The sequence below is a fragment of the Brachycentrus maculatus genome, unplaced genomic scaffold, assembly GCF_059751285.1.
Source record: "Brachycentrus maculatus isolate JH-2025_06_01 unplaced genomic scaffold, ASM5975128v1 h1tg000056l, whole genome shotgun sequence".
In the NCBI taxonomy this organism is placed as follows: domain Eukaryota; kingdom Metazoa; phylum Arthropoda; class Insecta; order Trichoptera; family Brachycentridae; genus Brachycentrus; species Brachycentrus maculatus.
Window position 1 is genome coordinate 1 of NW_028280810.1, and position 144,179 is coordinate 144,179.

At 32.1% G+C, this 144,179-nt stretch overlaps 2 protein-coding genes across 4 annotated transcripts in view; one reads left to right on the forward strand and one right to left on the reverse strand.

The window, feature by feature from the left end:
- Positions 1 to 2,423: 2,423 nt before the first annotated feature.
- cert (ceramide transfer protein) lies at positions 2,424 to 66,312 on the forward strand (the record flags this gene model as incomplete). Its single annotated transcript, XM_088278319.1, has 8 exons — positions 2,424 to 2,658; positions 3,582 to 3,759; positions 4,594 to 4,654; positions 57,339 to 57,530; positions 60,752 to 60,864; positions 62,025 to 62,146; positions 62,952 to 63,287; positions 66,103 to 66,312. Coding segments are annotated over 8 exons (1,365 nt in total), but the record flags the coding sequence as incomplete, so codon positions are not given.
- A 12,845-nt stretch (positions 66,313 to 79,157) lies between these two features.
- The window catches only part of Pde8 (phosphodiesterase 8), a 374,779-nt gene continuing 309,757 nt past the window's right edge, over positions 79,158 to 144,179 (reverse strand). For 2 of the 3 annotated variants that reach the window (XM_088278317.1, XM_088278316.1), the window contains exons 8-18: positions 137,606 to 137,663; positions 124,309 to 124,476; positions 116,266 to 116,444; positions 93,908 to 94,109; positions 92,570 to 92,749; positions 87,253 to 87,345; positions 85,610 to 85,858; positions 84,770 to 84,986; positions 83,270 to 83,666; positions 82,196 to 82,350; positions 79,158 to 80,633 (exon numbers count right to left, since the gene is read on the reverse strand). In XM_088278317.1, coding sequence (XP_088134443.1) covers positions 80,509 to 80,633; positions 82,196 to 82,350; positions 83,270 to 83,666; positions 84,770 to 84,986; positions 85,610 to 85,858; positions 87,253 to 87,345; positions 92,570 to 92,749; positions 93,908 to 94,109; positions 116,266 to 116,444; positions 124,309 to 124,476; positions 137,606 to 137,663 — 2,023 coding nt within the window. In that variant the 3' untranslated portion in view covers positions 79,158 to 80,508. Of the gene's footprint in view, positions 80,634 to 82,195; positions 82,351 to 83,269; positions 83,667 to 84,769; positions 84,987 to 85,609; positions 85,859 to 87,252; positions 87,346 to 88,835; positions 88,860 to 92,569; positions 92,750 to 93,907; positions 94,110 to 116,265; positions 116,445 to 124,308; positions 124,477 to 137,605; positions 137,664 to 144,179 lie in introns of all 3 variants that reach the window. The other variant, XM_088278318.1, reaches the window with a different exon arrangement.

Here is a 144,179-nt window from a genome sequence, read left to right on the forward strand (position 1 = left end):
TAAACAGGATCAAGCCCGTGCGCGTGTATGCAACATTTGTGTGTTGGTGATTTTACCCCTGATTTCTTCACAAATGATTTATTTCCGTCGTTTCAAATTAATAATTTTATATTATAATACTTTTATGTGATACGTAATTGTATTACGGAGGAATGAAAAAATTCTGAGCCCGTGTGTATTATATTTTATATCAATATTCTCATTATTAGAGTCGAAATGTAGTAAATGCATATCACCGGGAAGGAACGATTAAGCTCACTCAGCTGTATCGCCAGATTGGTGTAACAGTAAGGTAAGGTTTGAGAGCAGTATAGATTCAGCCCTAGATTGATGTAATCATGCATTTGCCTCATTGAACAAATCATTGTGAAAAAGGTTATGTCAATCGCTGCATAGGATTCCCATCTCTTTGCTAATACACATATAAGAAATGCAATTAAAAACTAATCTGTGAGATTTTGTATACACACATGTAATTTTCGATGCATGAACAAAGTGATTAATTTTGGTTATGGGATAATTCTATAAAATGTTGACTGTAGATCATTTGAAACTGTTATTGTAATTTGGTGTTTCTGGTTTATTAATATGTTTTCAAGAACAAAACAGATTCATTGAATATAATTATAAATATTTTAATGTATGATGAAAGTTGTATAATGAAATATGAGAGTACTTTTTATTTGTATAATATGCAAGTATCACACAATGAGTCTTGTATAAATTTAAAAAAATAACAATCTTTTTGTTATGACTACATAAATGTGTGGAGTAGTGAGTGTGCCTTTTTACAATATTATTGTTAAAATTCTATAAATATAGAGTTTAATATTGTAAAATTGTTTTACATATTTTTTGTTGTTGTTTTTGTGCTAGGTTCTAAGTGAATAAGAAATGATTTTTTCTAATGTTTCATTTTATAACGACTATCTTAAAAAATATTAGAATTTAAAAATTATCTTTTATCATTTTATAAAATAATGTCATCATTATTTACATTTTATTTATTGAATCATTAATTATTATAATACATATATATGAACATGTGATACGTGGTATTAATAATATTAATATGATTAATCATTGATGACTACGTAGTCATCTGATTGTAAAATGATAAAAAGTAATAATTTATGACAACATGTAGTCTAAAAACAATTATTCAACTGTGCAGAATATCAATTTCCACAAATAACTTAAAATAGGATTATCAAAACCAATATTGTAAATGGAGTTAAGTATTGTAGAATACTTTTATCTTTCTTTTTACTTTCAAATCAAACATGACATGCAATTTTGCACCAACCATTTACTCACAGGTACATTTTAGTCGAAACATCGCTGATAATGAAATACCTTCATGTTGATAGCGAGATAAAGGGTACAATAATAATTTGCAATATTTTTTATGTCATCCCATATGAAACTAATATTATCTCTTTCATTCATTTATGCACATTTCATGATGCAAAGGGCACTGCATCGCATAGATGCAGCATTATTTAATCAATGGAGATATTTAGTGAACAATATTAGGCATTATGTGCCAGTTCAAGATGATATATGTGCATCCCAGATGCATTCAAATGCAAATCCAAGCTCATCAAAAATTTGTTAATGGTACAACGTTACAGTTAATAACCGTGTTTATTAATAGTTATGATATGCAGTTCTTGCACTAAACAGAAAGAAAATTTAATATGTATCTTCATCTTTAAACCTTCATCAGCACCCGATGGTGCATAGGGTACTGCATCATATAAACACAGATCATTAACACACGAAGGAAAGGTGATCAGCCTTCCATTTCAGGTGCCAGTCCAGGGTAATATTGAATAAATATTGTGAATGAAAAAATAACTTATTTATTTGACCCCCCAGCCCTGGGAAACGAACCCGGGATCTTCAGTACGGTAGCCGAGCGTTCTGACCATTATTGACATATTATTATCTTCTGACATATTATATCTATATATCTGACATATTATTACCTTCTGTGCCGGTCTCATTTGAAAGGAAATGCATATTATATACAAATCTCTTTGTTAAGGTCTTACTATATGTACATAATTATCAAATCCTATCACCAGCGGTCCGCAGGCGTAAAAAATACCCGTCTGAAATATGTTAATATCGACACTGTCGAAAAAATCCACAAAAGTGTGTGAATAAAAACAAGAGTAAACATGGTTAGTGTCACTGACTCTTGAGTCAGAGTTTGTCGGTTGAACCCACTCTACCACAATTTTATACCTATTTCTAATAATGAGCCGCTTAGGCTCATAGATTTAGTATAAAATTGAAGTATTTTTGTAAATAATAAAAACAAAAATATTTATCTTTTAAAAAAATAATAAAAATTGACATTAGATGTGTTAACTGCATGCATTGAGAATCTGACAGTTTGTTTTTGTTTTTTGCAGGTAGAATCTGGCTATGGCACCGGTTCGGAAAACAGTCTCCGCCGCCATGGGTCTGCATTGTCCTTGCAGTCGGGCGGCGCCAGTACTGCGTCGGGGGGGCGAGGAGTGCGGCAACTGCTGGAGAAGCTGGCCGAGCTCGGCACCTTCCGGGAGATACTGTGCCGGCAGACAGACAACCTCCAGAGGTACTTTGATGCCCTGGCTGAGGATGCGGATGGCGCGACGCCCGTACTGCGTAAGTGGAAATAGAAAATATTCCTTCAATTTTTACTCTCTCTTTCTCTTTATTCTCACCTATTGCTATAAACGTATCAAAACTCATCAGCTAACTATTTTCATAAGTGAGCTTCTTAGGAGTTTTACCTGGTTTCCTCTCAGCAATGAGGAAATGCAGATGTGTTCCTGATTGGCCCACACTAGATTATCTCTCCTGTTCCCTTTCATCTTTTTTTTTAGTTAGAAGAAACATAAATCCACTCAATGATCTATAAATAAAAAATGCAACTTCCACCTAAAAAAATCTACTCTTATCTCCAAGGCTTTTTTATTTTAAACATTAAAGGTCCCGGAACTCACTTCCTGTCAAGCTTTTTACTACATAAATATATGTTCAAATATCATTTAAATATTCATTTGAATACCGTATTTCATCATTTTGACGAATGATATAAATATAGATTTTGTCTTATTGATTTTTGAAAATTAAAAAAAAAATCCATTTTGAAAGGAGCCAGAATGCTGTTCTACCGCATTACAAGGAAAAAAAAGCCCTGCTTATCACTCTTTAATGGACTTCATGACTCCCCAGTATGCAGAATATGACTACATTACCCCAGCATGCAGATTTTGTATGGAGGATAACGAAACGCCAATCCACATTCTCTATAATTATGACACACTCGCTCGCAAACGAAGTCACACCCTTGGAGGACCAAGACTGATTTACATGACACATGTAGGTCTTGAGAGTGAGCTGTGATACAGAGGGAGGTCGCAATAGACCTAATATGGTCGTAGTGACATAAAAAAAATCGCTCTCTAATTAACTTTGCACAACTACCAAACTTCCAAGATTGAATCATGGTTATCTAGTGAAGACTGACTATACTGTAGATTGGCCAAATACAGTTATAAGTATGTTTTTCCTTTATTTTGTAGCGCCAGAGTTGTCACCTGTCGATTTCCGCGGGGAGGCCATCACATTCAGAGCCACGGCAACCGGAGTACTGGCCACTCTGCAGCACTGCGTGGAGCTTCTGCAGCAGCGGGAGGACCACTGGAAGGGGAGGCTGGAGCACGAGGCTGCCAAGAGGAAGAAAATCGAAGACCTTTATAGGTTGGTGAAACATGAATTTCTCTACTTTGAAAAAAAGCCAATTTCACATCAGAATTTATAAAAAGTTTACAATTTTTTTCCCTGCACTCTTTCATTAAACAAAGTTAATTAACGACCATCCGACTTATTAATTTACACTTTTGTTTTGAAAATATGTTTTAAAGTTTCGACCTCGCTAATATATGTACTGTTTTATGTTTTGATTGAATTTGAAAAAAAAAAACATAGAAAAAAATAGCTTTATACATATATATTTGAACCTTTTGTTTCGTTTACAAAAAACAGGACATTGGATAATTTTCTCGTAACATATTGGCAAAGTTATCATAACACCTCAATATATAAATTAGTTCCCGAATTTCTTACAAGATGGCAGTCACTGTTCTAAATATGTATACTATTTTTTCGTTTTTATTTTTTCATATATTTTTCTCCCACTGAATACAACAATTAGTACATTTGGGCTATCCAGCATAAGACCCTAGAATAGACTTCTGGGTGTGTCATCATTAAAAATGCAGATTTTGAGTAATTTTAAAAATATTTTTGAGCAAAGTCAATGTTGAAATGTATGATTTTTGGGTAATAAAAATAATTATACATATTGTGTATTTACCTAATAAGTATGACTTGGGTAAATTCATACGGTGATGATATACTACATGTTTTTGTTGCTATTTTAGAAATAGCACTTTGTCTTCCTAACATCCTGAATGAATGGCTGATGTCAGCCTAACATCCGAAGTGCAATTTCTTCTGGAAAAAAATGAACATAAGCATTAGTTTTTTAAATATTTATTGTTGAATTTTAATTATTATTATTTTTGTTAATAGAGACGCTTGTGACCATCTCCAACAAGCGAGAATCGCATCCCTACCTGGTCCAGACCTTGAGGTAAGAGAATCAAACAAATTTTTATTAGTTAGTGATCGCCAATAAAAAAAAATGGTTGAATTAAATAAATGTAGATAAATAAAAATATATATGTTTTTTTTTATTTTAAATCTTAAATCTTCTAAAATTATTCTCCGATAGCTTTGAATTTTTGACATTTTTCACTACGTATTAAAATATACGCATGTTATATACACTTGTGACAGGTAATAACTTTTTTAAACCTTTTTTCTTTACCGCAACGGTAGCACCATCTGTTGAACGTAATAGCAACACACGCAATACTAAACATTACTCATGGCAGACAGCGTCTTAAATTTTATACCCAGTCTTAAAATTGAAATTATAAATGAACACAGTCTTAAATTTTATTTGTAACCTGAAATTTTGTATGGAAGACAAATTTTCATCAGGATTTCTATCAGTAACCCAGTTAGTTGTTAATAATTTAAGGTTCCTATGTATTATACTGCAGTCCCTCAAGATTTGCAGTAGCGAACATCTATAAATTTACTGGAAAAATATATTAAAATTTATGAAAGTTTTTTGAAAAGCTGTTTTTAATATTTTATAACTTTTCCATAATTACGCTTCTTAACTCGAATGCCATATATTTATCGAATTACTTACATATTTAGATTATTTGTAGAGTACCAATTATCATCATTTATTTAAAAGCCAACAATTGTAACTAACTAACTAACTAACCATCACGCCGCTTCTCCGCAGGGGTAGGCAGAGAGAATAGAGCGCCACACCACTCTGTCCTTGCAAACATTCTTCATGCACGTTCATGCATCTCCTCATACATACCCGCCGATTGTTACCACTCCTAACCTGACCGCTTTCAAGTATTTGGTATACCTGATCGTGCCATGTTTTTCTCGGTCTTCCTCTGCTTCTTCTCCCACTAACATTCGCCTCATAAATTTGTTTTACCGTTCTTTCCTCACTCATTCGTTCTACATGTCCAAACCATCTCGACACACCTTTCTTAATTTTATCGATAATGCTTATCTCAGCTTTGCATTCCTTCCTTATTTCACTATTCGCACATCTATCACACATTGTTTTGTTGCACATTCTTCTGAGAGATCGCATTTCGACTGCATTCAGTCTATTTTCATCCTTCTTTTGCCAACTCCATGTTTCACTTCCATACATTAGAGTTGGAACCAGGACTTTAAAAAGAAAATCAATTTTTAATCCGTGTGTAAAAATATAACGGCTCTTTTATTGTGTCATATCGCTCACTCCTTTCAAGAACGTCATAAATCAAAAAACTTGATTTTTCAGGAGAACGTTTTTAAAGTTTTAAAATATAATACAATGTATCAAAAATAAATATAAAGCCACTTATTGAACTTTTTACTGAGCAACAGATCTTTTTAGGTAAAACCTGAAGGTTTTTTCTCCATTTGAAAAATATTAAGTATATTTAAAAAAATAATTAAACAATACCTTTTCTTCAAAATGCATAAACAACACTTCCTGCCCTGTAGCTGGTAAATATTAAGTTAATAAATATGCCACTTTTGCTGAGATATAGTATATTTTCTGAGCATTCCGAAAACATGGACAACTGAAAATTGTCGATTTTTGATTTATGACGTTCTTGAAAGGAGTGAGCGATATATGAAAGTAAGATAAATGGTTGAGCATGCTAGAAAGCAATACAATAAAAAAAATACATTCGTATATCTCAGGTACAAATTTTATGATGAATTTTGCTGATAGTAGGCACTTTATTTTATAGACATAAGTATTTTATAAACACTTTTTTATTATTTCTTATCACTATCTTTGTTGGTTATATTCAGATGGTATTGTTTGAGTGAATAGTTAGTGTGTGTGCAATGTTTGCTTAGGTTTTGAATTTTTTTAAACATTAGTTGTTTATAAGTGAAAACAATAAGCAAGTTTTATTGATAACAGTCATTGTTTATTTTTAAATCCAGAGATAAAATTGTTTTGTTTGTAATTGACAGTTTTTTATCCTGATTATTGTTGGTCCATCACTTTGAAGAAAACGGGGAATTGTTTTTAATATTATTGTTATTTATTTTACAACAGACTATCAAACATTTTTTTTAAACCCTTATCCGCACCCCAATGGTGCATAGGGCACTGCATCATATAAACGCAGTGTTATCTTGATCGTAAACACATGAAGGAAAGGTGATCAGCCCTCGCCTTCAGGTACCAGTCCAGGGTAATATTGAATAAATATTAGAGTGAAAAAAATTCACTTATATTTATTTGACCCCCCTGGGAATCGAACCCGGGACCTACAGAATGGTAGCAGTGCGTGCTGACCATTACACTACGGAGGCGGACATAGCAATAAATAATTTTTTTTTTCATTTATTGATTTGGCAGTAACTTTGTGGTAAAATCTATCCATTTTTAATATAAGTTTTACTTAAATTGAAAAACTTCAACAACAACAAAAAATAACTAGGAATCGCGATAATATTGATTATATTTTTTAATATTTGGAATGAAAAAGGAAGTAAAGCTTTAAGAAGTCTACATATGTCATATGATTATGTAAAATATGTAGTTTCAATTACATACTTTAACAAATGGGTATGTTGCTTTTCTTTTGTATGTTGTTTACATACATTATATATGAGCTACGTTATATGAACAGTTTCTTTTGTCGGTAGACATATCTGTGCAGTGCAAGTGTATTGCAAATGAGATGATGTTTATAGTCAGTAATAATTTATACATTTTTTTCACACGCATAAAATAAATCATAAAATATAAATTTTTAAATAAAATTTAAAGAAAGCACTGAACTTCCAATGCGTTTAGTCGGACAATGAAGCTGGTCAGAAATAATATTCATAGTTTTCATACATTTATGAATGTATAAAGGCTAATTTTTAAATGTGATCTTGGATAAAATTATGATATTTCGCATAGATTATCCTCTGAAATCATTGTTTAAAATCCTTTGGTTTGATCCTAAAACACAGTGTATGTAAATTATTGTTTGTAATAATTTAAATACTGTATTTTTCCAGTAAGTTGGTACAACTGCATACAAACTAATGCATAAATGTCAAAATTTGCCGATATTCCTTTGAAAAAAATATACTAAAAAGTGGTTATTTAAAAAAATATATACATAGAAGGTTTGGCGAGATACATAAGACTTTTTTTCTTTTATAAGTTTTATTAATATAACAAAAGTTGTTTTAGATTAATTACAACAAAAATATAAGAAATATTAAATTTCCCAGAATTTAAGAAGACTTAAAAATAATATTTGTAGCTTTGCGAAGAAATCGATTCGGATGAGAAAGGGTTAACATTGGAAGAATGTGTAGGTAGATAATGAATTCAATTGAATTTGATTCCCAGATCTCATATTTTACCTTATGAGTTTATTTATAGACTGTGTATCAAGTGTTGAATTGGATTCAATTGAATTTTAATAACAATTTATTATTCAATCTCAATAAATAATGTGTGATGCAATACAGGGTGTCATTTTTATGTGTATTCTTTATCTAAGTCTCCTCACTTATGAAATATAAATGCTTACACTATTACAATTTGAGACATATCATTTCCAAAGTTCTTAACGACTTACCATATATGGTATCTATAATTATGGTGGAATGTAAAAATTAAAATGAATGTCCACTGGCATACACAGAAAATTAATTTGGGTAAGCAGTACAGGTAGGTAGTAAGGTAAGCTAGGTACTACTTATTAGGGTTGGCAGTAGATGTAGGTAGTAAAGTAAGCTGGTACCACTTAGTAAGGTAGGGAAGGTACTGGTTGCGTTTTTATGTCACGTGGGTAAGTTAGGATAGGTACTGCTTTTCTGCCTATATAGAAGGCACGCTCCTGTAAATGTCAATATCATCCCTTTAAAGTAGTTAGTAGATATTGTGGCATTTCCTTCCAAAAACTTGCTTCAATCCCGGTTTAGTCTTGGGAGTATAGTTATTAGAAAATTTTGAATGTTTTTTTTTCAAACAAAATGATCTGTTGGAATATTGTCACAGGTGTCTACCGTTTAATATGAATTACAGTGAAATTTCATTAATTCGAAATTGATGGGACCAAAATCAAAGAAAGTTTTGTATTTCACTTTTTTTCCCAATGTATTGTATAATCTGATAGAATTTAAGAAATTCGCATTTCTTGTTTACAAAATAACAACAGTTTGTTATATCAGCAATAAAAAATTAAAATCCTCAAATTTTGAACATTAACAAAAAAAATCTCCTTCCGGTGTCATATTCTTTCGGATGATCAAAAGTTGTATATGAACATACTACAAAAACCGGAATTTCGATTTATTTTTCAGGAATGGTGAATTTCGAATGATCATTGTTCGAATTAAAGAGTCTTCGAAAAAAGCCTTCAACCAATTTATAAATTTAGTTCTTTTCTTCTCTAGAAATTGTTTAAAACATGTTATTTAAAAAAATATTCGCGTTAGAATGATAAATTGATTGAAAATATTGTGATATTGAATGTATAATAAAATTTTACTGTGCATTTAATTTAGGGACCTTAGTTGTTTTCTTAGGTAAGCATATATATTTTTTATTATTTTTTATTTGTTCAGGAATTGTACAGCTTTATATTTAAAAAAAGTATGTTATAAAAATAGTTACATTAATAAAAATAAGCCAATTAAACTATTCCACATTTATGATATAATAAATATTAAAAAAAAAAAGAGATAAAAAATTTATTAAAAAAAAGAGTGGGAGTGCGTGTGTGTGAGGAAGGGAGTAAAAAGGGTAAGGGTATGGTATAAAAAATAGATTTTGCAGAAAGGAGAAGGAAAGGAGAGGAATAAATGAGAGTGGTTAAAGGATTTTTTTTTCTACGTAAGAAGAAAAAGATTAAAAATATATTACGGCGGTACAATAAAATTATAACTATTTGATAAGGTTCGATTAGGGTTTCGTTTGTACTTGTAATGTGCTAGGGGTCAAAAGGTGGTAGGGGTGCCGCACCCTCGATTTGCACGACTACCGCACCCAGAGACATTTTATTAGGCGAAAACATTAATGGATACCTTTTTTCGAAAGTAGTTTTAAATCGAATGTCGATTGCGGCTCGCCAATCAAATTTGGGTAGAGATTATTATTTGACCATTCCAATAAATTTCACTCCAACAATATTAAAATAAAAAGTTAATATTTGCGTAGCATAAAAAACCTCCACTATTTAAAAGGCATTACTACGTTTTTATTTTTGTTTATTTATTTATTAAATATTTAGCTGTACCCAGCCACGCGTCACTGAGGCTCAGTCTGGTTACACGGAAAATAAATAAATTACAAACCACACGATTCTAATATGTATAATTTCACGATGCTCGTGAAGCAATGAAAATATTAAAAAAAAAACAGCTATGGAATCGAAAACATTTAAAATGCTTAATGACAGAAGTGTCAAGAAGCACGCATTCCGCCTTGAGCAATGTTTAGTATTGCGCGTGTTGCTGTTATGTTCAACAGATGGCGCTGCCATCGGGGTAGCAAAACTGTCAATTGTTGCTTTTTTATTTATATATGTAATAAAATACCTAGGTACCTACCTATACATTTTATTAAGTACTTACAAATAGTACCTACATAAAACAGTTCTACCACCAGATGTCGCATGCGTCGCACAGAATAAAACAAAAGACATCCGTTATAAAAAAAAATATAATATTCTGAACTGTCAGAATCAGATAGATAGATAGATAGAAAAATATTATAAAGATAAATTAAGAATAAACTTTAATTATAAACTTTAATTACAAAGCAACACATTGTTTATTTTATTATTATACACCCACTTTACATATTATTTACACCCAATTTACGAAGGAAAATATTACCACGTTATATATATATATATATATATATATATATATATATATATATATATATATATATATATATATATATATATATATATATATATATATATATATATATATATATATATATATATATATATATATATATATATATATATATATATATATATATATATATATATGTATATAAATAAAAATACGCGCGTTTTCGAATGCAACATTGTGTCAAAAATTCAAAGCAATCACTGGATATCATGTGAATATTTGAGATTTTGGACCCACCAACATTTATATTTTTATTTATAAACACTGTTTTTAACCACATTTTTTATTTTGAGAAAACGTGAATGATTTTGTTCATATTTGTTATTTATAAAATAATTTGATACATAATAATAAAACAAGATTTTTTTGTTTTATTTCGATTCTATATGAAACCGGTACGTGTACAAATTTTAGGTATATTTATTGACGTCATTATCCGCCCTTACGAATGATTACGTCATGATGCGAGTACATTAGTTGGTAGTAATCCTATGACCTTTACGTATTCACATTCGCTAATCACTTTTTGTGACAGGCTTGCGACATCGCTATTGTAACATCGTATTGAATTATTTTGTGTCATTTGCCGGCAGAAAATAAATATACTGTACTATAATGTTTCACGTGTATATTTTATCATTTGTTTTAAAAAAAATAACAATTTTGTAAACCAACTTTAACCATGGTCCAATGAATAAATTTCACGATGTGTGATTATTGGCTAATAAATTAATATGAAAAATCACAAGTTTATCGGTAACATTCTTATTGAAATCTGTAGAGAAAATTGGGAGATATTAAGGTTTAAATTTGAGATATTTGAATAAAACGAAAAACGTGCGTCCGCATATGCCATCAACATGACATCAACATGACGTCATCCAATTATGACGTCATATGGTTTATTTTCTATGGTTTATGAAGCTGTTATAGTAGTAGTGTGGATTGTTTGTTTACCACTACACTACCATTTGTGTTATACAAATATGAGGGGAGGGTGGACTATAGACATCGCCAATAATTTAGCAATATTACCAATATTAAAATAAGTCTATCGTTTCTGTGACGTCATTCATTACCAACTTACGAAAACAACTTATTTACAAAGGCGAATTTTCCAAAAAAAAAATTATGAATGAAAATTATTATATCGGCTATATAGACACAAAACGAGTCCAATACAATCCTTTATAGGTTGAGTATGTTAAATTAGATATTCCTCCCGTCTGAAAATGATCCATTCTTTTACCACTCAGTGTTTGAAATAAGTGTAGTAAAACCTCGATATAACTGACCTTTATTGAACGAACTATGGATATAATGGACAAAAAATCAGGCCAGTAAATATTATACGCATTTTCGAAATTTTAGAGAAATCTTAATTTTATATCTACAAAATAACTCAATTCATTCAATTCACTTGTCTTTTTTTTATCGATATTTGATTTACCGTTTTGCATTGTTTTTGTACTTGCGAATTGAAATATCGTTTTTGCTCCACTTTTAGTTTCATGGCTCACGCAGCATAGCTTCTATTTTCATGATGTAACCACTAAAAGTTCTAATAGTTGCGAATATTTTTTTTTTTTTTCACTTTAATTTTCTCTTCAGACATTCGCCGAATTACATCCGAACAGTAAAAAATCGTATCGTAAAAGTTATTTCGAATTTTAATTTAAAATACGTAATACATGTTTGCCCCCCGAACTTAGGGTCAAATTTTATCAAAGTTATTTATATCACAGACATAATAAATATTATTATCAAATAAATGATGACTTTATAAACGTTATTCAGTTGGTCGTTACCCATTGTGCGTTAAAATACATTTTAGAAACGCCAATTTTTTGTGTTTTTGGATTTCGATTATTATTCTTTTAAACGGTGAATTTTAAAGTGCACAAGTAAAATTGAAGTGTGTCTAATTAAAAAAATTAACAAATCGCTATCTATTATATGCCCGTACCTCGCGTACGAAATACGGGTTAGTGGTATTCTTCAGGTACTCTGCGCGCGTATTACGTACGTTCGTGGATGTAGGGTGGTTATTTTTTTAATCGGTTTGTGCCTCAGTAGCGTGACTGATTTCGAGTACCCATTTTCTTATGATTTATGATTTTAAAAAATTATGATAAAATTTGTACAATATTGTTGATTGAAGTTATTATTTTTACGAATTAATATCTTCCTGCTGACCAAAGACAGACATGTGATAGAATTCGATATTTGTAACGATTTACATGATCTTATAAGTTAAAAGCGTTTTGAAATAGTGTGCAGAATATGTTGTTATAAATGAGAAAAAAACATTAGAAAAAAATAAATATTAAATATCCCTAAACTCCCTTTTTCCTTTGCCCTCTTTATTATCATCTTTTGTAATTTGTGTTTTTTTTTAAATGTTCAAGTACACTCTGATTGCAAACAGTTATATATGGTATAGTCTGTTTTGGTTGGTTGGAATATATTGCTTTTTAGCAATAAGCGCACCAATGTACTTATCTATTTTCTGCACATGGAAGTTTAAATAAATAAATATTTAGTAATTACGATACTGTACATTGATGACTCACAAAGGCAGTGATCGTGTTTCTATATAGAACGGGAGTAATTCAGGGTATGCACTGCTTTTTTGCCTATATAAAAAAAAAAACAAAATATCCAATATACATTCTTTAAAAAAATCGGGCGTGGAAAGACGTGTTACCTCTTCGACGGTCGGCCGGTGATTAAATTCTGCGTTGCGTTGTATCCCCTTAATAAATATTTACAATAGGAATATGAATACAATTGTTCACATTTCTATTGTAATTATAAACATATGACAATAAAATATTATAATAAATATTAGTTATTATCAGCATTATAATATTTGTATAAGCAAAATGATAACTATCATAACATGTAAGGACACACGAACCTTGCCCGTTTTGATAAATACAGGAACAGCAAATTACCGATTATTTTATGTATATTACACAATTTTTTTTTAAATATTTAAAAGCGCCTTGTTTACACCTTTTTATATTAATATTTAAAATAGTTAAATGTTCTCAGATTTCGCTATAAATGCAAATATTATCGCAGTATTACATTAATGGTCAGGCTTCTAAGATCATTCTTTTGCGATAAAAATACGTAAATAAAAAAGCAGTTTTTCATGTTTTAAGCCTGACGATGGTTTAATTTTTAATCGTTTGCTAGAACAACGTATATTTTAGTGTCTAATATCGATCAATATTTTTTGATGTTTTAGTTCGTTTGTGATTTCTATTAAATATTTATATTGCTCGTATTTTCATATTCATTTTATTTTATTTTTTTTATGCTGATTTGTATATGAAATAATATAATTAGTTTCCATACATTCATAAATGTAAAATTTATGTGTGATAAAAGATTTTTTTAAATGTGTCCCTGGATAATATTAGAATAATTTTTGTCATGGTTTATACGGCTGTCCAAATTTAAAACACAGTAAGGGACATTTTTTTTGAAGTACGTTTTTTTTGCATTTTTGGACTAAGTAGAGTCTACTTAATCCATAAATGCAAAAAAACGTACTACAAAAAAATGTCCCTTACTGTGTTTTAAATTTGGACAGCCGTATACTCCGAAATGGTTCATTAAAATTATTCGGTATAAACCTGAAATACGATGGATATGTTATAGATATCTAACTAACTAATCATCACGCTGCTTCACCGCAGAGGTAGGCAGAGAGAATAGAACCCGACACCACTCTGCCTTTGCAAACATTCTTCGCCTCTTCCACGTTCATGCATACCCGCTGATTATTTCGACTCCTAACCTGACCGCTTTAAAGTATTTGATATACCTGATAGTTCCAAGTTTTTCTCGGTATATATATCTTTATGTAATAATTTGGGTACTATGCTTTAAGTTAGCTTTAGATCGCTTCTGATTTCTATTAAATATTTATACCACTCGTATTTTGAAATTAATTATAATTTATTTTACAGATTAAAAAAAACTTATTTATGGGGATGAGTTAAGTTTTTAAACAATTTTATAGAACACTTTTTATTTATTATATATTTTATTTTATTTTTCTTTATTATGTTTTATTTCTCCATTTTTTGAATTCGGCAGACACCTAGTGAGAGGATGTTTATGCTAGGTCAAGTCTTATTTTTAATTACAAACTAAACATAAAAAATATATAATCAATAATGATAAAATAACTTTTCATAGTTTATTTCTAGTTGTTTATGTATTTTTCAGTACTCTTTACGAATTCAAAACATTTAATGATAAATTAAACTTTTACACATTAAAGTAAAATAAATATATAATCATAAAAATGTTATGATTCCGCTTAGCTTCGTTTGAAAATTAGAAATATGAATGTAGAATCTTTTTATAACCTGAATATAAAATTTATATATTAATTTTAATATACAAGTGTGTTCTCCGTGTGAAGCATCCCGTATCACATATGTAGTTATTAAATATTTCCATTTTTATGTCAGAATAAAGGCTACATGTGTTCTAGATGAATGTTGACAATCCGGATACACGGCAAATGGCAATGCTAATCATATGTTAATTTAAAAAAATATTATTATTTATATGGATTTCGATATACCGGTCGGATTGACTGCGTATCTTTGTTGTATTTTATTAATTAATATTGCTGTTTATTACCTTTTTATTTCTATGAATCTGCATGCTTCTTTATCAATACACCGGTTTAGTCACGTATTCCGCGTGTTTCGAGTGCATTGACGTCACAATCGTAAAATATCTCGAAAAAAACGTAAATATTTTTCTTAAATATTTGGAACATTAATATCGATGCGAAGCCTTCAAATATGATAATACTTTATCATTCAAAGAGGATATCAGCTTTCTATACTTAGAAAATAACCATATTTCATTTCTTTCTCAAAATGAGGATTTTATTATTGGTGCAAAAACGGCATATTTAATTTTATTATGTTCTCATTTTCGTGTAAAAAATTAATAGAACGTATAGGTTTTGGAAGATGGTAGTACAAGTCATTGATTGTTTTGAAAATTCGTTTTTTATAAGAGGCTATCTCTTCTTGATTAAGGTAGCATAAAGCAAAGCTACTGTTACAATAGTGAAGCCTCTTTTGTAATCACATTTTAGCACTATTTTGATCACATTTAAGCACCATTAAATTTTTTTTTATGTAGCATCATGTTTTTATTTTATTTAAAATAATAAATTATTTCCCCGAAAAATATACAAAATGCAGTCGTGCACTACATTAAAAAAAAAACTTTTTTTTCATGTTGTTTTGGTTTATTTTCTTGCAAATAACTGAAAATAAATATCTTATATACTTGCTGTACTCGGCCACGCGCTGCTGTGGCTCTATCTGTTTAAATGGAAAAGAAAGAAAATAGAAAGCATGCGTTTTTAATATGTATAATTTCACAATGCTTGGAAAGCAATAAAACATTAAAGAAAACATTAAAAATCTAAAACAAAAAGAACAATGCAATGGAAAACACTAAAAATGCTAAGTGAGAGCGTAAGATAATTTCGTATTGCATGTGTTTTAATGTTATGTTTAACAGATGGCGCTGCCATAACGTTTAAAATCTTTTAAAAACTCAAAAAAAAACTTTTTTTTACTATCGACATCTGTTACATTTTTATTCCTTTGGAACACGCGCGTATTCTAATACAACATTCTGTCATAATTTCAAAGCAATCGGTGTATAACTTGGGAGTTGTAGGTTTTAACGAACGAACATTTGTAATTTTATTTTTTTTACATCTCAACATAGATGAAGAAGAATATGGAAGTATGGGCATTCACGGGGCTTACGACCGTCATAGGCTAGTTTACAATTTTATTTATATAGATTATGATTTTGAGTCATGTGATGTAAAACGGATAAGGAAGGTAGGACCTCTGACGAAGTCCACGACAATTATTATGAGGCATCTGTCTAATTTCACCATACATATGATTTTTGAAAATTTTTATTATTGAATTTTTTTCGACGGTACCCTTTATGTAACCACATTTCAAAACACGTGACCTAAACTAGATTTCGTGACTATTCTATGATTGAAACAATAAAATAGGAAGTTCATTGTTTAAATTGTTCATTTGCGCAAAGGTAAAACACATTATTTATGTATTTAAATCGCATAAATTAGATGATAAGTAACATTATCATCCATATTGCCATTGCAGCTACACTGCTGCTTGCTCGTACAGTCAGCCGCAAAAATGTGCCGACTAAATTTTCTTTGAACAACTCCCGAATATAGAGGTAAAATCAATTTTCACTCTTCCTGAGCACCATATTAATGTTTTTTTTTTCTTTATTAACGACCGTAGCCAATGTGTAACATAACAAAATATATTACATGTTGTATACTTTATGATAAAATAGTAAAAAAATAAAGAATTTTAAATTTAATACCCTAGCGCCAAATTTCAACAAATTTCATGTATTGAAGACGATTTTTTTCGCAAATTCCCTAGTTCGACTCCTGGGTGAATCACCGTGAATATGTTATCGAACTTTTGTCCGCTTCCGTAGTGTAGTATAGCGCATGTGGATACAATGTTTGAGATCTCGAGTTCATTTCCCAGGGGAGTCAAAATAAATTATTTATTCTCTTTTATATTTAAATAATACAACCCTGGACTGTAACGCAGGTCTGATCACCTTAATGAGATTTATAATCAAGTCAACACTGAATTTGCAGTGTCAGTGTTTTTTCAGAACTTTTAAATTTATGTAACTTTACTATGTAACCATCAGGCCACTTTTCCGCGGGGGTAGGTAGAGAGAATATAACGCCACACCACTCTGTCTTTGCAAACGTTGAGTTATAATATTGTTCTTGCAATGGTGTGCGGCAGGGGTTAGTCAGTTTTTGAAGAACATTTTTTTTTGCATTTGAATTTTTTCTGCTGACTGTACCTTTGATGTCTACATAATTAGTATTTTTTTACTATCCTTATTCTGTAACGAGTTTCAGTGTCATTAGATTTTATCCAAGTGCATTGTTACATCATCTGTGTTTTCATTGGTATATTACCATTGTTTAAATACTGTGTACTAAAAAGTGTTCAAAAGAAAAACGTTCGTTTATTAAGATTTTTGTGTAAAAATGATCGGGAATTTGGTGGTGTTGAGGTCTGGTACCAAGGCCCGAAGAAAATCTAAAAACCTCAAAAAGGTATGTAAATGCATTTTTGATAATTGTGATTTTCGATTATAAGGACATTCTACAGGATTTTCTAATAGTTTGTGTATTTTTTAAAATTCATTGGCATCAAGTGGTTAATTGTATGTCCCGGCACTATCAATAAATATTTTCAATATGTTTTCGTGATTGACAGTTTTTATTCAAGGCATTTTATTCGATAAGTCGCAACTTAATTTTCTCTAAGTCCAGGTAACATTTTACGTAATCGATTTTCTTCTTCTTCTTAAAACACCATTTTTGTAAAGAAAAAATAAGTTTTCCTTCGATATAATTATATTATTCTGAAAAGAAAAGAGTTATTTAAAGGTAAATTTAAAAAAAAAGTGAAAATATTTTTTCTTTATAAGTACACTTTAAAAAACAAACAAAAATACTCAAAATATATTCTTTAAAAAATCGGTCGTGAAAAGACGTGTAACCTCTCCGGCGTTCGGCCGCTGATTGAATACTGTGTTTGCGAGTAGGGCCTTAAGCTTGATCGCGGAACGTCGAATTGACGCGTCAACATCGAGAAGTGTTAATAATTGGTATGATTTTATTTTCCATATGCATGAGAGAATTGCTATTTACTTCGATTCGAATTGGAAAAAATCCGTCATAAAGGCAATCTTTCACAAAAAAAAAAGTAACAAAAGTGTTTTGTATTTCTTTAATATTTTATATTTTTCGTCAATTGCATGTAACAAAACATTGAAATGCACTTTCGTAACGATGCGTTTTGAATTTCAGCCAAGGTCGTCAATTACTTCCCACCGATTACAGTAGCAGTCCATAATAATTTGTGTACGGGGTCAGTGGAATGTTTAGCGGCAAGCTTGACAAGTGACCGATGCAAAGATGATTTTTTTCAATATATCGTAGTCGTACAGGAGAAAGTGACCAACTAACAAAACGTAAAATGTTCAAGAGGGCCATTTAAGTCATTTTTGCTTGGCAAGAAAATAAACATCAATGAAGTCAGTCATTTTTAACAAGTCAATATATTATACTCCCAAGTTTAAAATCCCTTTGGGATTTTTTCAGGGCAATATTAAGTTAGTAAGATACCAAATAGTCAATGATCACGTTTTTGTAAAAAATGCATTTGGTCACTTTCTCTTGTATGACTACGATATTAATATTATTTAGTTATATCAGACTATTCACCCTACGGATGATATGTCAATATTATAGGTGTATGAAACATCTATAGTTTTTTTTAATATGACAGAAGATGAAAATCTGAGCATCCCACTGGTAGAGGTGTGCGTTCTATATAGGCAGAAAAGCAGTGCCTACCCTGGATTACTCGCGTTCAATATAGATTTACGATCAGTGTTTTATCCATACCCAACTCTACTGCCTACCCTTATTAAAAACTCTGTTCACGTTACTGCCCACTGGCATTGAGCTGGCTTAAGTGATCACTTTATACAATTGTGTAACGTTCACTATGGGCAGAATGGTGAACGTTGCACAAGTGTATTAAGTGATCTCTTAAGCCAGCCAATCGCCAGTGGGATGCTCAAACTACTATCTTCTTTCATATAAAAAGAAGGATAGATTTTTCATATCAAGTTGAGACACCTATGAAGATTTTTTCAGTTAGCGGTTCTTATATTTTCCTGTCATCATAACATTTTGATTCATCGCTCGTCGCGGTAATGAGCTACGAAATGTTTGTATTGATATAATTCGTCAAAATTATAAAATATGGTATTGTAATGAATATATAAATGATATTTTAATATTTATATTTTTTTAGTAAAAAGCTTGACATGAAGTGAGTTACGGAACATTAAAAAAATCCATGGCTATAAGTGTGTCAATAGTGCTATGGTAGTGACGTGTAGTATTGTTTGCATGCTGTTGTAGTGATTGTCCTGACGAAGAGACAGATACATCTGGTGATTGGTTTTAAACATAGCTATCATTTTTGTTAAAATCACTGTATGACAGAATTGAAAACGAAGATATAAAAAATAATCTAAGGCTGTACAAGGAATAATTGAAAAGATTGAGAAGAGTTTTTAAAGGTGGTACGGGCATGTGAAGCGAATGGATAACGAGAGAATTACTAATTAAATATATATGGCGAATGTGAGCAGGAAAACAGAACGAGGACGGCCGAAAAAGACTTGGCACGATCAGATCAAACGTCTGCGTAATCGGAGGGCAAATATGACTAGATGTATGGATGTGAAGGAAGCGAGGAGTGTATGCCTACCCCTGTGGGGAAACGGCGTGATGGTAGTAGCAGTAGTAGTATAAAAGTTACGTATTTTGTTCATACATTCGGTCAAGATTTATCTATTCGCCGATCGTTACTTGTGCATTCAGCGCATGGAGTCTGGAGGGAATTGACATGTCGTAGTAGATTTCGTCATTATGTTCTTGACACGTTTCCGACATATTTCTACACGGCGCACTGGCTACTTGGCCAAGAAGCGGGCATCCTTGCGCTGTCGGCTGGCCGAACTTAGGCGCGACCTAGGAATGGACTGCGCCGCCTAATAAGGACACCGCGCATGACCCGAATGCGAACTGTGATCCTTGTGAAATTTACGTACACGCCCGGAATAGTAATGCAGTAGGTAGATCCTTGGAAAAATAACTATTCATATTACATACATATATGGTGGAATTCTTGAATTTTGTTTGAGGCCCAGCATACGATAAATCGCGACTTGTTTTTTTTAACCCCAGGTAACATTTGACGTAATTGAGTTTTTTCTTCTTAAAACACCGCTTTGGTATTGAAAAAATATGTTTATGTATTAATTTTAAAATCAAACACAGATTTTTCGAGTCTACTAAATTGTATTTTATTAACAAAAACACATAAAACATTTTTATTGTGACAATTGTTTCGCGTTGTTAGGGCATTATCAAACGAATGAATACATAATAGGTGTCGGACATGATCCGATGATAATGCCCCAACAAGGCGAAACAATTGTCACAATATAATTTTTTTATGTGTTTTTGTTAATAAAATACAATTTATAGACAGAAAAACTGTGTTTGATTTAAAATTAATACATTAATTAAAGTGGAGTTCTAGAAATTAAACGCCAAATCAATAAAAAAAATTATAAAAAAATAAATAAATAAAAAAAAGTTTTTCTTCGAAATAATTAAATGGCTTTGAAAAAAGAAGAGTTATTGTACGGTTAGGGGTTAGAAAAATTGTGAAAATATTTTTTTTAGTATATATTCTAAAAATAAAAATAAATATCCGATATATACCCTAAAAAATCAGGCGTGAAATGACGTCCGGCTCTCAGCGCTGCCAGCCGCTCAATGAATTATATTATTGGCATTAACGATTAATTTTAACCTTAGGAAAATAGGCGACTGTCAATCGCAACACCGAATTAAAAAAAAAAAGAATAATATATTTTAGTAATGTATGGTAAATTTATTTATTTATTGAACGGCTGAAGCCTTTAAAGTAATACATATAATACATATATACAATATCTAATACAAAAACAAAAAATACACTAATGAATACACTAATAGAGAAACAAAAAGTCTTGTAACAAATAGACATAAAATCATAATTAAAAAAAATAAAATAACAAGTACTAAGCACTAGTAAATACACGTCTCCTTCAAACAGTATCGGTGAGTATATAATTATATAACCCCCTGCTGAGATTTTTGTCTACCGGTTTCGAGACGTAACTGTCTCTTCGTCAGGACAATCACTACACAATCGATGCCCAGGGGGGTCAAAATAAATAAAACAAAAGTATTTTTTCACTCGTAACATTTATTTAATATTAACATGTATTGGTATTTGAAACGCAAGCCTAATCTCTTTGCTTTTTCTAATAATAAACGATCCAACATCGCAACAATTTAATTCAGTGCCCTATGCACCACTGGGTGTGGGTAAAGGTCAGTAGTAGTAATATGGCATTCAAAAGCAGGTACATTTATCAATGGAAAAAATATGTCGGATTGAAATATTTTTTGCTTTATGGTCTTCAGCCTCTGGTATCTATACACCAATACAGAATTATAGATTTTTTTCGTAAATCTAGGATATTTTGTGATTCTGACGAACTCCGGGATCATGTCCGACACCTATTATGTATTCGTTGACCGTGAAGAAATATATGGAAATAATGCAAAACAACTTGCTCGTATATGATTATAGTGCTCTTAAGGACGCGTATGTATCAAAGATGCCTATCATATGGGTTTTTTACGTGCCAAAAATTACCCGAATTGAGTGAATGTATGTAGGTCCGCTATAAACTTTTGATTTACAGTGTACGTTATTTTTCACGGTCTTTTTGAGGTGAAGGTTAACAAACACCTTTGTTTCCGTCACACTTTGAGTAAATCAACGGTTTTTACTTTGCACATGTGAGTGAAGTCGAATGTAACACGTTATATTTTCTGTAATATCTGAACCCTTTGCCCGCACCACATTTCGGATTTGCTCGTATCTGGTACGGGCACAAAAATGGGCCTTTCGAATATGCCGTACCTATTACGGGCAAAAAATGGGCCTTTCGGTAATGCTGTACCTAGTATGGGCAACAAAAATGGGCCATTCGGATTTGCCCGTATCTAGTACGGGCAAAAAATGGGCCTTTCGGATTTGCCCTGATACGGGCACAAAAATGAGCCTTTCGGATTTGCCCGTATCTGATAGCGGCACAAAAATGGGCCTTTCGAATCGTGTTTATTTGAATAGCTTCCTCGTAATTTGGCAGTCAGTTGGTTCTGGGGTGTTTAGTCTTCGATTGGTTTGGTGTTCGATTCTCGTATTGAAATGTATATTATATTTATTCATTAGTATAGTAAAAAAAACTGTAAATAAGTATTTTAGCGCTTTTTATTGGAGTCTAGATTTCCTTTTTTCTATGTTTTCGAATTAAGTTTTTTTTTAAGAACAATAAGTGGAAAATAGCACGGAAATGAAAATACTTGGACATAGCATCTATGTGCGTAGGGGGAAATAGAATGAATCACGAATATCTATTTTTGATGTGTGTATTTATGGTTGCTCCCGAAATACATTTCTTCTATGTAAAAATGAAGCGAGTCGATCAGAAGTAGATATAATATAATATATATGAGAGATGCTTCTGAACGATTCGCCTCGACTATCTTACTTTGTAACCCCATTTTTTCTTGTAGTAACAATATTATTGAATAAAATATAAATGCCACGATTATCCAAACTATATTATATATTTATTAGTTGCCTAAGATAATTCTCCTTGCCTATTTGTGTTCAAGGATTTATAGGATATTCAGTTTATATATATCTGAAAATTGAATGTGTATCTCCTTTTTCTTACCCTTATCTGCACCCAATGGTCCATAAGGCACTGCATCATATTGACGCAGTATTATCTTAATCGTTACTTACATGAAGGCAAGGTGATCACTCCTGCGCTCCAGGGACCAGTCCAGGATAATATTGAATAAATATTAGAATGAAAAAATCACTTATATTAATTTGGGGAGGGGTCCCCTGGTCATCGAACCCGGGACTTCCAGAACGGTATCCGAGTGTGCTGACCATTATACTATGCAGGCGGATAAATGAATGTTTATAGAAAATAATAAAAGAATAAGGTTGATCCCTAAAAACAACACAATAGAAACAATGGAGTCAATATGTTAAATCAACTAAGATTTGTTACATAGTTCATTCATTTGTCTTATTCGTCTAGTCTTATTATATAAATCGGTAGTGTAAAGGCAAAGGGGTATATCTGTCTCAGACCAAATTTTACAGGAGAGCAAAAATAAACTTGTGAAATTAAATATTTTTTTTCGGATGGCATATGTACCCTAATAAAACTATATAAGTATTGCAACTACAGCTATATCCTTTTGCTAGATCGTGGAATACACTATTTTAGACATTTTGTGGAACAAAATTAGAAAATGAAAAATTTGACAAATATACCCCTTTGCCATTACACTGCCGAAATAAGACACCACTAAATCTGATCTAAAGATCTTTTATAAGCCCTATTGCCTCTTGAATTTTTGTCAACTGCATACCTTGTTTCGCACATTTTGTCTTAATTCTTTATTATCCAAATTATATTACGTATCGGTAATAGGTCACGTTGTCTTCGGTTTAATGACATGTCTCGATTTAACGCCGTTTCCATTGTCCATTTCCAGCGCCCATCGGCCGGCCTTGTTGTGTTTCGGATTCATTATAGGGTACAAATGGGTCATTCCGACGGTTTTAGGTCAAGCCGCTTTTCATCAAATCTGATTGATGGATTCGTGTCACCGGAGAGGCAATATCTCTTGGAATATACGTTGGATAACAAATTATGTCATAATTTTTTTGTATGATACCACTTTATGAGTTTTATTTCATGGCTAGTTTCGAATGCTACAGTTGCTTTCATCGATAGGTGAATATTAAAACTAGTCATTAAATAAAACTCATTAAGTGGTATTATACAAGTGCTTATTTAAAAAAAAATCAATATATCATTCCACAAAGTTAATGCCGAATCAATAAATAAAAAAATTATGTCATATTTACATTATCAAATAATTGTCTTATTGTCAATGTAATCTATCCGTGGAATCTTTCATAAAATTCGTCATTCTATCACAATTTTTTTTAGATATAGTCAATTGATTCGACTTTTTGGTAAGAAATCTATCAATTTTTAATTTAAATTTCACTTAGAAAATTCCACTTTTAATGGTGGTATTTACTAAGTGATACTTGAATACTACAAAAAAAATTACACTCCCTGTCCGCTTCCATAGGTAGTGGTATATCGTGAGTATTCTACGATAGTGTCCGCCTCCGTGGTGTAATAGTATGCGTGTTTAGCTACCGTGCTTGAGGCCCCGGGATCGATTCCCAGGGGGGTGAAAATAAATATTGATGATTTTACACTAATATTTATTTAATATTATCCTGGATTGGTCCCTGAAGCGTTGGAGCGATCACCTTGCCTTCATCTGTTAACAATCAAGATAACACTGCATCAATACGATGTAGTTAACTATGCACCATTGGGTGCGAATAAGGGTTAGACGTAGAAGATTATACGATAACTGACCGAGTCAAAAAAATTAACGAACTGACAAGACGGAATTTCATAAATTTCGAACCCTGAAATAATGAAAAAAAAATGTTTCAACCTCAAATTTGAATGTCAGAACTGTTTTACAATTAAATTTGAAAACGAGTTTACAAATCCTGTAGAGTTGACAGACATTCAAATGAACCTATCCTAAGATCGCGCCGATCGACTTCGATGCTTTTCATGTGTGTTCATAGTATGTAACCCAGTGGAGCTTCCGTCTTTGATTCTTAGTTCTATAACGACTGCTTCACTTCATACAGCTTTTATAACTCTTTCGTATCGTAAACTTTAATAATGTAATAAAAATCAATAGTAGAATCATAACGTCTTGTTCTAATTTTCCGTAATAATTATAGGTACGCTGTGGAAAATTCTACAAGGTGAATTCCACTTTAAATGTTAACGAAAGTAATAGATAAGCCATCTGAAAAATAATCCCTACTATCCGAATCGGGTATTTGATTTTACCATGTATGCTCAGATTAGTTTTACGTTGTACGATTGGAATAATGAGGTTAATGTATAGTTTGCCTTCATTTACGTTTGTTACGTTTCTAACTGCCTGGTGAAATGAGGGATTTTAGTTATTTGAATATTATACCGTATTTATCACTATAAGCATTAAAAAATGTTTTTGTATTAATATTGAGTATTCTTTTTTTTGATCGAAATTACACCGTACAGTTCGCAGAATCATAAGGAGTTCACTGAATAATGGGTAATTTTAACTCCAAACCCATTTATCTCGAAATGCTGTTTTTGTTTCATTGTAAAATAGTAGTATCATCTAAAAATATCAGCGTTTGCAGATTATAAAGAAAGATTGTTAGATTTTCAGTCCTTAAGATTTAAAAAAGATAAATATTTCGCTCACTCCTTTCAAGAACGTCATAAATCAAAAAACTTGATTTCTCAGGAGAACGTTTTTAAAGTTTAAAAATATAATACAATGTATTAAAAATGAATATCAAGACACTTATTGAACTTTTTACTATGTAACAGATCTTTTTAGGTGAAACCTGAAGGTTTTTTCTCCATTTGAAAAATATTTAGTTTTTTTTTTTCTTTTTTTAGTTTTTCAGTTCTTCAAAATGAAAAAACAACACTTTCTGCCCTGTAGTGATTAAGTATTAAGTTAAAAATATACCGCTTTTGCTGGGATATAGTACATTTTCTGGGCATTCCGAAAACATGCACAACTGAAAATTGTCGATTTTTGATTTATGACGTTCTTGAAAGGAGTGAGCGATTTGTGTTTTTATTATTTACAAAAATACTTCAATTTCATAGTATTTCTGTGATCCTGAGCAGTTCATTATTGAAAATAGGTATCTAATTGTGGTAGAGTGGGTTCGAACCCAAAAACTCTGTCTCAAGAGTCTGCGACACGTTTACGGGATCACAACCCGACACAAGAGGCTTACGCGTTTTCCTGTGTCATACTGTGGTGTGGTGAAAATCCTGCTGGCTGACCTTTCAGTCACCGTCAGAGGAGCCGTTATAGGGCTTTTGATAACGGCCCCTGCTATGGTGGCTGAAACGTTAGGAAGCAAGACTTTCGACAACTGAGGCATAATAGCACAGAAAAACGTAATCAGCGCACAGAAATATCATGTGGTTTATAAATAAGAGTAAATGCATTCATCCTATGATCAAAGTAATAAGAAATATTTTTGACTAAAATGAAGACAACGTTTTATAACAATATGTATTGATTTCAAGTCGCGTTAAGTATAAATATTTTTCAATATTAATATTAAATCATCGATTTTTCTTAGTACACTCGCTCACTAGCAATTATCAAGCAACTTCTAACCGACTTTTATTGACAAAAATATAATGACAAATTTTTATGGTAAATTGCACATTTGTAATTTTTAGTTTAATATTTTTTCCAGTTTTTTTTGTTACTAAGAATTAGTTGCTAGTTGGCGATCGCTCTCTTACTCCAAATGTACTTCAAGTAGTTCGTAATATAAATTTTATCCTATGTGAAATACGATAATTCTTCATTGCAGTTCATTCTCCGTTACTATAAGACTCGCTATAGTCTGAATCTATGGGTGCGATATGTTCGTTTTAGTTGAAACATTTTTACCAGTTTTTTGTCACAAAGAATTAGTTGCTAGTTGGTGATCGCTCTCTAACGCCAAATGTATTTCAAATAGTAATATAAACTTTATCCTATGTGAAATACGATAATTCTTCATCACTATAAGGGTCGCCATGGTCTGGTATATGGGTGCGATATGTTTATTTTAGTTGAAACATTTCTTCGACAGTATTTTGTTACTAAGAACTAGTTGCTAGTTGGCGAGCGTTTTCTAACGCCAAATGTATTTAAAATAGTAATGTAAACGTTGTCCTATGTGAAATACGATGATTCTTTATTACGATAATTCTTCATTACTATAAGACTCACCATGGTCTGAATCTAGGGGTGCGATATGTTCATTTAAATTGTAACCATTTTTCATACGTTGTATCTCTGCAACTTTTCGTGCACGTAACCGTTATTTTTGCTACACACGTACATATGGCTCACTTCTTTCAACAACGTCATATATAAAAAAAAACTTGATTTTTCAGGAGATCGTTTTTAATGTTTAAAAACATAATAAAATGTATTAAAAATAAATATCAATCCACTTATTGAACTTTTTACTGTACAACAGATCTTTTTAGGTAAAACCTGAATGTTTTTCCTCCATTTGAAAAACATTTTGTGTATTTAAAAAAAAAATTAAACAATACCTTTTCTTAAAAATGCAAAAACAACACTTTCTGCCCTGTAGCGAGTAAATATTAACCCCTTACCGCATACTGGCTCATATATGATCCAAAATAATCTTTCGCTATAAAAAACAACAAAATAATAAAATATTTCTTGTTTCCGGCAATAATACTTAAGTTTTATCTATGATCCGCATTACTAGTTGTCAAACTTCTTGCTAGATATATCTGATTGTACTAGATGTGCGTTTGACTGTTTCCAACTGTCGGTTTATGATTTTCTGCACAAACGTGATATTTAAAAGTGTTTTTTTTTAAAGTTTTTTGTTTGTAAAGCGCTATAAAAATTATATTACACTGGTGTAATATTATTTTCATCGGCTAAGTAATAAAATGATCACTTTTATATAAAATTATGGATAATATTGTGTAAAATGTTTTTGGTCCAAATATGGTCCATCATGCAGCTAGTAAAAAAAAATTGCACATACGGTCAAATAAGTTATATAATGCCAATAACCAAGTTAAGTGTATTTTTATCGATTTTAATTATTTTTTAAATATGGACGCTCGTAATTTCTACAACACTACAAAATATGAAAGATAAATACCAAAGAACGGTTTTGACAGCGAGGATGATGTGTCAGATAATGAGGATTACCCCCAAATGAGTACTCCCAAAAATGTAATTATTCTAGAAAGCGATGAGAGCAGTTCTGATGAAGAAAACGAAGTCCAAGAAGCTCCTTCAACTTCTGCTACCAAGAAGTTTGTGTGGGGAAGTCGAAATATGTGTAAATCACCAGATGATATTGCATTTTTTGAAGATCTAGAGTTTCCAAATGACTGACGATATAGATTCTCCTTTTCAATTTTTTAAATATTTTTTTGAAGACGACATCTTGGAATGATAGTTTTGGAATCACGGTTGTACTCGACAAACCAATGACCAGACATTTCAATCTTATTGTCGAAAAATGATATAGAACAATTCATTGGAATATGATGATGTCTATAGTACAGTTACCCTCTATACGTCATTATTAGAATCCTGATCTAGGTAACCCATTAATTTCCGAAACCATGACGTGCAATAGGTGGGAGGAAATCAAAAAATGTCTGCATTTTGCCGACAACTCTGTAATGGCAACTCCAGATTCTCCAGATTTTGACCCTCTTACTTTCGTAAAGAGGGTCAAAATCTCCTAATCGGCCAAATTTTTTAGGCTGATTCTTTCTTTGTCATCTGCAAAAAATGCAAAACAAACTTATGTCTGAATAAAGACAGGAATTGCTATACAAATTTCCATGAAGAATAGTGGTTTTCGATTCCAAGCCATGTCATGTACTCCAATATTTTTTTTCTACAACTGCATGGCGTGCCAGATTTGGACCAAAATAATTTTTTGTATTTATATAGGTAAAAATAATTTTTTTGAAAAATAAAAAAAATACGTGTCTTTTTTTTTCGTAATTTACACATCATATATATTTTTTAAAAGTTTTAAAAAAATCATGCAGTAAGGGGTTAAGTTCAAAAAAATATGCCGCTTTTGCTGGGATATAGTACATTTTCTGGGCATTCCGAAAACATGCACAACTGAAAATTTACGATTTTCGATATATGACGTTGTTGAAAGGAGTGAGCGATATATGACGTAATTTACATTTGAAAAAAACTATCTGCAGAATATGTTATTAAAAATATACCTAAATTACTTGGCCGTTCCCAGAAGTCTTTCGTCTTTTTAATGTGTATCGCGTGTCCGCTGGTTTGGTGATGCTCGGACCACGCCTAGAAAAGGCGAAACAATATCATTTACGAAATGGCCCGACGCTGTTTCGGGTCCTAAAATAGAAAGGACACACCCCTAGTGTCGGACTTGACAAGCAAGCTGTGCATTGACTCGACACGGCGGTGCTTCCGAATTGATAAACGCTAAGGGTTGGTGATAATCAAAATCACTCTAACCCGTGTTATCTCGGAGTAGGTGCCAGTTTAGGGTGCTAATAGATGTATAGTAAATATCTTAAAAATTATATCACTACTTATGCTTTTTTAAAATCAAGCGCAAGTTTAACAATTATTGTTTATTGAATATTTTTTAGTAATTTTTTCATTCAAACCCTTATCCACACCCCAATGGTGCATAGGGCACTGCATCATATAAAGGCAGTGTTATCTTGATCGTTAACACATGAAGGAAAGGCGATCAGCCCTCCGCTTCCGGTACCAGTTCAAGGTAATATTGAATAAATATAAGAGTGAAAAAATCACTTGTATTTATTTGACCCCCCCTGGGAATCGAACCCGGGACCTCCAGTACGGCAGCCGAGGGTGCTGACCATTACACTACGGAGGTGGACAAATGTTAGTTATTAGTTCGTTATAATTCATGGATGCTGCAAAGAGAAAATATGGTTCGAAGACATGCCTTAGTGACGTTGTCCAAAACAGAAGACCTACAACCAGAGGACGAGGAGAGCTGACCCCAGCAATATACAAAGACGATAAGTTGAGATATAGCCAGGAAGAAGAAGAAGATTAGTTTATTATACATCGGCAGTCATAGATGCTGTGGCCGAATGATATGATCCATTTCGTATCTTTCCATCACTACTATCTTATTATTAGAACCTCATTTATAAAAAAAGTTCCGTTTATTTAATGATTTTATAAGTAATGGGAGTAGGTAGAGCAAACATGGTAAATGGTATGTTAAATTTTCTTTTGTTTGGTGATTCTATGAGTTTTATAGATTTCAATTTTTTTTATATAAAATTAAAATTTACTTAACATCATTTTCTGCAAGTGACTTCTTCACTGTATTTCATTTTGTATTACTCATGTTGAATCCCTTTGAAATTGCACCCAGTATCTTATGCAATATGTATTACTATACAAAATCTTAAAAAGCCGTAGTGCGTTTTAAAATTAGTAGAATGACATTCAATGTCGGTAGGAAAGCTTGTGCCCGCATACTAAAATCCGAATTCCGACGAAGTGGAAATTTGTATTCATTTGTCACTAGCTAAGGTCGTCATTACATACGTAACTCGTTTGCCTATATTATAAGTCGTATTATAATTATATCGAATGCTGCACTCGATGTTTTATGTTGCAAAATAAAGGCCTGGTAATCATTCCTCTGATAATGATGTATCACATTTCGCGTACGTACATTTCGTCTCTAGTACGTGATGTCCAAACGCCAAAAATATATTTAAAAATTATTATTATTTTAAACTGTAAGGTCTGCATAGTGCAGTGACTAGCCCATGATTTGATGTAATAAGATTCGAGATTAATAACCGATACTCTGGATTGGCATCAGATGCATAAGGCTCCACTCACTTTTTTTTTCTCATCTACCTTACCTTTACGTAGGTTATGATAATGTGTTCGTATGCACTTCTTGCATAATTACCAGAATAAGTGTCATTAATTTTATTAATTGATTCGGCAGTCACTTTGTGGTAATAACTATCAATTTTTAATTGAAGTTCTACTGGGTAAATTCCACTATTTCTTTATATCTATTGTGATACGTGTTTTGATGCATTCCGAATTACCAGAATAAGTGTCATTTATTTCAGTAATTGATTCGGCAGTCACTTTGTGGTAATATATATCCATTTTTAATTTAAGTTTTACTTGGCAAATTCCAATATTTCTTTCAATCTATTGTGACATCGCTCACTCCTTTCAAGAACGTCATAAATCAAAAAACTTGATTTTTCAGGAAAACGTTTTTAAAGTTTAAAAATATAATACAATGTATCAAAAATACATATCAAGCCACTTATTGAACTTTTTACTGTGCAACAAATCTTTTTAGGTAAAACCTGAAGGTTTTTTCTCCATTTGAAAAATATTTAGTAAATTTAAAAAAATAATTAAACAACACCTTTTCTTCAAAATGCAAAAACAACAGTTTCTGCCCTGTAGCTGGTAAATATTAAGTTAAAAATATGCCTCTTTTGCTGGGATATAGTACATTTTCTGGGCATTCTGAAAACATGCACAACAGAAAATTGTCGAATTTTGATTTATGACGTTCTTGAAAGGAGTGAGCGACATGTGTTTCTATGCATTCAGCACCATTTTCAAACACCGTATTTGAATATTGTGTCATTACTTTACTTCAGTAAGAGTGATTGACTGTCAAATTGTTAGGAGTTATTTATTACTCGTCATAAAATCACAGTTAATTAATCTTACAAGGGCGCCCATATATGAGAACCCGCATAAATTACATTAGCACTATCTGTGATGGTTGAATTGTTCGAATCAAACTTACCAAATTATTCGATTTTTTTTACCAACATCACTACAAATGTTAAGAGCATAATTCCAATTATAGTAGAAAATTTAAACAGCTCCTACAAATTCAATGGAAAAAACCTATCGAGATCAATATTTCGGTTAAAATTTCCTGAATCGCTTGACAATCGATTGAGACTCTACGTGCCTTTTCTTGGACGCATATTCGCGTCGACGATTCTTAACGTAAAAAGACTCGTAATATGCGTCAACGGTTATTTCTCAACGACAATTGAACTAAATATCATACAAAACTCTACTTATCATTCATCGTTCACTTTGTGTAATACCACTTAAAAAATGATAAGGAGAATGAAAAAAAATGAAAAAATAGAATCGTAATAAAAGTATTTTATTACCATTCCACAAAGTTAACAATGTTTTTAATATATAAAATATTATTATCATACGTATATTTATGTATGTAGCATGTTATATTTTTTACTTCTATAATTTCCTCCAAAATAATTTATTGAGTTTTTTCTCTTCGAAAATTGAGTATTATGTTGATTTGTATGGTGATTGATAGTTTTATTCACACGATGTCAGTGCGTTAATAAGACCCCGGTATTGCAGTAATAAAAGCCAGTTTCTTGGTACACGTGCAATTGTACTCGCGAATATTGTTCTTGATTTTTTTACACGAAATGTGAAACCTCCCGACTGCATACAACCTGTCCTTACGCGATTGCAACGGGCACACCTAGCCCGACTTATCAACTTTCAAAACCACAATGAGTACCGACCAAATGAAAATAATTGCGGCTGCAGACGATGTGCTCTTGCGAAAGATGAACTATCCGAGGGATAATGCCTCGTATTTTTATATTTAATTGGCTTGCGTTGGTATTATGTAAGATGACTCAAGAGATGCTTACAATTTATGTAGGTTATTTTTTGTTACGGTGAATATGCAGTTTTTACTGTGGGATGTATGGAATGGTTATTACACATCAATTCTTTTTTCTAATACTGTACGTATGTTCATAATAGCTAAATAGCTGAATTGTAACATATTTTAAAGTCTGTGCGGAAAACACAACGGAGTCCTGGTTCCAACTCTAATGTATGGAAGTGAAACATGGAGTTGGCAAAAGAAGGATGGAAGTAGACTGAATGCGATCTCTCAGAAGAATGTGCGACAAAACGATGTATGATAGATCTTTGAATATTGAAATAATGAAGGAATGCAAAGCTGAGATAACCACTATCGATAAAATTAAGAAAGATGTGTTGAGATGGTTTGGACATGTAGAACGAATGAGTGAGGAAAGAACGGTAAAACAAATTTATGAGGCGAATGTAATTGGAAAAAGGAGCAGAGGAATACCGAGAAAAACATGGCACGATCAGATATGCCAAATACTTGAAAGTGGTCAGGTTAGGAGTCGTAATAATCGTCTGGTATGATGAGGAGATGCGCGAACGTGGAAGAGGCGAAGAATGTTTGCAAAGACAGTGTGGTGTGGCGTTCTATTTTCTTTGCTTAAGCGGTGTGATAGTTAGTGAGTTCGTTCGTTCAAATTAACCAAACCACAAATGAAATTAAGATTCGATGGAGTCGAATAAGGAAGGTATAATTGAAGTCACCTAAATAATTTTAATTGCCTACTTATTTTTTAAATAATGATAATAAAATGCACCGCCGTATAACTGTTAATTCATCTGCACAGGTAAGTGTTACGCCCCCTTTATTATTCAAGTGTATAAGATTAACGAGCGTTAAAAATGTGAATATTAGTTTTATAACCGAGATTAACTTTTATTAAGCGATCACTTTACGCACGTGTAACATTCACCAATTTTACCCACCATTGACAACCACACTACTCAAATTCTTGGAAGCTCTATATGTATGAACCAATTTTGAATCATTATTCTTGAATCACTAGAACTTCACTAGAGACATATTGGTAATATGAAAAGAAGCCCTTTATTGAGCAGAAACTCTTTTATTAGTATCCTTTTTCCTCTCATCATCCTTTGTATAATCCAGCACCATCAAATAACTATTTAAAAATTCCTTTATTTATCGAAGTTGTGGGAAATTCAATGAATGTTGTACCCACCTTGATATGTTTTACTCCAATCTTTTAAACTTTAAAGCTAAATTGTTTTTAAATCTTATAAACCTAAAAGGGTAATTCTATTCCCTGTCCTTTCCTTTTCTTCTTTTCCTATCACTGTCATCTCCTTTTCTCTTTATCCCATCCTTGTCTCATGTATCTTCTTATATATAGACTTTTCTTAGGCATAGGTGTGAGGAACTGTATTGGATTTTTTTTTGTATTCTGATTTATCATATATTGTAACTGTTGTTTTTCCTTCCAATAAAAAAAAATAGTATATGAGGTCCGAATCCTGGATTATACATACAAACTATTTTCAGTGCTTCCATCAAAACGCATGGCTTTCATTGTTTCATCTGTTCCATTTTCCAGATTCGTCGGATATTTTATTTATTTTTGTAACTTATGTACATAGTAAAATTCTCATCAAATTCGTAATCTCTGGCACGGAAAATATAAACATAGTAATCTAAACATTTTCCGTTCGGTATACATAGTAGCAGACAGTCACCACCCAAAATATTAACATGTTAATAGAATTCGGTCTCAAATATATTTCCTTTACATACAACATTTTGAGTGTGCCCAAATACTTTATACAGTATATCACAAATCTGGTTTATTAAATTACGATTTATTTTTTATATTATCGAGATAATTCAGATTTTTTAACACGTATTTGGACACAGGACACAGAACACAAAACGAAATGAGATCTCTCAGAAGAATGTGCGACAAAACGATGTATGATAGATGTTCGAATAGTGAAATAAGGAAGGAATGCAAAGCTGAGACAAGCACTATCGATAAAATTAAGAAAGGTGTGTTGAGATGGTTTAGACATGTAGAACGAATGAGTGAGGAAAGAACGGTAAAACAAATTTATGAGGCGAATGTAATTGGAAAAATGAGCAGTGGAAGACCGAGAAAAACTTGGCACGATCAGGTATGCCAAATACTTGTAAGTTAGTTGTATTTGGACACACTCATAATGTTGTAAATAAATTAACTGGTCATATCATAAGCTAAAATAAATTGAAAATCATGTTTTCAATCGTTTCTCATATATGAGAATGTAATCCAGGATTCGGACCTCACATACAAACGAAGAGAGTCTGCTTGATTAAAGCTTTCCTCATCCCACCATAGATGGCTATTGTGAACTCGCGCATACTGTGTTACGAGTTTGATCAATATATCTAGAAGTTTCCAGAATTTGAGTAGTGTGGTTGTCAATCATGGGTAGAATTGGTCAATGTTACACGTGTGTAAAGTGATAATATAACCTAACCAAGCCTTTGACGGTCGTAAGCCATGTAAATGCCTTGACTTGCTTGTTCTTCTTCATCTATGTTGAGATGGCAAAATAAATCGTATTGAAAATCATTTTACACTTTTTTATCTTATGTATTTGGGAAAGCTGGGAGCGGTTTGTTGGGTGATTTTTTTCTCAAAATATCTAGTCCAATTTCCTGTATGTCTACCATTTCATGGCTTCTTCTTAAATTCCTTTTGGTTTTTTTTTTTACTATCGACAAATAGAAGTTTCCACTACGTTCTCATTTGTTAAATTATTTTTTTACCATCTAAATAAATACTCGTTAATAATATTTAAGTAATTAACATTACAATAAATCAATTAATTTGAACTTTCATCTCGATTACATATTATGAAATGACCAGACCTTGTATTTTTTGTAATACTCAGATATAGATATGATTTGAAAAAAGTATTTAGGGCTTCTCTTTTTTATGTTTCATGGTGAATAGTATTAATTTATTTTTATTATTATTATAGGTTATTAAGTATGTAGTAAATCATTATCATACATGATGTGCAGTGGCGTGCACAGAGAATTAATTAGGGTAAGCAGTAGAGGTAGGTAGTAAGGTAAGCTAGGTATTACTTACTAAGGTATGCACTAAAGATAGGTATGAAAGTAAGCTAGGTACTATTTAATAAGGTAGGGTAGGTACTGGTTGCGTTTTTATATGACACGCGGGTAAGTTAGGATAGGCACTGCTTTTCTGCCTATATGGAAAGCACTCACCTGATTTGTATTTTTTATTATAGGTATGATAAAAAAATATATATATATATATTTCTAAATATATGCTTATGTAGGTTCTAAATTTAATTACAACCCACAAAAATGAGGTAAATTGCATTTTTTGGTCTCCTTAATATGTCTTTAAGTACCGTAGAACGGGGCTACTTGAACTTTGATGTGTTACTTGAGCCCAGTACAAAAAAATATTTAGATCTGTATTTGGTCTACAATAATGAACGTATCGACATGATTCATTGTTTCCCTGACAGGTGACACTCATTGTCACGATACGTTCATTATTGTAGACCAAATACAGATTTAAATCTCTTTTTTGTACTGGGCTCAAGTAACACATCAAAGTTCAAGTAGCCCCGTTCTACGGTATTTTTTCATTATGGACAAATTTAATGTTTTAAATAAAATGCATTAGAAAGTAATAAATCCATGCGATTGCGTTATCATTTACGGCTGACTTTGATGGTTATAATTACGAGTTTCTTTAGCATGTTAAATGGCCAAATAATTGTGTTTCTCAACGATTACAAGCAGTCTTGGATTCGAGCGCTCATTCAGGCCAGATGCCCCATTCTCGATACACTCGTAGATCAAAAAAAATCTCGACATCGCGCAAGACGCCAGCCAAAAGTTTGTAAATATTCGCAATCGGCAGGTACTGTGTTGAATTTTGTATGGTTATATAAGAGTTTGTTGTTTATTGGTGTCAGTATCTAGGACTTGCACAATTGTGTGGCAGTTGCGTTATCGCAGGTCGGTGAAAGTGTGCCTCCCTGCGTACGAAATGCGCGATAACACTTTTTGGGCCATTCGCCGCCGCGGGGCTAGGAGTCGATTTATTTCTGAGACGTGTGCCTCTCCGAAATGACGTTTACAAATTTTCGTTTTTTTTTTTAATCCGTTTTTTTTTCTTGTTGCAAATTTTCACCATATCGACATGGGATGGCGAAAAAGTTTCATACTATACGTAGTATCAAATTGAGTTTTTTAATAACTTTAAATCATATTAATTATTATTTGGCATTTACTTTGTGGAATAACATGATGATTTAAATACCAAATAAATTAAAAATTAAAAATGGATAAATTTGTCCACTGAATGACTGCCGAATCAATTAATGAAAATAAAAATAAAACCATTGAACTTACATTTCGTTACTTTTTTGATTTTATTAATGTTAACATGACTATTTTCGAGGACTACAGATCTTCTCGAAAGTACTCATTTTGAGTTAATCAATGTTAATTTGGTTATTTTTGAGAACTACAAATGTTCTCGAAACTAGTCGTATTTTCCTAAATAAACTCAAAAATTAAGCTAAATTATGAAGTAATTAAGTAAGCTAAATTATGAAGTATGGAGTAAGCTGATTGTAGAGCTATCACGTCACCAAATAGTGGAGCTAAAATCAGTCATACTTCCAAATGTATCGAATATCGTACCCACGGTTCTGAGACCATTGCATATATACAGGTTTCAATAATTAATGCAATTTGGGTGTTCGATAACGAGCAGAATGGTGAACGTTACACAAGCTAGCCAAATACCAGGTCGTAAGCCCTGGGATGCTCAGACTTCCATCTTCTTTCATATAAAGAGGAACGATAGATGTTTCATATCACGTTGAGACATCCATAAATCAAAAAAGTTATACAGTGAAAGTGTTTTTTTTTTTAATTGATCTTTTTAAAATCAGATTACCTGTTTCATATTTTGACTGCGGCTACGATAATGTTAAGGCCCCACATACGTTAAATATCAAATTAATTTTCTTGAATGGTTTTGGTTTTGAAAAGAAAAGAGTTATTGAAAGGTAACGAGTTGATTTTTTTCAATATATCGTAGTCGTACAGGAGAAAGTGACCAACTAACAAAACGTAAAATGTTCAGGAGGGCCATTTAAGTCACCTTTGCTTAGCAAGAAAATAAATATCAATGCTGTAAGTCATTTTTAACAAGTCAATATATTATACATCTAAGTTTAAAATCCTTTGGGATTTTTTTCAGAGCATTATTAAGCTAGTAAGATGTCAAATAGTCAATGATCAGGTTTTTGTAAAAAATGCACCTGGTCACTTTCTCCTGTATGACTACGATATGTTCTAAAGAATAAACAAAAAATCATATATATATTCTTTAAAAAAATCAGGCGTGAAATGACGTCGGCAGCTTAATGAATTTTATTATTGCGAGTAAAGCCTTAACTTAACATGATTACGATATTAAATGTATAAAAAAGTGAAGAATCCTATGAATTTATTGCTGTTTCTGTGACGTCATTTGTAATGTTGTCAGCCAATTGTTTTTGTTTATCATAATATGTGTGTGACGTAAGATGGTCAACGTTTGATATTTCGGCACCTCTTGTGGAAGGAAGGTCGGCACCCATAAACTAACGACTACTGGTATATCCAAAAATATGCGTACTGAAATTTATAAGGCAGTCTCGAGCCTTGCTTTGTAAAAATCTCTAATAGACATTGGCACGAATCGCATTCCATCTAATAGGTAATTTTAGTCAAATAAAAGGATTATAAAAGGAAAAACATTTTCGATATATTTATATATCAATACGAGTATGCATATTCGATAGGTATTAAATATTCATGAAATTACAAATTAAACAAAAAATATAAATTAAACGGGATGGTTTACACATAAGCTTTACTTAAATCTAGCTGTACCCGGCCACACGTTGCTGTGGCTCAGTCTGGTTAAATGGAAAAGAAAGAATATAGCGTATGAAAACGTGCACGTATTCGATTGCAACGTCAGGTCGAAATTTCAAAGCAATCGGTGAATTACTTAAGGAGATTTAAGTTTTTGAACCAACGAACGTTTAGACCTCCAAAAAGGTGGAAAGACAGCTGGGACTCAACATCTCAAGAGCTACAAGCGGAGGCACAAACAGATCATTATGATCTAGAAAAAGAAGAAGAAGAAGAACGTTTATATTTTAACATTATTTTTATCATTCATCGTTCACTTTGTGTAATACCACTCAAAAACTCTACTTTACGGTTACCGGTTTCGGAATAACCATTCCCTCATCAGGACAACTGGTGATATATTACTAAACCACAATTTACTTTTAGAGGCTTGTCTGCATGTAGGATAGTAAGCATAGGGAAGGTTAATGTGAAAAATGCACCACAAACACCCAGACCAATTTAAAATAAATCTTTCTTTAATTTATTTAGTAAATTTGATAATGCTTTTAAAATGCAACAAAAATACAACAAACGTGTTACTACAGATGTGAATAATTATTGAATATCGCGTATTTTAAGGAAATTGGTTATGTTTTCTCTGGGTCTTTCGACACATGCGTCAAGGATATAATTTTATAGAGAATGTGATGGTTTTAACTGCTGAATACAGGGAGTTGGAAATAGATTGATTTTTTTGTATGACTGTTGGTTACGATGTCAATTTACAACACCATTTAATCAGTTTTGCGTTTTATTTTTTGACATCTCAACAAAGATGAAGAAGAATATTTTACTACCGTCATAGGCTGTCATTAATTGATTCGTCAGTTTGTGGTAAAATCTATCCATTTTTAATTTAAGTTTTAAAAAATCTGTTTAATTATACTCTATGTAGATCTCCTGCCAGCCTTTTCCGCCAATATAAATCGATTATTAGTTTCCGTGTCAAAACAATCACCGATCCATTGTCTGTTTGGTGACGCACCGACTCTCGGCACGCCTGCGATTTCACCATTTCGCCGCCTACAGTAACGAGCGCTTTCAGGCTGTCATTTCCTCTCGGCCGCGTCGCGACGCTCTCGAGCCGCGGGCGTCGCGGTGCCGTGGTCATCGGCCATGTGGCTGCCGCGGCCGAATCAGAATCACTTACATCAAAACTCGAATTGTGTTCGCAATCAGTATCCATCGGGTGGCGACCGGCATCGCACGTCGCTCCGGTACGTGTGCTTTACTTGGATCCGATTCCGTTTTCGTGAAAGATAACGTTTCCCAGCTGGAATAACTGTGTTCTGTTATCGGTGCAATTATTAGTGACGTTTGTAGGTAAATGTCGCGTTTTGTCACTGTTAAATATGTTGAAGTTGAAAACTTGCTATTTTTAAATATTTTGTTATGGTTTGTGATTGTCGAAAAACTATGCTTTGCATATAAAAAAAATCAGTAAAATAATTTAATCAAATGAAAAGTATATAGTTTTTTTGACATTTATTTTGAACATATTTAAGGTTGAATATGAAAACCTTCGATTGTTGAATATTTTGTTATTGTTTGTGATTGTCGGAAATTTATGCTTTCCATATAAAAAAATCGGCACAATTAATATAGTAAAATTACAACATCATATATATAGTTTTTTCCACATTTATTTCATTTAACCAGTGACCGGGTCTCGTTGTTACGGGCATCGTCAGTGGAGTGGTGATGTCGCGTTTTGTTATGATCAAATACGTTGATATTGAAAACGTGCTATTGTTGAATATTTTGTTGTGGTTTGTGACTGTCGGAAAAACTATGCTTTCTATAAAAAAAACAGTAAAATTAATATAAAAATATTACAACCGTATAGTTTTTTTCTAGTACTTTATGACCATACAAGATACGTGCAAGTTCGACACATATGTATAACTTATACACTATCCATTAAAATTGCAAAAAAAAAACATCTTTTCTGCACAGTGTGATTGGTCTTTCTGTTAATGTTTTAACAACAAACCTAATCAAGTTGGAAAAACCATTTAAAGTGAACATAACGATTTTATTCGAAATAACGAATGATTAATTACGTTTAATACTATAAAAATGACGTCTTACTGAAACGATGCACTACTTCTGCATTTTTAAAAAACATTTGTTTTTGATATTTTTAATATTATAAAATTAATTTAGATGGAAGTGATTTTTTATTACGCTTGTCAACACATTTTTGTGTAAAATACTTTAATTTCTTTACTTACTCTCTTTGAAATGATGCACTAATTTTCCTATTTTAACATATTATAATTGATTTTTTATCATACTTGTCAATACATATTTCGCTCACTCCTTTCAGAACGTCATAAATTAAAAAACCTTGATTTTTCAGAACGTTTTTAAAGTTTTAAAATATAACAGTATAAAAATAAATATCATGCCACTTATTGAACTTTTAACTATGCAACAGATTATTTTAGGTAAAACCTAAAGGTTTTTTCACCATTTGAAAAATATTTAGTATATTTAAAAAAATAATTAAACAATACCTTTTCTTCAAAATGCAAAAACATTTTCTACCATGGAGCGCGTAAATATTAAGTTAAAAATATGCCTCTTTTGCTGGGATATAGTACATTTTCTGGGCATTCCGAAAACAAGCACAACTGAAAATTGACGATTTTTGATTTATGACGTTCTTGAAAGGAGTGAGCGATTTGTGTAAAATACTTCAATATTTACACTGTTTTCGGCTGTTATTATTATCTCATTGTTAAGGAATTAATAAAACCGAATCAGTTTGTTCGATCGATAGTTTTCTAAGAATCCAACGCTTGTGATATCACGAAAAGTTCTGTGAGTTGAACGCCTTCGATTCTTTTCTTTTGATGAACAGTAACAAATGTAACGTTATTGTACCACATACTATTATTGGTACCTACACTCGTATTCAAAAAGCTTAGGTATCTATTTACTTATACTTGATTATTTTCTAGTCTAACTTGATTAAAATTCCGCAGCATTTTTCTCTTTTTATAATTCTGAACTGAAAAAATAACCCTTTCCTTATACAGTAAAGCCTCGATATAACGGACTAATTGGGGAGAGGGGAGTCCGTAAAAGTCCGTTATATAAAAACTGGTTTAAAATAAATTTTAAAAACTTGTTTTGTTGAAAATATGAACACTGTATTTAGTTATAAATAAATAATACAAAACACAAACAAAATTCTATTTATTGTGTTCGGACACTCGTCGTGAAGTGACGTTTCTGTTTGATATCGACGTGCTAGCTTTAGGTAAACTTTTTCCTACTTTGAAAGAGGAATCTGCTTTTCTTTGTACTTTTGAAGTTTTGAGACATGATTTGTGATTATCATGGCCGCTTAATTTACGTCAATTTAAGCATGTACAATATTAACAGGTCGTTTAAAATTTGACGGTATTTTATAAAATGTTTCACATTTGACGGTATTTTTTGTCCGTTATATCAGAAGTCCGCCTCCGTGGTGTAATGGTCAGCACGCTCGGCTACCGTTCTGGAGGTCCCGGGTTCGAATCCCAGGGGGGTCAAATAAATAAAAGTTATTTTCTCACTCTAATATTTATTCAATATTACCCTGGACTGGTATCTGAAGCGGAGGGCTGATCACCTTTCCTTCGTGTGTTAACGATCAAGGTAACACTGTGTTTATATAATGCAGTGCCCTATGCACCATTGGGGTGCGGATAAGGGTTTGAATTGAAATATCAGAAGTTCGTTAAATAGAAGTCCGTTATGTCGAGGTTGTACTGTATACATATTACAAAAATGCATAACATTCTGATCTTATCTGCACCTAATGTTTTATAGGGCATGGCATCGGATCGATACAGTTTGAATTTAATTGTTAATTCCATTAAGGCAAGATGATCATTCATTCACTGTCAAAATACAGAAACTATGACATTTAAATTAGAGTAAAATAAAAACACTTTTATTAATCCCGTCGGGAATCGAACTCGAAACCTTAAACACGCTAACGAATGCTGAGTCAGTGAAATTAGATCAGTTGGGTGCTTTTATTTTTTTTTTGTTTTTACAACAATTTTTTGCTTAAATATTTTTATTCATACATTTTTCTGATAATAATATCTGCGTATGATTCCGCCGTACAACATCTTTTTCCAGAACAAAAATGATTTAACGCTGAAGCTAACCTTCATTTTTTTGTTGCTAGAAGGTATATGAGTTACGTTACTGATTCATCCCATTCTAATAAACAAAAACATCATGAGAAAGGTAGTTATCTATTACGTGTAATCATTTTTAGTCTAAATTCAGATTTTGCTAACCTTCATTTTTTAAAATAAATAAATATGAGTCACGTTAATGACTCATCCAATTAAAAAATAGTATGGGAAAGATTGTTATCTTTTAGGCATGATCATTGTTAGTATAACACATTAACCATCGCAGAGAGAATAGAACGCCACACCACTCTGCCTTTGCAAACATTCTTCACCTCTTCCGCATTAATGCATCTCCTCATACACCCCGCCGATTATTCCGACCCGACCACTTTCAAGTATTTGACATACTAATCATGCCATGTTTTCTTCGGTCTACCTCTTCTTCTTTTTCCAACTCCATTTGCCTCATAAATTTGTTTAACCGTTTTTCTCTCACTCCGTTCATACGTTCCACATGTCCAAACCATCTAAACACACCTTTCTTATTTTTTATCGATAATGCTTATCTCAGTCTTGCATTATTTCCTTATTTCACGATTCGTACATCTATCATACATCATTCGGATTTTCGGGACTCGAACCCTGTTACCCTAATCGTTATTTTGAATTGTCTTTTTTCTACTTCAGGTTGAAAGTACAGTATCTACTCAATGAATTAGGGCCACGCAGAATTTCGCGCAATTTCTCAATTCAAACAGGAATAACTCAGAGAAAACCTTGAATAAAACAACATTGAATTTTATTTACACAAGAACACTTTATTACGCTTAAATTATGCATATATTTTCATATAAATATAGTTAGTATTTATTATTTCCACCTTTGGCAGAAATAACTGCCTCAATTCTTTTTGGCATACTTAAAATGCACTGTTTTATCGTGTTTTTTATTTCTTCGTCTTCTGACCTAATTTTTTGAATTTTTTTTTTTAGACAGTCTACTGTCGGATTTGGGAATGAGTATACCTTATTTTTTAACATGCTCCATACGTTTTCTATAGGATTAAGGTCCGGAGAATTTCCAGGCCAGGGGAGCAAAGGCAGATTTTTGTTAGACAAAATTTTTATTATTGATTTAGCCCGGTGGCAAGGTGCCCCATCCTGCATGAAGGTGTATGGACCTTCTGTTGGGTCGAGTGTATGGTAGAAGGGCAATAAAATTCGTTCGAGGACCTGCTTATAGGAATTTTGGTTCATTGTTCCTTCCACGAAAAACAACGGCCCAGGTAAATTGTTAATAATACATGACCATATCATTGTTGCAGGGGGGTGTTTGATAACTTTAACCACACAGGCCTCATTGTAACGTTCCATTGGTGTTCTCCTGACGAATCGACGGCTCTCTGTCACGGCTTCTAACCGGCACTCATCACTAAAGATGACCTGAAAAATAATGAAAATTTAAGTTTAATTCAAATATATAAGTTTATTGACTAAAATGATATGTTGAAAATTCAATTTAAATAAATACCTTTTTCCAATCATCTACCGAGTAATTTCGATGTAGCCTGGCCCATTTTAATCGATCCGCTTTCATTCGTGGTGTCAATTTTGGTACTTTTACAGGGCGCCTGCATTTCAGATTTACTTCGTAAAGACGTCGCCTCAGTGTTGATACCGATATATTTATACCCTCTTCTTCCAATTTTATTTTTAATGTTTTTGCTGATGCACTTCGGTTTTCTAAGGCACTTTGAACGATTTTTTGATCAGTCCTCGGTGTTGTTTTTCTAATCTTACGACAGTTCTTTCGCTGATTGCTGGTGGCGGGTGACTGATTTTTTATTGATTTTGAAATTTTGTCCACTGTTTGACGAGAAACGTTTTCTTTTTTTGAAATTTCTCTATTAGATAGTATTCCTAATTTCAGTAGCACTATAACACTAGACTTTTTTTCCTCAGAAATGTCTTTACTTTTTCCCATTTTGTCCTTTTCAAAAAAAACACTTGTGTTTACAAAAAAAAATTATACTTTATGAACTAAAATTAAATATTAAGTTTTTTTCACAAGACACGATAACTATATAACCTCTCTGAACAAAACAACAATCAGAACTCAAGAAACTTCACTAATAAATGAGATAGGGCTTTTTTTTGAACTTTCAACTATCTGTCTACCTGTGCTAATTAGGGACCTTTCTCAGAAAAAGGGTTTAAAATTTTGTAAACGCTTAAATAATCCAGGTATATTTTACATATTATTGAAGGTAATATACATGATATTAGATGTCAATAAAAAACTTAAAGTATTTATGTAAAATAAATGTAATAATCCAAAAGATTTCAGAGTATTCAAAAAAATAATGGGTGGCCCTAATTCATTGAGTAGATACTGTATTTATAAATATTTTTGCATTTTTGACGATACTCGGAACTAAAAAAGAAAAATCCAATTATTGTCAAATCATGATAATCCCTACATGTATATGTCACATCAAATAGAGGTCCAAAAATATCGGTTCCACGACTGGGTTGATTATTTACATTTTTTCAGCCTAATATTGAATATAGCTATGTATTAGTTGAAATGGCGCCTAGCGAAACAGGGTGTAAGTCCCAAAAATCAGGATTTAAATTAGCAATGATCTAATTTCAATAAATCCCATTTCAAATGTACTTGGCAAATAGCCTATTTGTACATTTACGTACGTGTTTTAATTTGCCACTTTCCCTACAAAAGTGTTTGCTTTAATTTTTCCTTAATACAGTGACAGTGAACGTTACTTTAATTTTCTAAATGGCGTCGATGCTTATAGCGCAGTTACTCCTAAATGTAACTCGAAGGACACGAGTCATGAACTATTGAATGTGTAATCTAAAATCAGTGAAAAAAAACTATTTTTATAAACCGTAAACGTATTCTCGGAACAATGATTCTGGTACTTATAAATTCGCAGTATGTTATTTTAAGAACTCTTTGTAATGTCTCAGTTATTTATATATCAAACCATTGTGCGATTTATTTATTAGAAAAATCATCATAATAAAAATATAACTCAATAAGACAATGGAACATTGCTAATTCCCTACTGGCTACTGTGACTATACGCAGCTAATAATGTAGGTACATGGTGATACAATTTGTGACATTTAAGGAGTGGAATGTCAGAGTCCCATTGTGCTCTTAATAGACTACTGCGCTATAATAGATAATAGGTATTCGTACATCAATTTAAGGCGCCGACATTTAAGCGCGCTTGTCATAAAGCGTATGCCACATGAACCTACCTCGCCGACGCTATGTTATATTTCAACTCCAATGGGCAAATCTTATTAAAATACTCACCTTATCATTCATCTTGCGCTTTGTGTAATATCACTTAAAAAGTGGTACTTTTAAGTGGTGTTACACAATGTGAATGATGAACGATAAGGAAAGTGTTAAATTACCATACCATAAAGTTAACAATACATTTAATGTACAAAGTATACATCTTATGTTTTTGTGCCTATGTTCTTATAATATGGAACACAAAGTGTAGTTTTGAAATTGATTAATTTATATTTTTGCGTTCGTATCGACTAACCCCGGATGGAGTTAGACTCTTTACTGATTAAGGCGACGTTATTAGAAAACTAAAAAAACTATGTACCTTTTTACCAATAGCAAAACATCTAGATATTTTCACCAATTTTCTCATTTAAAATAAACCATTTTGGTTTTTATTACGGCCTTTGATTTTCAGAATTGAAATTTAATTCACTTTGGATATGCTCTAATATTTTTTTGGTGTTTTATAATAAATAAATCTACGTGCTTAATATGTATGTATATCAAAATAAGGGTTGAGTTTTTTAATGAGTTTTCATCATGTTTATGATAATCCCACGGAGTAAATATAATAAACCTTAAAAACAATTTCTTCCGATATCTAAATAACCTTTGACGGGTTTATTGATGTACTCCTTATCAGGCTTTTAGAATTTTATGGTAAATAAAGACGATATAGTAGACGTGTGTGGAAGCTGATGAATACTTGTTAGTATAAAAATGTAACTGAAAATTAGAGATTGTATTTGAAGTTTCACAAAAAGAAGAACTCTTTGGGTTACAAAATTATAACATTTTAGATTAAAACACTCGGATAACATGTGTGATATGTTGTACCCATCACGATATGATACATTACAAGGAAGGTGTATTTACACATGTCAGTTTTGGATAAGTTTTCTGCAAAATATGTTGTTTAAATTTAAAATTATCAATCTGTATACGTATCGTTTTTATTTATTTTTCCCATCGCCCGTAATTTTGCTAACGATATTTATGACTTCTTTGAATTGTGACGGCAAAATGTCAACTGGGAAATTTACGACGTGTGCATAAGAAAATAAGAACAAAACAAACGAACGGCTAATTTTTTTTGGCCGGGATTGTTTTTCCCTGTCAAACTGTCTCGGTTTCGGGATTTTACGGCGTGACGTTTACGTTGACGAAATGTCTATAGACTTAGCCTTCAGGTTAAGGAACAAAGAGGAAGTGCGTCACGGGCCAGACATAAAGGGCACGCTTTGCTTCAAACGCATTCAGGCATTTCGCTACAGCCCGCTATTGAGGTCATTTTTTAAAATGGTCAAGTCCGTGCGTATCAAATTAGAGCAAGTGTGGGTTTCTGGCGTTGAAATTACCCATGTGTAACTAATTAAACTAGATAATATTGTAATGTGCAAAAATTACTAAATTTAATTTTACACTCTCCTTATCATTCATCGTTCACTTTGTGTAATACCATTTAAAAAATTAACTTAAAAAAGTGGTATTACATAAAGTGAACGATGAATGATATGGAGAGTGTTATACATATTACCATAACACAATTAATAAAGTTAACCATGCTTTTAGCGTACAAAAAATCAATTTAATTTATATTATTTAGGGTTTATGTTTTTTGTATTTTTATATGACTCGATTATTTAAAAAAATTAACTGCATTATTTCTTTGGAATCTGTCTTTTATTTATTAATTTTGAGGCACACTGCAAGAATATCCACTTTTTTACAAAAATAATTTCTTAAATATTTTGATGATATATTATATATTCAATATATGCTGCAATATTATATATATGCATATATCAATATTATATATAGCAAAATCAGCATATATTATATATATGCTGATTTTGCTCATTATGTCGGTTTATTGTGCAACTGTCATTTGAATAAACCTGCTGATTAGGAATATTCAGCATATGCGTGTTTAGAATTCCTGGAGAAATTTGTATATTTAGAAAATTATTAAAAATTAATATGAATACATTATCAATTTAATTTAGAAACAATAACGAACATTTCCGATATTTTATATTTTTATTTAGTAACGGAATATTTATTTATTTATTTAGTAATCGTGAATAATAGATATAAAAGGTTAAATATTTTGCGAATAATGAAGTAACAAAATTATTATTTAATTTGCTGGTTTTTATAACTACGGGGTATCGACTTATCGCCAAAACGATAGTATTTTTCAGTCACTCCCTTCGTTTTATCGATATGAAATTTCGTATTCTTTTGAAATTTCTAAAACAATTTTTTCTTTACCATAGCAGAAAAAATCATCGTTAGAGCCCGATTACGTTCTGATTAATAAATTTATAGATTTGGCATTTAATTTGTAGAACTCCATTACAATTTATATATTCAATGTTAAAATAATACAACGATTTTTAGAATCTACAAACTTGTATTTTATTACTAAAAACATATAAAATTTGAGATAATTGTTTCGGCTTGTGATGGCATTTTCAAACTAATGTCATTAGTTTGAAAATACAATAACAAGGCGAAACAATTGTCACAAATTGAATGTGTTTTTAATAGAAAAATACAAATTAGTAGAATCTAAAAATCAGAGTTTTATTTAAACATTTTATGTATGAATTCTGATTAATTGTTTGATGAATCATGCTCGTTTTTCTTTTCTGTTTGGTTGATAAATGGGATTAATAATAATATTATTTTAGCAAGCGATTAAATATTATTGCAAGGCTTCCAGGTACTAAGCTTTCGGTGGAGATTTTTAAAACTCAAATGCGCACTCGTCCAGCGAGATAATTTTCATAACTATAGAGTCTAGGCTAGTCTGTCGCCTGATATTCTTGTTGCGATAAATATTCATAAAGGGGGTAGGTCGTCAATAGTTAAACGGATCATCGTCAGTACATACTTATATTGAGTATTAAACAGGACATTTTCCCATGGTTAGTGTCGCAGATCATCAGTCATTTCTCGGTTTGAACCCAATCTATCACAATTTGATACCTATTTCTAAAAATAAGCCGCATAGGCTCACAGAAATAGTATGAAATTGAAGTATTTTTGTAAATAATAAAACACATTTCGTTGTAAAAAAAAAAAGATTGTGTACAGAAAGTCCACACTTAATGATCGCTCACAATTTGTCAGTAATTATCCCCGTCTGAATTACAGGATGTGGGATTGACTTGGGACTCTTTTTTAATATCAATAATACTTTCTTCTTCTAACCCTTATCCGCACCCAATGGTACAATGGGCACTGCATCTAATATGAACAGTGTTATTTTGACCGTTAAATACGCGAAGGAAAGTTGATCAGCCCAGCGCTTCAGGTACTAGTTTAGTGTAATGATATGTTAATATTAATGTGAAAAATCACTTAAGTATTTATTTGAATCTCCTGGGAATCGAACCCGGGACCTTCAGCACATCTTGATATCTATGTACGTCATTCGTAGCAATTCGACGCTCGGTCTTTTAAATTTCGTCATTCAAAATTATCGCAGGGGTCGTTCCTTTGCTAATTAATAAATAACAAAATCTTTATAACTTATTCACCGTAAACGTTTTGTAATTAGCATGTGTTTTTTTCAAGTTATACATTACACATCTATATTGACCTTTTTAGTTTATGTATGTAAATTGAAATATTCATGATGTAGATACTTAGTAAATTAGATATTAAAGGTAATACGTAATATACCCATTTTTATGACATTTTTTTATATAAAAATGTATGTAATAACAAAATATTCAACTTTAGCATCACTCAAAGGACGTGTTTAGTGTTTCGAGTGGTATGAATCGTCAAATGCTATAAAAAAACAATTGAAAATAAACAATAAATTGTGATTTCTAGAAACATTATTTAAAAGTGTCGTGTAAAGAGCGTGTCGTGATTTCTTCTTTGTTTGCTGATAGCTTCTAAGTAATTTTAATACTGAAAACAAGAAAATGGCTGTCGTAGCGACTTCGAGAATTTTTCATGGATTTCGCAGAAAATTTGTAAGTTGATTTTATAATTATGTCATCCATTTTACTGTTGGTGTTATATACAATATTTCCTGTGTCCACATTTTCCACGTACTACAATTTTGATCGATTTCAAATATCACAAAACTTTGTGATATGCAGTGTAAATAATTATTTTACTCAAAATTATATATGTTTGATTTATTTTGTTATTAAACTCTTGTACAAAATATATATAGGTACACAGCACACAGCTATATGGGTTGGTATTATGTTCAATAGAGGGTGCTGCCATTGTGGCAAAATGTATTAAAAAATAACATGTTTTAACCTGTAGCAGGTAAAATTTCTAAGTCAATCAATCAAATAGTTTAAAAGATTTAAGTTTTTTAAGAAGTGAAAATCTACGTTTTTATTTATATATATATAAATAAATACAAGCGCTACGTGCAGCGCAGTTAAGGGATAAATGAAAAAGAGTCATTGCTACCATAAGGGTCACAACCCTCACTAATGAGGAATGAACACAGAAGAATACGATAATGTTTATATAAATAATGGTTATATTAAGTACTCGTTGATACTTTAATGTCACATGAATCTGTGAGGGTAATGTAGTCAAAGTAGGACGACTGTTACTTTTGTTTGAAAAAATTAATCTGAACATGGTTATTAAAATTTTTATCGCGAAAATATATTTATGCTACAATAAAAACTCGCGCTAATTTCTGAGTTTTCCTGAACATTATAAAATTTTCAAATAACACGATATTAAAATTTCAATCAGTAAATGTTGTAATTAATAGATTATATCTCGTGACAATATGCATAAACTGTATTTTAAATTAATTTTTGATTTAAGTTTTACTTTAAAAATCTTCAACCTTCAACGTCCCAAAGACCCAACTCTAAATTTTAGAATTAGCTTCACATACGGTGTTTGAAAATGATGCAGAATGCATCGAATCGCGTGTCACATTAGATTTTAAGAAAAGTGGTATTTACTAAGTAAAACTTAAATTAAAAATGCATAGATTTTACCACAATGTGGCTGCGGAATCTATTAATGAAATTTATTTATATTAATTAATTTATTAATAATATACAAATGATTTGATAAATAACCCTTTGGGACCAATTTACCTTAGGAATAGGGAGTACTTTGACGTAAAGGGTGAGTCCAAGTTGTACTAATATCTGCCAAATCGCGTGACTGAAGTGCTTAATTTCACAAAAGTGTGCATCCCTGAAACGAAACCAAAGTAGAAATCACTCACTATTTATATGAGTCCTAAAACGGGACACCAGCATTCGCTTGCACCTTTCGACTTCGTATCTTTGTATTGCCAGATGTAATAATCCAGCTAGTTCTCTCAAGTTTTATAGCAGCTCAGAATAACTCGAAAAAATATACCCATTCTTTGTTTGATGGAAATTGATTAAAGCATGACTGATTTTACCTTTTTTTTTAATAAACTGAGTAATCTAGCATCCACTCAATCGATTGATTTGTATCGTGGTCGAATTGTTGGGTACATTTTGTCACCAATTAATTTAGGGTTGAGTTGTCGCATTTTGCTGGGTGGATATAATAGTAACAGCACAAATCAAAATAAATTTATTACCCATTATTTAAATTTTGTCCACCTCCGTAGTGTAATGGTCAGCACGCTCGGCTACCGTTCTGGAGGTCCCGGGTTCGATTCTCAAGGGGGGAAAATAAAATATAAGTGATTTTTTCACTGTAATATTTATTCAACATTACCATGGACTGGTACCTGAAGCGGAGGGCTGATCACCTTTCCTTCATGTGTAAACGATCAAGACAACACTGAGTTTATATGACACAGTGCCCTATGCACCATTGGGGTGCGGATAAGGGTTTGGTTATTATTTACTATTGCACTTAATTGAATATGAATATCCCGAAAATATTAGATCATTCATGTTTTCTTTTATTATTCATATCAATTAATTTCTTGTTAACTACGAACTTTTTTTTACATATCAAACCTTTATTTTACTTTGAATGAGTTGAATATTGCATTCAAATAATAGTGACAGCCTCCCAATACTATAAAGCTAAACCTTCATACGCACCCGGTGGTGCATAGGTAACTGCATCATATAAATGCAGTGACATCTTGATCGTTAACACACGAAGGAAAGGTGATCAGCCAGTGCCAGTCCAGAGTAATATTGAATAAATAAATTCACTTGTATTTATTTGACCCCCCCCCTGGGTATCGAAACCAAGATCTTCAGTATGGTAGCCGAGCGTGGTGACCATTATATTACGGAGGGTTATATATACACACACAATTAAAATGATCAGCTCTAGTGCATTTTTTTTAAATAAAAAGTTACTAGGATTTTTTCAATGTTTTATTTCTAATATGTACTTTATAACGTTTGATTGTTAATAAGAATTAAACACATTAAAGAAAAAACATTTTTGAGTGTGTCCTGATACTTGTGCTTTCTGTTTTCTTTATTTTCCATTTAACTAGACTGAGCCACAGCAACGTGTAGGGCAGGCATAGCTAGTACTAACTATAATTGAAATATACCTTAGTTTTAAAATACTGTAATTATATTTTATTTTATTATAACTTAATTATAATGCTACCGGTTTCAAAGCTAACCGCTTTTTTTCAAGGTAGATATGGTAGACATTATAATTAACTTATAATTAAATATTTATAGTGATTTTAAAATAAAGTTGTATTTTAATTATAAAATGGAAAATCACAAAGTTATTGCTTCAAATATAAAATATGGCACTAAGTTCTTCGATGGTGCCAACAATTCATATAATTCAGTCGGGTTGTGGTCCCGTGGTTAGTGTCGCGGACTCTTTGGTTAGTTAGAGTTTCTCGGCTCGAACCGACTCTACCACAATTTGATACCTATTTCTAATATTGAGCCGCTTAGGCTCACAGAAATAGTATGAAATTGAAATATTTGTGTAAATAATAAAAACACAAATATTTCTCTTTTCTTAATTTTTTTAAACCGCAAGTTTTTCATTTGATTTTTTAAACAATATCGTCTATTGTCGTATTGAAAGGTTGTGCTTTTTAATTGGTACATTATGTTGAATTGACCCTCGCGTGCTTTTAAAGTGGTCCGCGGTGCCGCTAACTGGGGCAGCTTGGGGCGGGGGCGGGTACCGTAGGGGTGCCATAGTTTACAGAGTGTAAGGCCAGGTCATTATGGATCTGTGTGTTGCAATTTTTCCTCTACGCTCGTTATAATCGAACTAAAAACAATAATTAAAACATTCGTTCTATTTCGTAAGAATTAAAATGAAATTTTGTTTTGAAACCTAATTTCATTTTAATTTTATGTGCCGGGGTATGCCCACGATTGCGGCTATGTTGCTGTCACCAATATGTAACCAACATTCCTTACAATTAGGAAACTTTGAAAGGCGATATAGTAAATCAATCCATGTACATATTGAAAAAAAAAGAACAAAAAAACAATTAACCATCACGCTACTTCTCCGCAGGGGTAGAATAGAACGCCACACCAATCTGTCTTTGCAAACAATTTTCGCCTCTTCCACATTCATGCATCACCTCATACATGCCCGCCGATTATTCTCTCCTGACCTGTGCGCTTTCAAGTATTCGAACCACTTGATAATGCCAAGTTTTCCTCGGCCTTCCTCCGTTTCTACTTCCAACTACATTCACCTCACAGAATAATGTAATTGTAAATGCATCAATTTAGAAGAGGCGAAGTTTGTTTACATAGACACAATGGCATGGTTTGTCTTTTCTGCTTAACTCTTTGGGAAGTGGCGTGATGGTTTGTTTTAAAGTTTTGTAGATACGTTACTGTTTTTTTGTTGTTGTATCAGTCGTAGTAGAATTTGTGGAAATTCTATGGTCCACATTTTGAACGTATTATTGTTTTATTTTAATTTTATTGTCATAAAGAAACGTAAAAATATCTACGTCGTTCTGAGCCTATTTATTTTCATCGATATGAGATTTGTGTTTATGATCTATTGATGGTTTAACCTATTTAATTTTTATTTTATTTTTTCTAAATAAATATGTTCTTTGATGATGATAAAACTAATACATATGTATATGGGAAACAACGTACCAATATATGCCAAGGCAGTAAATAGAAACCTTTATCAGACAAAACCGATTATCATATGCAATGAATCTATACAGACCAAAATACACATCGCCCACTCCTTTCAACAACGTCATATATCAAAAATCGTTAATTTTCAGGTGTGCATGTTTTTGGAATGCCAAGAAAATTTACTTTATCCCAGCAAAAGCAGCATATTTTAAACTTAATATTTACCCGCTACAGGGCAGAAAGTGTTGTTTTTGCATTTTGAAGTAAATGTATTGTTCAATAATTTTTTTTAAATATTCTAAATATTTTTCAAATGGAGAAAAAACCTTCAGGTTTTACCTAAAAAGACCTGTTGCACAGTAAAAAGTTCAGTAAAGTGGCTTGATATTAATTTTTATAACATTTCATTATATTCTTAAACTTTAAAAACGATCCCCTGAAAAATCAAGTTTTTTGACATATGACGTTGTTGAAAGGAGTGAGCGACGTGCCAGAAAGAATATGGCGTCATGCGCCATAATTTCGTATGTTGCGGTGTTTTAACTTTTTATTAAAACACCTCAAAAGTTTGAAATTGAATTATCGACGCTATAATTGTGTTTAGTTTGCTTTCGAAAATTTGAAACCACCCACCTTTTCAATCAGTGTGAATAAATAATAGCCGGATTCATATTTTTAAAGAGATTCTTATAAATTAAAAAGTATGGAATAATATTGGTTCTTTGTGTGCTTGGTCGAAATGGTGGCGGCAGTACCTACCTCCTTAATTTTTCCATACACAAATCAAGGCCCTTTGTTGGCGCGCTGTCATAGCTGACTATTAATGGACAGGTAGTTTGCTTTCCAAATATAGTTTTCTATGCCCTTATCTAATACTATCACACTATTATATGTTACTCCCGGTGAAGAGGGGGCGGTTTGTTCACACGACGTCACTATACGCGACAAGTTTGTTTAACCTAGCCACGTCTAATAGGGGAATTGAAATCCCCCATATCGCTCACTCCTTTCAACAACGTCATATATCAAAAATCGTCAATTTTCAGTTGTGCATATTTTCGGAATGCCCAGAAAATGTATTATATCCCAGCGAAAGCGGCATATTTTTAACTTAATATTTACCCGCTACAGGGCAGAAAGTGTTGTTTTGCATTTTGAAGAAAATATTTACTATTATTTTAATTATTTAAAAAAAAATATACTTAATATTTTTCAAATGGAGAAAAAACCTTCAGGTTTTACCTAAAAAGGTACAGTAAAAAGTTCAATAAGTGGCTTGACATTTATTTTGAATACATTTTGTTATATTTTTAAACTTTAAAAACGATCTCCAGAAAAATCAAGTTTTTTGATATATGACGTTGTTGAAAGGAGTGAGTGCATTATTCTCAATTTTATGCTATATTAATTTGATCGTTGATTATATGAAGGCAAGATTAAGCTTCAGGTACCGGTCCGGGGTAATGTTGAATAAATATTAAGTGAAAAAAAAACCACTTATATTTATTTTTGATCTTCTGGGACTCGAAGCCGGGACCTCCGGCATGGTAACCAAACGCTGTCTGTAATCGCTACACTACAGAGGCGCACAAACACAACTTTATTAATACTAAAAATAAGATTTAAAAGAATAACACAAACCAAATTCAGCACATTTTATTTTATTATCTCCAGAATAATCAGCTTTTATTTTTTTGGATCTCGTGGGGAATTGTGATCAATTTTATTAATCGATAAACAAATTAGTTTTTGTGTTATTTTATTTTTTATTTGCGTGTTTGTAAATCTCGGTCATTCGAGGCAATCAAATAACAATGTTCGATGAAAATGTCCATGTAATTTTACGCCTTAATTTTGTTTTTCCGCGCCGTCAATCAATTAAATCGGTGATTGTTTTTATAATCGGCCGACTGCGGAGTCAATTTGGGCTCGTACAATTTTCACGGCTTGAAACTGTTTACATTGTCATTCAATATCGCGGCTAATGGCGCGTGTTACCCAAGGCCTCCTAATGTGGCAGTTTTAACTTTATAATCACTTAAGGAAATTGTGTCGTTTTTGTTTAAGAAATAAGGTGATTAGATCACAATTTCCCAAACGTTCTTGCGTTAACGCGCCCTCCTATGAGGCGACGGAGATACGGTTCCCATTTTCAAACGGATTCGAAAGTCCGAAAGTCGAATGATCTGAATTTTCGAACTGATTCGAAAATTTGAATTTGCGATCCGGATTTTCAAACGGATTCGAAAGTCCGAATTTGGGATCCGGATTCGAAACGTATCGAAGCGCGGGACATATCCGGCGAATTTATTATCAAATATTTACGCGTGTACAATTTTCATCTATAAACGTATTGGTGCAAAATTCTAAATACATGTAGCTCATTTACCATATAATATGCAGATAAAATTATGTCAAGACCAAAGCAAGTTTTATATTAATATTATTAAAAAAATCTTGACATTGAGTAATTAACCAATAAAGACAATTATGCATTAAAGATGAATATTAAAATATTATTTTCTTGAAACTTTTTGATGGTACCTGCTGCAGCACATATTATAAAATAATAATACTTAAACTTACTAAAGTAACATTCGTAAGTACGTATACATCCCTGGTGATGAAAAGGTGCTTGTCAAAACCGATTGGAAAAAAGTATCAAAAATAAATATGAATTTAAAAAAGTTTTATTTATTTTATAAAATATTACTGTAAAAATAAATTGTGAAATATTTACATACGAAAGATTTTTAAAAAATTTAACATTTTTCAATAAATTTTATTTTTGTTTTCCGAATGCCGAAACTTAACAGATATGGATTTTTCTTCCCCTTAAATGTGTTGTCGGATCCTGCTTAATACTCTATAAAAATTGCTTTTGTACCATTTTTTCTTCGCGATTATGTTTCACTCTCAAAAGAATGATTGGGATAAAACACCGTAAATCCACTGCAGTAGCCTTAATGCCATGGCATTCAGAAATCAACTAGAAGAAAAAAATCTGGCCATAGCTAAACATTAATTTTCCCTTTCAGGAAGGACCCCACTCCACATTACCAGAAGACGAGTTTTATGATGCCGTGGAAACAGGGCTGGACCGGATCGAGGAGGAGAGGAGCGCCCGCCTGGCGCGCCCGCCCGGCACACGCCCGCCCGCTCCGCCCCTGGAGCAGCGGGACGCCGTCACACCCTGTGCGCCCCTGCTTAAACACCCCCTTTGGCCAGAGGTAACCTACTACTTTTTATTTTATTTTAACCTACTACTTTAAGTTTAAGTACCAAGAAATTGCATTGCTAATTGATTTTTTACTATTTAATTTATTACAGTGTAATAAAAGTGACTTACATGGCTTTCCTGAACATTTTACGTTTTGTTAGTTGGTCACTTTCTCGTGTATGACAACGATATATTGATAAGGATAACAACACTGATGTACTGGTTTAATTGGATTAAATAGTAAAAAACTTTTTGCAAAAATTCCACAGGTCTTTTAATACCGCGACAATTTATTACATTTGACTTTTAAAAATACTATAGTTATTTTCTTTAAATTAAAAAACAAGAAATATTTGCGTTTTTATTATTTACAAAAATACTTTTATTCAATTTTATTCTATTTCTGTGAGCCTAAGCGGCTCATCGGAAATAGGTACCAAATTGTGGTAGAGTGAGTTTGAGCTGAGAAAATCTGACTCAAGAGTCCACGACACTAACCACTGGACCACAACCTGACACTATTTTTCTAAGCAGTGCCATTTTGATAGTTCAGATAAATTGGCTTATCGCTGGCGGATTCTCCAGATTTCCAGGAGATTATAAATTGTTATGTTTTACTAATTCTATCATCTATTGGATGGAAGCATCTGTTTTAGTATCAGTTTATATTCAAACCCGTAGATGGAAGCATATGTAGCTTCCGAAACTAGTCATTAAAACATAATAATACTCAAGTGGTAAAATACAAGTATTTTATTTATTATTTTATTCTATCATCATTTCTTGTGAGTTCTAGATCAGAGGTGTCAAACTCAAAAGGCTCCAAGGGGCCGCATACGGTATTTTGGGTACGCCGGCGGGCCACATCAAAAAACTCGAAAATCTTGTTTTCATTTTTATCTTTTAAGTGAATATTTTTTTTTACTAAAGAGAGTCACATGCGAGACAGTAGATCCAACTTAATGATTTTGTAAAAGAATATGATATGTTCCCATACAAAAAAAATGGTTTCAATGAAGAATTAAAATAAATGGAAAATATAACCGCGGATATCCGTGGGCCACAAAAAAATACTCACGGGCAGCGAGTTTGACACGCCTGTTCTAGGTTCTTTCTCTTAATTTATTCAATTTAAAAAATAAATAATATTGGATACTGTCATCGGCATCTCCAAAATTTTGCACACGACACCGATGTTGTGTCATCAGCATTTGACCAATAGTTGTCCCATGACACTAATGGTCACCGGATGGCATAGTTTTGATAAAATATTTTTGTCGCTTTTACACTTAAATAATATTACTATAAGCTTTATGTACAAACACACTGTTGTTGCATGTGGCCATACCAGAGATAATGACAGCAAAGTGAAGTAAAGCTCGTAATGCTTATCATTACTTGCGGATGCAGTAAATACACATTATAATATTTTCTATAATAAGTATTGGTTCACTGATAGCCTTTTGGTTGACAAACGGACAAATTGAAGCATGTCAGTCAATGGTAATAGTTATTTGTAGGTAGGTTCAGTAATAGGTTGACTATCAATATTTAATTTTTAAATCATAGTGCTTTGTAGCTTCAAACTATTTTCAGGGCATCGTTTGCATATGGATATTACCGATTTAACTGCATAGTGTGGATAACTTTAACTTTACCTTTGGCCTTTTATTTATAATAGTTTTACCGTTTTTAAACCGCATGTCAGGGAGTTGAAGTTACCTTTTTTATGAACACAGATGACTGAGAAGACGGTTAAGTAGAGACTTACGTGATTTTTTAGGTTGCAAAATCGCATAAGTCGGTAAAAAATATTTGTGATTTTTTAGTATAATAAATGGTATGTAATAATATGCGCTAGTTTCAAATGACATATCGCTCACTCCTTTCAAGAACGTCATAAATCAAAAATCTTCAATTTTCAGTTGTGCATGTTTTCGGAATGCCCAAAAAATGTACTATAACCCAGCAAAAGTGGCATATTTTTAACTTAATATTTACCCGCTACAGGGCAGAAAATGTTGTTTTTGCATTTTGAAGAAAAGGTATGTGTTAATAATTTTTTTAAATATACTTAATATTTTTCAAATGGAGAAAAAACCTTCAGGATTTACCTAAAAATACTGTTGCACAGTAAAAAGTTCAATAAGTGGCTTGATATATTTTTTAATACATTGTATTATATTTTTAAACTTTAAAACGTTCTACTGAAAAATCAAGTTTTTTGATTTATGACGTTCTTGAAAGGAGTGAGCGATATGTGAAAACAGAATAGATTTACATGCAAATGTTTAATAAAACATTGCATCAATCTGGCATCGCGGGTTCGATTCCCGCCAATTGCGAAATAAATTCAAGAAAAAAATATTTTCAATTAGTCTGGATGTTTGTAATGTGTTTTTCACATTAACCTTCCCTATCCTAAGTATCCTGCACATAAGCTTTTAAAGGCTTTGTGGGTTAGTTCTTAGACACAAGTTTTTTTTAAAAATGAAAACGTAACTAACGCACACATAACTAACAAGGAAGATATCTAAATTATGACTGTATCACATCCTATGGACAGTAAAGGCAGAGAGGGGAGGGGTGCCAGTGCCTTTTCTCTCTTTCTCTCTCACTATGCCAACAACACAATAGTTTGTGTAGACTTGAGAAAAAAAACCTTAAAATAAATCAAATACGTATGAATTCACATACATGTAGGTCGAAATCACCTAAGTAGAGGACTTACAACGCTTGTGCACTACACAGAATTTTACCGTCCGACAGTCCAGTTTTGAAAAATAAAAGCGACTACAAAAGTTTAGCTTGATCGCATTTACGCGCACCGTGATCACGCACCAATCGAGCGCACCGGCCCGAAAAAAAAAGACAAAAGCACAAGCCAATCCAAGCCAATCATGCGTTTATCATGCTAACTGAAGTGCCGGACAGTAAAATTCCGTGTAGTGCAAACACCCTAACTGTATTTATTTTATACCAAATATTTCAAAGCAAAGTTAATGTTATCTACACTTTGAATTTAACCTGTCCGGGAGTGTGGCCATACATGGTCGTGTAAACAAAACTATACTCAAAGGAGAATAGGTATACATGAACAGCCACGCTTATAACTAAACCCCGGTGATATTTCTAAAATGGGACTTGTACTGTCATCTGTGGTTGTATTCAAACACTAAAACCACCAGCATATAAAAATTGATACTAATTTTTCTTCTATTTTATTCACAGATAGACAGGATATCAAATGAGCAGCTGGAGCAAGCGCTCCAGGGAGTAGGCACAGAAGGAAGTGGGGGTTGGCAGATATTTGCTGAGGAAGGTGACATGAGGATGTACCGGAGGTAAGACTATTATTTTAATTTATTATTTTCATGCACTTTTGATCCTTTTTTTATTTCCCCTTAAAATAGAGTTGATACAGTTTCAGTGTTGAATCCTTAATTAAAAAAAATTAAGAATATTGCATGTGCATCCATTACCAACAATTAAAAAAGCTTTCAAATGTTAGAAACGGCTCATAAAAAAGGCTTTAATCCACTGTAATATTGATTGAGGGAATGCTTAGTATAAAGTGCAGTTACTGTATTCATTTTCCGAAATTGGCACTCGAAGAAGGTATGGTATATTTTGGCCATTGTATGAGAGAATAGAAATACAAATTTATCTCGTCTTTATAGTGTGGTAGGCTATTCGCTCACTCCTTTCAACAACGTCATATATCAAAAAACTTGATTTTTCAGGAGATCGTTTTTAAAGTTTTAGAATACATATAATTAAATGTATTAAAAATATTGAACTTTTTACTGTGCAACAGATCTTTTTAGGTAAAACTGAAGGTTTTTTCTCCATTCAAAAAATATTTAGCACATTAAAAAAAATAATTAAACAATACCTTTTCTTCAAAATGCAAAAACAACACTTAGCGGGTAAATATTAAGTTAAAAATATGCCGTTTTTGCTAGAATATAGTACATTTTTTGGCATTCCGAAAACATGCACAACTTAAAATTTCCGATTTTTGATATATGACGTTGTTGAAAGGAGTGAGCGTATTGTGCTGGAGGTCCTTGTTCGATTTCCAGGAAGGTCCAAATAAATATGAATATGTGTTTTATTTCTCAAATACTTATTTAATATTATCCTGGACTTGAAGCACAGGGCTGATCACCTTTCCTTCATATATTTAAAAATCAAGACAACACTGCTTCTCTGCCTATCGGAATTTGGTCGGTGGCTGTAAAATCAATACTCCTCATGCTAATATTTTTTATTTTTTTTTTTTATTCATTTAATATATTTACATTTTTACATAATAACATTTTAATCATTTATACATATGTAGAACTTTTATATTTCGATTTGCTGTGCCTCTCCATAAAAGAGTCTGTGCTCTTGTGCTTGGAAAGGGACTTACACTTATATGCCGTTACCTTTTAGTATTCATATATTTCTGATGTTCAGTCTCTCATTCCTTTCATAATCAAATGATTTGTATTTTCAGAGAGGTGGAAGTAGATGGAATGGTAATGGATCCACTGAAAGCTGTCCACAAAGTACGAGGAGTCACCGGCTATGAGCTCTGCAATTATTTCTTCAGTCCGGAATTCAGACACGATTGGGAAAGTGAGTAAAAACTACACAATTTCTCTTAAATAAGTCTAATGGTGGGAGTGACCGGAGTCATTTCGTCGTAACGTAACATGTTGCAATGCTAGCATTCGTATAGTCAGTGAGCTGAGCTCTTTCTGAGTACTCCATCCGATGTTCGGATGCTCTCCGCGAATGTTACGACGAAATGCTTCAGCCAGTCCCCATCCTTAGGCGTGCATACATTTAATATAATAAATACATTTAATATAATATAAATTTAATATAATAATATAATAAAAACATGCATCTCCATTCTAGCTCTTATTAAAAATCATAGTTTTCAATATGGAGTCTTTATAAGTGAATTGCTCCTTTTGTGGACACTGTATTCCATTGAGATTGAGTAATATAAGAATTTATAAAAAAATTTAGAATATTATTGAATTTAAAAAAAATTTAAATCATATTTGCACTCACCAAGGTCAAAATGTTCATGTGCTGTGATGCAAATCTGCAAATTGTTTAATTTACTAATTTGAATCTCGACATCTGTAGGTGTTGTATCAAAATTAAGTGAAATACCTACGAGATGTGGATCGTATATACATGTGGACATTATCAAACACTGACAGTGTTTGTCCTAAGAAGACGAAACGCGTCACGTATTAACATATACATAAATAAATGTAGAATTCAACCAAATAAACCTTGTTTAATTTTGGATATATTACCCAGCAATTCAATATGGAATTCTACCAACGAAATAATTAAGTGGTTTTGGTGTCCATAGACATTGCAGAGGCATGAATTGTATGAGATTTTGTAACTTTTTGCGCAGCCACACTGGAGCAGATGACGATAGTAGAGAAGATCAGCCCAGACGCGCTGGTGTTCTTGCAGACGCACAAGCGCATCTGGCCGGCGAGCCAGCGCGACGCGCTGTTCTGGTCGCACATGCGGCGCGCGCCCGACACCTCGGAGCCGGGCGCGGCGCCGCTCTGGCAGGTGTGCAACCACTCCACGCAGGACCCGCGGCACCCGGGCGGCGCGGGACGGTGCGTGCGCGTGGCGCTCACCGTGTGCCTCGTCTGCCAGACGCGCGTGCGCCCGCCCGCCGCCGGCGAGCCTATCACGCGCGACCATATCACTACCGAGATCACCTACTGCTCCGTCGGTAAGTGTGCACACAATATTGTATTTATCATCATAGTGTATGAAGTGTTGAATATAACGTGTACATTGTTTGCTGCAAACGCTTAAAACCCAGTATTCGATTGGTCGCAACTTAATTTTCTCTAAATCTAGGTAACATTTTTAGTAATAGAATTTATTTCTTAAAACACTGTTTTTGTATTGAAAAACTAAGTTTTTCTTCGAAATAGTTATATGGTTTTGAAAAGAAAAGAGTAATTAAAAGGTAAAGAGTTCAAAGAAAAAAATATAAAAATATTTTTGCCATATGTATTATAAAAAAATCATTTTCAGTCAAAGTCAGTCATTGCTTCTGCAAGGGTCACAACCCTCAGCAATGAGGAATAAGACGGAGAAGAAGAATTATAAAAAAACGAAAAATCCAATATACAATAAAATAAAAAAATTAGCGTGAACAGACGTCCAGTTCTAAGTGCGGCCGGCCGAGAGACGACGAAACACATTGTACAGATCGGAATTTGTGTTTGCGGTTACTTGTGATTAGTATACTGAGGGGCGGGCGGCAGACTATCTGACTATAATTAGGGTCACGGTTGATGAAAAACCCACCGACAAAGATGTATTAAAACAGTTTAATTCTACATATGTACGTGTGAATATTGAAAAAAAAAATCTTAAATCAAAATGTGTACACAAATTCTAAAATCGCTTGTATTAAATCGATTGCATTATTTTATACATACCCTGCAGTATGATTGTCAAGGTTTAGTTACATGCTTCATTCAACACCTTGGTAAATTGTGCGATCGCCATGATCGTTCCCTACCTTTTTTTATAATTTATATTTCTCATTGCTGTATTGCCTTGAGTTTCATGGACAAATAACTGTTGAAGTGTCCAATCATAACGAAGATATAATAGGAGAAGGAGGGAGATCTCTCTCTTTTTGTGATGGTTAGTTATTTATCGTAATAGATAACTACCGTTTTTGTTTATTAGAATAGGATGAATCAGTAACGTAACTCATATCGATCACTCCTTTCAACAACGTCAAATATCAAAAAACTTGATTTTTCAGGAGATCGTTTTTAAAGTTTAAGAACATAATAAAATGTATTAAAAATAAATATCAAGCCACTTATAAACTTTTTACTGTGCAACAGATCTTTTTAGGTAAAACCTAAATGTTTTTTCTCCATTTGAAAAATATTTAGTATATTTAAATATTAATTTAAAAATATGCCGCTTTTGCTGGTATAAAGTACATTTTCTGGGCATTCCGAAAACATGCTCAACTGAAAATTTTCGATTTTTGATATATGACATTGAAAGCGGAAGCGATATGTGGGAGTATGGTAGAATAAAAAAGTCAAAAATAATTTTCTACTTTGTTAAATTTTTGAAGTGTCCACATTGATTTTTTTTTTTTTTTACAGTGAAGTCTGTTTTCATATATATCTTATCGGAGATTTTTTTTTGAGAAGTTAATATGGCAGTTTGAGCATATAAAGGGCTTAAATTGATATTTATTGTTTAGGCATTCACTTTGTGGTATGAGATGATTAAATTATAAATAAAGCACTTGTTGTGACTAGTTTCAGGAGCTACAGATGCTTCTATCTACGGGTTTGAGTTGATAAATAAATCCGTAGATGGAACCCGCGGTAGCTTCCGAAAATAGTCGTAACAATATAATACTCAAGTGGTAAGAACAAGTGTTTTATTTGTAATTTATGTCATTGGCTGGTTAAATGATGACAATATTGTCCGCCTCCGTAGTGTAGTGGTCGGCACGCTGGTCTACCGTACCGAAGGTCCCGGGTTCGATTCTCAGGGGGGGGGGCTTACAATAAATATTGGTTATTTTACACTCAAATATTTATTTAATATTAGCCTGGACTGGTCCTTGAAGCGCAGGAGTGAGATCACCTTGCCTTCATGTAAGGTTAACGATCAAGATAACGCTGTGTCAATATGACTCAGCGCCCTATGCACCATTGGGTGCGGATAAGGGTTAGAAGAAGAAAGTATTATTGATATTAAAAAAGAGTCCTAAGTCAATCCCACATCCTGTAGTGCAGACGGGGATAATTACTGACAAATTGTGAGCGATCATTAAGAATCCCAGTGAGGAAGGAACACATAATATCGGAGTTTTACCTACCATTAAAACTCTTATTATGTTTCTATTGATTTCTGGAGTCCAGGTAAGACCTACCTGGTGCATCATGAGCTTTATGAACAACCCAAATCCATGGATGACCGGATACCAAATCAGCGGAAACGGACAGAGCGACCATAGAGTAGGACACTGACCCAGGAATAGACAATAGAAACCGCGATAACGGGAAAGAAAATGAACGCTTCTCTCATGAGGGACTCCAGAAATCAATAGAAACATAATAAGAGTTTTAATGGTAGGTAAAACTCCGATATTATTTATAAAAATACTTCAATTTCATACTATTTCTGTGAGCCTATGCGGCTCATTATTAGAAATAGGTATCAAATTGTGATAGATTAGGTTCAAACCGAGAAACTTTGACTCATGATCTGCGACACTAACCATGGGACCACAACCCGACTACTACTACTACCATCACGCCGTTTCCCCGCAGGGGTAGGCAGAAAGGATGGATCGCCACACTATTCTGTCCTGACATACACTCCTCGCCTCCTTCACATCAATACATCTAGTCATACATGCCCTCCGATTACACAGACTTTTGACACCGCCAGATTTTAGGTTCTGATTGATCTGATCGTGCCAAGTCTTTTTCACAACCTGACACTTGTAATATAATTTATGTATTATAATTTGGTCCTTGTGTTTTCAGTGAATCCAGGTGGCTGGGCACCAGCGTCTGTTCTCAGAGCAGTATACAAACGAGAGTATCCAAAGTTCCTCAAGCGCTTCACTCAGTATGTCATCGATCAGTGCCAGGACCGCGAAATCGTCTTCTAGCACCTTCCTCGGCTCTCATCCGACTATCTGTGCATCTCTAGATAGTGACCATCCTCTAGCTACATTGTACAAGAGAGAAAAATGTTTGTCAATTGCATCAATTTAGTGTCGCTTGGCATTTCAGCAAGCGATACCGTAAATGCAATAGGTTTTTTTATAAATAAAAAAGTATGTACAGTAAAAGCTCGTTAATTTATATATTGAAGGGACTGTAATTAATATGATTTATTTCTCAAATACAAAATCATGTATAATTTATATTTGATGCAATAACTTTGTAGTTTGCCATCGTGATAACTAAAATATAACTTTATTTTAAAATCACTATAAATATTTTATTATAACTTAATTGTAATGTCTACCGGTTTCGAAGCTAACCGCTTCTTTTTTTAAGACTGATAATCTAATTAATAATTAATGACTGATTAATAATTAACAGCATTAATCAGTCTTGAAAAAGAAGCGGTTAGCTTCGAAACCGGTAGACATTATAATTAAGTTATAATAAAATGTTTAAAGTGATTTCAAAACAAAGTTATATTTGAATTATAACAAAGTTATGTATCACTGTTTAAGTAATTTGTATTTTTGTTCATAATAATAATAATGATGATAATAGAATTATGAAATCCAGGGGTCTCAGGTAGTTCAAAGCTGTTGGTCAATGTATTTTTTCAAATTATTGAAAATTTTGTTTGAAATTATCGTTGTGAGGACCAAAATTTTAATTATCATTGTTTAAATTAACGACCTTTTATTGTATATTCTTTATTTGTGATTACGTAAAATGTAAATATGTAATATCAATATAAGCAATACGATATCTTTCTAAAAATGTGGAAGAATTGTCTTTTAACCTTTACAGCAGTAATACATTTATGAGAAATGAGTTTTTTCTTACATAAATAAAAGCCTGTATGTAAAAAATATTTTAAATAACTTTCATCGTATATTTGATAAATATTTTAATATTTTTCTTTGCTATATTATCAATAGATGTCATTGGTGGGTCCAAATCTTGACATTATCTAAGATTATTAGTGAAATATAACAGGACCTGACCTTGGAGACACGCTTCCTGGCCCAATATTTTGTTTCAATATTAATATTTTATTCACTCTCGGTTAGGAAGGTTTGTACAAAACATATATACATACGTAAAGGTTAAAAAAGCCAGTTTTTCTTTTTCTCTCCATACAATAATCTAAACTCATTTAAATATTTTGAACACACATAGGAGTATTGCGGTAAAATATGTACATACAAAGAATCTAGCTCGAGGAGTTTGAGGCCTTGAATATTGTGGAATTTTTTAAACATTATTTATGTGGATCCAAATTTATATAAGAGATAATTGTAGATTTTCCAACACTGTAATATTTGAGATGTAGTTTTCTGTGTGTATTATTGATATAAATACACATTTACCTGGAGAATTACTGAATTATACATTGTATTATTAAAATATACATGCAATTGTCTTGTTGACTGGTTAAATATTATATATATGTATATGACTCCATATTTTATAAGTAATTATAGTTTTGTTATAAGTGTGCAATGCTGAATCGTATGGATGTTTGAATGTTGCGTGTATGTAGATATGAATGAAAGGGATGTGTGTATTTTTAGTATCATGCTTTTTTTTATTAAGGTTTTATATTTGAAAAAACTATTTGTATTTTTGTTCTCAATTTTAATACACTAGTCTGACCATTATATAGTCGGAAAAGAGCAGACTTATATTAAATACAAAATAAGGAATTATTTTTAAAAGTTACAGTTATTTTCGTTTGGTTATGGAAATAAATATATTGAAATCAGTTTGCTGCATTGACTTTTGCACCATTACGTGCAGATAAGAGAAAGACAATCAATTCCTTCATTAAGACTCGAGTCTAATCTGAAAATTTTCCTATTCACGGAAAATCTAGTCTTCTATTTCAAAGGTTAACACATTCTTATGGTTTTTCAAATATCAATTTTACTAACAAAAAATATGCTAATTCTTATTATGACTTTCAAACATTCCCCACTAAATGAGAGGTAATCATTTGAATACATCATATTATTTATTGATTCGGCATTAAATTTGTAAAATAACATAATGATTTAAATATAAAATAAAACAAATTCATTTTGCAAGTGTTTTGTTTTCAGGTAAGGGCACTTTTTAGAGTTTATTAATGTAAACACGACTACTTTCGAGAACATTTGTAGTTTTCAAAACTAGTTGAGTTTATATTAATCAACTCAGAAAGTGGTCTTATACAAGTGTTTTATTTTTATATTTAATTTTTAAAACATTAATAAAAGTAATTTCTTACATTGGAAATTGCTTCAGTGTGCCAAATATGTTTTCTTTTTGAAACTCTTTGATCACTATAGTAAGTATAGCTTTCCAAAATACTACAATATTTAATATTTTATAAAATACACATTAGAAAAATGAGATATCTACTGTTGAGTGCTTACCATATTTTGATAATCTTCTTATCTATATCCTTCCTACCAATTTTATTCATCTTGCATGGCCCTTATGAATGATCATTTTAAACTTTATATTCATTTCAGTTTTGCAGAAGTCCACTGGTGTTAATGTTTTATATGCGTAAGAAATGTAGAGCAATTCATGTGGAACGAGTTTCTACACCTTTATTCTCATTTTACAAATCTTATAGTATTATGGACATATTTTGTTTGCTTTTTTTGTCGATTTTACTAAACATGTCTGAATTTGATTACAAATTTCATTATCAATATTATTTTAATATTTTGAAGAATAACCAGTGAAGAATGGACTTTTTTTTCCGAATTTTTATTGTAATCCAAATAGTGGATACAAATAATTGGTTTTCCCGTATATATATTGTGAGAAAGAGGTGTAGTTATTAAATTTTAGATAATTGATGTAACATAAATGTCTATCATATCCAGCATTAAAATTGAAGAAAAATGGTTTGGAATAATAATAATCAATGCCTCTTTTACTGTTAACATCACGCTTTGTCTTTTTGCCATTAAAATCTTTTATCACAAGCCATATTATGGGAATATTTAGCTGATTCAAAAAGTATCCCTATCATCATATTGCTTATATTTAAATCCAGTAATGATAAATTTTTGAGGATTTTTGTGACATTTTTCATTTAGGTTATGCTTCATGTAACGGAATATTTTTTCCTTATTCCAAATAATTATACCATATTTGATGTGCTTCAAACCTAGTATTCTTTTCTAAATTAAAATACCTTCAATTATTGAAGTTGAAAATTCTTGTTTTTTTTTATTACCTTAATTGTTTTTGTTTTTGTTGTAAATAAATATGTAAAAACTACCGCTTTTGAATTTTTTGAGCTAAATAATGTAAAAAGTGAATATGGTAATGTGTACGATATGGGTTTGGAAAAAATAAACAATACATACGGGAAAACAATTATTTGAATAATGATTGAAATTTTACTTGGTTGAACCAGCCATTCTATATGATTGCACAACATATTGAAAAGTTTTGTAATAGGTTGCGTGAGACCATTTATTTTTAATTTACCATTTTTCTGCTAATTAAACATCATAGCTGGAAACCATATTAAACGCCACTTTCCGTAATAGTTTTGTTCCGAGGTCTTCCAGACAATTCAATGAGAGGCCGTATATCTCTTGTACCTGCTAAATTTGTCTATCCTAGATTAAGTTGATACGCGAACAAGATGTTGCTTGATGTGCATTAAGTGGGAAGTTTGCGTGTGTTATTATTAAGTGTACATAGCGTAAGTTATATAAATGAAAGTATATTTAGGTTAGTTTTTCCATAAATGTTTATCGAGAGTTATGTATTTTAAGAATCAGTGCCTGTCAGTAGCATTTATATAGCTTATTGGAGGGAATACAAAACCTAAGGCTTTCAAAATGTGTTCACTGTGAAAAATACTTGACACACGTCTGTGTCATTGCTTTCTGTTAAGTGGTGATATTCTGCCTTTTGCAATATAGAGAGTAATTCATCTAACTGATATTAACGAGAGAGAAAATACTATTATTTGTATCTATTTTCATATATTTTTTTTAAAGAAGTAGGAACCTTAACTTTTTAACATCAAGTTTGTGATATTGTCATATACATAATATTGATTCCAATTATCTCTTATTATCGAGAAAGTCAGTTATTGTTCTAGGTCTAGGGAGAATGAATTTATAAAGATCTGAAAGCGTTTTTAAAAAAAGTTGACCGGGATTGATGCTTGTGTTATTTTATGATTACTATATAATTACAAAGAGCATCTGTTGGGTGATTTGTTTCAAATATAATTATATTGAGCACGTTTTGCACCAACTATAGTCCTATTATAATGTAGTGTATTGTGCCATTATTTTTAGTAGAGCCGAATGTACCTATAAAGTAGTATAAATGTTTAATTCCAAAGTTGTAAGCTACAAAAAATGTGATTCTCGGAGATCACATTCCCAAAATATACCAAATTCAGTTACTTATTCAGAATGATTTATTTTTTGTAACAAAAATTGTTGGTTAATTGTTATTTTAAATTGTTTGAAAACTGAATCTACTAAAATACTTAAAAACTTTTTTATACCTTGGGTACAATTTACACATCTTTCATTTTTTATTTTAACAATTGTGTACATGATTAGTTATATTTATAACCTATTATACACAACGTATTATAATTGTTGTTTTTGTTATATGTATTGCCATGCTGAGTACTGAGGGGGTTTAAATTTAAGGGTGTGAAAAAAAAATAACGTAATACATATTTGACTTTATATTTTAATATAACATAATTCAAAGATGGACACTGCAAGTGTTCAAATGCATTATCGGTTGTGAAAAGTGAATATAGCTTAATGCCAATTTTATATTTTTTTGAAAAAATAAATTCATTTGTTTTTTTTTGACAATGCCCTCGTAATAAGGCGAACTACCTGTCAAATAAATAAATCTAGTACAGTCATAAATTATGTTTTCATTTATATAATCATATTTATAATAATAATAAATAAATTCTATAAAAATCAATATAACTAATTTCATTTTGAGAGAAAAAAAATACATGCAGTCAATTGAGTTATTGGATATTGCATACAATTCCGAGATTTTATTGTCGTGTTTTCTAGTTTAATTTTTATTTAATATTTTCTTTTATTTGAAACAACTTACATCTTGTGCAAAATTCCACATGATCTAAATTAACGAAAATGTAGTTACTTACCCCCTCAGTACTTAGTACGGCATTATTGTTCTTGTGTGAAAAACATTCATAAAAAATACAATATATTAATTATAAAAAAACTGCTATTGAATAAATAAATAAGTCCTTTTTTTAATATTTCGTCTTTTATTTTATGAGCCAACCAGTGTTCATTAAATAATTACAATATATATTTTTTGAGTTCTGAAGAAAACACATTAAACATTCATGCGATAAAACAGTTATCAATATTAGTATTATAATGATGTATCAATTTATATTTAGACGCATCATTCTTTTTTAAATAGATTTATTTACAATAAAAACATCAATCCTGAAAGAAAACATGGAACAGTATCATCATCGCACCCCGCTTGCCCCATATCACTCCAACATGATATGTCGGGCATACTGCTGGCCTTTACTATCAAAGCAAAGGCTCCAAGGTGCGGCAGGTTACAAACATTACAAGTATACATCAACACATTACGGAAGATTAAAACACCTACAAATGTCAAGACCAGCTTGCCAATTGATATATGTATCCCTTACGTCATATTATTCTATGTTTACTATATTATTGTGAAGGATGAATAACTATTTAATACACTAGTCCAAGTAATGTGTAAATGTAAACGAGATTAGAGGTGGTGATATGTCGGTTACAGCAAGTATAATTTACTATCATTAACACAATAAAACATTTTAACGACATGAATATTTCATAGCTTTTGAAAAAGAACTTCAAAGTACATTTATAAATATTACGATAGACATCTAATTCTGTAACCAAACTCAAAAGTAAACATCTTACAATTATATTTTTAATAGTTTTAAGGGTATTTATTATTGGTAACATCATATTATTTCGAGTGTTAGTTGGGTTAATTTTTTGGCAATGAAATATATTTTTTTTACCTATAACTAACAACTTAAATGGTTTAATAAATAAAATTCTACATCCCTTTTGTACATAAACATACTTCAAAAAAACAATAGATGGTCGATTTTGTAACACCTACCTAAAATGATTTTTCGTTTTGTTTTTCAAATAACTAATTGTCGATTAAATGGTTGACAAAACATACTGCCAGACTTAAAAATATTACAATTTTATTTTAAAATAAAGAGACTCTTATAACAAAACATTGTTTGAGCTAGGAAATTTATTGTGCTTTGGCTGGTAATAGTAATTACCAGCTCTGAGTACATTATTTGTTTCTGCTTCTGATATCCAAAATAAGTTTTGATTAGTCCATCAAGTTCACAATCACGTATGTAAGTTATAAAATAATTAACATAGTAAACAAAATAATAATAACAATGCCAAAAATGTGGTTCACTGATAATTTATGTCCTCAAGAAAACGGGTCAGACTTAAATATAATTTTGTCTGACCCGTTTTCTTGTCTATATTTTTAAGAAAATAAAAAACAAGTAAATCCTGTACAGCAAATGGACACTTTTTTTATACCTGTCATACAAAATCAGGTAATGTGACCCTAGATAATATTTTCAGTGTAATCAACGCATCCTTTGCAATGAAGATATATATTGTATAATTGAATTACCGAGTGGATAATATACAAACCCAGCATCTTTATTAAAGTATCTTAACCTTTTTTCAAAGACCTTTGAAAAAAAATGTTTCGAGTCCTGTGGAAAAAACTTCGTTTCTTGGGAATTTTCCTAACTTTCATACCACTTTTTTGACATTATAAAAAATCCAATTACACCAATCCTTCGCTATATTCTCACTTCAACAAATTGTCCTTTAGATTATGACACCGTGATCTCATTTTTGGTGTTATTTTAAAATGTAACACAAATATTTCAATCAAATACTTTTTTCGGGTGAGCCTGGGTGACTTGCAAAATCAATTAAAATATATGAATCAGTTAAACCTAGAGTCTGTGACTCTGTGACCACAACCCTGCTGTAAATTATATGTATTAGGAAAACTCGTAAATCAATATTTATGCATAATTCATAAAAAATTGCAATATTTTCATAACTTGTAATTTCAAATTGAAAATACAATGTTTTCTCTTCAGAATGAATCTCGAAAGTGAATCGTAAGGTGTTATATCATCAATGATAAAATTAAGAGTCACATTTTCGTAAACTTACTCTTCTTTTGCTGTCGGAGAAGGTAAAAATGACACCGAATAGGACAGTGTGAGACTTACAGCTTCGAATATAAATATATACATAAAATTACTAAGAACAACATATACATAGCATACATTATTTTTGAAAAAGAGGTAACCATAGATTAGGAGTGCTTTTAGAAGAAAAAATATAATTATAATGATAAAATTGTGTTAGTACAGTGCCTTCTAGATAAATACAACACCAGACTTACTCCAGGATAAACAAAAATGTTTAAATTCATAATATGTTACTAGGGTGACCATCACAAGGATGCTGTCGCGACAATGTGATGTGAATATTAGTTGCAAAAATAAGAATCATCCAATGTCCGAGTATCAACAAATAACTATAAACCACTTTTCAAAAAGGAGAGACGGTGTTTAAACAAATTATTATTTTAAAATGTAGATTATCCAGTAACCTTCATTTTGGCATTGATAACTCATTGGTGGATTATTTCTAGTTTACTTTTAACACCCTTAATTCTATCCCGATTTCTGATATATTTAAAATATAATTTTACGTAAAAGTATTTTCCCATATGTATGGAAAACTTTTATATGTGGTTTATCTGCGATATTGCTTTAATCGTGGCATGTATTGAATATAGAAGGCACTGGTTAATGCTAATTATGATACTTATAGAATAAGAACAACAGAATATGATTAGTGGAATTTTACATTTTTCAGATGAAATAATGACTAAAATTTTACAATAAGTTTGATTCTACTGTCAGTCCTTTGAGAAAATCAACTATGTACTACATACTTGTATATAATATTTATATACCCTGACATCCAAATTGGTTTCATAATCAGGTATAAAGAAACGAGGAAATTTTATATATCATTAAACAGTCCGCGATTAACCGAGAATGTGACTTGAAATATTAGTTTTATTAAATGTAAAATATCAAAATACAATAATTTATTAATCTACTATAAGGGCACTGCCCTTCATCCAGCTGAAGTACCTGCTCCAGTGCGTTCTATCCTCTACACAGAGAGGGACCTTATTATGTATTATGTAACAATGTTATTTAAATTAAAAGTCAAAATGGTTAATCAAACAATAATTCCCCATTATACAATATTCAATTATGCTTAACTACGGCAATCAGATTGTCCAAATGAAAATTTCAAATGTCCGTCGAGAAATATAATTTTTTCTCATCTTTCTTTAATGCTTCGTTTTGTGTTTGCACACCATATTATTACGTCTTCAGTTTTCTTAACTGTTTTCAAAGTTATACATAATGATGTTATATTTTTTTATCGAAAAATCCTTTCTCAAAAAATACTACAAATTTGATAATAAATATTTGCTGAAATAAATAAAAATATGAAAAATTATTTAATATTATTCAATCAATAGCAGAACACGTTATGTTGACGTCCAATACACCAAATGTTTTTATTTAAATCGTTATCATTATTATGTATAATTTAAGAAATAACTAAAATTTTGTATTTTTTTTAACCGCCTTACACATACGAACATACGCGATTCGCGCAATTTTTCTTCACCATTCCGCGCTAATGCATATGACCTACTAGAAAAGCTATCCGTTTCAAAAATATTTAATGCGTACCGGATACACTGACAAATTTTTGTGAGGTTTCATACCTGACAATATTTTGTGTCGACAAACATTGTGATTTTTTTGCGTGTTTATAAAAAATATGCCTGAAAATAACCTGAAGGTAGGGTGGTTCATGTAGAATCATACTGTGATATTTTTGCTCTTAATTACGGTAAATAATTTTTATTTTATTTATTATTTACAGTATGTATTGGACATGGATTGATCATACATTTCAAACTAAAAAAAATATGTACATCCAATAAACAAAATTAAAATATAAAAATCTTTTAAATTTGTTTATTGAATATAAATTTTCTTATTGAAATGAATAAACAAATTTCACATATCTATAAAATTTTAATGTTACGTTTCATCAAGGTCCAAATTTTATTTTGACTAATAATCTCAGAAAGAGTTCTTTATTTTCTCTCTGACGTAATTACATGTTACATATCAGTCGAATAACATACCATGACACTAAATGGTTAATGGTGACTAAAATTTTAATGCGTTGGCTAACATAACTGCTATTTTGATGAGAGTCAAGTAAGTGTGTATAATTTAAATTATCATAAAATTTTGATATTGGCTAAACATTAGGTAAAATTTGGCACCTTTATTTCACACCAACACCAGTAGGCGCTTTTCAGTGCAATGCTTGATCAGCACTACAATTATGAAAAATATTTTCCATAATATGCAAGAAGCGAAATAAACTTTATGAATGATAAAAAGACTTTCTTGAAGTAATGAATCCTAACGCTATTTCTTTAAAAATAAATAAATAAATATTCCAGCCGAAATAGGAACTAAAATTTAAAAAAATGGAACATTTCATACTGAGAAGGATGTAAAAATAGGTCATTATTATTTTTTCACATAAGCTACCGCTTTCTGAACGGTTAATGATAAATCTTAAAAAATTTCATTAAAACTTGTGTTATTTACAAACTAAAACATATGAAAAATGTTTTCAAAAACATTTCAATGTTATATTTTTTTGAACGATTGATGATTTTTATGATATATACATATACAGTATACAGGGCTTTTTTTCAGCAAAAAAGATCCCGGAACGGCTTTTTTCTTAAATTTTTTTTTTATCATTGATGAATTTTATAAATATAGATTGTAATTACGTAAGCGCAAAACACTGTTTCATGTAATTGATTTTGAAAATTTAAAAAAAATTCCAATTTATCCATGAAAAAAGGTACCGTCGTTCCACGGCATCACATGAAAAAACGCCCTTCATATATATATATATATATATATATATATATATATATATATATATATATATATATATATATATATATATATATAAATGAATATTTGTTATAGGACATGTCCTATTTTGCTAATTGCTAATACAATACTAATATCAACTTTTGAATGTGCTATGCGACTGAGAGACCTAGATTTTTATGTACGTATTATGCATAAATTGTACATACATTAACTTCCATTGTTCTAGAAAAAAATATTATCAATTCGAAAAATATATATATTCTTATGTGTGGCACCATTTTTCTTTTAAGTGTATTTTATCATCCGCCGCCAAATTCTTCCTAAAACACGATTTAAGAAAATGTTTGTTCTGGGCCATCAACAGAACGATCAAGACTTAAGCTCTTGCATGGATACTATTTCAGCCAATGGGAGACATTCTTTTCGTGAATTCGTCATTCATATTTTTTATTTGATATTTATTATTTATTATTCTCAACTGAATAATAAAAGTAATTATAAAAACACAGGATTAAAAACATTACATGTACATGTTTTACTATTTTTTCATGCAAATGATTTAATAAGCTAGTAATTCTCATATCTGCTTAGCTCAAAAGTTCTATGTATATATATGTTGTTGTCAAAGTCATTAGTCCCGTTGTGAATAAAGTAGTCAGCCTGTGGATTGATTTCTAGTTAAAGATTAAAATAAATTTGACATCCTGACAAACACAAGATGCAAAAGTATCCTTTGAAAATGTTTAATATATGCGATACTTATATATGAAAAATTACAAAAATTGATGGCACAATGACAGATCAAAAACACGTGACAAGGATATGTTTCTTGCATTTTTTTCTATATGTCATTACTTTTTCTTTATGTTATAACTCACGGGCAAATCAATGGGTTAGTGATTTCTCAGCTAAGTCACTTTAACCGCCCTACCCATATGTGGTTGATACATTTGGTATTTTATTGCCTGAATACAGCAAGAAAAATAAATACGACAGGTATAAAAATTTTTACCCTTAATCACAGAAACGTTTGTGATATCGCTCACTCCTTTCAAGAACGTCATAAATCAAAAATCGAAAATTTTCAGTTGTACATGTCTTCGGAATGCCCAGAAAATGTACTATATCCCAGCAAAAGCGGCATAATTTTAACTTAATATTTACCCGCTACAGGGCAGAAAGTGTTGTTTTTGCATTTTGAAGAAAAGGTATTGTTTAATTGTTTTTTCAAATATACTAAATATTTTTCAAATGGAGAAAAAAAATTCAGCTTTTACCTAAAAAGATCTGTTGCACAGTAAAAAGTTCAAAAAATGGCCTTATATTTATTTTTCATGCATTGTATTATAATATTTAACATTAAAAACGCTCTCCTGAAAAATCAAGTATTTTGATTTATGACGTTCTTGAAAGGAGTGAGCGATATGTCAAATTGTTCCTTCTCACCCTATCCATATGAATATGTCATACAGCACGTTAATTATTTCGAGGTCAATATTGCTCTCAACCCCATTTTCAGAATATGTTAATATTACACTCAATACAAAATATATTTGTAAAAATATTCAAAAGAATATTATTACTAAAAAATATTCGGCGACTATTATGTTGAGAACCTCTGACTTGCCAAGGATATAAAAAGGGTCTATTGCTTTGGTTGGTACCTTGTAAATAAGTATTGTTGAGAAAACCCGAGGATTTTTTTATCTACTTTTTTAATAATAACCAAGGTAAGTTTAAAATATCCTCATTATCAATGAAATTTCTACCCTACTAACTGCTTTAGTTACTCGTGGATATGCTAAAAAATGGATCGGTCATAACCCAAAACTATTTTTTTTTTGAGTTTTGACCAAAGGCGATGTTTACCCTAAGACTTTGACTACAACACATAGACAGGTTAACCCTTTGGACGCGTAAATCGACTATAGCCTATGGCTTGTAAAAGCCATGGACCATAGTCGATTTAAACAAATAAAAGGAAGTAAAAGGAATTTTATAGAATACATTATTTTTTATGGAAAATTAGCTTTTGTCAAATCAACTTTTATTTTTTGCTGAACGCGTTCAAAGGGTTAAATATAAAATGGTTTTTGAAGATAAAATAAAGTGGTTAATAATATAAATACTAACAGAATGATAAATTTTCTTTAAAATCAATTTAAAATAACAACATTCGGTCAATAAAAAAATATATATCAGTGATTTTGTTTTTAAAAACATCCGTTATTTCAACGAGCTTATTTCAAATAATGCAGCTTTCGTGACTTGTTTAATGAAACAAGTATTGGTAAATTTGAGCATTTATTAAAAAGATCCGATTTAAAAAATCACTTTGTGACACGACAGTAATGCCATTGAATTTGTGACAGCAGAAATACTGTAAAAAGCACACATTAAAAAAATAATATACTGATAAATATTAATGTATTTGCTTTTAGCAATTTGTCCCTAAGATAGAATTATAGCGACCAGCACTATTAATTTATCCCAAAGATTTGCGACTATAATTTTAAGAAATACAGTACAATTTTTATCTAAACATAAATTGAATTGCTGTTGAGCGATATTCATATACACAAATTGTTATTTTTGCATAATTCTCTCGCCATTGTATGAATGTTTCACTGTTGTACGTTATGTGCCTTGGTATTCTAAAATGAACAACAACAAAAAAATCTTTTGCTACACACTACAGTAAGGTAAGGTAACGCATAAAAATTAAATTATAACACTTTTGATAGAGGATGTAAGCAAATAATTCACCCAATGTCTTTTTTTAAAGAAATTTTGCATCATTATCAAAATAGGCCGTCAAAATGTTATCCTAATTCATGTAAATGATATTTTTTTTACATGAAACCATAGAATTAAAAAAACAATAATAAATAATAAAATAGCAAACCAGCTGTCAATATTCCAAATATAGTAAGGGAACATCAATTGAACAGATATACAAAATATTTAATTTAAAAAATCACTAACCTGGCTAACACACAAGTCTGTGACACTATAAAAATGTGCCTTCGGTGCAACTATGAAAGATAAATGTATAATTTGCCAGTACCCAAGGTTCAAAACATAATGGGATGATCGAATGATATATTTTCATGCTTAAAACATGGCTTATCATGTCAACATCTATTTAGACTTTCAAATTTCTTCTTCTTGGTCAGCACTGATCAGTTAATCTTACGGGAAGATTTATTTTAACCTTGTAAAGATAGAAACAAAACAAAAAAATCCACCGGTACAGATAACATCTGTTTGTCATGCCATTAACTTATATGGATTAATTACACATAAGTTCTTTGTGCTTGTTCTAAGACAATATTGCTAATATTGAAACTAACGAGCCTTTAGATTTAAATATTATTTTATTTAATAGAAAATAGTTTTACTGTCAGTCACTTAGAAAATTATTACAATTAATATATTTGAGAAAAAAGTTTGATAATTAAAAGGATAATTTATATTTAGTAGTCGTACAGGAGAAAGTGACCAACTACCAAAACGTGAAATGTTCAGGAGGGCCATTTAAGTCACTTTTGCTTGGCAAGAAAATAAACACCAATGCAGTTAGTCATTTTTAACAAGTCAATATATTATTCTTCCAAGTTTATAATCCTTTGGGATTTTTTCAGGGCAATATTTAGCTAGTAAGATATCAAATAGTCAATGATGACGTTTTTGTAAAACAATGCACTTGGTCACTTTCTCCTGTATGACTACGATTTGTTTCTTTTAACTCCAACTCGTATATCATCATTGTGATTTTGATATAAAGCGATACTGTTGTAGTATAATATTGATGACATGTTTTCTAGATAACTCCCTTTAGTTACTGAAACTTGATTTGCTTTATATGAATTAATTTGAGAAATATAGCGTTAAAACTGAATGTCCCTTTCCAATTTTGAAATATAGACAGCTGTATGGAAGAACTATAAAGAATAAATAAATAAAATAATACTCTTATTATCACTGAAGAGCACGAGACAAGATGGTGTGACGATAGCTAGTTGGGTCAGTGCCTGCGCTAGTATCCACTATTCATCGTCCGGAGGGGAAGTGTGTTACTAAGCCTTGGAATCGCGGCGCTGTTGGCTGTGGCCGGCTTCCTCTTCAGCGGCCTTGTCCATGTCCTTCCAGTATTGGTAATTATCTCGTGTGTGGACCACCAACTCGGGCATGTCAATAAAATCTGGAAGAAATAGCGCAATACAACTTATATTATATTACAACAATAAAATCTGGAAGAAATAGCACATTAAAACTTATGCTTTACTGCTGTAAAATAATCTTCTTCTTTTAAACCTTATCCACACCCAATGGTGCATAGGGCACTGCATCATAGCGACGCGGTGTTATCTTGATCGTCAATTGCATGAAGGCAAGGTGATCACCCCTGCGCTTCTTGTACCAGTCCAGGGTGATATGTATTAAATAAATATGTGAGTGAAAATCACCCATATTTATTATGACCCCCCCCCTGGGAATCAAACCCGGGACCTTCAGCACGGTAGCCAAATGAGCTAACCACTATGCTACGGAGGTGGGTAAAATAATAGTTATATATAATAAAACAAATAAATCGATGAAGTTGTTCTTTGTTTTATAGATAACAACTATAAAACAATATATTAAACTTGACAAGCTGAAATCAAAGGGATCATTTTGATTTTACGGGAGCATAGTTTAATATTTTTTTTTGACAATTTCTTCGCCTACATAGACCATGTTCAAAATACTGAAAAAATTATGGATAAATGGAAAAATATGGCAAAATGGAAAAAAATACATTATTCCCTTCGGGGAATTTCAAATACACAATCCATAACTGTGTGCAAAATCTGTGAATGATTTAAAATAAAGATAAAAAGAAAGGAATGTAAGGTTGAATTATGTATAATTTAATATATTAAGAAAGGTGTCTGAGGTGGTTTTAAGGTGTGGAATATATGACAAGAGTACAAAAGTATTGGGGAATGTGAATGGGAGAATAGAAAGACTTGGCACAATCAAATAAATCAGAATGTAAAATCTGATTGTGTCGAAAAAGAATCTACATAACCAGAGGACATGTTTACTAGAAATATGGATAAATAGAAAACTAAGAGTGCACAAATATGTTAGGATAAACGTGTGATATTGCATCCTCTCTGCCTATGTCTGTAGAGAAACAGTGTGATACTAGCAGTGGTAGTCAATAAATTTAAATTTGAGTATGATATATAACTCCACATATTCCATCCTCCATCTGAAGTTGTGAAATGCTACAAACTGGAGTTTCATACGTATAACCCTTATCCCTTATCCGCACCCAATGGTGCATAGGGCACTGCATCAAATTGACGCAGTATTATCTTGATAATTACTTACATGAAGGCAAAATGATCACTCTTGCGCTTCAGGAACCAGTCCAGGGTAATATTAGATAAATATTACAGTGTAAAATTACTAATATTTATATTCACCCCCCCTGGGAATCGAACCCGGGACCTCCAGCATGGTAGCTAAACACGCTGACCATTACACCACGGAGGCGGACTAAGAATTATATGGACTATACGGCTGTCCAAACTCAAAACACAGTAAGGAACTTTTTTTTTGTACGTTTTTTTTTTTAGTAGATTCTACTTCGTCCAAAAATGCAAAAATACGTACTACAAAAAAAATGTCCCTTACTGTGTTTTAAGTTTGGACAGCCATATAGTGACGGCTCGCTCCAGTCCACTCTGAGACAATGTTAAAATATAGTCTTACCATCCCACGCTTGCATCATGTCTATGATAATAAAGTCTATGAAGCCAATTTGTGATCGGGGGATTGAGCAAGTGGCCCTATCAAATACGGGCATCACAACCGGTAACTCTCGGGCCTTCTCCTCATCTGTCTGGAGGAAGTACTCTTCCGCTATTCTGGAAATAACAAGCGGTATATTCAAACATAACCACAACTTTATCTTAGCTAAAAGCTTATGTTGCAAAAAACAAAGTAAAAGTTGATATGCATGACATTTGATAGATTGAACATAATCAATTCTATTAACACATTTCAGACTGTTATTTTTTTACGCCTGCGGACCGCTAGCGGCAGGAATTAATAATTATGTATGCTCCTTCCAAATTTATGTATTTTTTTATAAGAATTTATGTATTAAAATTGTATTTGTAAATGTATGCGAGAAGAACAAAGAGACGCAGTTCATCGACTTTTATTTTGTTTATAATATTGTCCTCACCACATGTAACTCCTTTAAAATTGTATATAAAGGGTGGAGGGCAAATTTTTGTGTGCTCATATAAGATTAAAATTCAAACATATATACGTCGCGCTCGCTATTTGTCCTTTGAGTTTCAGTACTGAGTATTATTTGATCGGTTTGGTGACATGTTTTCTTTGTGTTTATACTATTAAAAAGCGAAACATTGTGCTTCACTCAAATTATTGGTGTCGCTTTGTTTTTTCGCCCTTATAACATTGTAATTTTTGATAAATAAATAATTGACTTTCATTTGCGCGTATCCGTCTTCCTCATCATAAATGTTCCAGTACCATTAGACGAAACAATGTACATATATTTAAGACCTTAACAAAGAGATTGGTATATAATATTCATATAAAAACATTGGATAATTTCTTCTTTTCTGCTTTTGAAATGAGGCCAGTGCAGAAGGTAAAAATACTCTTCACATCCTTAAGCATCTATCGACCGAACGGGTAGAAATACCTTTCCCGTCTGAAGTGTGTTAAGCTCTTTGATAAAACCTCAATCGATTTTCTTTTGAGCACCATAGTAAATAAGAATATATTCCAGTTAATCACTAGCCAACTAACCTTCTTGCCCACTCTATACAGTACTTGACGGGTCTTGATGGGTTTGAAACATCAGCGCATTTGATCATCATCCTTTTAATTAGCACTACATTTTCTGGATGAGTCAGGGTATTTAAATCCAATGATTGCACCTCCTGGTAAAACAAGATTAGAAAATAAAGACAAAATGAAAAATCAATAAGGCATATGGTTAATTTCGGAAAAGTGCTTACATCCATTCCGATTCCTTCCTCTTTGCTGCCCGAGTTTGGCTTTGAACCAAAAACATTCACAAATTTAGCGAGGTGTTCAAAATGTCGTGTCATTTCCGTTGCTAGAATCATATCAATTACAGTGTGCCGGGCTGTTTTGTAGCTCTCTCTATCCAAGTTTTTGAAGATATTCACTCTATCGTCATCTGGAATGCAAAAAAAAATATATCAAATTACAATCTCAATAAAATTTCCCTTAACTTATCTGACACCGAAACATTTGTAAAGATATTTCTAATTGTAATTCTGAATGCTGGATTTTTCGCTGGTATTGGTATTATTTTTGTAGAGAATTTCACAGTAATTTTTTTTTCAGATCTGCGCCTTGCATCAAACACGGGTTTTGTGTCCATACAAATGATTCATACTACTTTTCATAGGAAGTCATATTCATACTAATTTACCATGCTTTAAATAAAAAAAATTACCTAAAATAATTACTAACAATTTTACCGCTATAGTTTGAGACTGTTTTTTGTTTATTCAATTGCGATATTTAAGGTTCACAGTGACATCTGTTGATTTTTTGTCAAAGCTTTATCATAAGAGAATAACTGGGGACTGTTCCACGCTTATCACTAGGTTAACTCTTGAGGAATACATATATTGATTTTTATCACATATTATTAGGTGTTATTACTAAAAATTATTAAGTACACATCGCTCACTCCTTTCAACAACGTCATATATCAAAAAACGTTTTAAGTTCAAGAATATAATGACATGTATTAAAAATAAATATCAAGCAACTTATTGAACTTTTTACAGTGCAACAGATCTTTTTAGGCAAAACCTGAAGGTTTTTTCTCCATTTGAAAACAAATGACGTTTAAAAAAAAAATTAATCAATATCTTTTCTTCAAAATGCAAAAACAACACTTTCTGCCCTGTAGAGGGTAAATATTAAGTTAAAAACATGTCGCTTTTGCTGGGATATAGTACATTTTCTGGGCATTCTGAAAACATGCACAGCTGAAAATTGACAATTTTTGATATATGAAGTTGTTGAAAGGAGTGAGCGACATGAGAAACTGATTCATAAAAAAAACGTTGGACATATTCTTATGTAGGTGAGTGTATATATATATATATATTTTATTATCATTGGAAAGATTCAAAATGGTTTAATGATTTACATATCGTCACAATCAATGTTACGCGAGTGGAATATGCCAATGTCACTTAATAAGTACGCTTAGGTACGCTCGATGGACCCCACATGAGATGTGTTAGTCAATACCCTACTCACTGATGGTCAGTTTGAACATGAGCGCCACGTGGTGGCTCTCCAGCACGGTGAGGTCGTTGTAGAGCACGGCGAGCGGGTGGCGCGAGTTGCACAGGAAGGCGCTGGAGGTGCCCGGGTGGTCCAGGTCGTGCGCCGCCGCCGCCACCAGCGCGCACACCTCGTCCAGCGGCTCCAGCAGCGACTGCAGCCGCTCGCGCTGCAGGTAGCACGCCACGGCCTAAACGAGCGGACAGATTGGCAATTTAAAGCTACGGCGGAACCTCGGTAAACGTCCTTAATCCGTTCCAGATCGTGGGACTTATACCAAATAGGACGTATACCAAACATATTTTTCCCATAAGAAATAAAGGGAAAATGATTAATCAGTTCCCACAAACTTTTATTTTATTTTTTTGGCATATTATACATTGACGTGGTTCTAAATGAACGGACAGATTGACAATTTAAAGCTACAGTGGAGCCTCGGTAAACGTCCTTAATCTGCTCCAGATCGTGAGACTTATACCAAATAGGACGTATACCAAACATATTTTTCCCATAAGAAATAGAGGGATAATGATTAATCCGATTCCACGAAAAAAAAAAGACGTGGTAACATATTAAATAAAGAGTGAAAAAATCACTGTATCATGCTAAGAATAAATTATGAAACTGCCGGGAATCGAACCGGGAAGCCTAATTATGGTAGCAAATAGTACTAACCACTACTTTACAGAAGTGGACTAGGTATAGTGGCACAGAATAATCATGATCTCTTATTATGAAAACAGGGTCGGCTGGTATAAAAAATAACTTTTGGTACAAAATAGTGGGTTAGAATGTGAAATGCATTATAGAAACCTGCATGACATCAGCTGCGTGGGTCGAGTTATGGTACGTGTTGGACACGTGGTAGTTCATCTCCATTACAGTCAGCCAGTTGAGGAGGGTCCTCTCGTCGCAGTCCAGTACAGAGCACGCGTTGAAGTGGGACATCAAGTTGATTCCGAGATGCACCAAGGGTCTTCTTTTGGTCAGTTCCTCCAAACGAAATATGTCAAAGTCCCAATGGAGTGATGTTTCCAGAAGGTCTCTCAACTGGACTGGAGCCTGTATTGTAACATTATCTTTATCCAAACTTTTCCAAAGCTAATTTTTCAAACATATTACATATATATTTTTACAATACTGACCGAGATGAATACTTGTATTATTTTTTTCATAACCTTTGACTTGTTAACCTACCAACGAATGAGTTTTTGTAAGGAAACTGCATCTTCAAAGGAAGCGCCCTTGAGGTATTATTTTACGAAAATGGCGCTATATAAGTTATCCAAACTTATTATTATTATTATCTAAGGTATTTTATTTATGCACATTTTCAAAGTCCATTTTCAGAGCTGATAAATCTAAAAGTCTATCTACATCCATCATTGAACATCCTCAGATGGCAAAAAAGTTCAAGTTCTCCAAATTTGTTGACTATTTTTTTAAGAAAAAATAATTTAGACGCATACTTTTTAGGCAAGCCTAAGGCAATTTGTGTCTGAAAATAGAATCAAGTCTCATAGAGTGAGGTCGAACCTAGAACTCTGATTATGATTTCGCGACTTGACCACTGGACCACAACCAGACTCTTACGATTATGACTAACTTAACATATTTATGACTTCTCTTCGAATCTACAACCAAGTATGCAAATCTCTACTCACATTAATGATATCAGATATGGATTTGAACCTGACTGTTTAGTAAGGATCGATAAAATTTTTATTATTCAGAAGTAATATGTGTTTTTATTTATTTTCCCAGGCTTTACAGGCTATAAACGTTAGAGACCAATTTCTTACCTGTACAGACATACTCGCTAAGAAGTTAAATCTACTTTTTTCATACGGTTTAAATACTAAATGTGAGAGATATTTTTAAAGAATTTATATTTCAACTAATATTTATCGCCTAATGTATTTTTCAAACTTAATGATGAATATAAATTACTAAGAGTTTCTTGTGTTGGACACAAATGGATGTTTCTACATTTACTTTTACACAGTTATTACTGCAGACCGAAAAGGGTAAAAAACGGGGAAGGAAAATTACTTCACTCTTTGTGCAATATGGAGATAGGTGACATCGAGCAGGGAGGTTTATGTGTGGTACACGAATATTACCATAAGTACTCCTCTCTTTTCTTTATATCATGCTCTCGAGACGTGTAATTTCATGTTGAATTAACAATGGAGGTTTTTAGAGACATTTACTTTGAGAAGCGTACATTTAAATAAAAATAATTAATATAGCTTACCATTACCAAATATCAAAATCACGCACTCAGGAACTTAACATAGCTGAAGCTAGTGGCGGTGTTACTTGTAAAAACTTGTTTGTATGTATGAGTAGTAGATTTTGTATGCAAACTGCGACATAACAGTACAATGTTTCGGTAGTTGACCACATCCCTTGTTAACGATTAATAGTCGGAATGAAAAGGGAAACAAACTCACTTTGTGCTTAATATTTTGCCTGGAAGCTTGCGATCTAATGACGGTGGAATCGTTGCTACTTCTACGGGATGAAAGCACGTTAGTTGGACCTTGCTGCAATCAAAACAAAAACACACTCAAATAAAAGGAAACTGTTAATGAAAACTTAAGCCCCTATAGTTTATTTCAGTCATCCATTTAATTAATGTATCGAAAATAGATCAAACTTATTTTCACAATTCAAAAGCCCTCTGAGAATTTTCAAAGAACAGAAAGCCTTTTTTTGTCTGTTATCAATTTAAGCAAAGCCAAATTTTTAAGGATTTATCAAATTATAATAGTTCTCAAAAAAACTTGTATAAATGTTAAGGTACAAAACACAATTCAACAAACAGGCAGGGATAATAAGTTAGTCATTCCCCAATAACAATAAACACTCAATACTGGTAATTAGGGGGAAGTAAAGAAACACACAAGAAACTCGAGGGATACATTCAACAATGTTGTGGAGTGTTATATTCATGTTAGGTTTACCACATTATTAATATGAAGAAGCAATTAAAGCTTTGAAATGAGATTATCGTTGAACATATAATTTAGAAACAATAAACCTTGTACAGTTAAGCTAAGCTTTAGAAGTTTAATAGAGTTTTATTCTTGAGCAAGTTTAACTTATTATATGTGATGTAATTCAGATGTGAAATGTATCACGTTTATGTAAAAGGAGTAAATAGAAACAGGGGTAAATGAACTAGACGATTATTATTAAAAAATCATAGAAAAGTAACACAGATGGACATTCACAAATATAGAAATAGGGATGTATGGTATGAGGATGGTTCCGTCCAATCTGAAGAAGCTAAACACAGTATGATAATGCTACTAGTGTCCAAATGCAGAGATTATTTAAAAGTAGATTGAACAATACTACATTAGTTTGATACTTATCGACAATATGCAAAAACAGCAAGGTGTTTGTACAATGTACGTGCTTTAGGTAAAGCATAAAGGGAAGTGAAAGAAATGTTTTTTGACTGCTGATATTTCAATTTTTCTAAATGCTTGTGCTATGAAGATTAAATTTAAAAACATGTAAATAATTTCAAGTGCTTGAGATAAAAAAAAATAAGGTGAGGTTTTTTATATTAATTTATTATTTATTAGCATTACTGTTGTTCATAATCTATTACTAAAATTAAGCACTGAAATGTGTAAGTATGTGAATTGACATGTTGTTTTATATCTTTTATAACAACCTTTTTTTGTCCCAGAAAAGACAAAATTCATTAACCGCTTCTATATTAATGTGTTATTTTTACCTGTTTATTAAAATTATAATTGTAAAATGTTATATTGTAGTATCTGTGAAATGCCATTTCAATTGTAAAGCCATAGAAAGCGGTGTCGTGAGAATCGATTAAAACGTTACATCTCGCGTATTATGCAAAAGAGAGAATTTGCAGATGCAACGTCACATTTAGCTGCTGAAATGGAACTTTTAATAAGTCTGCATGTGGGCGTAAGAAGAAACACTAGGGTGCCTATTAGCCTACAAGCCATTTATCCATTGCCAGAAGATGACATACAATCGTCAAAGGTCGTACCATCATCGAGTTTACCTGCTCCCTCTGTGAGAAACGCACCGGCCACACACCAGAATGGAACAAAACAAAATGTCATCAGTCATTGGACACTGTCGTCGCACAAGATTTCAGAAACTTTGGGAAAAGAGTCCATCTATTATACACAAGTATAACGTACTAAATCAAACACCGATCGCAATTACCAGCGGAGAGTTCTGTTAACCAATGTTTAGCGGCATATTTAGTTTATTACTTCCCTTCAAGATTACAGGAAACATATTAAAATAAATTTAATTATAATTTAAAAGAAAATACAAATAGTATGCAGTAGTTATTGAAATAGTTTAAACTTTAAGCTCGGTTTATTAAAGTAAGAAAGTATAACAACATAAATGCACAAAAAAAATCCAATTTAAAATAAATAAAGCGAGTGGCCATACATTTTGTAAGAAAATATAATTTTTTATAACTAGAACAAAAAAATTGAACGAACGAGAAATAACATTAAAGTGAATTTTCCAACAAATAAATGCAGGCAAATCGAAGCCACATTTCCATGATAATACTGAAACGATATATAATGTTTGTAATATGCCACGGGAACAAACTACAATGAAGCGTGTTGGAAAGTATTTTGATAGTGATTTACCGACAATAAGCGCTTATTCTAAACAATGATAGCCATCCTTAGTGCACCCTTTTAATACAACAATTTATCATACTAATAATGTGACACACAACAACATCGACCAAATGTAAACATCATGAACTGAGAATCATGATCTCCTTTCGCTAGGAGCTTAAAAACGCCATCACTGAATGTTTGCGAATGAATCATCAATACTTTTTTCACTCATCTATCTACTTTAAAAATTTCACAGCCATTCAAAAGCTGCTTAAAGTGTCTGGGTTCTAATTCAGCATGGCACAACTATACCACATGCCACATGACATATGGAATTACATATCGTTCACACTTCTTGCTAACGTTTTGGTATGCAGTATCCATTAGTCGATGTCATTTATACGTGTATGTGTGATAGAACAGATTAGCTCTACATGAAAACCAGTTTGAGACAATTTAAATTGTTTAAAAATCTAACTAGTTTTGTAATGTCATCAGCTGCATCACCACTGTTCTTGAAATCAGCATCGTATAGTAAATGTAGTTACAGAGCAGAGTATATATATCGCAGTCATACAGGAGAAAGTGACCAAGTGCATTTCTTACAAAAACGAAATCATTGACTATTTGATATCTTACTAGCTTAATATTGCCCTGAAAAAATCCCAAAGCGATTTTAATCTTGGAAGTATAATATATTGACTTGTTAAAAATGACTAACTGCATTGATGTTTATTTTTTTGCCAAGCAAAAGTGACTTAAATGGCCCTCCTGAACATTTTACGTTTTGTCAGTTGGTTACTTTCTCCTGTACGACTACGATATATATGTATGTTATATATATATATATATATATATATATATTTTATATTATGAAGACCGTGACAATAGTTATGTATTCCACATTTCAAGGTTCAGTATAGAAACTCTTGATTTCCATTCGGACCCATCCATTAAAAAAAATTGTTTTTTAAATCTTTTATTGGTATGTAATTACCCTTGGGAAAAAGTTCATGGCGTTTTTTTAGTAAAATTAAAATGGTTTTCTTAAAGCCTAAAAATGAATGTTTTTCAACCAAATATGGTCCATTACTATCCATAATATAGTATCCATCTTTCGGGTAGAGCTATGATGCCATCAGTGAAGAACTGCTGTGGTTTCCGGTTGAAAAACTGAATCAATTGGTTTTCAGAGACATCTTTTAAAAGCAGATTACTTCCACTGAGAGATTTCTGCAGGGATCAGAACTCTCAAAGTGTCACCTTTCAACAAGCTATCAGTGGTGTCGCTGCAATCTGTGCTTCCTGAGTTATTTGCAAATGATGCCCTCATCGGTAAAAATACCACAAACTTTTTTTCAGACCTAATATACAGTAAAAAACGTCCGCCTCCGTAGTGTAATGGTCAGCACGCTCGGCTACCGTTCTGGAGGTCCCGGGTTCGATTCCCAAGGGGGGTAAAATAAATATAAGTGATTTTTTCACTGTAATATTTATTCAATATTACCATGGACTGGTACCTGAAGCGGAGGGCCGATCACCTTTCCTTCATGTGTAAACGATCAAGATAACACTGCGTTTATATGACACAGTGCCCTATGCACCATTGGGGTGCGGATAAGGGTTTTAAAAAAAAAATAAAAATAAAAATATACAGTACTGGTAATTTAAGTTTATATAAGCTGTAAAGCGGTTTGAAAAGTTAGCAAGAAGAGTGAACGACAAACAGCATGAAAACAAAAAACGAAATGCTTTCAGCATTTTCATAAGTATTTTTTATTTTTACATATTTCAACTTGCTCAACATCTGCAGGGGCTGAAACTCAAATATGTCAAATTATTGCCATGAAAATAAAAGTGAGGCGACAGTGATTTAAACTATAAAATGACACAAATTACGACCTTTTTGTCAATGATGGGTAAAACGATGAATGTTACTTATCCCGTCCAATGAAAGGTCATCATTCTTGTAAATACCCATCTAATTCCCATCTCAATAAACTTCTACATATATGTTGAGATGTCAATAAAAATCATTAAGGAAATATTTGGTTGCAAATCAATAAAATACTTCTTTATTAATTTGGCGTTTAATTTATAGAACTCCATTTTAATTTAAATATTAATTTTTAAATCAAACAAAGATTTTTTGAGCCTACTAAGTTGTATTTTATCAACAAAAATACATTAAAAAATTAATATTATGACAATTGTTTCGCCTAGTTATGGCATTTTCAAACGAATGCCGTTGGACACTCGTTTAAAAAAAGTCATAACTAGGCGAAACAATTGTCACAATATTAATTTTTTTATGTATTTTTGTTAATAAAATACAACTTAGTAGACTCAAAAAATATGTGTTTGATTTAAAAATAATAAAATAATGGAACCCTTACCGCACCCCAATGGTGCATAGGGCACTGCTTCATATAAACGCAGTGTTATCTCGATCTTTTACAAATGAAGGAAAGGTGATCAGCCCTCCACTTCAGGTACCAGTCCAGTGCAATATTGAATAAATATTAGAGTGAAAAAATCACTTATGGGACCTCCAGAACGGTAGCCGAGCATGCTGACCATTGCACTACGGAGGCGGACAATGTACCATAAAGTATTTTATTAATACATAAAATAAAATACTTTATGGTACATTCTATAAACTTTATATAATGAAACACAGAGTACATATCCATCTTTGAAAATGACAAGGAGCTTGTCAAACCGGTTGGAGAAAAATGTACCAAAAGTGGTAAAAACCAAGGTTTTAGTTTTATTTTATAAAGCTTAAGAGTTACCATTCTTTTCTTGAATGTTTTTTTTGCAGATACTTTATAAAATAAAACATAGAGTACATATCCATCTCCTGTTGCAGAATGTACCAAAAATAAAGGTGGTCGAAACCAAGGTTTTAGTTTTATTTTATAAAGCTTAAGAGTTTGCATTCTTTTCTTGAAAGATTTTTTTTGCAGATACTTTATAAAATAAAACATACATATCCATCTCCTGTTGGAGAAAAATGTACCAAAAATAAAAGTGGTCAAAACCAAGTTTTAAGTTTAATTTTATAAAGTATAGGTTTTTGCAGTCTGCAAGACGAGTCCAAGCCAGACGCGATGGCCAAAGTACTCACCGACAGCAGGGCCCCTATGAGGTCGTTGGCCACCGGGTCGTCGGGCCTTAGGCGGTGGTCGTCTACCCTCAAGTGAGGGGAGTACAGTTCCGTCGTGCGTAGCACGTCAATCGCCCGGTCTATCAGCATGACTGTCTGCGGGTTCGCGCCCTCTTGTGCCGACGTGAGCAGAGCGATGACCTGAAATCGAAGCGAATTAATACGTCACACTTGCAACGTGGGTGTGTCCGAATCACGGGTGGAATGGCGAGTGATGGTCTGCCTTGGGGTTGGCCGTGCGATGCAATATTCATACCGCTCACTCCTTTCAAGAACGTCATAAATAAAAAAAAACTTGATTTTTCAGGAGAACGTTTTTAATGTTTAAAAATATGATACAATTTATTAAAAATAAATATCAAGCCACTTTTTGAACTTTTTACTGTGCAACAGATCTTTTTAGGCGAAACTTGAAGGTTTTTTCTCCATTTGAAAAATATTTAGTATATTTAAAAAAAATAATTACGCAATTCCTTTTCGTCAAAATGCAAAAATAACACTTTCTGCCCTGTAGCGGGTAAATATTGAGTTAAAAATATGTCTCTTTTGCTGGGATATAGTACATTTTTTGGGCATTCCGAAAATATGCCAAACTGAAATTTTTTGATTATTGATTCATGACGTTCTTGAAAGAAGCGAGCGATATGCGACATGGCTTCTTCGTTGCCTCCCCAGCTAACGACATCTTCAATCTAGCATATTTCACTTTTACTTGTGTTCCTTATTCTATCTCGTAGACTCTTGCCAGATATGCTCCTTACAGTCTTCATTTCTAACATTCTTAGCGGTATTCTATCTCGTATACCCTTGAGAGATATGATCCTTAGAGTCTTCATTTCAGACGAAAATTTCTTTACGAAATAAAATTGTACTAATGAAAACAGACCTGTCTCACCGCATTCCCAGATCTGATACAGAAGCATCTAGGCTTCCCGAAAGACCTTCTCTTGCAAAGCATTTTTGTTTGTTTTATGTACTACATATGTTGCGAAATTTATTGAAAATGTGAAACAGATTTGTATTCCGATTTTACTGTGAATTAACATTTAAAAGCTTTCAATATCCCTGCCACTGCCAGACCTTCAACATCCCTGTCACTTTCAATATCCCTGTCACTTTCAATATACCTGTCACTGCCAGACCTTCAATATGCCTGTCACTCTCAATATCCCTGTCACTGCCAGACCTTCAATATCCCTGACACTTTCAATATCCCTGTTACTTTCAATATCCCTGTCCCTTGCAATACCTCTGTCACTGAAAACAGACCTGGACGACGGGAAGTTGGAGCGTCCCTACCTTGGTGATGGGCGCCTCCAGCGGCAGGCCCTGCAGCTTGGCGAGCGAGGCGCGCCGGTAGCCGTCCGAGCCCACGGAGCGCACGTCCAGCGAGGCGCGCCGCATGGACTGCAGCGAGCCGCGCGCCTCCCAGCCGGGGGCGGGCGGCGCCGAGCTCGGCGGCGGCACCGACTCGGACACGAACACGAAGTGCGTCGTGTTCCTGGGGAGCACCACAGACCGCTCATTCTTCTTCCCTCTTTTCATTATATCATTGTCTTATCACGCTTTCCATCCCTTAACACATTGATAGCCAGCGTCAGCCACCGGCGGCCGACATAAGGCATTTCAATTGCGTCTTCTCGGTCAACGGAGGGAGGCTGTGTCAGCCTCCCTCCTTATTTCGGCTTTATATGACAATACAAGGTTCAAAGTGTCAGCCACCGGCGGCCGACATAAGGCATTTCAATTGCGTTTTATCGGTCAACGGAGGGAGGCTGACACTTTGTACCTTATATCGGCTTTTTATGACAATACAATGTACAAAGTGTCAGCCTCCGGTGGTCGATGAGACGCAATTTGTCTTGTGTCCTTTCAATTGACACGTTGTACCTTATATTGACTTTATTAAAAACAAGGCATTTCAATTGCATTTCGTCGGCTACCGGAGGCTGACACTTTGTAACCTTATATCGGCTTTATATGACAATACAAGGTGCAAAGTGTCAGCCTCCGGTGGTCAATGAGATGCAATTTATCTCGTGTCCTTTCGATTAACACGTTGTACCTTAAATTGACTTTATATGACACAAGGCATTTCAATTGCATCTCGCCTGCCTTTGTAACCTTACATCAACTTTATATGACAATATAAGGTACAAGGTACGAGAAGCATTTGAAATGACTTGTGTCGGTCACCGGTGGCTGACACTGGCAGTCAATGTGTTAAGAGATATCTACCCGTAGACTGCAACATGAGATGAAATGAAGAATGATAAAAAAACGGTTTTCAATTGTCGTAAACACTAGTTTTTAAAGGTTTGTATGAAATGAAATTACTGATGACTTGTTTAAAAACTGGGCTTTAATTTTATCAAGGACCGCTTTTTCAAATTGGATATTGATTTGGTCTCCATCAACGAGGGTGTGTCGATTTTTTGATGGCCAATAATCGAAAAATCAATGTAGAATGATAAAAAACGGTTTTCAATTATCGTAACACCAGTTTTTAAAGGTTTGTATGAGATGAAATTATTGATGACTTGTTTAAAAAATGTACTTTATATTTTATTGAGGACCGTTTTATTCAAATTCGACATTGATTTGGTTTCCATTAATGAAGGTATGTTGATATTTTTGATGACCAAAGGATGATGACTTTTATGAGTTTTTCATCTTCTGCAATTTCGGAAAAACAATGTAGAATGATAAAAAACGGTTTTCAACTATCATATCACCAGTTTTCAAAGGTATTCTCAAGGTTTGAAGTCGAGTGAATATATTTTAGAAATGAAATAGAGTTTAAAATGCAATGCATAAAGTAAGAAAGGAGAGAGTCAAAGGACTCTCTAAATAAAGCTTCGACCGAAACCTTGATAGTATCTTCAAACACCGGTGTTAGTGTACTTGGAACTAAGGTACTCCGGATATATTTCAGAGCATATTTCCAAGCACCAAGTGAAATTCCATGCAAGATTACACAAAATGGAATGTTCTAGAAGACCATCGTTGTTAGTAATGTGAAAATTTTGGCGACGGTCTATTTTTACTGCTATATAATATGATTCGATTCATCAAACGATCCAGTGACTAGTAATATTAAATAATGTCTCTATATCTAATGATTAAGGTAGTAATCGACTAATCATTCGTTTAGTGAATATGTACTTAAAACTAAGACCTCTCCATCTTTCATCAACATCTATCTACAAATGAAAATATACTAGGTACTTGTGCTTTGTACCGGATGACGTTTTTTGTATTCGAGTACAAAGCTAGGGCGGCCATCTTGGATCGTGAGAAAAGACGGTCGCTAAAGAGACGACGAATATTCTTTTTAGTATCATCATTAGCTTTTTACCCTAGGAACTGCCATCCACTGCCATCCAAGGATTGGGGGAGCAGAACTTGGCGGCGGTTGTAACTCGCCATGAAGTCGGCTGATATTCCTGAGTAATGTGAGAATAACTAATGTTATCATCTTGGAATTATAAAACGACCAGTACTACCGGCCGCATTCTACAAATCTGTTCAAAGTCTGACTAGTTTTATAAAAATGAAAAAAAAAATAAAAAAACTAAAATAAAAGAAGATCCTTATCCATCTGTGTAAAAATCACAATTTTCTCTCGCAAATAGAGCCCCATGCTAAAAATCCAAAGCAGACGCATCCTTTCTATGTTACATGACGACGCTATCTCAGTTAATGAAGATTAACAATATTTTGAGGGTTTTCAAATCTTTGTTCACAAACCTGGGTTTATTCACTTAGACGTTATTTATATTGACATCTCAACTTTGGAAAATCTGGGTATTAACAGAGCTTACGACCAGTCATATGCTGGTTTAATTGATCGTGAAATATTCACATTCATTAAAAATATTGTGAATAAATAAAAGTTTCAATGCTCAAATTATGTTTAAAAATAAAATGACAACATAACCATAGATGGTGTTGAGATCTCGCCTGTGTAAGAATGTGTCAAATAAAGTAAAAATACAATTTTTGATATTTAAGTACTGCCGTTGTCAATCGTGGGTGAATCATGGGTCAAGAATGGTGAATGTTACACGTGTATTAGGTGATCACTTAAACTAACCTTTGACAGATCGTGAGCCCTGTACAAATACCCATACTTCCATATTCTTATTCATCTTTATCGAGATATCAAAATAAAGATTTATTTTTTCTTTCATATTATATATTATTTTTAATTAAAAGAAATATATGGTATAGCTACTTTTCTATTGATATTTTTTTTGTCAAAATGTAAGTTAATGACAATCATTATCGTAAATATTTGCTTTTTCCTGTTTTGATAAAAAATTAAAGATTTAACATATATAAAACGAAATGATAATTTTATAACTGAAAATTATTAAAAATAATATACATCGCGGTACGATACAAACTATGAAAGATAACATTAGATGACGTTTCGAGGATGCGTTTGGTGAGGGTTAGTATTTACATAGTTGGGTTAAAATGATTTGTTAAACAGATTTTGAGAATACGGCCATATTTCTACTCATTTCAGAAAACTACATATGACGAAACGCTTTATTAGCTCTAATCTTAACTAGGGAAAATTAGAATGACATGGCATTTTGTAATACTAGGTGATTTTGTAACACTACTGTGTTGTTCTCGTCTACAATACAATATTCTGAACCTGAATGCATTTATGTACAATCCGTTATAACAAAAGTATGTGGTCAAATCCAGTTTTCACTAGGGAAAATGAGGTTTTAACCGAATTTGAGTCTCAATGGTAACACTAAAATATTGCCAAACATAATAAAATATTTTATTATTATTACAGGTGTAGTGATGTTTTATTTCAATAATTGTTAAAATTTAAACAAGTACTTATTCACAACATTTTGAGTGTTTCCAAATACTTGTTCACAAATCTGGATTATCTCCAATTATAGGAGTTAATTTTCATATTATTTTTTGACATCTCATCAAAGATGGAGAAGAATAGGGAAGTCTGGGCATCTGGGCAATAGATGTCTCTAGTGGAGCTCTAATAATTCAAAAACAACGTTTCGAAATCGGTTCATATATATAAAACTTCCAAGAGTTTGAGCGGTGTTGTTGTCAATAATGGGTACAATTGGTTAATGTTACACGTGTGTAAAGTGATCACTTAAACCAGCGTATGACGGTCGTCAGCCCCGTAAATGCCCAGACTTCTATATTCTTCTCCATCTTTGATGAGATGTCAAAAAATATTATGAAGTACTTATTTCTTGAATGTTTTTTGCAGATACACATTTTATATAGGTACTTTATAAAATAAAAAACTTTGTTTTTAACCACTTTTTATTAGTACTTTTTTTCTCCAACCAATTTTTCTACCATTCCTATTCCTAGAAGTAATAAAAATAAAAACTACACACCCCCACCCCCCCTCACTCCCAACCTAATTTAATTGATTATGCCTTAAACCCGCCCACTCACCTAACTATGAATATTTCAATGTTTTAGAATTAGTACATGTTTAACCCTGGTGATGACATAGTTCTTGTCGAAACCAGTTGGAGAGAAAGAAAGTAACGATAAAATTTTATAAAGTACTTATTTATCAAGAACAAAACTAAAATTCTCAAGCAGTCGTCTTGAAGGGTCGTTAGATTTCAGTAAGCGTAGCAGCAGTCGCCATTACATTCGAAAACTCGGCACCGCAGTTGAAACTGAAGATGGCGTGAAATATTTTGTGTATTAAAAGCATTGTTTACTTTGTGGTATGGTAATATGGTATAACACAGTGTATAACACAGTACGCGAGAAGCAATATGCACGCAAGGTAAACTTGGATGAAGTTTCCCGGCTGTGTACGAAAAGCCTAGAGCGCGAGGGAAGAAAAGAGAATGGCAGGTGAAATCAGAAGTTAGTGAAGACGTCCTTCGGGGGATGTAATAACTATACGCGCGTTCACTATCGCAATCTACCCGCTCCTGCACAAGCCCATCCCTTCTCCTGACGTCTATTTATGGCGGTGTACTGTATAAAGTTTCAAACTAAGGCTATACATATATATAGTACAACTACGAAGAAAATTATTGTCTGGATCAGGGGTTCCCAATCTTTTTCAGACCGTGCGCACTTACAAGCTTAGTATTATGTCTCGGCGCCCTACATTAGTAAGCTATTTGGAATAGATATAGTAACTACATATATATATATATATATATATATATATATATATATATATATATATATATATATATATATATATCATATATATATATATATATATATATATATATATATATATATATATATATATATATATATATATATATATATATATATATATATATATATAAATATATATATATATATATATATATATATATATATATATATATATATATATATATATATATATATATATATATATATATATATATATATATATATGTATATATATATATATATATATATATATATATATATATATATATATATATATATATATATATATATATATATATATATATATATATATATATATATATATATACATATATATATATATATATATATATATATATATATAATATATAAATATATGTATATGTATATATTTAAATATATATATATATATATATATATATATATATATATATATATATATATATATATATATATATATATATATATATATATATACATATATATATATAGGGTCTTTCAATAAAGACTTTCAAACTTTCACAGTTAATGGCGACTATATTGTTGATGCTGCATCTCTGACGCACACTTCTTTTGTTTTATGAAAATTTTAAGATAGAAAGCATTTAATAAAAGATCTGTATATATTATAGTCAAAAGATATAGGTGCCTACAATAATACTAGTTGGATAGATAGGTACAAAAATTAAAACATCCACAATATGAAATTGAGTTTTATTATATTTACAAGAATTCAGAATTGAAACAGAGAACAACAAAAAATAAAATATTTGTGCTTTCGGATGATAGAGGATCGACGCACGGCGCCGGATCTTTACTTTCTACGGCGCACCAGGGCGCCGCGAATTTTTTATCGGATCGTCGAAAAATGAATTAAAACCTTGATTTTCTTTGATTTATTAATTCTGTCGTCAAATTGCGGTAACATCTATCCATTTTTATTTTAAGTTTTACTTGGTTAAAACACGCGTTTCTTAACATTTCGTATCATTTACGGTGCTTGAAAATAACGCGAATACATCGAAACACGGGTCATAATAGATTATGAGAAAAAGTGGTATTTATTATGATAATCTTAATTATCTTGTTCGCGTAATTTTAGAATATTTAATGATAACTTTGAATTAAACTTAATAACAGTGGACAGTATATATTTTGTACCTTTGAGGTTAAGTAACTGCTTTCGACAATAAATTTCAAATGATCTGTCATAACGATGCTGAATTCATCGAGACACGTTTGAATTTTTTAAGCGTTAATTTTGTGGATTTAGTTTTTAAGTGATGTTAATTTTGCATTCTTTTACAATTGTAATTCCTTAATCTCCCTACTTCTGGTCACTCTGCAATCATATAAAATATTTGTCATAAGATGAATTTACTGTTACATAATAAGATATTTAATTAAGAGGGTTTGCCATTTTGTGTGAAGCTTGATTTACGGTACCTATGGCCTTCACTATTTTTATCATATCGCTCACTCCTTTCAACAACGTCATATATTAAAAATCGACAATTTTTAGTTGTGCATGTTTTGGGAATGCCCAGAAAATGTACTACATCCCAGCAAAAGTGGCAAATTTTTAACTAAATATTTACCCGCTACAGGGCAGAAAGTATTGTTTTTAAATTTTGAAGAAAATATATTGTTTGATTATTTTTTAAAATATACTAAATATTTTTCAAATGGAGAAAAAACCTTGAGGTTTTACCTAAAAAGATCTGTTGCACAGTAAAAAGTTCATTAAGTGGCTTGATATTTATTTTTAATACATTTGATTATATTCTTAAACTTTAAAAACGATCTCCTGAAAAATCAAGTTTTTTTTATATATATGACGTTGTTGAAAGGAGTGAGCGATATGCTACTACCTCGCGTGAGAGTTCCTTATGAACTAACACGAATCCGATGACGGTTAGGTCCTCACCCAGGCTCGATGAACCAGCCTTTCGTAAGCCCTGTAAATTCCCAGAATCATTCCGTATTCTTCTTCATCTATGTTGAGATGTCAATTGAATAAAACCTATCAAGCTGTGCAATTAAATTTCGTGACTAGCCCTAATTGGATTGAGAAATCAATACGAACTTCGGTTCAATTAAAAGAGTCCTTGGGAAACATTTCTGCGCTAACGGTTATTTCTGTTTCAGTTAATATCTTATTTACATCTCGTTAGTCAATCAGGTCCTCGACAGACAAAGGATCCGGAGGAGATCCAATTGGACTAATTAGCGTCTACCTCGCTAACATCTTGATCGGTTGGCATGCTGAAATATGTACGGAAAAGTTAATTTCGCGACAAACCTTAGTTATTTATCAACCATTTCAGGACAAATGGTTACTGCTGCTAACCACAAATTAAAAATAAATTGTCCATGTGCCTACAGGTTTCTAGTTAAAACAATAGTCCAATATGTGTTGCCTATGTAACAGAAATAGTGCTTGTATAGATTTTATGTCGGTATCATTGTCTTGGAGCTTATTTCAGACTATTTTTTGTGGCAATGTGCACATGTCGGGATATTTATAGGTTATCTGTATCTTAGTTTATCAATTTTGTGAGGTTATTGAACGAAATAAACAAAATGACAGGTGAGTTATGGTCATAATAATACTAAAAATAAGAAGTGTTATATATTACCTCATATTTCAAGAATAAATGCTTTGATTTATAAACTTTATAAAACATGGTCTTTGTTGCCAACCACCAGGCACACAATGTGTATTTATAATTTTGTTGAGGGATAAATATTGTATCAATCTGTGTGCACAATTTTCAGTAAATTTTCAGTTGCTGTATACACTTATTTGTAAATAATTTCTAGAAATGTGTTAAGTAAAATATTTTTTATTCTGTCCTCAAAGGGTTAAAATAACCCATTCGCGTGAGATCAGAAAGAAAAAAAATATTCCCTGTTGTTTAACCGCCCTATACATACGAACGTACGTGATACGCGCGGTTTTTCTTCGCCATTCCGCACTTACCCGTATAGCCTAGGCGCACGAGAAAAGACATCTGTTTCAAAAACATTTAATGCGTACCGGATACACTGACAAATTTTTGTCAGGTTTCATACCTGACGATGTTTTGTGACAACAAACGTTGTGATTTTTTGCTTGTTTATAAAAAAAAATTGCCTGAAAATAAGTCGAAGGTAGGGTGGATAAAGCCTTTAGTCTGAATTAAATAACCGCTATAAAACATAAAGTTGAATTTACTTTAAAAACCACATAAACATGATATTTCAAACTACTTAGTGTATTTTGCCAGTTTATATAACGATGAAAATTTTATAATACTGCATCATTAAGTCAAAATTGCATATTTTAGAGTTAACGATTTTTTCCAGTACACCCACGATATCAACCGTTGATTTCTCAACATAGATGAGAAAAAATACCAAACTCTGGGTATTTAGAGGGTTAACGACCTGTCATGGACTGTTTATATGATCACTTTAAAGTGGTGTAATATTCACCATTCTACCCATGACTGACAACCACACTGCTCAAATTTTGGAACTCTTACATATACCTATCATTAATCTCATGACACTACATATGAGTTTACTAGAGCCATCTATGGTTGGATTGGGAAAGTTTTTTTTTTCTATTAGCAGGAACCATTTTATTTGGATGTATCTATGCATGATCATAACCGGATTATTTTTTCATACTGGGAAACACCCGAAACACAGATGTTGAGTATAAGCTGAAGTAATATTTATCCTTCAAACGACACCTTCTTCTTCTTTCACATGCGAGTTCTCGGCACCATCTATGGTTGAATCGAGCAAGTTATTTTCAGCAGATCTTAATAAAATGTGTGTCAGATTATTTCTGAATTGTTTTAAATACTAGGAGACGCGTGAAAAACATGACTTTCAATTTTAATTAAAGTTTTACATAATTTTATTCGCAATACCTCAGCACCATCTATTGTTGAGTCGAATAAGTTTTTTTTTTAAAGCGAGTTTTAACGCTCAAAATATAAATGCATCAACCTTTTCTTGTTACAATACCGTACACGCAAATTTTAAATGTGATAGTATTTTGAAGCCCTTTTTGTTAAGTGGTGGTACTTGATGAAAGGCTTTCAAAAGTCAATTGATGAGATTTTAAAGAGTTCGGCCACACTAATACATCCCAATATTAAAGTAAGTATTAAGTAAGTCAAAATGTCGAAATGTATTCTCTTAATAAACTTTCTATTAAAAAACAAAAATTCACCCTGGATTCCTTGTTTGCGGAAAATTACGCTTTTAAAAGCGACGAATGTTAAAAGTTGTAAAATATTAACAAGAAATTTTAAATCATTTTCCAGAAAAATGAAACATGTAATACGAATATCAAATTAAATTCCGTTATTGATAATATATATCTTATAAGATTTTATCTTAGATCGATAGATATTCCATTACAGAATGTTTGCAAAGACAGAATGGTGTGGCGTTCTATTCTCTCTGCCTACCCTTGCGGGGAAGCGGCGTATTGGTTAGTAAGTTAGTTAGTTTATATATATATATATATATATATATATATATATATATATATATATATATATATATATATATATATATATATATATATATATATATATTTATATATATGTTTATATATATATATATAACGTGGTAATATTTTCCTTTTGAAAATTAAGTGTAAATAATATGTAAAGTGGGTGTATAATAATAAAATAAACAATGTGTTGCTTTGTAATTAAAGTTTATTCTTAATTTATCTTTATAATAATTTTTATATCTATCTATCTATCTATCTATCTGATTCTGACAGTTAATAATATTATCGGAAGTCTTTTGTTTAATTCTGAGCGACGCATGCGGCATCTGGTGGTAGAACTGTTTTATGTAGGTACTTTTTGTAAGTACTTAATAAAATGTATAGGTAGGTACCTAGTTATTTTATTACATCTCCCCCCTTGGGGATGAAAATTCATAGTAAAATTTTCACTCGTCCTCCGGATCATCTTCTTGTATAAGTTTAGTGATATGATAAAGTTTTTTTTTTTTTCTTTCTTTCTTTTTTCCTTCTTTTTTTTCTTTCTTGTTTTTTTTCTTTCTTCCTTTTTTTTCCTTTTTTTTTCGTTCTTTTTTTTTTCTTTTTTTTTTGTATTTTTTTTTTCTTGACCCTTTTAAAGTAGACACAGTTTTTCTCAATCCATTTGTTTTTTTCTTTTGAATTCCTTCATTTTTATTCAGATCTCTTAAAGTATCTTCTAATATAACCAAATGTACAACTTTTAATTGTTCATCTGCATTTTTATTCGATTCTAAAACTGGATTCCGGCTTAGACAATCTACTTCTAAATTCTTCTTTCCTGGAGTATATTTTATTTCATCTTTCGTAGAAGTTTTTTCTACTTTATTTTTATTTTCATTTTTCAAGCACTGTTTCTGTGTTATTTGTATGTCTTCATTTTTATTCTGATCTTTTGAAATATCTTCTAATTTAACCAAATTTACAACTTTTAATTGTTCATCTGCATTTTCATTCGATTTTAATACTGGATTCCTGCTTAGACAATCTACTTCTAAATTCTTCTTTCCTGGAGTATATTTTATTTTATCTTTCGTAGAAGCTTTTTCTACTTTATTTTTATTTTCATTTTTCAAGCACTGTTTCTGTGTTATTTGTATGTCTTCATTTTTATTCTGATCTTTTAAAATATCTTCTAATTTAACCAAATTTACAACTTTTAATTGTTCATTTGCATTTTCCTTCGATTCTAATACTGGATTCCTGCTCATACAATCTGCTTCGAAATTCTTCTTTTCTGGAGTATATTTTATTTTATATTTTGTAGAAATTTTTTCCACATTATTTTTATTTTCATTCTTCAAGCACTGTTTCTGTGTGATTTGTAAATCTTCATTTTTATTATTAATCTTATCATCGTCCTTTGTTTTAAACCAGCATGTTGCTTCAGGGTGATATCGAGTTCCCTTATTTAATTTTTCACAAATCTTACATGGACTTTTATCTTTAATTTTATCACTAGTTCTTAGATTTCCACGTCTTCTTTGATTATCTTCTAATCGTTTTCTTTGATCATCTTCTAATTTTTCTCTCTCACTCCGAACATATTGTAGTAATTGTTTTAATACATCTAATGTTTCATAATCCATTTCCATTTAACAAAATTGTCGTTTTATAACGTGGTAATATTTTCCTTTTGAAAATTAAGTGTAAATAATATGTAAAGTGGGTGTATAATAATAAAATAAACAATGTTGTATCTTCCGAATGGGTCTATTCAAAGATTTATAATTTTTATTCCACCCAACTATTGTACAATATCGATAACACAACTTGGCCTGAGCAACGAATGGACATTGTCTTACCATTAAGTAAATTAAAAATTATGTAATTTTATGTGTCATAAAAAATAGTGTATTTTTTAATGTTATTATAATATGTTTAGAAATATTTAGAAATGTTCTTATGTTTAGAAATTAAGATTATGTAAGTTGTAAAGGTAGTCGAGAAGAACAAAGAGACGCAGTTCAGTAAGTTTTAAATGCTACAAATACTGTCCCCACCCCATGCAACGCCTTTAAAATAGTATTTAAGGGGTGGCGGACAAATATTTGTGTGTTCAGATTAGACAATATTCAAAACGCGTATACGCCGCGCCCGCTCTGTTTTTATATTGGTGTCGCTCTGTTCTTCTCGCCCTTGTGTTTGGTAATTTAAGATATATTGGTGAAAATTTGTTATTTTCACATTTATAACTTTGTGATTTTAATAAATAAAAGATTGTCTTCATTTGCGCGTTTTCGTCTTCCTAATAAAAGTGATCCAGTACCGTTAGTAGTAACAAATTGGTCCTTCGAGCCGGATCTGGAACACTATGGAAGCCAATCGAACTCCAACTCCTTCACTGACCAGCAGCACAAGTGGGAGTACGAGATCCAGGAAGGCGCTACTGGAACAATCTGCATCTCAAATGAGGGTGACCAGGCAGAGAGCAAGACTCGCAAAAGAAAGGGCGGATGCTGACAAGTCGCAACTACCGTCAGAAAAGGCACGAATGGCGGCAGAAGAAAAGGCACTAGATGCTGAAGAAGTCCATTATACTAGGATGGCGGAAGGATCATCAAGAGCATCAGAAAAATCCGCCATGGATAGAGTATCGGAATGGGCGGATCAGTGTAGTGCATATGAAGAAATAATAGATTCTACGCCACCAGCTGAACACCATTTGCCGCCCTTGGAGCCGCAAGCCGTGCTGCCAACGTTGGAACAGCCAAATGTAATGCCGCCCTGGGGGTCACAATCCGTGATTCCGCCGCCGTTCGGGCCGCAAACTACAATGCCGCCCTGTGGGCCGCATTCTGGGCTGCCAACGTTGGGAGAGCAATATGTTATGCCGCCCTGTGGGCCGCAATCCGTGATGCCGCCACCGTTGGAGCTGCAAACTGCAATGCCGCCCCGTGGACCGCTAACTGGGCTGCCGACGTCGGGACAGCAACCTGTAATGCCGCCCTGTGGGCCGCAATCCGTGATGCCGCCGCCGTTGGAGCCGCAAACTGCAATGCCGCCCCGTGGGCCGCTAACTGGGCTGCCGACGTCGGGACAACAACCTCTAATGCCGTCCTGGGGGCCGCAATCCGTGATACCGCCGCCGTTGGAGCCGCAATCTGCAATGCCGCCCCGGAGGCCGCTATCTGGGCTGCCGACGACGGGACAACAACCTGTAATGCTGCCCTGGGGGCCGCGATCCGTGATGCCGCCGCAGTTGGGGCCGCAACTTCTGCAGCCACCAGCTGGGCAGACTTCGATGACGTCTTACCAACTTCCGGAGCAGTGTTGCTCACATCAGCCGACACATAACAATATGCAGTCAGCACCCAATAATCAAGAGACTCGCATCAATGAACTCGCTGAATGTATAGGTAAGACATTGTCATATTATTCGCAGGGGCCAAGGTTATCGTCCGATTTACCGATATTTACCGGAAATCCAATGGAATGGATAGCGTTTAAGGGGATATTTAATAATACAACATCAATATATAAAATATCTAACGAAGAAAACTTATACCGTCTGCAAAAATCTTTGAAGGGGGAAGCTCGCGAAGCTGTTTCATCACTGCTGATGTCGCCGAGTAATATTCACGAAATAATAACAACTTTAGATAACATTTTCGGGAATACTGAGTATATCATAGAAAAAACAATATTTGAAATACGGAATTTACACAAATTAGAGGAAAATGCCGGATCTGATTCCATTATTAAATTTTCCTGTAAGGTAAAAAATTTAGTGGCCTTACTAAAATCGTTAAACAATATAGGACACACCTATACAACCCGGAGTTATTATCTACGCTAATAAATAAATTACCTAATAGCCTAAAGGCGCTGTGGATAACAGATAAAGACAGGCGCAACTGCAATCAACCTATTATTTGTTATCTTTCGACGTGGTTGGAGCAAATAGTAATTAATTCGAAAAATTCCGGAATGAACGTATTTACTCGTCCAAGCAATAAGTTTAATAATAACCCTCACGGGTCACACGCATTCAATAAAAAAGACAACTATAAAAATAAATATAAAGTTGAGTCCGAGAGGGCACACGTGTACGCTATGAAGGAAATGAAGGAAAGAACATGCCACAACGCGTGTAAAGAAATTCATAAAATCTGGGAATGTACTAAATTTAAAAATTTATCCGTCGATCAACGATGGGACTTAGTAAAGGCAAACGACCTTTGCTTTAAGTGTCTAAATAAAGGACACTCATTAAAAAATTGCTTCTTCCTCAAAAGAAATCCCAATAATAAATATCATTTTTTACTAACAAAGAATGCCAACAAGGCGGGACGATCATCTACGGCGGAATCAAAACCCGCAAGCACTTCTCAAACAGATTCTGAACAAGTCACTAATACATGGGAGAATAACCGAGTACTCCTAAAAATAATACCGATAACATTAAGTGGGCCAAGGGGTAAAGTAAATATCGATGCTCTGCTCGATGATGGTTCCACCGTAACGTTGTTAGAAGCAGATGTAGCTGATGAAATCGGCCTAAAGGGTCCCATAAGTGACTTAGCATTACACGGAGTCAATCAAATGAATTCCACTGACTCGAACTCTATGTTAATTAACGTACAAATAAAAGGACGGGGAGAGAGAAAATTCTTCAACGCGAGTGCGAGGACGATATCGAAGCTAGAACTACCGGAGCAACTTGGAGTAACCAAAGCGTACATAGACAAATATCCACATTTAAAGAATGCTCCGTACATTAATAAAACCGTGAAACCGCGCATGTTGATAGGGCAAAATAACTGGGAACTTATAATCTCTAGGAAATTAATCCAAGGACCGCGAGAGTCGTTGTCTGTTTCTTATACACTGCTTGGATGGGTGGCGTTAGGACACGTGCCAAATTCGCAACGACTTACAGGGGAGATAAATTGTCATGTTACTGAACGACAAAACGCAGAGCTACACGAATTAATTAAAAGTAGTTTTCAGTTAGATAACTCGGAAATATCTCCTAGAATATGTAAAGACGATAAACGAGCGATTCATATATTAAACGAAACTACGCGGCTGAAGGATAAACATTGGGAAACGGGATTATTATGGAAGGAGGAAAATAATTTTCTGCCCGATAATTTGCAAATGGCTAAAGATAGACTTTTTAATTTGGAAAAACGGATGGATAAAGATGAGAACTTCGCCAAGGCATACACGGAGAAAATAAATCATTATTTAAAACTAGGTTATGCGGAGAAAATTGATGCAAATTACTTTAAAGATTGTACTAAAAAATGGTATTTACCACACTTTGCAGTTTATAATACAAATAAACCAGGGAAATTAAGACTGGTATTTGACGCAGCCGCTAAAACAAAGGGTGTATCCTTAAACGATAGACTTTTAACCGGTCCAGATCTTTACAATTCCTTGTTGGGTATTATATTTAAATTCAGACAGTATAAAATAGCCTTTACAGCTGATATTCAAGAAATGTTCCTTCAAATAAAAATATCACAGGACGATTTACCGTGTCAATTATTCTTGTGGAGAGGGATGGATAGAACGTGTATACCCTCCGTGTATGTTATGAAATCGATGGTTTTCGGTGCAAAATCATCCCCGTGCTCCGCACAGTATGTAAGAAACGTAAATGCGGAACGGTACGCCTCGATATATCCCGATGCTGTTCGGGCAGTTGGTAGCAAACACTATATGGACGACTACCTCGATAGCATCGACACAATTGAGGAGGCGAAGAAAATAACAAGAGATGTTTATTTTATTCATCAACAGGGTGGTTTTAACATAACTAGCTGGGCATCTAACGTTCCGGAAATATTAGAATTCATTCCAGAAGAAAATAGAACTCAGGGAATAGTAAACTTCGACGTTAATAGTACGCCAATGCAACGCACCTTGGGCTTACAATGGGATCCGAATTCGGATACACTCTCATTCGATATAAGTTTTAAAAAATTACCGGTTGAATTGATCACGGGAGGAACACGTCCGACTAAAAGAGAAATGTTGCAGGTAATAATGTCAGTGTTTGATCCCCCGGGATTTCTAGCCCCGTTGACAATAAAATCTAAAATCCTCTTACAAAACGTTTGGAGATCGGGAACAAATTGGGATTCAAAGTTAAATGATCGTAATTTTAAAGAATGGACACAGTGGCTACAAGATTTAGAGGCCGTAAAGTTAGTAAAAATCCCGCGTCATTATGAATTATATATAGACCAAATAGAAGAAAGGCAATTACATATTTTTTGCGACGCAAGTGAGAAGGCGATGTGTTGCGTCGCTTACAATCGGTCGCGGGATAAAAATGGAAATGTTTTCGTCAACTTTATTGCTAGTAAGACTCGAGTAGCTCCTATTAAACCAATTTCTGTTCCGCGATTAGAATTGCAAGCCGCCCTATTAGGGAGTAGATTGTGTAAAGCGATAACAGACGAGCACACAGTAAAATTTGACTCTAAACATTTCTGGACAGATTCAAAAACCGTGATGTGCTGGTTAAAATCTGATTCGAGAAACTTCAAACCCTTTGTGGCACATCGTCTAGGTGAGATAGACGAACTAGTCGGATCCGACGCATGGCGCTGGATTCCGACTAAGTTAAATGTAGCGGACGAAGCGACGCGAGACAATTCTACATTAGACCTATCTTTGCACGGCAAATGGTTAGCAGGACCTACTTTCCTGAAGGAGTCTATAGAACTTTGGCCTTCAGAAAATAATAAAAACGATATTAACATTGATAATGAAACATTAGAATTGAAACCGGCAGCTATACTCTCTCTACACACACGTAGTGACTTTATAGAGTTATCTAGATTCTCTAAATATGTACGATTACTTAGAACGGTAGCCTGTGTATTTAAATTTGTTGATATTTGCAAACGAAAAACAGAAGATAAAATTTTATTTCCGGAAGATGTTAAGAAAGCCGAAAACTTCCTCATAAAGGAAGCGCAGAAAAGATGTTTCTCGAAAGAAATACATTGTCTCGTTAAGAATCAGGTATTACCAAACGAAAGCAAGCTGAGGAAATTAAACGCATTTTTAGATAATAACGGTATTATCAGACTGCAAGGACGCATCCCTGAGGTAGCCGATGTTAAAGTGGGGGCAACTATTCCTATTATTCTCCACAATAAAGATCAGTTTGTTGAATTATTAATAAAATATTACCACGATAAAAGTGGACATAACGGAGTGGAGTACGTTTTGAACAAATTAAGGCAGAAATATTGGGTAATAAACGGGCGACAGGCAGTCAGAAAAGTTAATTATTTATGTCAAACGTGCAGAAACAATAAAGCGAAACCACAGTTTCCTTTAATGGGCAATCTTCCATCAGAAAGGCTGCAACATAACATTCGTCCATTTACAAATACGGGAATGGATTATTTTGGGCCCCTGATGGTTACCATAGGAAGAAGGCATGAGAAACGATACGGCGTATTATTCACGTGTTTATCGACACGAGCTATTCACATAGAAGTAGCCGACTCCCTTTCAACGGATTCTGCAATATTAGCAATACGGCGTTTTGTAGCCAGACGCGGAGTTCCCATCACTATTTGGAGTGATAACGGTACGAATCTAAAGGGCGCGAATACAGAGTTGAAACAATCAATCCAATCTTTAAATCAATACACGATTACAAACGAAATGACCAATAGAAGAATAGTTTGGAAATTTATACCTCCGGCCTCCCCTCACCACGGTGGGGCATGGGAAAGTCTGGTGAAGTCCATCAAACGGACTTTTTACGCTATTTTAAAAGAGCAAGCTCCTAGGCCGGAAACACTACATACGTTATTATTAGAAGCAGAGAATATCGTCAATAGTCGGCCTTTAACACACGTATCTCTCGACAGTAAAGACTGTGAAAGTTTAACACCGAATCATTTCTTGTTAGGGTATGATTATGATTCACCAATAATTGGTGTTTTCAACAAGGATGATATGTGTCTAAAACGACAATGGAGAATTGCACAATATTTCACCGACCAGTTCTGGGCCAGATGGGTAAAGGAATACTTACCTACCTTAACAAAACGTCCAAAGTGGCACAACAAGGTACCTCCCATAAAAGAAGGAGATATCGCGATTCTGTGTGACAACACATTTCCAAGGAATACGTGGCCAAAAGGAGTAATAACGAAAATATACCACGGTTCTAATAAACAAGTAAGAGTGGTGGAAATTAAAACCAACACTGGAATATATCGTAGGCCAGCCACTAAAATTGCAATATTAGATGTAAAATAAATATAAAATAAATAAATAAATGAAAAAAAAATAAAAAAAATAGTAATAATAATTATAAATAATAATAATGATACAAATAATATAACGAAAATAAAAATATGAAGGATATCGATAAGTTACTCAACATGTCCCATACATAAGCGCAACCGTTGACCGCATTCGAAATATGAGAGAGAATACCTACTTGAGCAGGTAAAAACTCTCGGCAAAGTACCAATAGGTTGAATGATAGATTAACTAACGTCGATAAGAAAAAGGTCGAAACTTAGGAGTGTGATGAAGATTTGTGTTAGGCTAAAATAATATGCGCATTAAAATTTGAAATGTGATATTTTTCGTTTGTTATTCTATGAATCGGGGAGATAACGTGTCATGTGACACGTGGCGCGTCAAATAACACTGGACCTATAATTCAAGTGAAGTATGTTTTCTTTAGCCCTAAAAAGGGCGACGTCAGCCATGAAAACGTCAGAATTGGCGACGAAGTTTAAAACGTCTCGATATATCTATCATTATTAGTATAATTTATGACTTAATTTTGCCACATATCTTAGCTTTAGAATCCGGAGACATATTTTAACAAGTATTCGGAGAAAAAGACCCTCCATGAAGTTGATTTATCGTGTATACGGACCCTTATTTGTGAAGGAAGGCATTCTCAATGTTAATGTGACTTCAATTTTTTGTGAAATCTTTTGTCTACTTATTTTGAATTATTTATTGCTAACACTCGACTGAATTTAAGTAAGGGAACCGTTTGGTGAAACGTGTTTCACGGAGGGGAGTGTATCTTCCGAATGGGTCTATTCAAAGATTTATAATTTTTATTCCACCCAACTATTGTACAATATCGATAACACAACTTGGCCTGAGCAACGAATGGACATTGTCTTACCATTAAGTAAATTAAAAATTATGTAATTTTATGTGTCATAAAAAATAGTGTATTTTTTAATGTTATTATAATATGTTTAGAAATATTTAGAAATGTTCTTATGTTTAGAAATTAAGATTATGTAAGTTGTAAAGGTAGTCGAGAAGAACAAAGAGACGCAGTTCAGTAAGTTTTAAATGCTACAAATACTGTCCCCACCCCATGCAACGCCTTTAAAATAGTATTTAAGGGGTGGCGGACAAATATTTGTGTGTTCAGATTAGACAATATTCAAAACGCGTATACGCCGCGCCCGCTCTGTTTTTATATTGGTGTCGCTCTGTTCTTCTCGCCCTTGTGTTTGGTAATTTAAGATATATTGGTGAAAATTTGTTATTTTCACATTTATAACTTTGTGATTTTAATAAATAAAAGATTGTCTTCATTTGCGCGTTTTCGTCTTCCTAATAAAAGTGATCCAGTACCGTTAGTAGTAACAAATGTGTTGCTTTGTAATTAAAGTTTATTCTTAATTTATCTTTATAATAATTTTTATATCTATCTATCTATCTATCTATCTGATTCTGACAGTTAATAATATTATCGGAAGTCTTTTGTTTAATTCTGAGCGACGCATGCGGCATCTGGTGGTAGAACTGTTTTATGTAGGTACTTTTTGTAAGTACTTAATAAAATGTATAGGTAGGTACCTAGTTATTTTATTACATATATACATATATATATATATATATATATATATATATATATATATATATATATATATATATATATATATATATATATATATATATATATATATATATATATATATATATATATATATATATATATATATATATATATATATATATATATATATATATATATATATATATATATATATATATATATATATATATATATATATATATATATATATATATATATATATATATATATAAATAATGATATTTCATCAAAACAATGAATAATCCGGTATCTGATAAAATAAATATTAAAAATAAATGTCAATATGCAATTTAATTTTCACGAAAGAACTGTATATTAAAACTTATTTTGTGCACCTAGAAAGTATGTACACTTTGAATTCCTTCCGTAATAATTTCCACGTACAATAGTATAAGAGAAAATCGCAGAGACCCGAGAGACACGTATAGATGCATTTCCCACACACGCTAGGATGCAAGGATGAAGTTCGCTCCAGATGCCATTACACAGAGAATTCTGCAAATGCAAACCTACGAGCATAATAACGAGGTATCGTGAGAGGAATGCAGCCTGACTATTTATAATGCACTGGAAATGAAATGAATACTATGACTGTCTAGGGTCGGAAAATGAGAACCGACAACTGAAGATTAAAAAGATCAACAACTCAAGACTGAAGGGGAATTTGAAAAATTAAATACGACATACGCCGAGTTCATTTTACTTAATTTGAAATGGTACATTTTGATTTCCACAACCCCTCAAATATACTTAAAAACTCCATTCGAAATGATCAAATTAAAATTTATTTAAGGCACTTAGCAATTTACATATTTCGTTTATACCTATGAAATATATTGTGGTTAATTATTTTATCGACATTAAAAGACATTGTAGTTATTTAAGTGATTCAAATGTGATTTAATTATTATTTGAGTAGTTTTCGCGATTTTTGAGATGGTGAGATATTTTTTTAGATAAACTAAAATAACAAAAAAAAATTCACACGATCCACTAAACCTAGTGACATTACGATATAACACTAACCGGCTAGTTTATTTTCATAATATTATGCAAATTTTAAAATAAAAACTACAAAAACCTCTAAAGAAATCGAGCATAGAATAAACTAAGCGGTAAAACTGTGAAAAACAGAAATTAATATATTTTAAGTAATTTTATTAACTGATTCAGCAGTCATTTTGTGGTTTTATCTTTGTATTTTTAGTTTACATTTCACGGATTTCATTTTAAGGATGATTGTTTTTAAATCATAACCTCGAACAAATATTTTATTTTTATCATTTTTAACACAAACAAAGAAAGAAAAAAACGTTTGAGACATTACTTTTTATCATTAGAATCCTAACTGTCCATCAATCCTCCTCCTTTAGTTTTTCCCTCTACCTCCTTCCTTAAGCTCCCCTTTTCTTTTGCCCTCCTTATTGTCATATTTTGTAATTTTTTTTTATATGTTTATTTGTAATTTATGTTTTTTTTTATGTTCAAACGTTTGATCAATATCATTAGTCTATTTTTGGTTGGTTGGAAGATATTGCTTTTTAGCAATAGTCCGCCAACGTACTTATTTATTTTCTGTACATGATGTTTAAATAAATAAATAACAAAAACGGTAATAAAATATTAAGTTGACTATTTTCCTATGAGGATAGATGTAAATTTTTGTTAAGATGCACCTTACTCATATCTTAGAGCATAAACGTACTAATTGCAATTATTGCAGGGAAAAAAGTGTAATACGATAAGGCCGAACACAGAGTGAAGTGAGCGCGTTCATTCTTCGATCATTAGTTTTCTTATCTAAATAATAACTATTACCAAAACAACAAAAAAACTAATTCGCTAATAAAACTGAAAAATTAAAAAAATATACAATAAAAAACTTTCACTTCCCGATACTATAATATGTTTGTTTTAGAGCTAAGGCATTGATATATTAATTAATTGATGACAGTAAAACCGGATAGCAAATTTCCCATCAATTTCTAAAAATAGTCTACATATGTACAATATATACAAAAATGGGTGTGTACGAGAAATGAATTACAAATGATTTGTTTTTTTTTTCAAAATAATTTTTAAGCAATGTAAATTACAGCTGATGCCAAAAAATCAACTGGACCAAAAAAGTCGTCGTAGAAATGATGGTTTATGCGTGATTTAGCCCTTGAACACCAGGTGTGTTGGTTCAAAAGAAAATATCAGATTTTTCCAAGCTTACATGTTAAAATTATTCATCCAGTACCTCAACAAAAATGTAAAATAAAGAGTATTTTCATTAATCGAAATTTCCTTTCTTTCACTAATTTTTCGTGTTGAAAGTGTTAACAGGTATTAAAGCGGTTTAATTGTATTCATAAAATTCAAAACACATTAAAGTAAAAACAGAGATAAATATTTTCGAGAAAATTTGGCATGTGTACCCTTAAATGCATGATTTTTTTTTTTAAATTGAAAAAAATCTCTGACAACCAATAACTAAACGTCAAGAAAGTACTCACAGCGCCATCTATTGTAGTTATAAAAGGTTGACTTAATTCTAATACCTAGTTGTGTGATGAATATGCAACAGTATGAATTATAACAATTCCAGGCGACTAAAGGTTATTTACATAAACTGATGTGAAATTATATTTATATAATAAAAATGTAACTTTGTTTTAAATTCACTGTAAATATTATATTATAACTTAATTATAATGTCTACCGGTTTCGAAGCTGACCCCTTCTTTATCAAGACTGATTAATACTATTAAACGCTGATTACTATTAATCAGTCTTGATAAAGAAGCGGTTAGCTTCGAAACCGGTAGACATTATAATTAAGTTGTAATAAAATATTTAAAGTGATTTTAAAACAAAGTAACATTTTAATTGTAAATTGGAAAACCACAAAGTAAGTGCTTCAAAAATAAATTATATGATGTGTAATTGTTGTTGCAGAATTCCAAGGGTATGCATTTAAGGGTTAAAAGGTACAGCCTGTGAGAGGGTGTTTCGATCGGTCGATCCCAGAACCGGCGAGATCCTTACCTTCCGTCGCACGAGACCGGCACGGCGTGGCACGAGGCGGCCAGGTCGGGGCCCCCGACGCGCCTGCGCCCCGGCAGGGGGCCCTCCCACTCGCGTCCCCTGCTCAGCTGCGACAGGGCTTCGGCTGAGACCTCCAGCACCCCGGAGCCGCAAAGCCGCTCCCCGGCACGGTTGGCGTACTGCAAAAAACAGGGCTGGTGATTATATTGCACTTTTTATTTTAATAATTGTATGATATGTTAAATCAAACACTGATTTGTTGAGTGTACGAAGAAGTATTTTATGTATTTTTTAACAATAAAATACAATTTTTAATTAATGCTTTACTTATTAAATACCTCTATTTCTTAAAATCTACTGTGACACGTGTTTCGATGCATTCCGCATCATTTTCAAACGCAATATAAAACATCAGTTAAAAATTTTACATTCAGAAAAATGCATCAAAACACGTGTCACAGTAGATTTTAAGAAATAGTGGATTTACTAAGTAAAACATTAATTAAAATGGATAGATTTTACCACAAAGTGACTGCCGAATCAATTAATGAAAATAAAATACAACTTAATACACTAAAAAAATCAGTGTTTCATTAAAAACTTCATACATAAATTAAAATGGAGTTCTACAAATTAAACGTCAAATCTATATATAATATATTGTACGTTATTGTCATTTGTATGAGATACCGGTTAGCGTACTGAAAGAGACAGAGTTGGTGATTATATTGCATGTTATTGGCATTTGCAAAAAAAACTTGCACCTTTGTCGTTCAAATATATTCGTATACTGAATTAGGATATCTCTGAGCTTCATTTTAAATTTGAAACGAAAATTTTATTAAAAATCTAGGAAATAAATAATCGAAACTTGAAAATAATGTATGCTCTGTAGTGTAATGATAGGCGTGATAGACAATTGTACTAGAGGAGGAGGGCTCGATTCCCAGGGTAAATATATATTCCCAAAGTAAATAAATATATTTTATAACTCAAATACAATATTCATTTAATATCACCCTGGACTGGTACCCGAAGCGCAGGATCATCTTGTAATATTTCATATTTATTTTATTTTATTTTTATTTAATTTGGAAATTTTACAGAACAGTTACTTAAATACATTTACATTTATAAAGTAACAAAAACGGGTATTTAAAACATTCCAGTTACAAAATTTCACATAAGTAATTTAATATAAATACCTGGAAGAGGGACGGGAGGGAGGAAAAGAGTAAAAGGGAAAGATCAAAGCTCAAGTCCAAGACATATTACGTGAAAATTGGGACGCATCACGATATGAATATCAACTTACTATGTACGCGATCAATATAATTAACGATCAAGATAACATTGCGCTGATACATGTACACACAGAGCCCTATGCATACCCTTTGTGAATAAGGGTTGAATGAAGAAAAATACACATATAAGAGTATTTGATTGGGAGAGGCTGATGAAGACCAACAACCTCATGAGACTACCCGTGGACCACATATGGGGGCTGGACATGTGTTAGCACTCAGTGTTGCGATTGCCAGTGAGTTGATTTCCTTTCAGCACAAAGGTATTATTTATAAATTCATTATTAATTACCCTTTTACGATTTTTTTCTCCTTTTTTTCTTCTTATTTTTGTCTAGTTTTATGTATAATGTAGGGTTTAAAAAATATGGCCGACTAAGTATTGCCACCACCGTTTGGTCACGCCGGAGTTTATTATTATTATTAATGATAATTTTATAGTACGTAATGGTACATATATTGTGTGAGTATATTTTTAAAGAAAACAACAGTATGTTTTAAAAGTTAAATTCTAGTTTTAATCCTATTAAAGCTTTCGTTTAGTGTCCAAGTTTAAACACATTTCATTGAAATATTTATGAAACTAATTATGCTTTTTTATTATTATTTTTATTTATATCACGAATTACACTATTTCGAAGCAACTTGATTATGGGCATTTATAATTAGGATTATAAGCAGCTCAATCCTAAATTGTATTTTATTGTATTCATTGATTGTCAAAATTCAGCTTATGCTTTTAAAAAAAACATTGCTAATAATTACATTGGATTAAACCATTAATTGAAATTTATTAACAGCATTTTAATAAAGGTACTGTATTTTACGAATATACTGAAGTCTATTCAGTTCATTCTCGGTTAATGAATAAATAATTAAAAATAGCTTTTCTCAAATGAGATTGCTCAACTTTTCACCCCCAAAATGCTTGCTGATTTTAACCTGATCACCTTTTCGATGACAGACTATGCTGAATTATTTATTCCCCAGGACTCTTAATTTAATTCAAAAGGCATCATAATTTAAAAGTGAAGGATATTTTGTGAATGTCTAAAGCCGGTTACTTATTAATCCTTTTAAATAAGATTAAAATCCTGTAAATGGCAGCAGGGCAAAAATTTGGTTTTATCTGAAGCGTAAGAATGAAAATAATGAAAATAGGATTTTGTGAATATTAGAGATATTTTGGGAAAATATCTCAATGGAGATGAAAAATTATGGGCATTGACGGGGATTTCGACTTGTCATTCGCTGGTTTCAGAGATTTTTTCACGTAGGTACTTCATCATTCTCTCCATGAATTTCTATATATTCCGTGTGACATTGAACAAAATATCACAACAACATTTTGGGTGGTCCAAATACTAGTTCACAAATCTGGATTATCTCCAATTGTAGGCGTAATTTTTCACATTATTTTTTGACATTTCAACAAAGATGAAGAAGAATATAGAAGTCCGGGCATTTACAGGGCTTACGACCATCATAGGCTGGTTTAAATGATCACTTTACACACGTGTAACTTCACTAATTCTCCCCACGATTGACAACCACACTACTCAAATTCTTGGAACTTATATATGTATTGTTCAATTTCGAAACAAAATGGTTGAATTCCTAGAATTTCACTATTGACATATATGGCTAGATGAAATAAGCTTTTTATTGAGCAGAAACTCTATAATTTATATGTGAGTCCCGAATCCTGGATTATAATCTCATACATGAGAAACGCTAGAAAATATCCTTTTCATTTTATTATTTTAGCTTATAATTTGATTGCCTCTGTATTTATACATATTAAGAAAATTTATTTTCAGTTTGTAAAAGGGGTTTTACTTTTGGTCTGAACTGAAAGTAACTTATAAGTACTAGGCTCACAAAGGAGGTAAGGAGGTTATACGAGTCGACGAAGAGAAATGCCGATGGCGTTAATAGAAACGCGAGATTCCTTCTCACAAAAACTGTGTACACGTATGGATCATTATAAGTAGGCGAAGGGATCCTTTGGAAAGTGGGTAGATGGCACTTTGCTCTGTAGTCTGTAGGCGTGAGTCGGTACCTTTTCATCGCCCGTCACTTTATACCCTATTCAAACCCCCTCACCGAAATCACAGGGGAAAGTAATCCCGTGTGAAGTAAAAATACATTATTTAAAAAAATGTAACAAATAATTAGACATTTTGTTTTAAACTAGTTAACCAAATAATCACCACATCGCTTTCCCGGAGGGTTAGAGAAGAGAGAATAGAACGCCACGCCCCTATGTCTTTGCAAACAATCTTCGCCTATCTTAAATATTGAAAGGTTATTTCAGGCTCTGTCTTCTCAAAAACATATGTGAATAATTCGGACTGAATCTCACCTATGTTCGAAAGGAATAAGCTTAGTACTTCACTAATTGCTCAACTGATGGCGTAACAATCGGCCATACTTCACGAATGAAACCTATTCTATCGCATATAATATTACAGTAAAACCTCGATATAACGGACTAATTGGGGGGAGGGAATGTCCGTTAAAGCTGACGGTCCGTTATACAATAAAAAGAGGTTAAAAATTAATCAAAAACCTTTTTTTGAAATATGATCACTGTTTTTAGATTTAAATTATCAATGCTAAACGAAAACAAAATTATATTTACTGTCTTCGGACACTCGTCGTGAAGTGAGTACAAGTGATCAAAGTTTGTACCTTTTTGAGATGGATAAGTGGGCACATAGTACAGTAGAAACTCGATAAAAATATATTAACTGTCTTTGGACACTCGTCGTAAAGTGACCTTGCTGTTTGATATCGACGCTCTTGCTTTCGGTAATCCTGCTTTAAAAGGAGAATCAAGTTTTGTATGCTCTTTTGAAGTTTTGAGATTGAATTGTGATTATCATGACCGGTAAAAATTATTTAACTGTAGTGAGACTTGAAATTAATCATATTTATATATATAATAATAATAATAAATCCCTTACCGCACCCCAATGGTGCATAGGGCACTGTTTCATATAAACGCATATATTTATATACATATAATATATATATATATATATATATATATATATATATATATATATATATATATATATATATATATATATATATATATACATATATATATATACATATATATATATATATATATATATATATATATATATATATGTAAATATACATAAATATATATATATATATATATATATATATATATATATATATATATATATATATATATATATATATATATATATATATATATATATATATATATATATATATATATATATATATATATATATATATATATATATATATATATATATATATATATATATATATATATATATATATATATATATATATATATATATATATATATATATATATATATATATATATATATATATATATATATATTATTGTAAACCCTTATCCGCACCCCAATGGTGCATAGGGCACTGCTTCATATAAACGCAGTGTTATCTTGATCGTTTACACATGAAGGAAAGGTGATCAGCCCTCCGCTTCAGAGACCAGTCCAGGGTAATATTGAATAAATATTACAATGAAAAAAATCACTTATATTTATTTGACCCCCCCCCTGGGAATCGAACCCGGGACCTCAAGAACGGCAGCCGAGCGTGCTGACCATTACACTACGGAGGCGGACACATACATATATATATATATATATATATATATATATATATATATATATATATATATATATATATATATATATATATATATATATATATATATGTAAACAGGACGTTATTACTTTTTTTTACATTTCAGTGTATTTTTGTCAGTTAAAAAGAGGTCCGTTATATCGAGGTTTTACTGTACTACATAACATATTAGAATGTTTACGTCTAGTCAGACAGACCTTTCACGGATTAAATTATTTTGTGTCTACGTAGGCTGATCTCGCATTTACATCCAGGGTTTATCAACCCCGAGTTGTACTTGCTACAAACACGCCAGTAAATTGCGTCCATTTGAGGAGTAATCGGGATTTATTCAGCTCCGAATCGTCTGGTGGAAGACATTATCTTAGAGAGCATTATGGATTAATTATCTCACGACATTAATTACAGCTGCCGCTAGGAATGCGAACATAATCAAGATTTAAATGTTTTAATTAAACGTAGAATGAAAATTAAACGTTTGCATAAAAGAAAATCTTGTACGAGTATGTTACTATTTGAGAACAAAAGAGACTACCGCTAAAGGTTTTACATTTGATTTCTCAAACAATGGTAACTAATCAACTTACCATCACGCCGCTTCAGTGCAGGGGTAGGCAGAGGGAATAGAACGCCACACCTCTCTGTCTTTGCACACAATCTTCGCCTCGTCCACATTCATACATCTTCTCATACATATACACGCCGATTATTCCGACTTCTGACCTGACTGCTTTTAAGCATTTTTAGTACTTGATTATGCCAAGTTTTCCTCATTTTCCACTGCTTCTATTTACTACCAACCACATTATTCTCATAAATTTGTATCTATCCATATATTTGTAACTATCTTCTCTTCACTCATTCGATTCACATGCCCAAACTATTTCAACACACCTTTCTTCACTGTATGACAGTATTACATATAAATTAAAAAAGTTCCATGACAGTATTAAAAAATGAATTTACTGGAAAGGAATGTAAGGCTGAACTAGGGATAATTGAATATATTAAGTTAAGGTGGTGTGGACATACGGAGCGATGGATAATTCTTTATGAGAGGTGCTCATTATGAGAGGTTCCACTGTAATGTGTACTCCGTACTGTAGCGGTAGGCGTGTTTGGCTGTTAAACTATCAATCCTAGAAAAGGCTGGTTCGATTCCCAGGGGGGTTAGAATATTTTTATTTATTTAATATTTACTCAAATACAATATTTATTGAATATCACCCTGGACTGATACCCGAAGCGCAGGATCACCTTGCCTTAATATAATTGACAGAGATAATAATATGCCGATATATGTACATACAGCGCGCGGATAAGGGTTGAAAGAAGAAAAAACAATATATATATATATATATATATATATATATATATATATATATATATATATATATATATATATATATATATATACATATATATATATATATATATATATATATATATATATATATATATACATATATATATATATATATATATATATATATATATATATATATATATATATATATATATATATATATATATATATATATATATATATATATATATATATATATATATATATATATATATATATATATATATATATATATATATATATATATATATATATATATATATATATAAATATATTTATATTTATATAAATATATATATATATATATATATATATATATATATATATATATATATATATATATATATATATATATATATATATATATATATATATATATAAAAAACCCATTTCCAATGATGAAATCTCTAACTTAATTTTATATTAAGACAAAAAAGTATGTTATAATATTTGTTTTTATAATATCACCCCGGACAGGTACCTGAAGAGCAGGATTGAGGACCTTTTCTTCATCTATTCAATGATCAAGACACTGGGTAAGTGTGGTACAGTATCCTTAGCACCATTAAGTCAGGATACGGGTTAGGAGAAGAAGAAAGAAATATTGAATAAGATATAAATAAGTATAAAATTAGAATATTTAATAAATATAAAAAATAAGAATAAGGCAGAAAGTCGAGGGGGTCTTAATGATCCCGCCCGAGCGCTTTTTCAATAAATCCATTTTATTTATGTTCCGCAGTGCTAGAAGCTCGTAAAAACAGCCTATCACCTGATCGACATGAATTTTTACGTGTCAGCTTATCCGGGCATGTATAAAAATTCCCATAAAAGCCGAGCTGTTTCCATAATAATAAAAAAAACACACATTTCATATTCCCATTATGTTATGACAAGCAAGTGTCAATAGGGTGCAATGGCGGGGGAAGAAGGTGGCATTAATTTGATGTCAAGTAATTTTTATGTCACCTTTGTAATGTAAGAGACTAAATATTATATTTAGTATTAGTGGCGATATTTTCTTTAGACTGGGGTTCATATTGTACTTCCTATCCGCGTAATATGTGTTGTTACAAGGAAAATTTGACTGAAATATAAATATGTATATACCATATATACATATGATTAATATTTGATGTTGTTAGTGTGTGAAAAGTGCTATGGTAGTGACGGATAGTATTGTTTGTATGCTGGGGATACAAATAGTAATTGTCCTGACGAAGAGACGGGTACGTCTTGAAACCGGCAGATGAAAATTTCGGCGAGATGTTGTATACCAACATTAGTTACATTTTGTAAAAAAAAAAATAAAACGACTAACCACAAATTAATATCATAAATACATATTAAAATTATTAATAATTAAATATTTGTCCGCCTTCGTAGTGTGACGGTCAGCACGCTCGACTCAGAGGTCCCGGGTTCGATTCCCAGGGGGTTTAAATAAATACGAGTGTTTTTTTCACTCTAATATTTATTCAATATTACCCTGGACTGGTACCTGAAGCGGAGGGCTGATCACCTTTCCTTCATGAGTTAACGATCAAGATAATACGCGTTTATATGATGCAGTGCCCTATGCACCATTGGGACGCGGTTAAGGGTTTGAAAAATATATTTCACATTTGTATGCTTGCATACCCGGATCGCATGACTAATTAGGAGTAACAAGATTTGTTTGTCTCACCTGAATCCTGCAGTGGTCGTCCGTGACGTGCACGGCGTCGCGCACGCGGTGCAGCGCGGCCAGCAGCGCGCGCGCGGCGCCCGCCTGCACGAGCGGGCGCGCCAGCCCGCGCGTCAGCTGGCTCATCTCGCGCGCCCACGCGCTCGCGTGCGTGCTCTCCACCACCACCTAAGACAAAAAACAAATTTTATTTTATTTTTATTAACTTTAATACAGTGAAAATCCTATTTTACGTTTTTCAAGAGGCTGGATAAAACATAAATTAATGAAAATTTTTATGCGGGGTTTTAAGAAAAAAAATTAAATCATTTATTTTTTGTGAAAATTACGTAAATTTTTTTTTTTGCATTCAAGAACCTAAATAGACGGAAAATGTAAATGTGTCGGGTTATGGTCCCGTGGTTGGTGTCACGGACTCTTGAGTCGGAGTTTCTGTGTTCAAACCCACTCTACCACAATTTGATACCTATTTCTAATAATGAGCCGCTAAGCCACCCAGAAATAGTATGAAATTGAAATATTTGTGTGAGTAATAAAAACACAAATATTTATCTTTAAAAAGAAGGGGGGGGGGTATTAATATGTTATGTGGTAGAAGCTATCACAATCCTTTAAGAATTGAATATTTAAATCGGTCGGGTTGTGGTCCCGTGGTGAGTGGCGCGGACTCTTAAGTCAGGGTTTCTCGGTTCGAACCCACTCTTCCATAAATTGATACCTATTTCTTATAATGAGCTGCTTAGGGTCGCAGAAATAGTATGAAATTGAAATATTTGTTTAAATAAGAAAAAACACAAATATTTATCTTGAAAAAAAATCATCACAATTACCAATTATACAGGGATTTTTTAAAAACAAAAGTGCTCCCGGAATTAACTTCATGTAAAGCTTTTTACTGTTTTAAATTTAATTCAAATATCATAAAAATAAAATTTAAAACAACTTTTCTAATCATTTTAACGAATTATATAAACATTGATTGTAATTATGTAAGCGTATTGTTTCATCTAAATAATATTGAAAATTAAAAAAAAAAATCCTTGAAAAAAGGTACCAGAACGATGAACGACCGCATTACATGAAAAAAAGCCCTGCATATATCGGTCACTCCTTTCAACAACGTCATATATCAAAAATCGTAAATTTTTAGCTGTCCATATTTTCAGAATGCCCAGAAAATGTACTATATCCCAGCAGAAGCGGCATATTTTAAACTTTATATTTACCCGCTCAAGGGCAGAGAGTATAGTTTTTGCATTTTGAAGAAAAAGTTTTGTTTAATAATTTTTTTTAAATTTAATAAATATTTTTCAAATGGAGAAAAAACATTCAGGTCTCACCTAAAAAGATCTGTTGCACAGTAAAAAGTTCAATAAGTGGCTTCATATTTATTTTTTATATATTTTGTTATATTTTTAAACTTAAAAAACGAGCTCCTGAAAAATCATGTTTTTTCATATATGACGTTGTTGAAAGGAGTGAGCGATATCTCAAGAGGATTGCGGTAAAGTGTATTATCTTATTTACCTCAGCTTAATTTTGGTAAATAAAATACATGTACCGGTACGAATTACCCGGCTAATTATGTAAACAATGTATTATTAAAACTGATATAATTAGGTTTTTATTTGGCGAAAATATCCATGCAAACTCAATAACCCTAATAACATTTCCTAGGGCTGCCGGATGAAAGTTACTTTTATAATAAAATATTGTAATAAACCACCCTTCTTTCATCCCCCACGGCTACGCTTTTGACGGCAAAGGTATGTGAGGGGTCAAAAATTAGATTACGACTATGCGAAATTTGACACTGATAAAAGTTAATCCCGTATCCAATACTCTCATCTTTTATGGTCATCATAAAATATACTATGTTAGGTTATGGTACCCTGGTTAATGTCTCGTATTCTGAGTCAGAGGTTCTTTGTTCGGCGCACCCTACCACAACTTGATTTATATTTTTTCGGTCTTTTGGGCTCACAAAAAGAGTATTTATTCGAAATAATTGTGTGCGTTAAACACAAATATTTATTTTATGTAATAATTTTTTAATCAAACACGATTTTTTTAGTCTACTGAGTTGAATTTTATTAAAAAATTACATAAAAATTAGTATTGTGAATTTTTTTTAGCCTAGTTATGGCATTTTCAAACGAATGAACGAAACGAAATATTCGTTTGAAAATGCCATAACTAGGCGAAAAAATTGTCACAATACTAATTTTTATGTGGATTTTTAGTAAAATACAATTTAGCTGACTCAAAAATTTGTGTTTGATCTAAAAATTATTACTTTAATTAAAATGGAGTTCTACAAATTAAACGCCAAATCAATAAATAAACAAATATTTACCATTAAAAAAAACATTTTTGAAAAAACAAATACAATTCATTACTTCTTCTTAAAATATTTATTTGAATTGGTACATATTTTGTATTATTTGTTTGTTAAACATGAACTTAGTCACGATAACGGTTCTTTGGAAAATATTACTTTGGTAAAATAATCGGGTTGTGGTCCAGTGGTTAGTGTCGCAGACTCTGTATCAGAGTTCATAGGTTTGATACTAGTCTACCACAATTTGATTTCTATTTAAAAAAAAAAAGAAATATTTTTTTATATATGAACATATAATAAAAATATCTTTCAAATTGTCTTTTAGCAAAACAAACTGCAAATAAACTTTGTTATAAGGTATTGATATTGTGAATATGAATAACTTTTGGTATGAATTGTAAACTTCAAACAGTTGGATGTATTTTTCCGCTTATTTTCTCATAAATTTATATTGGAAAAAATATGTATAAAATTATTTACAATTTTTTGTTTTACACATTTCATGGTCCATATATTTACTGAAATATATTTTAAATAAACAAAAAATCCAGTTTAGGCATAGATGAGCGTGAATATACATTTTAATACAATGTAAACATTGGCATTAAGCTAATTTTAAAAGAGAAATAAGTAGGAATAACAAGATGAAAAGTTTAGAAAAATCATAAGGTTATGTTGAGGAAAATATGTAAAACAGGAAATGGTAAAATAAAAATAAATGTTAAAACATCAGTAAGAAAAATACATTCAGAGCATGAAATTACCAATTCATATAAATTTGAATTTCCTTACGAAATATATCATACGTAAGTAAAGAGATTACGGTAAAAGAAATATTTTTTTGTGAAAATAGGGCGTTGCGATCCCCTTAATGTTTTCCGTCAAAAGGAAGACGATAAATTGCACCCCGTTTGTCTGAACAAACTATAATATAAACAATACGGGGATGTAAATAATATAACACGTACGATGTATAATAAAGGGTGATCCAACCATAACGTCACAACTGAATGTCAAGTTTTTTGCCCAACTTCGTTTGACATTTCAATTGAATTGAATTGAATTCAATTTATTTATTTTCAATTAACATGTTTATTAGAAGCTAAAAAAATGAAAGCTTATTTATTAAATACATACAAAAATCTAAAATATGCAAAAACTATTGCTAAAGACGTAGAAGAATCCCGCCTCGGAAAACTTTTTCAGACACATGGAACAGATCAATATTCAATGAGATATTGTTCAACATAGCGGTAGCTCTTCCTACAGGCATAACCATCGGCAGGTTGGTCCTGTGTATCGGAATGTGAAACAATCTATGCCGACGCTGTCTTAGGTAACTATAGGGAACTTACAGACCAATGTTCCGGATAATTTCAGGATTATCGATCATACCGCGCAAATATCGATAAAAATGCGTAATCAAATACACATTCCTTCTAGTCTCTATTGTAGCCAAGCATACCCTGGAGAAACTCGGTTGGGTAGAGCCAAGGATAATAGCCGTACTCTCTCAAGTAGAGATAGATACCTCATAAATTTCTCAGAATTTTTTTAAAAACATATTTAATGTGTTATTTCATATTATTTATTTGACAACTCAAAAGAGTGAAAATGAGGAAGAGTTGCTGCTCTGTAAAAAAGCTTCTTATTCTCACCAATAGATGTCGCTTCAATCATGGGTAGAATTGGTGAATGTTACACGTGTGTAAAGTGATCACTTAAACTAGCCTATGACGGTCGTAAGCCCCGTAAATGCGCAGACTTTCATATTATTCTTCATCTATGTTGAGATGTCAAAAAAAATCATACGAATACACGGACCATCGGATAAAGGTATGCCACCGAAGCCGTGGTGAGCATTTGGCCGATATTTTGTTTCACACATATAATATTTGTCATAGAACTTTCTTTCATAATAAAAAAATTAAGATAATTCTCTGAAAACTTTTTGTTTTATTTACAATTAACATCAAAATTATCGTTTTTTTTAAATTACGTAACGTGACCTTAAGTGACTCTGAAATCTAGCTACGGCTTATGCAACACCGCTTATCATGTCCCTACTCAGGCTTCAACTTTATAAGTTTCATAGCCTATGCCTACTCGTGAGTGGATTTACTCTTCATGTTTAAAGTTACTATAATTTCATGTAATTCATGAGTGAAAATTCTAGGCAAACAAAATCGTGCGTTGTGGTTGGATCACCCTTTATATGCCGTGTCCGCGTATAAATTGGAATGTGCCCTAACTAATTAAAACAGTCCCTAATTAAACGGAACATAACTTCATAAAGTACTTCCTTCCGTGACGTCATCGTACTTAAAGGTTGGGTCCGGCGGCCGCAAATATACCACGAAATAACACCAATTAGTGGCATCTTGTACCTCAGGGAATTTTTGATACCGTGGTAGTTATAACACCCGATAAAACGACCGTTGACTTTATAACCAGTAACTTTATAACGCTTTGTAACGAGTAGTTTTACTAACACTTTATAATTCGTCAACCTCCGTAGTATAATGGCCACGCTCGGCTGCCGTACTGAAGGCTCCAGGTTTAATTCCCAAGGGAGGATCAAATAAATATAAGTGATTTTTTCACTATAATATGTATTCAATATCACCTGAAGCGGAGGGCAGATCACCTTCCCTTCATGTGTTAACGATCAAGATAAAACTGCGTTTATATGATGCAGTTCCCTATGCACAATCGGTTGCGGATAAAGAATAAGGATTATAACTCGTAGTTTTATCACCCTCCTCCGTGGTGTAGTTGTCAGCGTATTCGGCTACCGAGTTAGAGGTCCCGGGTTCGATTCCCAGGGGGGGAGGGAGTCAAACAAATATAAGTAATTTTTGAATACTATAATATTTATTCAATTTTACCCTGGATGGTATCCAAAGCGCAGGCCGTGATCACTTTTTATTTATGTATTTAAGGGTGGACTTTTAAATATACAATTCAGTTAATTAAAAAACCCTATGAAAAATGTTAAGTTTTACAGTTGAAAATTGAGTAGTGTGGTTGTCAATCGTGGAGAATGTTACACGTGTGTAAAGTGATCATTTTAACCTGCCTATGATGGGTCGTATGCTCTATAATACCCTGACTTCTACATTCTTCTTTAACTATATTGAGATGTTTTAATTTAAAATAACTCACAAGTGGAGAAGCCCAGATTTGTGAACAAGGATTTGGACAAAAACAAAAAGTTGTGAATATTAGGCACTATCTTTTTTCAAATTTTAGTTTTACATAGTAAATACCACTGCTAATAGTGGTATTTGCTAAGTAAAACTCAAATTAATAATGGATTAATTTTACCACAAATTGACTACCGAATCAATTACTGAAACTATCTTTTTTCACGAGGTATAGTGAAAACCTTAATAATACCCTTATCCGCACCAAATGGTGCAAAGGGCACTGCATCGTATGAACGCAGTGCTATCTTGATCGTTACTTACATGAAGGCGAGGTGATCACTCCTGCACTTCAGGGACCAGTCTAGGGTAGTATTAAATATCTATTAGAGTGCAAAATCACTAATATTTATTTTCACCCCCTTGGGAATCGAGCCCGGGACCTCCAATGCGGTAGCTAAACACGCTAACCATTACACCGCGGAGGTAGACACGAATATTAATAATACCGTGGGATTTCAGCTCAAAAAATCAGTCAAGTATGTACGTGTTATTAAATACAAATATGTACGTGTTATTAAATACCAATGCCATTTGAAAATTTAATTAAAGTAATATCTTTCTACAACGCCAAACCACCCTCTTTGCACTTTCATCTTATTCATAATATTACGTTTATGAATTATTTTTACGTGAATTATTTTTCATTCAGCGAGGTTTTAACATTATATGTGTAAGCCGTTCTAGCGGCAAACTTTCTAACAAGTCTGATAACGTGTAATTGTACCGCTCCACAGTATTATAAATTCATACGAATATTATTATAATGAGTTTCTTACCTAATTTGATTGGAAGATTCCTTGAGACGCTCTAAATGAAAATAAAGTTGGTGATGGGTCCTAATTATAATATCTCTGACGAGAACGCAAATTGGAAAGCAAAGAAATACGCAGAATTCTCTCGATTACATCGTTATTCTTATTATCTTTGAAAGCTCCTCTTTTTGGGAATTAATTAATAAAATCGGCTTTCGAATATTTTTATTCATGAAGCAAAACTGCGGTAATTGCGTCGTCGCTGATATTCGATGTATTTTCAAAATAGTATTTATAGAGCCCGTGTTAATCGCTATTAACTTAATCAATCATTAAAGACATATCGCTCACTCCTTTCAACAACGTCATATATCAAAAATCGTCATTTTTCTAAATGTACCATATCCTAGCAAAAGCGGCATATTTTTAACTAAATACTTACCCGCTACAGGACAGAAAGTGTTGTTTTTGCATTTTGAAGAAAAGGTATTGTTTATTTTTTTTTTAATATACTTAATATTTTTCAAATGGAGAAAAAACCTTCAGGTTTTACCTAAAAAGATCTGTCTAATGGGTAGAATTGATGAATGTTACACGTGTGTAAAGTGATCACTCAAACCAGCCGATGACGGTCGTCAGCCCCGTAAATGCCCAAACTTCCATATTCTTCTCCATCTTTGATGAGATGTCAAAAAATAATATGAAAATAACTCCTGTAATTGGATATAATCCAGATTTTGTGAACAAGTATTTGGACACACTCAAAATGTTATCATATATATATATATATATATATATATATATATATATATATATATATATATATATATATATATATATATATATATATATATATATATATATATATATATATATATATACGTAAATAAAAGTAGAATTCAATCCAATAACCGTGTATAATTTTGTATATATTACCCAACAATCCTACAAGTTTACACAATATACAAGCGCACAAATGTGTTACTCCTATTTAACTTTAAGACGATGGTAATTTTCTCAAAGGAATTCCGCTAATCTTCGGAAATATGTTGGGAACGAAGTTGGCCGTTTAATTAAATACATAAGTCGTGCTTTGTCGAGAACTTGCGAATATGTCGGATAGTGGAACAAGTGTTTCATACAAAATTACTTAAACATCTCACAGATTGTCAGCGGTGTTGTGTGTTAACGTCAGTTTTAAACACTCGACCGACGAGGGTATGAGTAAAAAGTTTTTTTTTTTTTAAATATGGTTTTCACGAATGAGACTTTTACTGTTGAAACGGAATATTAATATCGAATGAATATGTCAATTCCAAAAACATATGTTTGGCATTAAATTTTCTATTTGACATATCGCTCACTCCTTTCAAGAACGTCATTAATCAAAATACTTGATTTTCCAGGGGAACGTTTTTTAAGTTAAAAAATATAACACAATGTATTAAAAATAAATATCAAACCACTTATTGAACTTTTTACTGTGCAACTGATCTCTTTAGGTAAAACCTGAAGGTTTTTTCTCCATTTGAAAAATATTTAGGATATTTAAAAAAATAATCAAACAATATGTACCTATTCTTCAAAATGCAAAAACAACACTATTTGCCCTGTAGCGGGTAAATATTAAGTGTAAATTATGCTTCTTTCGCTAGGATATAGTACATTTTCTGGGCATTCCGAAAACATGCACAACTGAAAATTTACGATTTTTGATTTATGACGTTCTTGAAAGGAGTAAGCGATATACATTTAGTACATTTAATTATTCTGAATCTGGATTGACCCTACGGATTATATATTAATATTATAGGTTTCTCAATTTGAGACGATACATTTATTGTGTTTTCGTTATTACATTACATTTAAAACATAACTCGGAAGGTATCTCCTCTATTTTGGGCCAAAGGTCCAAGGGAACGGATGAAATTACTTGAAATACCAAATAATCATTTTGTTAGACCGCTTCCATATAATAATAAAATAACCCAAATCACGAGCAAAACCGGGTTAAGACGTAGAATAATATTGCTTTGCAAATTATACTTCGTTTCAAACGGAATATTAACTTCAAAAAGTTTAAAAGTTCTTGCCTAAATACACATTGTTTTCAAGTAGATAAAAGGAACGAAAGACATATCAAGGGTTTTGAGTTTTACTTGAAAACTCCTGTGTAAGATAAGACTTCGTTTTCTTAAATTGGACCCTAATTTCAAGAACCGCACGACCAGCAGACAAAACTAAAGACTCACTCTAAGGAGGCTAATTACATAGTTGGACTTCAAAAATAGACCGCCATGTAATAAGGACTCGAATTATTTCAACGAAATACGGCGGAACCCCGGGTTGCGATATTATTTCGTTTCGTAAGACTGTTCGTAACCCGAAACAATTATTCAAATAAGAAAAAAAAACAATTAAAATGCTTATTCATAAACACAAATAGAAATTTTGAAAGGCCATAAGAATCATTGGAAGTACCATTTTAATCAAGTCCCATGAGATAAATTTCATAAATTGATTCGGCACTTTGTGGTAATATCTATCTATTTTTAATTAACGTTTTACTTGGTAAATACCGTAATTTCTCTAAATCTTTTGTGACACGCGTTTCGATGGTGTGGCATGTATCGAAACATGTGTCACAATAGATTTTAAGAAATACATAATGGTATTTACCAAGTGAAACACAAAAAAAATATTTAAAAAAACTGTGAGATTAATTAGAGATATCGCTCACTCGTTTCAACAACGTCATATTTCAAATATCGTCAATTTTCAGTTGTACATGTTTTCGAAATGCCCAGAAAATGTACTATATCTTAACATAAGCGGCATATTTTAATCAAAATATTTACCCGCTACAGGGCAGAAAGTGTTGTTTTTGCATTTTGAAGAATTTTTTTTTTAAATATAAATATTTTTTATGGAGAAAAAACCTTCAAGTTTTGCCTAAAATGATCTGTTGCACAATAAAAAGTTCAATAAGTGACCTGATATTTATTTTTTATACATTGTATTATATTATATTTTTAAACTTTAAAAACGTTCTCCTGAAAATCAAGTTTTTTTATTTATGACGTTCTTGAAAGGAGTGAGCGATATGCTAAGAAAAGGAAGAAATATTTTCATATTTTCAATTTAATTTAATGATGATTAATAATCAAATAAAGGTTCATATGAATTATTAAAAGGCCTAACGTATTCGCTTTCTAATTTCAGACTGGCTTTGAATGACGTCATGTTGAAAAAAATAAATAATCGCCTTACATTACGAAAGCAGAGCTTATAAAGAGAGGAAATATTATGCCTATTCGTTATAAATAATGTAAGTAGGTAGGAATGTTAAAATACAAAACACGTGGAAGTAAAATTGGAGTGAAAAGTGGAGAAGAAATATAAAGTGTTACATGTAAACGCCGAAAAAATGTTATTTTTTGGTGAAAATATTAGCTCACGTTAAAAGCTCGCTCACTGAAATAATTAATTAAGGTGTGAGTTGAGTACTTTACAATACTTATAAAGTACTCAACTCACACCTTAAGATTTGTTGTTTTTATTCTTTCATTTAAACAAATTTAAAAATGGTTCAAAATCTGCAATATTCCACAATAAAAAAAATGTACCCAGTCATATATATAATCAAAGGTACAATCCAATTTTGATATATAAATATTTAAAATTACTGCGGTACGTTGAATATTGCGGATGAGTATCATCGTTGAACAAAAAAAAAGACAAAATGTCGAAATCTTTTAGAACACAACCATGATACACGATTTACACACAACGAAGGTTTGATAGTCCCAAGAATTAACAATAAATATGGGAGTCGAACACTACAATATATCGTTCCGAATATTTTTATTTGTTGCCGATGGATGTTAGAGGTCCAAATAAAATATGGAACGTTGGCAAAATAAATGAATGGAAATGTTTATACTCTTAATTTTTCTCTTTCATCGTTAACACATTAAAGAAAGTTGATCATTCCTCCGTTTCAGGTAGCAGGGTAATATTGAATAATTAGAGTAAAAAATCAGTTATATTTCTTTGACCCCCCCTTGGGAACCTAACCCGGGACCTCCAGTCTGGAAGCCTAGCACGCTGACCATCATTACACTACAGAGGTGGACAGAGTTGATTCTACCTGAATATACAATCTACGGAATATACAATATGCAATAAAGCAAGTTCAGTGAAACCTCTTTCAATCGTTTTTAAAGGGATCAATTGAAATAAACTATGAATGCGGGATTAAGAAGTTAATACAAAAGGAGATAGTGTCGAGTAAAGATACCTTCCTCCCAATCTGCATAGCCATTCATTCATTAAAACCCTTATCCGCACCCCAATGGTGCATAGGGCACTGCATCATACAAACGCAGTGTTATCTTGATCGTTAACACATGAAGGAAAGGTGATCAGCCCTCCGCTTCATGTACCAGTCCAGGATAATATGGAATAAATATTAGAGAGAAAAAATCACTTATATTTATTTAACCCCCCTGGGAATCGAACCCGGGACCTCCAGTACGGTAGCCGAGCGTGCTGACCATTACTCTACGGAGGCGGGCACAGCCATTAGTAGGTTGAAATTGTAAGTTTTTATACTGTTTTATTTATTATAATAACATGTTTCTGGATTTCGAGCGAAATGGGGATTCGCTAAAATTTTTAAAGTTTAATATACGCAAAGATAAGTTGTTTTTCCAAGAGTCAAATTTGTCACAAAAAGAAATTCATTTTTCACAGTTAATTATCCGCCACGGTTTTATCTTCTCAGCATCTGCTCCGAGATTCCTCTCTGATAATAATAATAATTTCCGAGAGTTTATAGAGCGTCAACCAACTGAAAGGATGTCGTAATTTTATTTTTTTACGATTGTATTATTTTTTTATGTTCAACATCTCCCGTTAAATGGGTGGGTGTAATATGTTGTTATAAAAGTAATAATAAAACAAGTATGGAATGCACAATATTTTGAGTGTGTTCAAATTCTTTTCAGGTATTTCCCAGTATGTAAAAATAATCAAGGGCTCGGATCTTATTTACAAATCCAAATAAAAGGGTCTTTGCTACATAAATGCTTTCCTCATCCCACCATAGATGGCCCCTATGAACTGACATGTATAGAAGAAAATAAAACTACATAGCTTTTTCTACATATGTTTTATTCGACCGGTGAGTGAGATTAGTCATTACTGATATCATCAGACTGATGTCAGTAACGTCGAAACTCGGTCACTGGTCATATAAAATACATATGAAAAAAAAAACAGTTTCTTTTAATTTTATGATATAAAATGTTGATCCACCAAGAAATGTCAGTAAAAAACTGTAATCAAATGTATGGTGTCATGAGGTTACTGATATTCATATGAATAGACCTAGACATCCATATACTTTAAATTGAAATATCAAATATAAATATATGTTTATATATATATATATATATATATATATATATATATATATATATATATATATATATATATATATATATATATATATATATATATATATATATGTATATATATATATATATATATATATATATATATATATATATATATATATATATATATATATATATATATATATATATATTCGGTAAAAAAAGGGGAAAATCAACGATACTTGGAAGGTACGAGCTAACATACTATGGGGATATTTTATCATTTAAAAAAAAAGGATTTTATGTATGTATGTAGGTTGAACGATTGGTGTTGGAATTACTTGAAAAAAGTCATGTTCAACGCATGATGAGAACTACTAAAGTAAAATGAAAGGACAAAAATCGAATAAAAGAGAACATTCCAACCCGAAAAATAGTAAAAAAAAATGCGCAAGGGGTTATCAAAATAAACCTCCATGTTTTAATCTAGATGGAGTGGAAAATTACAGTTCTAAATAATGATAAATGTAGTGCTCTTCGATACGGTGTTTGCGATACCAGGAATACAGATTGGTCTGGAAGACTCTGTGCATAATGGATTGGATGCACTTTCAACAGATAACGTCCATAAAAAAAAGACATACAAGAAATTGCAGTAACGAGATTTGCAAGGGACGGATTTCCCGGATTATATACAAAACATATTTTTTCTTCATCATCATCGTAGTGTAATAGTCAACACGCTCAGCTACCGTTCTGCAGGTCCCGGGTTCGATTTCCAGGGGGGGGGGGTCAAATAAATGTAAGTGATTTTTTCACTCTAATATTAATTCAATATTACCCTGGACTGGTACCTGAAGCGGAGGGCTGATTACCTTTCCTTCGCGTGTTAACGATCAAGATAACACTGTGTTTATATAATGCAATGCCCTATGCACCATTGGGGTGCGGATAAGGGTTGGAATGAATTTGAAAGGTATTTTACATTTTACAAAACCTTATTTTATTTAGTTAAAACCATGTTTTTGCTTACTTTTTTCAAGTTATTTGATTAATAAATAATTTGTCTATTTTGTCATTTTACAATACTCATCACCATGTCCTCAAGGGAGTCGTATAAGTTAAAAATACAATATAAAAAATACAAAAAAACTATTTTATCATTCATAAGCATAAGCAATAAACAATCAGTGTAAGTTTTTCTCCAAGCACGAGAGCTTAGGCTCTTTTTTGGAACTTAATCAAGATATGTTAAAAGTAAAAATGTCTAGCAAATGAATTAAATTATAATATTTTATTGTAACGTTTTAAATAAATAAGAAAAGTTACACAACCTAGCACAAGCATAAGTATGCCACCCCGAGTACTGCCAAACCAGCCATTACTACTTCTCCCTCTTATTCTTTTCACATGAAGCAATTATATCCTTCAGACTGTAATCCTTCACTAATGGCATCCCATAAAATATAATCCACTTCTATGTAGATTCACAGTTTTGGAGTGATCTTTTTTTAATCGTATCCACCAAATGATATGCATAGGGCATTTGATATACTACGAATATTATTGTGAAATAATTTAAAAAAATAATCTTACCCTGTTGAAGCCAGCATCCAAGAACGGAAGAATAGAAAAGTCCTCTTTGACGTAGTGACTGAAACAAAAGAAAAGAAATTGTTAATTTTGGAACAAGTGTAGTTCTCGAAACTAGTCATGATTACATTAATAAACCCAAAAGTGGTTTTATACAAGCGTTTTATTTTTTTATAAGAAAATCATGTTATTCTATGAAGTTAATGCCAAATCAATAAATAATATAAAGTACAATAATCAATTATCTTTAAAAACATTTTGAGTGTGTCCAAATACTTGTTCGCATATCTGGATTATCTCCAATTATTATAGGAGTAATTTTTCATATTATTTTTTACATCTAATCAAAGATGAAGAAGAATATAGAAGTCCGGGCATTTACGGGGCTGACGACCGTCAGGCTGGTTTAATCGATCACTTTACACACAAAAGAACAATGTTTCAAAAACAATTGGTTCATAATTTAGAACTTCCAAGAATTTGAGTAGTGTGGTTGTCAATAACGGGTAGAATTGGTGAATGTTACACGTGTGTATAGTGATCAATTATCTTATTTAAGAAAAATGGACAAATTATTATATATTCGGGTATTGAAGCAAACTAAGTTTTATTCACTACGGTAGAAAAATAAGTTTTCGATATTTTCAGGTGATTTTTCCGGTAATTTTTTTTTTAAAGAAACATTGCAACATCAATATTCTTCAGTTAATATGTATTTTTTATTGTTGAGGATTTTTCATTTCTTTTTAAAACAGTTGGAGAAAAACCATCTGTAGATATTTAAATGAGGATGTTCATTTGGTCAAAATCTTACATATCCCTAGGTAAAATACCGCTTGTGGAAACGTATTGCCAGAAAGTTAAAATTACGGTTTTTTTTTATATATTTTTTTAACAAATGGAAGTGAAGTTCAAGTTACCTTCACTGCGTAGTTAAAACTATAACTTTTGTATATAATCTATGCCCTGGAATGTGTATACGACATTATCAAAAAGAGACTTGTTTGTGTAACGTTTTTATAATATGTGTATTTCATTTTGTTATAGCAAGTAGTGAATTAAACGATAAAAAATGTTGATAAAAATCAAATTTAAATATTCCAATCTATAAAAAGGTTTTCCGGCTTTAATTTAATTTATCTCATCCATAGCTTCATTGGAAATACTAAGTGTATACCATCCTCGGATCACAATAAGCGCGACGGTATTCTCGCAAAATGCCAGTTGGCTGTCAACGGAAAAGGAGACGGATAGCAAATGTTAATACTATCCATAGGAGGGTATTCCTATTGAGAACGAGTACTTGCGTATGTGATGTCTGGCTGCGCTGTGTACACTAGCGGAAAAATATTTAGGCACTTTTATACAAGAAAAAATCGGTTCTTGAATGATCAGATATTTTAGTTTATTGATTCGCGGTTTCATCAATTATCAGAAACGGTGTTTAATACTTGTACCTTACATTATTATTAACGATGCATTCGCATAAGTATGCGAATGCATAGTTAATAAGATTATCATGGTATTTTTCTCTTATGCCGTTCTTTATTTTCGATGAAACTATATTATTTTTGTAATATAATATATAATATATAATATATTGAGATTAACATATTAAGTTTTAAGGTAATGGTAAGTGCAGGGCTGATCACCTACATATCTATAGTGTATTTGACGATTATATTTACACTACTTTTATAGGATTCAGTGCTCCATGCACCATTGAGTACGGAAAACGGTAAGAAATAGTAAACAATTTTACATTTAAATATATATATATATATATATATATATATATATATATATATATATATATATATATATATATATATATATATATATATATATATATATATATATATATATATATATATATATATATATATATATATATATATATATGTATATATATATATATATATATATATATATATATATAAATATATATATATATATATATATATATATATATATATATATATATATATATATATATATATATATATATATATATATATATATATATATATATATAAATATATATATATATGTATATAATTATATATATATATATATGTATAATTTTTTTTTAATGTGTATCGATGTATTTTACCATAACTGTGCCTTAAATATCAGTTTCGATGTTAGCACAAAGTGTCGCAGTGTGATATTACACATCCGCTGACATGATATGTAACTTGGAAAATCAATACACAACGAGATATGCTGGTAAACTTTGCTTACATATTGCACTAACGACAATAACGTTATGTTGGATTCAGTCAGATTGAGTGCAAACATGAACAGATAGTGTTCTACATGAACACAGAATATGGGACTTTGTCATTTCTAAGCCCCTCTATTATACGTTTATATACATTCCGCTTCATTTTCATTTATTTTCTTCTTAAAACACCTTTTTTGCAATAAAAAACAATTAAAAATAAATATATGGTTTTGAAAATAAAAAATGTTATTGAAAGTTAAGAAGTTACAAAATATATAAAAATATTTAAAAAAAAAATATATTCTTAAAAACAAAAACAATATCAAATAAACATTATTAAAAAAAATCGGGCATGAAGAGAAATGTGACCTCTCCGGTGGTCGACGGGCGAATGAAGCGACGTAACGAATGCTGGACCTTAAGAAGTGTAAAAATGATAACAATAAAAATAAAAAATTGCTATATTTCTTTAATAACAGGTGCCTACGTATAATTCAGCATGTCATTCACTCCTTTCAACAACGTCATTTATCAAAAAACTTGATTTTTCAGGAGATCGTTTTTAAAGTTTAAGAATATAATGAAATATATTAACAATAAATATAGAGCCACTTATTGAAATTTTTACTATGCAACAGATATTTTTAGGTAAAACCTGAAGGTTTTTTCTCCATTTGAAAAATATTTAGTATATTTAAAAAAAATAATTAAACAATACCTTTTCTTCAAAATGCAAAAACAACACTTTCTGCCCTGTAGCGGGTAAACATAAAGTTAAAAATATGCCGCTTTTGCTGGGATATAGTACATTTTCTGGGCATTCCGGAAACATGCACAACTGAAAATTGTCGATTTTTGATATATGACCTTGTTGAAAGGAGTGAGCGATGTGCGAATTTTAAAATGAAATTCCATACGACAAACGATCAGAATCGGAAAGGTATAACTCCGCGATAGTAAAGCGCCAGGAGAACAGGACAGATGAAGAGATGATGGAAAGAGGAAACATTCCCCGCGTGACGGTGATCCGCCATATTGTGTTGGCATTCCTGCGGCGGGAATTCCTAACGAGAATACGTTCCTAGGAGTGGGTGGGAGAGGCCGAGGAAACGAACGGAAAAATGCATACCGCGAAGGAGCCCTAATACAGAATGGCGGAAAACTAATCATCCTATCGGAAGATGTTATAATTTTTGCAAATGGCGTCGCACGTCAATCATATTTGAAATTTGTGAACTAGACAGCTGCAGTATACAAACAAATTCATTAAATGAACATAAATGAAAAAACTACTTAATTATAAATTCACTCTAGGAGTATATCTTCTTATTACATATTATTACATGTAATATATTCATTATGTTCACATTAACTACTGCCGTTAATAAAGGAGAAAACATTTTTTAAAAGGAAAAGAAGGAACATCAAATAAAGGAAAAAAATAGCAATTTTGCGTCGTACGTCAATCTTATTTGACAATCGTAAACTGCTGCTGTATACGAAAAAAATTAGATAAGTGTAAAATTAGTCATCCAATTTTGTTTTTAAATAAAGTTTTTACTTAATAAAAACAAATGATTTAGAGTAATGCAAATCTTTATTTGAACCTTTACTTTTTTCTGTTAAGTAGAAAATATGATATCCGTCAAGTGGCTGCCACCAGTGTTGATACACATTTGTATCCGTTTTATTAAATTTGTTTGTATGCTGCAGCTATCTAATTAAAAAATGTCAAATATGATTGATGTAGGACGCCATTTGCAAAAATTACAACATCTTCCGATGGGGTGATTGATTTTGCGCCACCCTGCATAAATGCACTCGGGATTAAAGGATATATCTCTATTACGTCTAGAATAGTCTGCGAAACTGATTTGTGAAACTGTCGGTATAAAATGTGATGTCGATATTCATTACGTCAGTCTGAAGAGTGCTTGATATTCTCGCTTGAGAGTATTTCATTTACCACGCCTTTAGTAGTCATATTCTCGATAGAGAGTATTTCATTTACCACGCTTTTAGTAGTAATAATATTGACATTTGGGACGCAAATCACATTGCAGAATCCGAACACGAGATTTTCCAGACTTCGTTGGGACAGTAACGAGCATAATAAATTACGCTGACGGTAATCTCTGTTTTGTACTGTATTTAACCAATAAAACTGTAGATAATTGCGATAGATAAAAAAATGTCACAATAAAAAGGCTAGCTTTTAAAGTAATTTCTTAAGTTATTATCGAAATTGTATGAATAAAGTAATAAAGTTAATTTGAAGATAAACTAGTTGACAAATGATTACATGGTACATTACCGTCTCAAATTATTCGTTCGTAGATTATTTTAAATTTATTTAAAAAAAAAAATACTTGTAAAATACAACATAATGAGTTTTATTTCATTACACACGACTAGTTTCGAAAACTACAGGTGTTCATCTACAGGTGAAAAGTATTTTACTTTTAAGTGGTATTTTACAAAAGTGTTTAATTATTTAAAAATAATTACTTGTCAGTCCACAGAATTAATGCGGAATCAATAAATAATATTATATTATTTATTGATTACTAAGCAGAGTAAATAATATTGTAAAGAGTTAATGCAATGGTAAATTAATTTGAAGAATTTATTGAAATGGAAATATGTGTATTCAGAGGGCTTATGATCAGTCATTGGCAGTTTAATGTGATCACTTCATATACAATGTAACAAATGACACAGTTTAACATGCATAATGTAAATTTGAAGAAGTTATTGAAAAAGGAATATGGAAATTTGGGTATTTGCATGGCTTACGACCTGACATTGATTGTTTAAGTGATCACTTTATACCGTGTAACATATAATAAGTATAACATGCAAAATGATCACTTGATGGAAAATGGAAATATGGAAATCTGTGTATTTAACAGGACTTACGATTTATCATTGATTGTTCAAGTGAATAACGTGTTGTATGTTTAGTGTAACATACAACACAGTATAGTATACAAAATGTTCATTTTATCCAGCTAATGTCAAGTCGTTAGCACGTCATAAGCTGGTTAAGTGATCACTTTAAACACGTGAAACATTTACTATTCTATCCGTGACTGACGACCACACGACACACATTTTTTGAAATCCTAAATATTTATTGATCTCATATTCTTCATCATCTATGTATGTTGAGATGTCAAAAATAAAATAATAAAAAACTCCTAAGTGGAGCAATCCAGATTTATAAACAAGTATTTGGAAACACTCTAAATGTTTAAAAATCAAAATATTCCTATTTGTAATTATTATATATTCGTTTATAGTGCAGTAACGATGTGTTTTTAATACATGTTTAAAATATGTTTATTTTTTTCCAAAATTTTCTTTCTTTGACTTATAGTACAACAAAATGCATACTCTGGTCTATAGCTAAAAAGTACTGTATTCCGACCAACCAAAAGTCAAAAGTACAAGTGGTCAAAGTTTATAACTTTTGGAGCTTGATAAGTAGGCAGATAGTACTGACAAAATGCAGCACAAATGTATCATCATGCTGAATAAATTATTTCCTATTTTTGAAGATAGTTAGGAGGTAACATATAATAGGTAGCGCACGAGAAGTAGGATAAAGAATAGAAAAGGAGTTGAGGGGAGAGGGAGAGGAAACTGAAGAATGGATGATGGATAGTTGGGATTGTAAGAAGAGATAGCAATGTTTTAGACGTTTTTTGACGGTTGTCAGGGAGGGTTCATTTTTCACCAAGAGAGGTTATTCATACCATCGTCTGGCGGCTTAGATGGAAAAAGAAATGGTGAAGAACACATGTATTCTCTCATGGGAAATGGATATACCATGACCGGAAAGGAATATAAGCTTCTTAACAAAGCACTTTGGTGCACACGGTGATTGTGAAGAATATTGTGGAAGAAACCAAACAAAAAAATAGCGTGGTACAATCCAAACTCTTACAATACAAAGAAAAACTAACTATCACGCCACTTTACTGCAGGATTAGGCAATAAAAACTGCCCCACCGTATTCCCAGATCTGGTACAGAAGCATCTAGGCTTCCTGACAGATCTGCTCTTGCAAAGCAAAGTTTTTTTTAAAAACTAAGTTATGAAATTTATTTAAAATGTGAAACAACATAAAATTGTATCCCAATTTTAATGTGAATATACATTTAAGAGCTTTCAATATCCCTGTCACTGCCAATCTAAATAAATACAAGTTTGTAAATCCATCACAAAATTTTCTAGAAGTGCAGGGTTAGGCAGAGAGAATAGAACGCCACACAAATCTGTCTTTGCAAAAGATCCTTGCTGTCTCCGCATTCTTCTCCTACATACCCGCCGATTATTCCAACCCTG